The 144,179-nt window shown below is 47.1% G+C and overlaps 1 protein-coding gene across 2 annotated transcripts; it reads right to left on the bottom strand.

Annotated features, from left to right (window-relative positions):
- Positions 1 to 26,647: 26,647 nt before the first annotated feature.
- On the bottom strand, positions 26,648 to 134,440 carry TP53INP1 (tumor protein p53 inducible nuclear protein 1). Of its 2 annotated transcripts, none has more exons than XM_069621377.1 (4): positions 134,175 to 134,440; positions 113,459 to 113,727; positions 100,345 to 100,696; positions 26,648 to 27,548 (listed from the first exon to the last, which is right to left on the bottom strand). In XM_069621377.1, exons 2-4 carry the CDS (start codon positions 113,568 to 113,570, stop codon positions 27,299 to 27,301), a joined length of 714 nt encoding a protein of 237 aa, XP_069477478.1. In that variant the 5' UTR covers positions 113,571 to 113,727; positions 134,175 to 134,440; the 3' UTR covers positions 26,648 to 27,298. The 2 variants fall into 2 exon arrangements, with proteins under 2 accessions (XP_069477478.1, XP_069477479.1); XM_069621378.1 differs by having other exon boundaries at positions 100,345 to 100,498; positions 134,175 to 134,375.
- Between the last annotated feature and the right edge of the window lie 9,739 nt (positions 134,441 to 144,179).

Genomic DNA, 144,179 nt, shown 5'->3' with positions numbered 1-144,179 from the left:
ATTGTTCCATAAAGTCCGACTGAAGATATTCGAGGATCCCTTCCCATTCCTTTGCAAACTTGTCTCTCGTGCCCTGGATCGTGTGGGTGACTTTTTCCATCGTTATATGGGCCCATACCTTTTGTAACCATGTGAAAGTCAGTGGGGTGTCTTTATTTTTCCAGTTCTGGGCGATGGTTGACCATGCGGCTATGAGAAGTCCCATGAAGCCTCTCCACTGTGCCTTTTTAAATTATTTTGCTGTAAGGTCTCTTATTCCGCATAGCCAAACCACTTCTCCCAACAGCGCCACATCCGGAAACATCTTACCCATCTCTCCCTTTACTTCTTCTCAGAATGGTTTTATCCCTTTACAATCCCACCATATGTGCCTCCATGATCTCACATCCTCTCCAGCATTTGTTGACGTTTTGGGGAACATAGTTTGCAGTCTTTCTGGAGTGTAGTGCCATTGAACAACTATTTTGGTCCACATTTCTCTAGTCTGTGCAGAGCGTGTCATCTTGGGGATTAGTTTCCATAGGTCCTCCCATTGGGTTTGTGTAGGTTCCTCCCCCAACGTTCTGCACCATCTGATCATGTACGACCAATTTATTTCCTCCTCTCGTGAGTTTATGAATGAATAAAGTGTCGATACCCACTTTTTCGCCCCCGTGTTGGAGATAACATAGGTCTCACATGGAGTACGGTTCCTCGTTGCCGCTTTAGTAATGTCCGGGGATTTCAGCCAGTGTTTAAGTTGCTCATATCTGTATTTATCTCGTCGGGAGCATGAAGCAGTTGGGTAGCATGAGTCATGTGACCTGATTTCATTGTCTATAAACATTTCCCCTATTTCGTTATTCCCGCCTCTTCCCACTTTTCATATGCCCCATGTTCCATACCTGGTGGGAATTGGGGATTTCGGCAGATGGGTGTGAAGGGGCCTTGCGCTGTGGTCATTGTGCCTATCCGTGTTTGGGAATCCCATGCCTCCAATGTGGTCCTCATTAATTCACTTATGCCTACATTAGGGTGTCTATGTTGTTTCTGTTTCCAGAGTAGTTCCACCAAGGGTGTCCTTGCCACTGCTGCCCGGTCTTGTTTCGCCCAGATCGGCTGTGGATCTTCCCCCATCCATTCCCGCAGGACCTTTAATTGCGCCACCTGATAATACTTCTTGAAGTGGGGGAGCGCCATCCCCCCCCTCCCTGGTCGGAGCTGTGAGGGTAGCCCTAGCAATTCTCAGGGTCTTTCCTCTCTAATTAAAAGAGGAAATAGCTTTAGATAGCGTTTTAAAGCAGGTGTGGGGGACGCCCACCGGGAGAGCCTGAAAGTAATATAGAATCTTTGGGAGAATGGTCATCTTGACCGTTTGTATTGTGCCCCACCAGGATATTAGTAGTGGATTCCATCTTTCTAGGTCTCTGCGTATGTCTGCTAGGAGTTGCAGGTATTTCTCCCCATAAAGCTGCTCTATCTTTTGGGTTATTCTTATTCCCAGGTATTTTATGCCCTTCCCGCCGATTTTAAGATTCAGTAGGCTAGCTTCCCTTTCTATCTTTCCCCTATCACCCGCCAGGATTAGAATTTCTGACTTTTTCCTATTCATTTTTAGTCCTGATATGGTCCCGAACTCTTCTAATTCCCTAACCACTGCTAGTTGTCTCCGGATCTTCCACGGTTATCAGCATATCGTCTATTACTTTGTGCTATGTACCTGTCATTTGAATCCCCTTAATGTGGGTAGCCTCTCTCATTTTTATTAAGAAGGGTTCCAAAAAGATAGCGTACAAAAGTGGGGAGAGCGGGCAACCCTGTTTCGTACCCCTGGATATTAGTATCTTGTCAGTGACCTCTCCATTGATGGCCACCCTGCTGGATGGGGAGTTATAGTTTGCCCTGATCCTGGCAATATATTGTTCCCCAAATACCATGCAGGATAGGACTTTAAATAGCAATGACCATTCTACCCGGTCAAATGCCTTCTCGGCATCCACTGAGAGTAATAGCGCTGGGGTGTGTGTTATGCCTATTTTTTCCACTAAGTGAATGAGCCTTCTAAGGTTGTCGTGGGTTTGTCTTCCCGTGATGAAGCCTGACTGATCACAATTAATTAGCTTTGGGAGGAGCAGGGATAGCCTTGTTGCTAGGATCTTTGTATATATTTTTGCGTCCAGATTGATCAGGGAAATTGGCCTATATGCCTCAGGGATTGTCAGGTCCTTCCCTGCTTTATGAAAGACTAACACCTTCTCCTCATTCATTGTGAGAGTCACGTTACCGCTATCTTTGAATGAATTTAGGAGCCTAGTGAGAGCTGGGATTATCTGATCTGTGTACTTTTTATTGAAAGGGGCTGTGAAGCCGTCTGGGCCCGGTGCTTTATTTACTGGGAGTTCTGTTATTGCTTTTTTAACTTCCTTTTCCCTGATTGGATTCTCTAGGGCTTGTCTATCTTCTTCTGAGATTCGCGGGATGGGGAGGGCTTTTAGATATTTGTCCTGTGCTTCTACATCTGGGAGGTCCGAGGTGTATAGATTTTGGTAGTATTCTCTAAACGACTCTCCCATCTCTTGTGTGCACGTCTGTAATTCCCCTTTAGAATTTCGTATGGCCTTAATCGTTATTTCTTTCTGCTTTGAACGGAGTTGTCTCGCTAGGAGTCTGTCAGCCTTGTTTGCTTTTATGTAAAATCTCTGCCTGAGGTAGAGTAAGTTCCTTTCTGCTCCTTTTGTGCGCAGCATCTCCAGTTGGCCCTGTGACTGTTTCAGCGCTTTCTTTAATGCCTTAGTGGGGGTGGGACAGGATTTTCTCGTGCAACTCTGTTATAGACTTTTCCAGTTCCTTTTCCCACATATATCTTTGTTTTTCCTTCGTAATTTTCAGTGCTATGATCTTCCCTCGCATGACTGCTTTAAAAGCGTCCCAGATTGTGCCCATGGAGACTTCCCCGGTATCATTTAGCGCAAAATATTCTTCTGTCATCACTTTTATGGTTTCCCCTGTTATCGGGTCTTCGATTACGTCCAGGGGTAATATCCACCTCCACAGGTTATTTGTTTTCCCCGGTAGGATTAGGTCGAGCCAAAGCGGTGCATGGTCTGAGAGCGCTATCGCTCCCAGTTCTATCCCTTGTATCTTTCCCAACAGACCCACTGATGCCCAGAAGTAATCTATTCTTGACATAGAATTGTGAACGTGTGAGAAGTAAGTATACCCCTTCTGTTCCCCCTTCAGTTCCCTCCACACATCGTTAAGGGCCATGTGATCCATCTGTTGTCTGAGGCGTTTAGATGGAGCTCCCTGGCCCTGTGCGTTACCTGCGCTTCTATCTAGTAATGGATTCCAAGCCATGTTGAGATCGCCTCCCAGTATCACCTCCCCCCTAGCAAAGCTTTCTAGTTTCCCCAATGTATCTCCGAGGAAGCCATTTTGTCCCAGATTTGGTGCATATATCGATGCAAAGGTAATGCGATATCCTTTAAAGTCCGCATTAGCAAACGCATATCTCCCTTCTTTATCCGTACATGTGTCCACCAGGTTGGCCTCACTCCCATCCGGTATCGCTATCAGCACCCCCCCCTTTTTTCTCTGTTGAGGTTGCCTGTGCCCAGATATTATACCCTCTAATGCGTGTTTTCTGCTTGTCCATTGTCCAGATGTTGGTTTCTTGGAGCAGTAGTACATCTGCCTTCTCCCTTTTAAGCTGCTTCTCCAATTTCATCTTTTTCGTTGGATGGTTCATGCCCCTAATGTTATAACTTATGATGCGTATCTTCTCCATTTTTTACGTGTTCATGTAGAACTTTCGAGTCCCATTGGTTGCCCAGTAAGGATAATTCCTGCACCTCTCCCTCCCTCCCCTCCCCATTAACTGCCCCCCCAACCAAAAACATTAAGCCGAACAACTTGCCCCCGAGTTGGGCGAGGGTTACTATTGTCGCTTGGGCGTTGCACCTGTCGCTCTCTGCCCATCTTACCCTCGGGGGTAGATTTTGTAGGGAATCCTAAACCCCACATTTCCGTTCTTTCTTTCCCGATTCCAAGCCGGTGGGTCCTTCCCGGACCGCCATCACCATGTAGTAAGTGGCTGATCTTATCTCTCCGCTCCCACTCCACGGGAGCTATGAGTTGGCCTCGCGCACTATTCTGTCCATTAAAGTTCTTTACATCTCGATTCCGTCATCGCTGTTTCATACGGCCCTCCCTTCCTGCGTTTGTCCTTCTCTGTCTAACCGTTTCCCAGCCTCTCGGCTTTCTCGATTGGTCTCCCCTTGAATTAGCTTCCTCCGCATCCACTTCCTCTTCCTGTAGTCCCATCATGCTGAGGCCTTCTTCCCATGTGGTAACCCTTCTCTGCTTCCCTTCCCAGGTGAATACCAGCCCAAAAGGGAAGGTCCACTTGTAGTGGATTTGTTTCGGCACCAGCGCCTTGACCAAAGGGGCCATAGCTCTTCTTTTTTGTAGGGTCACCAGCACAAGATCCTGATATAACTGTATATCTTGTCCATTCATTCTGATATACTCCATTTCTCTTGCCCTCCTCAATATCTGTTCTTTCTGTGGGTATGAAGAGAGAGCTGCCAGGACATCCCTTGGTCTTTCTCCCGGTGCACCTTTCCTTTTTGGTCCTACCCTATGGACTCTGTCTATCCCAATTTCCTCTGTCTCCTGAGCGCCCAGGACATCTCTAAAGACTTCCTTCACAGCCTGCTTCAGGTCTTTATCAAGAACGGATTCCGCCATGTTTTTGATGCATATGTTGGACCATCTGGAACGGTTTTCTAGATCTTCACATTCTAATTCCAGGTTGTGGGTAAGTCTCACTAGGTGTTCTTGAGTTTCGCTAACCTGTAGCGCCTCTTCCTCGACCTGCTGGATTGATCTCTCCACTATATCCGTTCTCTCCTCTAGCTTGGCCATGTCTGTTTTCATGTCCTGCACCGCCTGCTTCATGTCGTTCTTCATCGTTGCGAATTTTACCTGCACTGTGGACATGAATTTTTCTTGCAGGTCCTGAAACGTGTCTGCATATCTTCTCTCGTTGGTGGCTGTTGGTTTTGGATGGACGCTTCGCCCTCACTTTGAGAGTCCTCCTGTGATTTACCTCTATTTTGTGCCGCGCCTTCAGTCGACCACATTTGTAGGATAGTTGCGTCTCGTTTTGAGGATTGTGGTGTTTGTTACATGACATTGCTTTTCCCCTTGGCTCTTGACATATTTCAATGCCTTTCTGGGACGTCCCGGGGGATTTACGGTCCTTCTGCTATCCTGTGTGTACTTCTTTGTTTTGTTCCCTCTGAGCTGAGTATTCTTTCCTAGCCCCTTAGGAGTCCGGGGTAGCAATTTCTGACCTTTCAGGCTTCACCTTGTTTTCTCGTGCCCTTCAAGCCTGTTTGCTGGGGTGTTCCTGGTTGCTTCTTTCCCTGAAAGGTTTTAGTGCTGCCTCCGGCGTGTTCCCCTGTCTCCCTTCTTGTTCCCCTTTGTCCCCAATTCGGGGTCTACTATGCCTGCTGTTGTTGTGTGCGTGGGACGGAGGAGTCCCCTCAATGTCGGAGTCTTTGCTTGCCCGTTGGATTAGTGGGGTGGATTATCTGATTTTGCAGAGTGCAGCCCGAGGGGGGGGAGAGGAGGCCCCCCTCTTACTCCTTTCCCTTGTGCGTCCAGTTCACACCCCGCCCTCGAAGCTGGGTCTGCCTCCCTCGGTGGGCTTTATGCAGTGTTTTGGCCAATTTTGGCGAGCTTTATCGATTGGCCAATGCTGATCCTCTTGTTTTTCCTTCTCTTTATTTTTATGTTAGACAGAAAATTCCTCTTATTCCTCTTTCTCTCCTTCTTTTCCCTCTGTTTTTTTTATTCAATTTCTGTAATTTTTTTTGGTTTTTATATACTTTTTTTTTTAGTCCATACACGGGGTTCCCCCCCCGGGGTGTGTCTGTGTAATTAGAGTGCACTGGAGCCCACCGGGGGCCCGCCTCACCCATACTCGTTTCCCCTCTTCCCCACTGCAGGGTCTGCTCTGGGGTCCCGCCCGACAGGACTCACCTCCTCCGTGGGCGCTTGTGGTGGCTACAGGGCGGCCCCCGCTCCAGGATCAGAGCGGTCCGCCCTGCTTGCCGTCGTTCGTGACAGCCTCTGCCCGTCTGCTGTTGTCTCCCTCCTCCGCCGGCCCTCCTCCGCCTCCGGCGGTCTTCACGCCACTCTTCCCGCTGTCTAAATCTCCCGTCGGCCGGCGCCGATCAAGCGGTCCCCGCCGGGTGAGTGGAGGGGGGGCGCGCCTCAGCGCCGGCGGCCGCGCCGTCCCGGGATTACGGGGCTAACTGGTTCTCGTGCTGTGGGGGGGCAGGTGTGCCCGGGTCTATGCACCCCACACCGGGCCTCTACTCTCCCCCGGCCTCTCCACTCGCTCCTCGCTGGCTTCGGTTTCCCACTGTGGGGGAGGGGTCGCTCGCGTTGTTGTCTCCGCTCTCGTGTTTCAGCGAGCGACGGGTCGGGTGGGTGCTGATGTCGCTGGGGGGGGGACTATGGTAGCGGCGTGGGCGATCCACCTTGTCTGGCCACTTCAGCTTCTATATTATGCTAAATTGTCTGGCGGCCCGGGCGGAGCGCAGCTCAATTGCGACTCCTCACCCTTGCGGCCATCTTGGTATCCGGAATCCTGCCTCTTTTACCTTTCCATATGAATTGAAGCATTTTCTGTTGCAGGTGAAGAAGAGGGGGTAGGAGGATTGGGACGAGCAAAGTAGAGCAGAAGTATAGGAAACGTGAAAGCAGGTTCATTTTGCAGGCTGTGATTCGCCCCAGTAGTGATATCTCTTGGGAGGCCCACCTTGCCAGGTCTTTCCCTGAATAGAGGGGGAAAGTTTGATTGATATACTTCCCTTGGTATAGCTGAGATATGTACCCCGAGGTAGTCTATAGATTTCCTATTCCATTGAATGGGGCAGAGAGGTCTAAGAGTATCTATCTCCTCTGTGTTTGGGCCCACCCCCCAGGCGGCAGATTTCCCATAGTTAATCGTGAACCCTGCAACCCTCACGAATCTATATAGTTCCCGGAGAGCTTGTTCCAAAGAGGGCTGGATCTCTGTTAAGGTGAGCAGCACGTTTGTGTTGTGTGGGGGCCTATCTGAAGTCCCTTGATGCAGGGGTTATTTTGGACCCGTGGGCCAGGGGTTCTATTATACAGGCAAATCGTTAGGGGGGATAGAAGGCACCCCTGTCTTGTCCCTCAAGTAAATGGGATGGGCGCCGATATTCCCTGGTTGACCCAGAGGGGGGTTTTAGAAGAGCAATAATTGGCCATGACCATTTTGAGGAAAAATGGGCCAAAATGAAATGCCTCGAGAGTTAGATGCATGAATGCCCAGTCTACTTTGTCAATTGCTTTGGATGCGTCCAATGCTCGCTTTCGTTGGTCTGAGACTGCTATCTCTACCAGGTTTAGGACCCGATGAATGTTGATCTGCCCCCTATAAAGCCGGTTTGGTCTGGGTCGATTATTTTGGGTAGAACTGCTGAGAGGCTGTTGGCTAGGACCTTAGAATATATGTTGGCATCTATATTGAGTAAGGAGATGGTTCTATAGGAGGTGCAGTTCTTGGGGTCTTTGCCTGGTTTTAATAAGAGGATGGTCAGGGTGTCCTGCATCGATGGAGTTATGGAGCCTGATTGCTGGAAGGAGTTAACAGTAGGCGAAAAAGCATGTACAATCTAGTTGTGTATCCATCAGGACCGGGGGGCCTATTTTTTACGGATTTAATAACTAGCTGTACCTCTTCGGGGGTGATTGGGGGCCTCTGTACTGTCTCTGTGAGGTGTGGCAAGGCCGCTTCTTCGATATAATGTATCTGGGGGTGATGACATAGTTTCCGATAGATGAGTGGCTGCCAGCTGCAGTTTAGCCTCTTCTGAGTATTGTATTTTCTCCAGCATGGGGTCTGGCATGGATTCACATGCTCATGAATATTCCCCGTCGTCAGGCTGGGAATCCTCGGTAAAGAAAAAACCAGTATCAGTTTCGTTTCTGATCTGTCTTTCGTAGTAATAACCAATCACTGGTCTCTGCGTCATACTGACCACAGCCAATGACTGCCCTCTACCTAAGCACCGCCTCTGGCAGCCATCTTCAGATTTTTACCGCACGTTCATGTGTTGGGATCCTCGTGCTATTGCTCTCGAGCGTTAGTGCTTTTTTTTCGCGCTTTTTCACAAAAAACTTCGATTCTTTCGGTCAAAAGAGCCTCAAGCTCCACCGATCCTACATCCGATCAACGGGGACCCGTGTCGGATTCATCTGTGCCCCTCAAGGGTGAAGATTTCGTCGAGCTACGCTTCGGAGGACTCCAGAAGCTTCTCAGGCCCGGTCTCGGAGATGGCCCAGGAGAAGGGAAGCTCGACGCCCGGAAAGCTGTTCAGGGCCTGCCCTGGATGCCAGCTGCAGAACGTCTTCAAGGAGGACGAACACTCTTTCTGCCTTTACTGCCTTCATGGGGACAAGACGCACGTGGAGAAGGACTGTGCGTTTTGCGGCAACATGTCGGAACGGACCATGAAGGACCGCCATCAACGTCTCGCCAGCTGGCTGGAGGGTAAGAGCCCGTCTGGCGAGAAGAAGAAGAAATCTGAGCGGTCTTCTAAGACCTTTGAGGGCGCCCCGGCGACGGGGGCCCAACATAAGGCCAAGCACCGCGAGTCCGCTGGCACCGGGAGCGCCGAACGGTCGGGCTCTACGGGCGCCAGGCAGGGCGCACCCTCCCCGGCACCATCAACCACGAGCCAACGCTCTGGGTCGGGTAAGAGGAAGGCCGAGCACCCGGCGAAGCTCCTGGAGAGACCCCGGTCGAGCTCTAAGGCAGAGGAGGAGCGTGGCAGTGCCCCCTCCCTCAAGGATAAGGCGGTGAGCGCACCTAAGGTGGTGAAGGCCTTGATCCATTCGACCAAGCCCTCTATCGAAACGGTCGCGGCGGCCCTGGCCCAGCCTGTGGAGGCTGCACCAGTGGTGGCGGCCTCGGGGCCCAGAATCTCCCTGCCTCCTCGGAGGGAGTCTTCTTTCGTGCCCATCGATAGGACCCCCGTGAAACCCTCCGTGGGGAAGAAGGGGGGGCAGGGCGTCGTCGTAGATTCGGCCTCAACCTCAGAAGAGGAACTGATCGAGGTCTTAAGCCACGGCCTAGGCGTGGAACAAGACCAGCCCGTCGGAATGGGCCCCGACGCAGGTGACGACGACGACATCGTCGAGGATACCGACGGGGCCCCTGCTCGCCCGTCGGATTCCCCTCTGCCAGCGCCGCAAGACAACTCAGCGGCCATTTTGTTGGCTATACAGTCCTTATGCTCCGAGATAAGGACGAGACTTCCGTTACCGACGGAGGAACCTCTCCCGTCGGGGGATCCAGAACCGGGACCTTCTGGTGTTCCCCCTACCAAGAAAAGAAGGATCCATCCACCGCCTCCTTTTCAACCGTCGCGCCCCGTCCAGCCCTCCTCCCCGTCCACCCGAGGGGATGATACGGGGACTGACACGGCAGCGACGGGTACGGACGACGAGGCATACGACGAGGATTTTCCGTCGTCGCCTCCCACCAGGGCTTCTCCACCCGACGAGATTGGATCGTTCCACTCAATGATCGCCAGGGCATCCGAGCTTTTCCAACTCTGCCCTGAGGAGAAGAAAAAGGAAGGCTTCCTTTACCAACGGCGCGAGGCCAAGAGGAAGACGGTCCTCGCAGTGCCTCTGTTGGACGACATTTGGGATGAGGGCCTTTCCCTCCTCAAGAACCCTTCCACGACGCCAGCGAAAAGAGACCGGTACGAGAAAAAGTACCGGGTCCCGGACTCGGCCCCCCTATGCCTCCGGGCGCAGCCTACCCCAGACTCCGTCGTCTCCGCGGCAGCCAGGAAGAAAGCGGGGGGGGTGCGGCCTCCACGTCGACTTCCCCGCCGGACGGCGAGGGAAAGAAATTGGATGCCATGGGACGCAGAGTCATCTCGTCGGCGGCGACGACGATTAAAGCGGCCAACGCCTTGGCTATCGTGGCCCGCTACGACAGGGAACTCTGGTACAAGATAGCTCCCCTGCTGGATTTTCTGCCGGACGACAAGAGGGCGGAGGCCCTTGAGATCCTGCAGGAAGGTGAGGTGGCCTCGGACCACGCCATCACCGTGGCGACGGACATCGCCGACACTGGGTTCCGCCAGATGGGCAACGGCGTTTGCCTTCGACGTCGCGGATGGCTCAAGGCTACGGACTTTCGGCAGGACGTCCAGACCAGGGTCCTGGACATGCCCTTCGACGGGAACAACCTGTTTGGGAAGACAGTGGACGATTCCCTTCAGGCCATCAAGGCGGATACTGAGACGGCCCGGGCCCTTGGAGTACTGCAGCAACGGCGGACGCCCTTTCGGAGCGGCGGAGGCAAGGGCGCCTCCAAAGGTTCCGGCGGCGGTTTCGCTTCCTACCGTCAAGCGGCCCGCTCGTCGTCGCAAGAGGCCTACAGAGGACGAGGCAAGTCTGGCGGACCCCGCCGTCGTCGCCAAGGAGGCCAAGGTGGCAAGGCCGCGTCCAAGCAGGATTGAACCGGCCGTGGGGTCGGGCCCCCACCGAAGCACCCCGGTGGGAGGCCGGCTGGCGGGCTTCGTCAGCGTGTGGGAGTCCATCTCCACCGACCGTTGGGTGCTGGACGCCCTGGCCCGGGGCCACGCGCTCGAGTTTCAAAGAAGGTGCCCGCGCGTCCCCCCCGTGGCCAAGAAAGAACTTCACGTCCCTCAACTTCTCCTGGAGGTAAAGGCGATGCTCAGAAAGGGCGCCATCGAACTCGTCCCAAAGAGGCTTCGGGGCTCCGGAGTCTACTCGCGTTACTTCCTCGTGAAGAAGAAGACGGGAGGATGGCGCCCCATCCTGGACCTGCGACGCCTGAACAAGTTCATCAAGGCGCAGAAGTTCCGGATGGTCACCCTCCAGCACGTCCTGGGTCAGCTGGAGGAAGGAGACTTCCTATCGTCGTTGGATTTGGAGGATGCCTACTTCCACATTCCCATCCTAAAGGGGCACCGAAAATTCCTCAGATTCGTGGTCCAAGGGCGTCATTACCAGTTCAAAGCCCTTCCCTTCGGACTACGGTCGGCACCCAGGGTTTTCACCAAGTGCCTCGCACCGGTGGCGGCGCAGCTGCGCCGCGAGGGGATTCACGTCTACCCCTACCTGGACGACTGGCTCATCCGCGCCAAGACGAGGGAGCTCGCCGTGGTCCACACGGCAAGGACCGTCCAACTCCTCACGGACCTGGGATTCTCCGTGAACTACGCCAAATCCCACCTGGTGCCCGCGCAAGTCGCACTGTTTCTGGGAGCGAGGCTCGACACAGTGTCCCTTCTGGCCTCCCCGTCGGAGGAGAGGACCAGGACCATCTTGGGCAAGGTGCAACGGATGTTGGTGGCCGACGCGGCCAAGGTGAGGTCCATCAAGTCCCTCCTCGGGATGATGTCTTCCTGCATCTACCTCATTCCCATGTGCAGGCTCCGGATGCGCCCGTTGCAAGAGTTCCTGGATGCGCGCTGGATCCAGACGACGGGCAGCTTCGAGGAAAGGATCAAGCTCGACGAGAGTTTCCGACGAGCGATACGGTGGTGGGGCACCCGCGCGCATCTGACGGCGGGCATGGACTTCCAGACCCCAGCCCACCAGGTGACTGTGACCACGGATGCCTCCCTAGAAGGGTGGGGAGCGCACACCGAAAATCTGCACGCAAGGGGACTCTGGCTCCCGACGGAGAAGTCCCTGCATATCAACGTCCTGGAGCTCCGTGCAGTGTTTTGGGCCCTCAGGTCCTTCCTTCCGTCCCTCAAGGGCAAGGTGGTGAGGATCTTCACCGACAACACCACCACCATGTTTTACATCAGGAAACAGGGCGGAACCAGGTCCCCAGCGCTGTCCAAGGAGGCGCAGGACCTGTGGCATTGGGCCGTCGCCCAAGGGATTCTTCTGGTGCCGTTTCATCTGGCAGGGATAAAAAACACCATCGCCGACTCACTCAGCAGGGAGCTGCGCTCGTGCCACGAGTGGGAACTACGGCAGGATCTGGTGGATCGCCTCTTCCGACGGTGGGGCACACCCCAGATCGACCTGTTCGCGACGGCGACGAACACCAAGTGCCGGAGGTTCGCCAGCAGGTTTCCCCAGACGAGGAGCATGGGCGATGCTTTCTCGTTCCCCTGGGAGGGCCTGTTCCTCTACGCGTTCCCTCCCTTGCCTCTGCTAATCCGGCTCGTCAACCAGCTCAAGAGGTCACGGTGCAGGATGATCCTCGTCGCACCTGCGTGGCCGAGGCAGATATGGTTCCCGGACCTTCTGGACTTGTCGGCGTCCCCGCCAATCAAGCTGCCGGCGGACGCGGATCTACTCTCCAGGGAAGGAGGCGCCATCCTCCACCACGACCCGAAGTCGCTGAACTTGCAGGCCTGGCTCCTGCAGCGCTAGAGTTTGGAGGATACGACATACCGGCCGATTGCAGAGAGGTTCTTGCAAAGGCCAGGGCGTCCTCGACTCTTAAATGCTACGGACACAAATGGAAGAGGTTCTCTGTCTGGTGCCACGCACAGAAGATTAACCCTCTACGGATTACGGCTCCCCAAGTGCTGCCGTACCTGCTGACGCTGGCCAAAGCTGGTCTGGCTCACGCGTCCATCAAGATTCATCTTGCTGCGATCTCCCGATACACCAGAACCACGGGCCGGACGTCCTTGTGGTCTCATCGTCTGGTGAAAGAGTTTATGAAGGGACTGTTCAGATCGTTCCCGCCGGTGAAGGCTCCGGCCCCGGCGTGGGAGCTCAACGTGGTGCTGACCAAACTCATGGGACCTCCGTTCGAGCCTCTGCACTCGGCCCCGTTGAAGTTTCTATCGTGGAAAACAGCTTTTCTCGTGGCCATCACCTCCGCACGACGAGTGGGAGAGATCCAGGCCCTTTCCTGCAAGGCCCCGTACTTGACTTTCCACGACACGAGGGTAGTGCTCAGGACGCACCCCTCCTTCATGCCCAAGGTACCGTCGGACTTTCATCTCAACGAACCCTTGGTGTTACCTGTGTCCTTCCCGTCGCCTTCGTCGCCGGCTGAGAGGACTTTGCACTCGCTGGATGTAGCTAGAGCGCTGAAGTTCTACGTGGACCGCACGAAAGGTTTTCGGAAGACGTCACAACTCTTTGTGAACTTTGGACCTGTCAATCAGGGGAAGGCTCTCTCGAAGGCTTCCATCTCCAGATGGCTCTCCGGCTGTATCATGTACTGTCACCGGTTGGCAAACCGACCGCTGCCTGGCCGTCCGAGAGCCCATTCCACCAGAGCGATCGCAGCTACCACGGCGTTCCTATCTGGTGTGCCCCTGCTGGACATATGCAGGGCTGCTACGTGGAGGTCGACGCACACCTTCACGAAATTCTACTGCGTCGACCGGGATTCCAGGGAGGAGTCCAGGGTCGGCCAAGCAGTGCTGCGCAACCTGTTCGCCTGAGGTGAGCCTGGTGAGGAGGTAAGATGCTTAATGTTGAGTTGATGTGATGCTTAATGTTGAGCCTTTGCCACCTCCCGTGGTTGTGCATGTGTGTACTGCTATGTATTCTTTATTCATGAGCATGTGAATCCATGCCAGACCCCATGCTGGAGAAGGAACAAGTTACTTACCTGTAACTGTTGTTCTCCAGCATGGGTCTGGCATGGATTCACATGCGAACCCTCCCGCCTACCCCTCTGCGGCTCTTCACTTGGTCATACTGCCACTTCACGTGCTTCCAAATCTGAAGATGGCTGCCAGAGGCGGTGCTTAGGTAGAGGGCAGTCATTGGCTGTGGTCAGTATGACGCAGAGACCAGTGATTGGTTATTACTACGAAAGACAGATCAGAAACGAAACTGATACTGGTTTTTTCTTTACCGAGGATTCCCAGCCTGACGACGGGGAATATTCATGAGCATGTGAATCCATGCCAGACCCATGCTGGAGAACAACAGTTACAGGTAAGTAACTTGTTCCTTACTCTGTGTGTCTTATAGCCTGGTGATTATGTCCCTTTGCTTTAATTTGGCCAGTTTAACAACCAGGAACTTATTTGCTTTATTGTTTTTAAAGATTGGCCAAAGAGCATACCTTTTACTCCTGTAAAGCGTCCCTCTGGGCAGCGCAGCATCTCCAGCTCTCTAAATGCGATTCCCCTCGCCAGGAGAATTGCTGTACCACCTTTTTTAGAGCCGTAGGAAGCAAAGTATTGCAGCAGAAAATTTCGGTTGCGAAGACATGTTAAGTCCGATGGGAGCAGGTGTGTCTCCTGTAGGAAGACCACTGACCTGTGCAAGTCTTGCAGGCGCTTTAGAGAGAGGCAGATTGCAAAGCCGGACCCGTGAGTAAGAGTCTCGATGGTGGGGGGGTTCACGTTTACTGAGGGGGTATTCATGGCTTGCATCCCTTGGCCACCTTAGCCCATGTGTTACACTTTGGTTTGGGGGCTTCTTGTGGCAGGGTAGATTGCACAGGAGAGCCATCTTCTATCCCAGGGGCAAGTGCCTTCAGGATATCTTCCGCTTCTTCCAAAGTGCTGACAGTGCGAGTCGTGTCGCCAAAAGTGAATTGAAGGGTGGCGAGAAGAGCCATCGATAGCGGATTTTCTGGTCTTGCAGTAGAGTTGTAAGGGGTCTCATCTCCCTTCGTTTTTTTAAATGTGGCCGTTGCGAGATCCTGGAAATTGTGTATGGGTGCTAACTGATACTTCATCAGGTCTTCTTGTGTCTGGGTAGCCATCAGGATCTCTTGTTGAGGTCTGTCTGAGGGCCGGCCTCCTCGAGTGTGCAGTTTATGGGTACCGGACAGGATCAGCTTAGCCTTCTCCATGTGCGGCAGGAGAGTCTGGAACAGCCCCCCAATGTAGTCAGGGGGGTGCCTGGTCTGTAATTGCAGCTGCTACCCTTTAATTCACAGAGTCGTAGAAAGCTGATTGCCCGATGTTGGGGGTGTATATTGAGGCAAGAGTGTATATATCTCCAGGCAATCGACATTTGACTGCCATGAATTGGCCTTCCGGGCATGATTTAGTATCCAGGATCTGGGGGTTCAGGCCCTTTCTGAAAAGAATTGCTGTGCCGCTTTTCTTAGAGCTCCCTGAGGCAAAAAATCTAGAGCGGAGCCGTCCCCAATCTTCCGGTAGCAGATGGGTCTCCTGTATCAGGGTTACAGCTGCGTTCTCGTCTTGGAGCTTTTTCAGGATCGACTTCCGTTTGACGGGAGAGTTCAATCCGTTGACATTGAGAGTGAGGAACTTCGGGGTTTGGTGTTCCTGCGCTTGCTCCGCCCCTGCTGTTATGTTCGCAGGGGTGGGGTCGGTAAGGTGTCGATTAATCGACATCAAGGGGGTATGTTAGCCATGGGTCACCTTGCTCTTGGGGTTTTAACATATGCGGGAGGAAGAGGGGGAAAGCACTACTGCAGTAGGATCTAACGTCTTTAATGCTTCACTTGAAATATTTTTTGATTGTAGCTGGTATTATGTAGTGAAACTTCAGGTGCACCAGGGCGAATGTCACAGGGCCACTCAGGAATGGAGAAAGAATTGAGGAGGAAGGCAAATATTGCTACCTGCCAACCCCTTGGTGCACTCCAGAGGGAATTCAATCTCAAAATAAATATGACAAGCCTATTGGGTCTAGTGTTAGGCCCACCGCTTGTTATTCCGCTTGTTATTCCCCGTGGACTGAGAGTCAATCTTGAGCCAACCTTATGCAAAGAGAATCCAACATTTGTTAAAAGGTGGCGCCAGATATTAAACAAATGCTCATTGGACCTAATACTCCTCACGATAGAGGAGCTGGCTCATAATCTCAAAACACCAAGTGAGGACGTTGGAACTCTCAAAACATCATTGAGTAAATGTTACTCGGAAGATCACCTGAAAGAGGTTTTGGACGACACTAACCAAAAACTTCAAAAATACAAACAGGAACTAGAGACCAAAAAAATACGCAAGTTCCGGAGAGATACACTTGACTACAAGTTGGACATAGTGTATACATGGCAGGAATGTTATGGACAGCGCCCCAACAAGCCATACCAGGGACAGACACTGCAACCAGCCACACCACATGCCGAAGCAACTACCTCAGACGCATCAAGTACAGAAATGGACCCAATAACGACACCGGAAACTTCCCAACCAACCAGCTCATGGGATACGGTACCAGCAACAGAAGAAGTGCCTTTTTTAGAAAAGGACCAACAAGGCGTGGACAGAAGAAGAAACACACAGAGAAAGAAGCCCCAGAAAAAGACCTAGTGATTAACATATCATCCTACACTCCCACCCGTTTGGAACTCCAGGTACTCCGGAAAGGTCTATCTTTTGTCCCACTGAGCAATAGCACTCTACTGAAAGAAAAAAATCGAAAAATGAAATTAAAGGCATTCTACGATGACCTTGAAGAAGAACAAGACTCTAATGAATCATCTGAGTTCCTTGAACTTAACCCAAAGAGCCATTTCAACCCACAAGTCCAGAACCATGTTTTATCCACCTTCGAAAAAACGATTCTTCAAGACTTTAAGAAGTTACAATTCAAGAGCAGTGGATACGGCAACTTTACGCCATGGGAAAGACAAACCCTTAAGAAATTATTAGACAATCGGACAATGATTTTCAAACCCGCAGACAAGGGAGGCGCACTTGTTCTAATGGACAAAAGCGACTATCTGGAGGAGATCGAGAGGCAACTGGCGGATACAGAAACATACAGGGAAATAGGTTTTGACCCAACGAACCAGGTTGTGGCACTTATTGAGGAAATCTTGGATGAAGCAGAAGAGATGATCTCTGAAAAAACACATGTTTCTAAACAACAAGCACCCGATCATGCCGTCCTGTACATATTGCCAAAAATTCATAAGAGACTATTGAAACCACCAGGTCACCCAATCATCGGAGCAACAAACAGCATTTTAGAACCCTTAGCACAATACCTAGACCGGATACTACAGCCGCTGATCCAGAATACAGAAACATACTTGAAGGACACAACCAGTTTCTTACAGAAACTACAAGATGTTCATTTTATAGAGGGTTGTGACTTCCTCTTCACCATGGACGTCACATCCCTCTAAACCAACATTACCCATGAAACTGGTTTAGCGGCGGTTGAATGGATACTACTAAGAACAGCAGATTGCAAAGCAGACCAGGTCTTCGTTTTGACCTTATTGAAATTGGTCCTAATGAACAATTTCTTTAAATTTGGAAATCGCCATTTCTTGCAAATATTCGTAGCCAGCATAGGGGCCGCTATGGCTCCATGCTATGCCAACATATTTATGTACTTTTTGGAATATGAGAATGTTTTAACTTCTCCAAGATGGTCACAACATCTAGCATTGTACACACGATATATTGATGACATCTTCGGGATTTGGACAGGCCCAAAGGATGAACTCGAACAATTCTTTGCCATGATGAACCAGATGAACCCAAGTATCAAGTTCACATCCTTAACCATTGAGTCTAAAATACATTTTCTGGATGTGGAAGTATATGTAAAAAATGGAAAACTGGAAACACGGATCTTCACAAAAAAGACGGACAGGAATAGCTTGCTTTTGGCTACAAGTTTTCACCCACAAAGAACACTGGACAGCGTCCTGCTGAGTCAATTCCTACGATACAGAAGGAACATCTCAGAATCAACAGAATTCTCCAGGCAGTCACTAGCCTTAGAAACCAAATTTATTGAGAGGGGGTATGATAGAAACCTCATCTCAGGAATTAAAGAAAAGGTAAACTTGACACAAAGGGAATCACTCCTGACACCAAGACCTACTAAAGATCAACAAAAATTGGTATACGTGACAACATACTCAACCCAGAGCAAGAGGATAAAAAGGATTATTCAGAATCACTGGCGCATGTTACAAATGGACCCAAAATTACAGCAACTCTTCCCAGAAAGTCTTACATTCGCCTATAGGAACAACAAATCCCTACGGAACAGCTTGATCAGAGCATACATAAGTACAACGAGAACCGGGAAATCCACATTCAATGGAACTGTGCCATGCCACAACTGCCAGCACTGCGGCAATATATTGAAGGGAAACACAATCAGACATCCACACACAGGGAGAACCATCCCCCTCAAACACTCATGCACATGTGACTCAACCAATGTCATATACGGACTTAAGTGTCCATGCGGCCTATTCTATGTAGGCATGACCACCAGAAAAGCCAAAACCTAGTGGTCAGAGCACAAATCCAACATTAGAACAAGGAGTCAAAAATCACCAGTCGCAATGCACTTCGTAGATGCCAGACATTCCATAGCACAAATTAAATGTGTAACACTCGAACAAGTGAATTTAGGCCCTAGAGGTGGAGATATTGTAAGAACTTTACATCAGAAAGAAATAATGTGGATTGATGCACTTGATTGTCTCAGCCCCAGGGGCATGAACGTAGAGTTTGACCTGATGTGTTACGTTTGAAATATCGAGATGTAATATGGACTTGGTTTTATGGATGCATTCTACCTCTGTATCTGATATTTGAATCCAAGGTGAAGGCATGTTTTGATTTAAGGCCTTTGGTGTTATTTAAAATACATTTAATGTTGTTTTCGGATGTTGCCCCGACCTTGAATGTGGAACATGTAACAAAGCCACCTGCATGATATAGAATGTGAACGTCTTCTAATACCTTATGGTGTTTTAGAACTTATATGACGGCAGAGATTAATGGGACATGTACGCAAAACTATCCTTACCTCTGGCAGGTAACACACAGAAAGAATACCACAGGAGGGACATGCAATACTGGGATCATGACATGGGACAGATGGGGACCCAAGCAGACCCAGGTCTGCCTCACCCCCACTCGCCCAATACATTCGACCAGTTTGAATGTATCCCTGCCTCGATCAGTCATCCCCCTAACAATTAAAACAAATGGGATACCTAGGTTAGTCAAGTATTTTACCTTATGGAGAGTTTATAGGCACCCTCGGATATGCAAAGATCCGAACAGACCCCATGCAGAGGGATCACTGATGGGTCTTGTCTGATATATTGACCCCATTCTAGGGTTACACAATAAATATGCATATAGCTAGTTGTTGGCTAGATATATTCACATACCCCACACAGGTACAGCTGATCACCGAGAATTCAGAACGGGCACAGGTACCGCATTCAGTTCAGCACGATATTCCAAGCCGTGATGAAACACAGGTGTGAATGATTTCACACTAGTCTCCCACGTGGGTGACACAAGGAATGTAGATGCGCATGCGCTGGCGAGCGACGTGTGGTGCCCGGGATCTGCTATCACCCACCATGCACACGCGCAGGGGGGATGCGGCTCGACCCTGGCGCTCGCACTGCCTGCCTAGCCCATGCGCAATCAGAGACAAGGAGTGCGGGTCGTGCACATGCGCGAACGATCAGTGGCTCGAACCGGTCGTTCGCGCTATGTTTGTTCTTTATTCTCCTATTTTTCTTGTTACAATCTGAAAGAGACATTGCAAATAGATGTTAAGGTTCTAAAATAAGTGCCTCACATCTAAGGCCCAACCCAACAAGCACCCCCTAGATATTTGGGACGTGATATCGTCCACAAGTCAAAGTAAGGGGGAGAACATGCCCTCAACGTTATGTTATGCCTGAAGTAAGAATCGTTGGCTCATCTTTTAAATTGAAATGCTGTAAAATACGGCATGTGATGTAAACTTGCTACGCTTTACTTTCCCTCTTTGATTGTGAAAATGTTCACAAAAAACTGTAGATTTCAATTGATTAAAATGTTTTCTTTAACTTTTGACTTTTGTTTAAAATTGTGTCACGTAATTAGCCTGATGGAAATTGTTTTGACTTGTGAATTTATATACCTTTGAATCTAAACTGTCAAACGGACAATATTGAGAAGAATCACATTAAAAATTGGGGTTAGCCATTTGCCCTGACTTCCCCCTACCCTAGTACTTTAACCCCTGACCTAGAGAAATTATAATATACAGAGACTACAAATAACAAGCGGTGGGCCTGACACTAGACCCATAGGCCTGTCATATTTATTTATTTTGGGATTGAATTCCCTCTGGAGTGCACCAAGGGTTGGCAGGTAGCAATATTTGCCTTTCTCCTCAGTTTTAACATATGCCCCCAAAGTGGGAGAATAACTTTAACTGGTGGGCGGGCCAATTTTGTGGGTGTGGCCATCCCCCTGGCCAACAGGGCCAATCGTAGAAATACAAGTGTAACAGAGTTCCAAGGACTCAAAAATGGAATGTACCTTGGAAATGAGGATGGGCTGTGGGTAGGGCCCGCTGCATCAGACGTGGTCAATCGTGGCTAGGTCAGGGTTGGCGAGGCATCTCCGCAGCAGTGTTTTGAGGGCAGCCCCGAGAGGGGCAAATCTCTGCAGAGTACATTCTTCACTTTATTTTCTCCTGCTACTTCGCGAGACCTTTGACCATAAAGATTGTCTTGGCTTTGGAAGAACGGCCATTTCCCAGCCTATAGGGTCCTCCGACCTTGGTGAAGTATTCTCGTTAGATGCGGAGGGTCGCATGATCTTGCTGGCGTCTTCAATGTGGCTGATTCTGCGTAGCATGCCGTTATATGAAAATTGTAAGGCAGTTGGGAACAGGCATCTGTACCGAATCTGTTGCTCCTGCAGAAAAAGCGCCAGGGGCCGGAGGGATTTCCTCTTCTGGAGGGTGAGTAGGGAGAGGTCCTGGTATATCTGGAGAGGTGACCCCTCAAAAGGAAAGTTCGTCCTGGGAACGGCTGATAGCTGAGATAGCTTCCTTTGTAGTGAAGAAGTGCACTCTTGTTATAACATCTGGAGGGAGGTCCGAGTCCACCCCTTGTTGTGGGCACAATCTATGGGTGCGACCCAAAAGAAGTTGTGGTTTGTCTAGGTGTGGAACCAGAGATTGGAAAAAGTGCTCCACGTATTCCGCCAGGTCTTTGTCTGGTACAGAGAATGGAACCCCACGGATTCGGAGGTTGTTTCGCCGAGCCCCGTTTTCCAAATCCTCCTGTTTGAACTCAAGGATTTCGCACTTGTCCTGTAAGGAACTTATAGAGCTTTGGATTTCCCCCAGTGCGGCCTCCGGATGCTGGGAGCGGTCGTCGATCTACCCTAGTCTTTGTTCCATTTCATTCACCCTTTGATCCGCGTGTTCTAGCTTGGTGGTAAGCTCCGTCATGCAGGATCTGAATTCGAACTTAATATCGGCCATGAAGGCATGTATGTCCTCTTTGGTGGCCAGGGAGTCCCTGTCTTCTTGAGCTTTTGGAGGGGTGGATTTAAGGGGGTCGAGCTTCTTCCCCTTGTCCGTTGTCCAGAACATGGAGGCGATGTCTGAGTTCCTGCCCACTTTCGATTGCTTCGCCATTGTTCTAGATCTGGTTCCTGAGAGGTGGAGTCGGGGACCCTCTGGGGCGTAGGTGGGAGAACGCTGGTAGGTACGATTCTAGAGCGTGGAAGATGTTGAAGTAAGAGTCCCGGTTCTGTAGCTGGTGTTCGCCGGGCCAGGATATTCTGTAGATAGCAGTCACCTACCGTTGTACTGTGACAGTCGGGGGGGGGGGGTTAGGGGGAGCAGGGTGTTTGGGGCGCCCCAGGAAGTAGGGGCAGCAGAATGGGAGGAGCATGGTTGCTTCTAATATCTCTCAGCACCCAGAAGGAGCACCCAGGTCGGGCCGGCCGAGGCTTAGTTCGTACTAGAGGATATGGACTCCTTGATGTTAGTAGATACGCTTTGTGCGTGGAGGGTGTTGCCGTAGGAGTCACAATTCTGTGGATGGTGTTCGCTGGGTTGCAAAGTTCTGTGGGTTAAAGACCCCCACCGTTATATAGAGGCAGCGGGGGGGAGCAGAGTGGGCCGGGGCGCCTCTGGAGGGAAGAGCTGCAATAGGGGAAAGGCAGGGTCGCTTCGGATGTTCCCTGGTCCCCAGCAGGGGTGCCCAAGCAGGGTGCGTGTTAGGGGAGGTGAGGTCCCTGGTGGTAGAGCGGGGCCACTTCGGAAGCCGCACCCCGGTCTCACCCCAGCGTGGGGCCCGAGGACCCAGGGAAGTCGTGGATGCCAGACCTTCTATTGGCAGCGGTGGGTCTCCTGGGCCAGCTGCACGCCTACCTTGTTCTGGAGCCGAGGTGTTCCGGGGTGGCGCTGGGGGGCACCTCCCACATTGTGGGGCCCCTCCTGTTGGTTCCGTGTTGGTCGCTCTGGGGGTTTTGTCCACTAAGTAGTTGAGCTGCTTTGTGGGCTCAGGCCCGTATTTGCCCCCTGCCAGCGCCGGCCTGAGGTTCAGGGGCCTCCTGGCACCCGTGGCATCTCAGGAGATGGAGGGATTCCCTCCCTCGAGCGCTGTATCGTGCCTGTGGAGCCCGCACCAGCGCCCACACACAAGGGCTTATTTGGGAGCGGGATGACGCTGCCGGCACAACTGAGGAGCGTGTGCTGTGTTGTGTACAGGAGGCTCCGAGGAGGCGTGTTTCTGCTGGGCTCTGTGTGTGGTGGCGGGTAGGGGCCCCCAGGCAAGGCTTACGGCCGGGTGGTCAGAGCTGCCCCCTTCAAACCTAATTTCACCTTCTACTGTGCGTTTGAGAATCCTGCTAAGGTTACCATTTTCTTCTAACTCCTTTTTTAAAATGGCACATAGTATTCTGATAGTTGATCTAAAATCTATGCATTTCTATTGGAGAAGGAGAATTTGTCTACTTTCAGTAAGCGAACATCAACTTCTGGCTCCAAATACGATTTTGGACCTGAGATACTTCTGAAAGCTCTTTTCTGTGCATTTTTTAACACTACTTTGACTAAATGGGATGCTTTGCGATTCTCCTCCTTTCACCACCCCACTCATGGCTTATGTTTGAGTGTAATAAAATACTTGTGGCATAGGTGTAAACATTACATAAAGCTTCAAAATCCTTTCCAAAATACGTGCACCAGTATTGTTAGCCCCAGAGACTTCTTTGATACTTACCTGTAACTGTATTTCTCCAGCATTTGTATCATTCTGAGATTCACATGATTGAATATTCCCTGTCGTCAGACTGGAAATCCTCTGCAATTTAAAATAATTATATTAGGAGGAAAAAATAATTATTAAGGAAAAAAGCAATACAAGTTGCCTATTATTCCTGAAAAGGCACTCACTTGTGTAGACCTGCCACCTCACGTTGGTCCTATATGACCCCAACTATGAGGTGGCAGAGCTTAAGCTCCACCCCAGTCAGCCATCTTCAGATTCTGAGCCGTAGTGACTGTAATACGATGACTGACTGGCTTTGGACCAGCCTCCCAGGGGAGGAGAGTGGGCGCATGTGCATTTATGAAAGATGTCAATGATAGTCTGCGTTTGTACCTTTGTTCGTAGAGCAAGGATTTATTTTCCTCGCAGGAAACCTGATTCTGGAACAGTTCTGCAGCCTCTGCTATTATATTGTGGAATGACAGAATATCATTTGGTGGCAAAGTAACCCCTAGCGAGTCACGTTTTTATTGCTGCTGAATAATATAGGTGTCCCATTCATTGGTACCTTAATCCGGTGTATCCTTAGAAAGTTCCCCTTCCCCTGGCTCATCATCCTGTATATCCGGATTGGAAAAGTCCCTGTATGGGTCATCCATAGGGTCTGGGTCATACGGATCCTCCTGCCAGTCTGAGACTGTGGATAAGCTGTAGTTTTCCCAGGGCCATGGAGGCAACGATGGCCTTGGCAATGCCCCTCTTGGTAGCGATCTTGCCGGGAGCCTGCCTGTGGTACAGGGGAACATTTCCACTTTTGAGGCTTACTTAGCAGTGGTGACCTATCTGTAGGTGCTAGTTTGTCTCGAGGTGCCGGAGATCTGCTGATCTACTCCTACGTTTCCTTTCCTCTCTTCTTGGTGGTGGTGAGACACTTCCTTTTGTTGAGGTTGATGGTGAGTCGAGCACTCTGCCGTCTTTGTACTTTCTCAATGATCCTCTACATGAATTGCATGAGTGCAGGGTCAAAGGGATCTGAAGTGTCCTCGATGGTGGGTTGTCAAAGTGGGCTTTGTTCCTTGGGTGTATGTAAGGACAGTGCAAATCCTTCCTCAGTATCTGAAAACTCTTCCTGCAGGATAATCTCTAGGACTTCCGTCATTTCCCTGATCGGGGATAGGTTTCCGGTCATTCCTACGCTGCCTGAAATTGCTGTTCTTTTGTCCCATCGACCTGCCGTGGACGGAGAAGCTCTTTCGTCTGCGACTGTCGACTGTGGACTCTCTGGTGCAGAGTTTGTTTCTTCCGTAGACAGTGATTTCCCCATTGACAGGGCATTCGTGGACGATCTTACTGTACTGGTTTTTGTGGACGGATCCTCTGTCAACGGTGCACTGGTTGACTGTGGACGAACAGTGTTTCGTTGTGCATGAAGATTCTTTAGCCATCAACGAGGTCTTTAGGACAAAGGACAAAGCTTTGTTTGTGGATCACATTGTAACTGTCACCGTGTTCGATCGACCCTCCATGGACGATATTGGCGTAGAGGGCGCTCTTAGTCTTGGTGACACACGTCCGCTCGTGCACAGTATGGAGGAGATACTCGTTGACGGAGGGCCCATTGATGACTGCTCCGATGACAAAGGTTGAAGGAGAGGTTCCTTACCTTTTCGACTGGATTTTTCTTCAGGATGATGGCTCTTATGACTCTTAGACCCTTTTTTTAAAATAAGTTTTTATTAGCATTTTTAACCAGTTATATGAACACACATTCCCCCCCGTTCCCCAACCAAAGCCCTCCTCCCCCTCCGACCCCTAATCCAAGAGCACCCCTTGCATGTGTCCTCAGTTTATAGTCCGGGCACAACTGCTATAGCGGGTCGTTGGCCCGCTCCCCTGTGCCGGCCGCCCTGTTGGACCTGCTGTGCCAGCCCTTCCCAAATCAGACTCGTCTTGCGGCTGGATTATTCCAAGAAGTTCCATGGTCTTGGGGCACCAGGCCTCTTAGACCGTTTTAAAGGCAAAAGAGCGCACTTGTCACTCTGGCTCTTTTTCTTGAACTTAGAGGGTGGAGAGCCTCCCCTTTCTACTGAAGAAGCTCTTCTCTTAGAAGTTTGCTTCTCAGTACTCTTGTGAGAATATTAAGGGCCTGTCTTGGACGATTACTCATCTGATGATTGTTATTTGCTTTCCAGATGACTCAGGGGCCATCAGTGTCTGTCCTGCAACATTTTCTGAGAGAAAGATTTTTCAGATTTGAATATCATGAGGTTATAAGCAGTATATGCAGTACTCACATGACCTTTTTGCACCTACTGCAATCTTTAAACACTGATGTTTTCCCTTTAGGAGATTCTTCCATGACTGCCTCTGCCATGAGCTGTCTCGAGGAAACCTTCGCTTTTACAGGCAAAAAAAAATAAATAAGAGTTTCCCGAGGGTAAACCGAACCCTTAATGACTAAAATTGTCAAAACAACGGGTTGAAGTGAAGTAGACATTTACCAAAAACAGATGAAAGCTTCGAGAGCTGAAGAGGGCTGAAGAGGATTCCCCTTCTAACAGACGGCAGAGAAAAAGCTGAAGATGGCTGCCTGGGCTGGAGCTTAAGCCCTGCACAAGTGAGTGCCTTTTCAGGCATAATTGGCAATTTGTCTAGCTTTTTTCCTTAAGAGAAAGAAATGTATACATAATTATTTTATTAAATTACAGAGGATTCCCAATCCGACGACAGGGAATATTCAAGCATGTGACTACATGAAAGATCCAATGTTGGAGAAGGTCATGTTTTGCCCACTCATGCGTGTTCAGAGTTTTAGGATCCACACTTCATTTTCCCTGAATGTTGCTTTTGAAATCCTGTGTAGCTCACCAGTTTCGCTTCACTTTTTCATTTACTTTTTTGTTTGCCTTTTCAGTTGTCCATGCAGAATCTGCTCTTCCTAGCTGTCGTCAGGCCTTGCGCTGTAAGTTTAAGGTACCCTATACTAGACATGCGTATAACTGAGTGCTAGTTTTAAATCTTACTGTACCTTTACCTGTTTCTAAGGGTTGAGAATTATTGTTTTTCTATTGGTGGCCGTTGAGATCCGCTGTTGAGGGTGGTTAGAATAAGTAGTGGGAGAGGACCATTAAAGGCCCTGTTCCAGGTCTCTCACTATCTCTGCAGCAGACATAAAGACCATCACATAGAATGCTGTGCCCAGTACCGTCTTGGAAAGGAGGTCTACCCATCCCAACCAGCATTGCTGTCACCACACCAGCTGCCATCTTGGGTGTTGCCTCCCACTGCCTCAGCCAAAGGTTCTCCATTTCACCATTCTGCTTTACTACAACTCCAATTGGCTTGGTCTTGAGCCTCTTCATACCACCTGCTAAAGATCTGGCCGTCTCGGCCTGAAGCAGGTTAGGCACAGGTATTGTTTGATACAACAGGTTAGCTATTCTTAATTGTTAATTCTGACTCAACAGATTGTGCAGTATCTAATTTGGTTACTCGTACTAAAGGATGACATGGTGAAATGAAGGTACAGTGATAAAGGCCTACCAAAAATAACCAGGCAGATCTGTAAAAGAGCATACTGCATTCCCACCATGCCACTCTGCACAATAAAATAAAAACAGTGTTTGGCAGTACTGGATGCATTAAAAGCGTAGTTAAAGACACTTTTAAGAATAGAAAGAACAATTCCTCATTTATTGGTATCAAAATAAACATGTGCAGAAATATACAAAACACCCCAGCTTCATATAACCATTGGACTGTACGTCTGATAAAAAGTTGTAAATTCACTCATACATTTTCCACTGGCAACTTGATCCATTTGCAGTTCTCATTTATGTGCAGTACAATCACACATCCCTAACCTCATAACCACACCAATCAGACAAATTACTGTTTAAAGTGTTCTGGTGAATTGCATTGACCCTGAGATTAACTTCAAAGTTCGTAAATATTACAGAAAAAAACATAACTAAACAACATTCTGTCCCACCCTCTACCCACAGTTTGAGAAAGGTTAATTTAGTAACAATCTAAAATTCACTCGTACAGTCTATAATAAAACAGAGATGACAACTTTACATGCATACAACACTGTACATACAAAGATATGCTCAGGAAACTATGCATTTTTAACAGTCTTCAGAACCTACAGCAAGGCATTTTGTGATAAACAGTATTTAAATAGGTTTCCAAAATAATGTAAGAAATCTATCACGATGGTTCTAAAAAAATGATTGCTAAATTAGATCACACCGTCATTGTCTACACAAAAATGAAAACATAGTTTCAAAATAAAATGGGAAACTCTAACCCTCAATAATTATACTGACGCTGACAAGGCTGGCGAACAAACAGTCCACTCTGCTTGATTTGCCGGGAGTGGCATTCCCTGGTAAGGTTTTGGCGGCGAAGGCGATTTCGGTTCAGAGAAGATCTTTCGTTATGTCCTTTAGACCACTGTTTTGGGTGAAATCTCTTGGCTTGTTCCAGAAAATTAGTATGCGCAGCAAGTGCTGAAACATAGCAACGAATATGTTGACCCATTTCATTTTGTGCGTCCACTCTAAAATAAAAGTGGAAAAAATTTGCAACAGGTTAAAAAAATAAAATAATGTTTTAATCATCAATTTACAGAGAAGAAAAAGGATAAACGAACATAAACCAATTAATAGACGATCTAATAGGTACTGGGATATTTACCACTAAGGAGTTTCAAGTCACGTTTGCTAGACAACAAGACTGTAGCAGGATTGGTCTTTAAGGTCACTTGGAACCAACCCGACCGATAAGTACCGATAAGTACCACAACTTTTACTTCTAAAAACAGACAAATACTCTCAACATCAAAAAAAGTGAATTAACAATGCTTCCAACAAGAAAAAGGTAACAGATACAGAAAACCTGGCCGCTGCTTTGAAGTGCACATCTTCAGACTGCCCTCTAGATGTAAAGTAGTATGGATTTGTTTTTAAAGTAAGCTTAAAAGTTAGTGGACCTCATTACGGGTCCGGCGGTAACCCTGCCAGTGCTACCGGCGGGTTGAAGCCGGACCCGTAAAAATGTACTGGCGCCTGACTTCACGGTGCCACCGGCTCATTAAAAGTCTGGCGGCCTTGAAGTCAGGCACTGGTATATTTGTTAATCCCCACTCCCATCGGACTCTATGGGAGTGGGGACACGGAAGCACCGGCACCGTTCTAAACGGTGCCGGTGCTTCTGTGAAGTTTGCTGGTCCAGAAAGAAGGGTGCTGGTGAGCTTACGGGAACCCTTGTTTCCGGACTGGCAATGTAATGAGGCCCAGTGTATTTCTTTTTACTCACCTAGGCCCTCTCCCTCAGTTGGGAATGACAATTACTTTTTAACTTTGTGAAAACCATGCCGAACAATAAAGGACAGGAAGCAATTCTACCAATATAACTTAAGTAATTCAAAGCCATCAGCCTAGAAGAGAACTCTGAGGGACCTCAACACGTGAAGGACCATGGGTACAGTACACGTCACACTAGGGATAGTATTACTAATAACGCCCTGTCGATGTCCGTTTGAGTTTCGAAAACAAATCTTGTAATACTCCATGACTTCCACTACATGTCAGACTATGCAGAGCATGTGATCTAAGCAGACCTACAAGCTCCAGAAATATATATATGATACATTACTCACCGTAATCATATTTCTGATGCGTGTATCTGCTTAGATTCACATGCTATGCATAGGCCGACATCTAGTGGTAGCCGCAGAGTATTACATTTTTTGTTTTCGAAACTCAAAAAGGGACATTGACAGGACGTGCCAGTAATACTATCCCTAGTGTGATGTCCACTGTACCCATGGTCCTTCATGCGTCGAGGTCCCCCAGATTATTTTGTTTCGGACATGAGGTAGCACGAAGTGTAGCTTGAGTACAGATGTAATAAAGCAGATAAGAGTAGATAAAAGACAGAAAGCATCTATGCACCTTCTACTCCACAAGGGAGGAAGGGTGGGTGCATTTGAATATAAGCAGATACAAGCATCAGAAATACGAATATGGTGAGTAATGTATCCCCTTTGAGGCTTGTGGATCTGCTTAGATCACATGCTACGGATAGATTAGCAAGCAGTGTCTGGAGAAGGTGGTGGGTTGTGAGAAGGTACAGCATCAAAGAACAAGCTACTTACCAACTGTAACGTTCTTTCGATTGAATGTTCCTCCCACGTATTCCTCATCTTAGATATATCCTTACCTTCAGCTTTGCTGCTTCGGAAATATTTTCTCTCTCCACTCGAGGCGACGATGTCCCTCGGCGGCATCCGTCGAGTGTCGACGTCATCCGTAGTATAAATGCCTCGAGTGTGCCTGTTGGCCTCAGTTCTGTTTTTTTCGTATCAGAGCCCATGTATTATAAACAAAGGCGTGCCTCTTATTGACCCAAGCCTTGAAAGAATTTAGAGTGTAAACCACGTAAACTGTACTGTGGGGTCGGATGGGGGCGGTCGATGAGGAATACGTGAGAGGAACATCCAATCGAAAGAACGTTACAGTTGGTAAGTAACTTGTTCTTCGAATGGATTGTGTCCTCCCACGTATTCCTCAACTTAGATAGACTTCCAAAGCAGTTTTGTATTGGAGGAGGGAGTACAGATGCCTTTTAGTCATGTACCGAATGTAGTACAGATTTGGCAAATAAACCTCCTCGAGATGTAGTTGAGTCCAAAGCATAATGTTTGATGAAAGTATGCATGGATGACCATGTAGCTGCTGCACAAATATCTTGCACAGGGACACCCCTCTTAAGTGCTGTTGAAGTTGCTATGCCCCTAGTTGAATGGGCTCTTAAGCCCTCAGGGTGATCTTTTTCGGCTAGCCTATAACACTCTGTTATGGCTAAAATTATCCATCTTGATAATGTTTGTTTGGTTACAGCTAGTCCCAATTTACTGCCAGTGTATCCCACAAAAAGTTGATCACACTGACGTATCATTGACAATCTTGAGATGTAAAAGCTTGGACCCCTTCTGGGATCTAGCCTATGCAGTCTTTCCTCTTCCTTACATGTGTGAGGAGGAGGGTAGAACACAGGTAGAATTATTTTCTGTGACAGATGAAAGTCTGAAACTATTTTTGGCAGAAAAGATGGTTTAACTCGAAGGACAACTTTATCTTTATGAAAGATGGTGTGAAAAGGACCACTCGAAAGTGCCTGCAACTCACTTACTCTGCGGGCTGATGTCAATGCAATTAAAAGTATAGTTTTTAATGTAAGAAGCCTTAACGGACAAGAATGTAAAGGCTCAAAGGGTGCACATGTCAGAAATGTAAGTACCAAATTTAAATCCCACACAGGAACTTGAAAAGGTACTGGTGGAAAAACATTGTTTAAACCTTTTAGAAATTGTATTATTAAGGGTATCTTAAAATAAGATCTTTCTTCTGATGAGCGCTTGAAGATAGATAGCGCTGCTACATATCCTTTTATTGTCTTAACCTGGAGCCCCAGATTAGCTAAATGTAATAGAAAAGATAATACCATTGGAATGTCACATTCAAAAGGATCCACATTCTTATCCCTGCACCAGTTACTGAATGTATTCCAACAACACCGGTACAAAGATTTTGTTGCTGGCCTTCTGGCCGAAAGCAACACCTCCATAACATCATCCGGAAGGTCCCAATCCTTGTATCTCAACCTCTCAGAAGCCATGCGTGAAGGTTGAGTATGTTGACCTCTGGATGGAGAACGTGACCTCCCTCTTGCGAGAGAAGATCCTCTCTTTTTGGAAGACGTATTGGAGGGCAGATGGACATGTCGAGAAGGTCCGGGTACCACGTTCTCCTGGCCCAATCTGGGGCAATTAGGATCATGGTTTTCCTGAACTTTCTCAACCTCCTGATTACCTGAGGGATCACAGGGACTGGAGGGAACACGTATTTTTATTTTTTTAAATTTTTTTTTATTGTATATGGTTTGCAAGAAACCTTTACAAAAAAGAGACTTTAAGAAGCAAAAAGACATTCATTACATTTAAATTTCAATTATACTAATAAGCATTAAAACATAGATCCAATTTCCAATTAAAATTTCTGGAGAATAAGGGACAAATTTAAATTTAGATTTGAAAGGTTCAGTGCGAAGTTCAGTGCAGCATTCAAAAATTTACCGACATTAAAATTTAAAATTTTAGGGAACGCATATAAAAGAGGAAATTCCCACTCTACTACAAATGCGTCTCTTAGAGCTCCTCTCGGGGGAAATTCCCTTGAGCAGTACAGTTCGCACTTCCTGTTGACAATGGTCGCGAACAGATCCACTTGAGGGGTTCCCCAAAGGGCGAAGATCTCCATAAGGACTTCCTGAGCTATCTCCCACTCATGAGAGACTGTGCTCTGCCTGCTCAGAGCGTCCGCCGCTGTGTTTTGCTCTCCTGCTAGGTGAATGGCAGATAGAGAGATCCCTTCTTGTATTGCCCAGAACCAGAGCTACATTGCCTCTCTGCACTGTGGCAGTGACCCTAATCCTCCTCTCTTGTTGAGGTAGTACATGGCCACTGTGTTGTCCGTCATGATCAGGACATTCTTTCCCCGTACAGAGGGCAGGAAGGTCTTCAGCGCTAGTCTGATCGCCCTAAGCTCCAAAAGGTTGATGTGTAGTCTGGACTCCGATGGAGACCAACGACCGCTGATTGTCAGATCGTTGGTGTGGGCTCCCCACCCCGTGAGTGTGGCGTCCGTCACTACAGTGATCTCCGCTCATGGCTGCCAAAAAGATTGTCCCTTGAGGATGTGTTCTTTGCAAACCCACCATTGTAGGTCCTGAGCTACTCTGGTTGGAACTTGTAAGAGATCTGTCATTTCCCCTGAAAATTGGGACCATTGAGTCCTGAGGGCCCATTGAAGGGATCTCATCCTCAATCTGGCCTCCGGCACCAGAAAAATGCAGGATGCCATGAGGCCTAGCAACCTGAGAAAATCGAAGGCCGGTAGATGCTGGGCATTCTGGAATTTTGTCACCATCTGCAGAATGTGGTGAGCTCTCTCTTCGGGAGGCGAGGCTTTGCCCGAACGAGTATCCAAGACTGCTCCTATAAACTGGAGCTTCTGTGATGGTATCATGTTTGACTTTTTTAAATTCAGAGAAAACCCTAGTTTGTGAAGGAAGTGGCAAGTCTTGGATAGATGATCCTGGACTTGTTCTGGAGAATGCGCTCTGATCATCCAATCGTCCAAATAGGGGTAGAGATGAATCCCCCCTCTTCTGAGACTCGCTGCCACTACCGCCATCAACTTGGTGAAACTCTTGGGGCGGAGGTCAACCCGAAAGGCAGAACTCGAAACTGATAGTGAGAGTTGCCAATCGCGAACCTCAGGTACTTTCTGTGCTTGAGATGGATTGGCACATGAAAGTAAGCATCCTGAAGGTCCAATAATACCAACCAGTCTTGATGTTGGAGAGCCTGAAGGATCTGAGAAAGAGTAACCTTCTTGAACTTGTCCTTCCTGAGGAACTTGTTCAAGTTTCTCAAGTCCAAGATGGGCCTCAGTCCTCCGTCCTTCTTTGGAATGAGGAAATATGGGAAATACCATCCCTTGTTTCTCTCCGCTACAGGTACATGTTCTATTGCACCTTTCTGTAGCAGGGTTAAAACTTCCTGCAACAGGAGCGGGTCTGGATTTTTGGTAGAGTTGTATTCCGGTGGGTGATTCTGAGGTTTCTTTAGAAAAGGAAGGCAGTAACCTTGGGATACTGTTTCCTGTGCCCAAACATCTGAAGTAATGCCCCGCCATTCCTTCAGATGCTGTGAGATCCTGCCTCCCACTGGGGTCTTGTGAGTCAAAACCTCAGAGTGGTTTTGCGGCAGCTCCAGCAGCGGCTGAAGGGACAGATGCTGCTGCTGGGGCAGATCTAGCGCCTCTTCCTCACCCCCGAGGAAATTTTCTTTGCCCCCTTTGATTGGCCTGTCCCCTTCCTCTCCCAAATAAGGAGTAAAAACGAAAGGGATGACCCCTCCAGGAAGATGAGCCTGTCTAGGGGCGTTGCTGAGGTTGTCGTATAGCAGCACTAAGTGACTTTGCTGCTGCCTTGGAGGTCTGCAGCTTCTCCAAACTTTCATCCGCCTTGCTGCCAAACAACCTCGAGCCATCAAATGACATGTTAAGGAGTCTAGATTGAACATCTGGTGCAAAACCTGACTTCCTTAGCCACGCAAATCTGCGTAGCACTGCGCTAGACGCCATGGACCTGCTGATACTGTCAGCAGTGTCCAAACCTGCTTGAAGGCATTCCCCCGAAGCCTCCTTACCATCCTTAATTATGGATAGGAAACCATCACGTTCCTCTCCTTCCGGGATGTGTTGAGCTGCCGCTGACATGCAGTCCCACAGAGTATAATTAAATCTAGCCAATGTACAAGATACATTGGTAGACTTCAGAGCCATGCTCCCTGATGTAAAGATCTTTTTCGACCAAGTATCTATTTTCTTGTCATCCCTATCAGGGGGAATAGTGGAGTATGCCGCATTTTTTGTTGATGTGGCTGCCTGAACTACCAGACTCTCAGGAGAAGGATGTTTACTCAAATACTCTGGGTCAGAGTTACAAGGTCTGTATTTTGCCAAATATTTTTTATTTACTGCTGGACTAGATTACGGTCTTTCCCAAGCAGCATTCACTCTCCTTTGCAGGGCAATATGAAAAGGAAGTATGGGGTCTGGTTGAGGACCTCCTGACAAAATATCTGTCATGTCATCATCCTGGTATACAGGTGCCTTATTACCCCACCCCATAAACTCTGTTACTCTATTCATGAGTTTTCTGTAACCCAGATCAGCATGTTCTGCTGGATCTGGTCTCTCAAATTCATATTCAGGAGATGTGTCTATTCCACTTGCAGACTGTAAACATTCATACAAATCCTGCATTTTTGATTGAGGATTTATTACTTCCTCTGGAACATCTCTTGTCCCATATTTTACCCCTGCTGATGTAACCTGAGGTTCATCTTGTTCTTCATATTCTTCATTTTCTGATGACATTTCTCCATATACAGATGACATAGTATGGAAAAAAATCATGTCTGTTTTCAGGGTGAAATATATTTTCAGGAATATGTTTCAACCCTGGTGTCGATGTCGACAGAAGCGTCGATGAGGTCGTGGCCGTTACCTTCGATGTTGTCGAGGTATTCTTCGAAGGCACTACAAATGGCGTTGAAGAAATCTTCGAGGCAGTCAATGTTGTCGAAGTAGTCTTCGAAACACTCAACGCCGTCGAAGAAATCTTCAAGGTCGTCGATAAAATATTCGATGTGACTTTTTTCTGTTGGGTTGTCGACCCTTTATACTCGACAGCCTTCGACAGAGGCTTCGAAGATGTTTTCGTCGAAGTCTTTAATGACTTATCGCCGTCGAAAGTCTTTTTCATAGAGTCTGTCTTTTTAGGTGTCTGGGAAGAGTCCCTGGAAGACACCCTCGACAATTTCTTGTCGGACTTCTTAGTTTTAGACCTTCCTCTGTCACTTTTGTGACTAGAGGCATGACCTTCAACAGACATTTTTGAGGGGGTGTGGGCCGCGTTCTCAAAAATGTTCATCATTGACTCTCTAAATGCTTCCCACTTTTTAGGGGAGTCGTGTTTAGTTGGACAAGTAATAACTTCCTCCGAAGTCGAGGAAGAAGAAGAAGAGGGAGATCGGTGTCGTCTCTTTTTTGCCTTTTTGGACGAAGAAGAAGACTTCCTTGATCTACTCCTCGATCGTGATTTTTTATGGTGTTTTGCCAAAGACTCAGCCGAGTCTTTCTTCCCTCTCGAAGAAAACTTCGAGGATTCCTCCCCCACCGCCAGTTTACCTCGTCTTTCTTTCAAGGCCTTGTGGGTCATGGATTGGCACGAACCGCAGTCATCGATCTGATGTCCAGACCCGAGACACCAGAGGCAGTTACGGTGAGGGTCGGTCAGCGACATTTTTCTGCCGCACCTTAGACACTTCTTAAACCCCGTTTCCGGAGTAGATGGGTTCGAGGAAGACGACATAATCGCTTAAGACTGAAGCGCCGTTTTATTTCGTTCCGAAGCGAAGCTAACGGAAAAACGGAACTGAGGCCAACGGGCGCGCTCGAGGCATTTATACTACGGATGACATCGACACTCTACGGATGCCGCCGAGGGACATCGACGCCGTCGCCTCAAGTGGAGCGCCCTATGGTGGAGAGAGAAAACATTTCCGAAGCAGCAAAGCTGAAGGTAAGGATATATCTAAGATGAGGAATACGTGGGAGGACACAATCCATTCGAATAGTTATTTTAGCACCACTGGTTCACCTGTGAATCTGCTTTAGAATGTGTGTCAATGCAGTAGTGCTGAGTAAAGTATGTATCGAGCACCATGTAGCTGCTTTGGAAATAGAGTCCAGCGGGATGTTTTCAATAAAGGCCTAAGTAGCTCCTGTACCCCTGGTAGAGTGAGCTTTTGGTGTGAAAGGCCGAGTTTTGTTTGATAGAGAAGAGCAGAGCTGTATACATTTCACTATCCATCTGGAGATGGCGTTTTGTGAAAGTGATCACCTTCCCTGGAGACAAAGAGTGGGTCTGTTTTTCGTAGCAGTTTTCATTTTTTTACATAGTAAAGGACCGCCCTCCTTACATCTAGTGTATGGCGGTTTATCTCAGCTGAGCTTGAAGGGTTTTGAAAGAAAGCGGGTAGTTCAATGGACTGGTTGACATGGAACTTGGATATGAACTTAGGTGAAAACCTAGGGTGTGTTCTTAGTACCAATTTGTCTTTGTCAGTGCAAGACCCTTTCTTTGTTTTCTACAAAGCTTGTACTTCACTGACTTCTTATGGAGGCGATGCCCACCAGAAAAGCCGTTTTATGCGTTAGGTGTTTAAGGTTGGATTTGTGCATAGGCTCAAAGGGGGGGGACCTATGAGCTTTGCGAGTACCACATTTAGATCCCACCCTGGAGGTGGGTTTGAAATGGGGGGGGGGGGCGCTAAAGCCTTTTTACTCCTTCCATGAATGCCTTAATGACCGGGACCTTCCACCAGGAAATCCTGCTTTGAGAAGTGGTGTACACGGATAGAGCCACTAGGTGCACATTGATGGAGTTGAATACTAGACCAGAGTCTTTTTTGAAAATGTTTTTTTATTGATTTAGCTGATGAAAAACATCAACTTTTCAATATTTTTCTTTTTAGACATATTGTTCACATAATACAAGGGTAATAAAATTGTTTTACATAATACGAGTAAATAAAAGTTGAGAAATGTAAAACCACTCTAGTTAGATTGCTCAAATTCATCAAAATCAATATAACCAGCATACATGTTTACCTGCATTCTCTCTCGACTAGTCTATTTTAGCCATGGAATTCGCCATAAGATCTAACTTCAAGAATTTCAAATAATTCACAATTGAATAGCTAACAGTTTGACTTGCTGTGTGAAATAATATTGCCCATAGCTCATCCGGTGTTAAAATTTTAAAATGTAAAAAATGCTTTTTGAAGTAACTTATTCGTATGCGTAATAATTTGACACATTCTGTGATCAGATGTCTCATTATTACATATTGTGTGACAAAATCGACATTTATCATCTGCTTCAGAGCCCATTTTTCGTTGGAACATAATTTCATTAGTGTGCCATGCCACAAGTTCAGTCTGAAGCGTAGAAAATCAGATCTGTATTTCATGCTGGGGGATTTCATTAAGTACAAGGGGGGGGGGCATTTGAGACCGAATTTTATGCGAAAAATAAAACAATCTGTTTGAATTTTTGCTTGTAATTTGTCAACACAGATATAATTGAGAATTTACTGAATCTCCCATTTATTATTTTAGCTTGTGACGTTACTGAGGTTAGTTTTTCTCTCTGTTTTTCTTGGTATGGAAGATCATTTGGACAATTGTTTATACTTATGCCAAGATAAGTATTCTCTGCAACTTACTGCAAGGGATTGGTTCTGCAGGTGCCAACTCAGAAATGTTTGTCCTCTGCCCATAGGACCAAATTGTATTATTTCTGTTTTTGCAGTGTTAATGGTCAGGCAGTTTCTGACTGCATATTTGTCTAGTGCATCCAACAATAATTGTAACCCACGCAGAATCTTTGAAATTAACACTAGATCATCCGCGTAGAGTCGCCATTTAATATATATATTTTTTTGATAAAACATTTTATTGTTTTTTAGACAAAACATGCTAACAAAACAGCGGTTGGAGGAACATCTCATCCCACCTGCTTTCACTGATTGATACAACACACACTTGGATTAGTATAACAGGGTTCTTACACCTTAACTGGTTACATTTTTGTATAATTGCATAACAGATGAACTTGGTTCTAGTGTCCACAGGATATCATTGCTAATTAAAGCAACCCCTCATCGCAGGCAGCGTGTCAGTGGGGCTTCCTCCCATTTCTGCCAGATTTTACTTGCTTTCTCAGAGCAGCCTCTTGCGTTGTATACTCTGCGCTCCATTGCAATGCATATGTCTACATCAGTCGTCCATTGTTCATAGTCTGGTGTTATAGCAGAGCCCCACAATTGCAATATGTTTCTTTTGATGAGCGCAACAGTGGTGGATAAAAACAGCTTTTCATACTGTGATAGTTCACCCTCATCTTCCATCCCCAGCAGGAGCAGTTTCGGGTCCCTGGGAATCACTTTGCCCAGCTAACTCGTTACAGCACGTCTGCCAGTATTGTTGGATTTGAGTACATTCCCACAGGATATGGAAGAAGGTTCCTTCCTCAGTTTTACAGCGCAGACATTTCGAATCAGTAGTCTTACCACACCTGAATAGTGCCAATCTTGGGTAATATACCTGATGTAGTATTTTTAATTTGACTAGCCTGAGTCTGGATGAAATAGCTATCACCCGGGGGAACATCAACAAGTTGACCCATTCCTCTGGAAGCATGGCTCCCACATCCCTTTCCCATTTTGCTTTTAGACTCGACAGTTCATTCGTGGCAAAGGAAGTTATGCCATTGTATAGCACTGATGTTACTTTATGTTTTATTATTTCTTGGAATAGGTTGCGTTCCATTGGCGTGTATTCAGGCATGTCGTTCAGGGCAGGGAGATGGACCAGCAGTGCGTGTTTCAGCTGTGTGTAAAGATATTGTTCAGTTTGGGGTAGATTGAAACGGGAAGCGAGATCCACAAATGGGATTACATTGCTGTCTTTCACAACATCTCCTATTTTTAGTATTCCTTGGTTTAGCCAAGTGGACCATCTAGGGCGTTTGTTCACCTCCGGGAGGTTCCTGTTGTTCCATAGTGGTTGTGCTGAGGTTAGTTTTTTTGTCCGATCTGATATATTTGTGTGTGTCGTCCCATATTTGCGTGATCTGTGATGACATACTTGTGGTGGCCGATCTATTTTTTTCCCGATAGAGGCATCTCATAATGGGTCTTTCCAGTGCATTGGTTTCAGATAGTCTATTGTGTGGTAGTGAGATATCTCTGTGGAGTTTGTCGTTTACAACTGCTATCTGGCTGACCCAGTAGTATGTCTGTAAACGGGGTAGCCCGATCCCGCCTTCCCATATGGATCTTTGGAGGCTTGCGAGTGCCAGACGTGGGTGGCCCCCATCCCATAATAGTTTCCTAAGTGTTTGGTCAATTTTTTTAAACTCACTTGGTGGAATGTATAGAGGGGCGGTTTGTAGTATGTATAGGAAGCAGGGCAGGGCTATCATCTTAAAAAGGGCCGCTCTGCCTAGTAATGTCAGCCGCAGAGATGTCCAGTGTTGTACGTTCTCTGTGAGTCTCTTCGTTACAGGATGCAGGTTTTTGGATACGTAGTCATTGAGGTTATTCGTGACTTGTATACCCAGGTGTCTGAAGTGTTTCTTTCCCACTCGATAGGGGCAGTCGGTTGGCATTATGTCTACCCCTTCTCCCAGCGGAAACAGTGTGGATTTAGACCAATTGACAAGCAGGCCGCTAAAGGTACCGTACCTTTCTAACAGGCGCGTCACGGTGCTGCCGGATCTAATTGGTTCTTTCAAGTATATCAATAGATCGTCCGCATACAAGGACACCTTGTCTTCCCACCCGTCCGCCCAGCAGAAGCCCTCCCATGTCGTTGTGGATCTCAACAATTCCGCTAGCGGTTCTATTGCCAGCGCAAAGATCCGGGCCGACAGAGGGCAGCTCTGTCTTGTCCCCTTCCCTAGTTCAAAGGGGGCTAATACACATCCATTTACTCTCGTCACTGCCTGCGGGTCGTTGTAAAGGAGTCTGACCCAGCTTATGAATTGTGGGCCAAAGCCCATACGACGAATTATCTCCCAAAACGACTCCCAGTAGACAGAATCAAAGGCCTTTTCAAAGTCTATTGCTAGCAGGGCTAAGGGGCCCTGGAGAGCTGGTATCTTCTCTTGCGCTGAGTGTAGCCTATGTATGTTCATCCGGGTGGATCTCTGCGGCATGAATCCGCATTGGTCTGGGTGGATCAGCATAGGTATGACCTGTTGTAATCGGTTGGCCAGCACCTTTGCAAATAGTTTGCCTTCGCCATTTATGAGGGAGATGGGCCTATATTAGATACACCTGTGCAGTGGTTTGTCTGTTTTCGGTATCACTATTATAGTGGCTTTCCTAAGGTCTGGGGGGAGGCAACCCTGAGCGCGTGAGTCTTCATACATCCGCAACAGGTGCAGAGTTATCTCGTTCGCACCCATCTTCTTCCATACTTCGATCGGGAAGCCGTTTGGACCCGGGGTCTTGCCAGATTGTAATTCCGGCATTGCTGTGGTTAACTCGTCCTCCATGATGTCTTTTTCTAGCAGTTCTAGCTGACCAGATTCAAGGGATGGAAGTGTGATATCGTCTAAGATAGAGGTGTCAATGGGGGCAGATGGTGCTTTATAGAGCTCAGCATAGTAGGCTGCAAAGCCTTCTGCTATGTCTCGATCTGTCTCTAGTGGCCCGACTCTTGGGTGGTAATTCTCCTTATTTGTCTAAGACCCTCATCCCTGCGTTCCAGCCATGCCAGCATTTTACCAGTTTTGCTCCCCGTTTCATACACCCTGGCTCGCAATGCATTATGGGCCTGCTTCGCGTTGTCTAGCGCTATGTTTTGTAGCTGTTTCTGCACCAACTGAAGCGCTCAATGTGTCTGTTTGGACACTGATTAGATGTGCTGTCTCCGCACAAGTTACTTGTGTCTCAGCGTTGTGTAGCGCCTTTAGGTGTTTCTTCCTGTGGGCTGTGGACCGGGAAATAACTTCACCCCTAAGCACAGTTTTATAAGCCTCCCATAGTTTTACCGGATTGTCTACAGAGCCCGTGTTCAATTCAAAGTATGTCTTTGTGGTGTTCTGGATTTGTTCCACCAGATCTGGGAAGCCTAGGTAGTAATTGTTCACTCGCCAAAGGGGCGAGGGGTTCGGTCTGTTGGTGCTGATCCCCATTATCAGAGGTGAGCGGTCCGATATACCTCTGGGAAGCAGTCGCGCCTCGTCCACTAAATGTAGATCCACTGAGCGGAGAAAGAAATAGTCTAGCCTTGATAGCGAGGCGTGGGCTCTAGAGTGATATGAGTATTCCCTTGTGTCGGGGTGTACGTTCCGCCATACATCTCGGAGTCCCGAAGCATCAGTGAACATATCAAGTTTGGTACGTTGGAAGGGTTTCTATTGCGAAGGTGTGTGCGGTCAAGTTCTGTACTCATGACTTCGTTGAAGTCTCCTCCGGTGATCATAAGGTTTGAGGAGTCTGCAGCAATTATGGGTGCAATGTCTTTAGTTAAGGGGGACAGTAGATTCGGGGGTGCATAGACCGCTAGCATTGCGATGTTTCGCTCACAGAGTCCCCATTATGTATACAAATCTACCCCCCGTGTCTTGGGTAACAGTAGTAAGAGTAAAGGGAAGCCTTTTATGTATTAGGATTAGTACCCCACGGGAGCCCATGGTGAACCCGGCATGTATCGCTACACGGTAGTTGGTGCGTTTGAATAAAGAACAGTTTGAGCCCGCCAGATGAGTTTCGGTTAGGAATACGACACCCAGTGGGAGGCGGTTTAACAGCTGTAATACTAGGCGCCTCTTGAGGCTGCTGCCAAGCCCATTTACGTTCCAGGTCATAAATCTTATGGTTCTGGTGTCATTCCTATTGGAAGTCATCGTTCTTTAGGGTGGGAGCAGGACGTGACCCATCGTGTTGGCCTGCATGATGCCATATTGCGTGCTGCTATAGTGTTGGGCGTCATACCGTGTTTACAGGCAATGGAGCCTGCGGGAGAGCCATGACTGCTTGTTGGTTTACCATATCTCGTTGATACATAGTCGTTTGCTGTAACTCTTAGACCCAGTGTGAACCTAAACTGCGTAACTTCAACACAAACAAACAAATAACCATCTTACCCCCCACCCTATACTTCGCCCTTTTCAAAGCATTTGTACAGATGCTGATGCCAACCAAGGTGGCTGGCGATCAGACTAACAAAACCCCCGTCTGGTGTGGTATACCAAAAAACAAACCATGGTGTGGGGGCTGCCTTCGTGGCCGCCACCATAAGGTCTTCCTTTCATTAGCAGTATGTGGTGTTGCAAACGTGTGCCTCCTGCTAGTAGTTTGTCACTTGCTGTCAGCTGATCTCTGTGTCGTGAGGGTGTTCCACCGGTTGCATCAGTGGTTGTCTCTCTTGCTGTGCCCGCGGGTTTCTCTGTCTGCTGTTTCTCATTGTCCTCCAATCACCCTCAATGTGTTGTTCTGCCCATCTCCAGGCTTCCTTTGGATTAGTGAAGTGCACTGTTGTTCCATTGTGATATATTTTGAGTTGGGCCGGGAACAGAAGGCCGTATTCCACGTTAAGAGCCTGCAATTGTTTCTTTAGCTGGTCAAAGGACTGCCTTGCTTTTTCAACTTCCCTGGTATAATCGGGGAAGAAAGCAATTCTCGCACCATTATAGGTCAGGGTGCCCTTAGCTCTTGCTCTCTGGAGTAGTGCGTCACGGTCTCTATAATTAAGGAGTTTGGCGATCACTGTTCGAGGCGGTGCCCCTGGGATCGGCTTTCCAGATGGGATGTGATGTGCTCCTTCAATTGAGAATTTTGAGAAGGAGTTCGGTTCGAACATGTCTGAGAGCCATTGCTCAAGGAAACTCTCCATGCGTCTCCTTCCGTATTTTCAGGCAAGCCAAGGATCCTGACGTTGTGTTACGCTCACCTGGCTCCCACAGGGGTGTCGATCGGACTCGGACAGCTGCAACCTCTTCCAACGTGAAGCGTAGTGCAGAGATAACAGACTGGACTGGACCACCTAATCTCGCCTGCTTGACTCGTAGAAGTATTCTCCTGCAAGTGGAGAAAGGGATTTAGCCACCCGTGGATTTTAGTAATGGCACCCCACTGTTCTCCCCACTAATCACCACCGATATTCACTTTCAGTAAGCTCCCCTATGTTTGTAAATGATGAGCTCTCCATCCTGCGTGGAATGCAGGGGCGCGTAGATACCAGTTACTTCACTGGTTTGAAGGCGTTGGAAGAGTTCTGGATGAATATTGACTCAGAGGTTCCAGGCGAGAACCCGTAAGTATAAAGTTTAAAGAGTTCAATATGTCCGATGTTCACTCTTGTCCATTCCTTTCTTGTGTTGCAGCTGGGTCCAAGGGAAGATTGTCTTGTGGCAGCTGATGGTGTTCAGGTAAGAGTCTGTATTACCCAACACTGTCCGGCAAAAGATGCGTGTGTTTAAATTGCTGGTTTCTCTCTCCTTACAGGTGCGGCGTAAGAAGTTGCGGTTTGTTACAGAATAATGCCTCCGGTTGTTAATCAGGTAAGTCTATGGTGGAGAGGTTGTATTTATTGGCTCTCTCGGCTCACCTTATGTTTCTTTTGTCCCCTAGATGGTGGAATTCGGTGGAGAAAATGATATGGCGCGGCGCTGCAGCTGGCGATGCCACGCGTGTAGAGTAATGTCCTTTTCAAGTTCGAAGACGTGATGGATCCGGAATTCAGGTAAGGATTGAAATAATATCTGTTTTCTAACCTTTCCTTCTTCTTTCTTCTATTGCTAGGAGCTCTGGATTCGAGACGGGCGTGGCTGAAGTCTGGATGCTGACTGCAGGCACAGTGAGCGTTACGCTGCTGGATGCAGAATAACGCGAAGCATGTGCTGCTGTTCGGGCGTGGTTTAAATAGCCTCCAAAGTAGTTCCAGGTAAGAAGTCCCTAGAACCACACCCGAGTAAAAAATAGTCCCATCCAGGCCTCACGTTGGCTTGGATTCATTTGCAGCATGGTCTGCTTGAAGTAAGTAAAGTCTATGAGCCTGGCGCCTATGATGCCAGGACTGATTTCTATTATGAGCCTGGCGCCGACTGAACCCAGACAGCCCCCAGCCGGGGCTGCTGGGATTTTATTAGATATCTGGATGCCTGCTCCCGGGGCTGATGGGCTTGATCCGGATGCCCGGGGGTAGGCATAATGACACCTTGTTGCGCCTTGATGGGCCTTCACTTTCATCTACCCTTTCCGCCATTGCTTTTAGGTCTGATTTGACTGTCTAGTTGTTGTTGTAGCCCTCTTATTCCATCCTCCGCATCAGAGATGCGTTGCTCTGCCTCCCCGGTGCGAGACGTTAGCTTTTGCAAGTCATGACATAAGAGAGATACATCCATACTTATGCCATCCATCTTTTGCTCCATGGAGGCGCACGAGTCTGCTATGGCTGCCATGACGTCCTTTAGGGAAAGCATATTCTTGTGAGCCGGGGGCGTTGTTGATTGGTTCTGGTTCATCTTGGTTTTACGTGGCCAATGTGGTATATTGATCCATTTTGGGCTGTATGGAGTACTTTTTCGCCTTGTCTTTGCCCATGATAGGCGCAGGCTGTGTTCGTATCAGGTATAGTCAGTCTCGACGGGGCCTCTTCTCGATTGGTTGCACGCTTCTTGTTTGGCAGTGTTAGTTTTAGGAGCAGTTCGGGCAGTCCCTCCTATCCGAGCTCATCAAGCGCAGGGAGTGTTGGCACCTTGCCTGCGTACTACTGTGCTGGCTATGGAGATCAGTGGCATGGTATTCAGTATACCCGTATGCAATCTGTGGCTCCTCTTGCCTCTATTTCTGTTTTGCCGGTCTACCAGGCGCAGATCATTCACTTGGGTGTGCAAATGATTTCATCGATTCTGTTGTTTATGTAGAGTTTGGTAGGGTGTCACCGTGCCTTTGTTTGGGTAGTATAGGCCACAGGTTTGCACACCACCAGACAGCCGTACATTCCAGTTTGTTTCACCAGGCCAAGCCTTCTGTGTTGTTCTGCGCAGCTGGGATTACCGCCTGGGGTTTCAAGTCTCCCTGGCAGACATGTTGCTGGCAATTTCAAAGAAACTTGTTGACCTTCATCACCACCGGTTGACACGGGCCCCCGTGTTTCACAGAAGAAATGCTCCAAGGCACCAAGGCTCCCTTGGCGTGGCGGTATGAGGGGCAGTTCCCAGCGGTTTAAGTGCGCTGTCAGCTACACCAGAGCCACTCCAGGACAGACACACCACCTGCAGCGTCGTGCAGTGTTCAGACCCTCTGCTGCGTGCGTTCACCAGTCTCAGGGCTACTTACCCGCCTCTGCCAGTGCACAGCAGTAGCCGACCCAGGGAGGGCGGCACGGACCACCTGGAGATCAACACATGAAGCAGCCAAACAATGTGCGCCTCTCATGCAGTGCAGGGGTCTCCCAGCAAGCAGCCCTCACCCTGGCAGGTGATCCCGGTGGCTCGAGGGAGCGTATCTTTCCCCAGGCTTCAGAGTGCAATAAGTAGCTGGGTAGGACGTCCCCTACGCATTCAGGACTCTTACCGCACGGCGAGTCGGTCATTTCTCAATCACCTCAGGTGTGTCCGCAGTGGCGTTCGTGGACCTCCTTCCGGCCCGTCCGCTCACCTCTGATAGACTGCCAGCTCCATGCAGTTCGTCCAGCAGGCGCGGCTCTTGGACCTCTCAGCAGCCTCTCAGCCGCATCAAAGCAGTTTCGTGGCAGCACCAGCTTGCTGTCGCTGGCACCACTCTCCCTGACGTGGTACAGTGCAGCTGCTGCCGTGTCTTCTGCCACACACGGGTTCTCGACTCGTCGGGTCGCAGTCACTGGCCCTCCTCCGCGGCCATTTTGATTACAGGTCGCTGCAACTACATTTGTTTGTGAGCCGCTGGGGATTGAGCCAACAAGCATCTACAGCGTTCCCTTGCTCACACCGGTCCCTTCAGATGTTCCGGTTTCCGATGTTAAATTTTACCACGGAAACGGAAAGGAAAACACGCTGCATTACCAGGATGTATTATGGCGGGCACGGGAGCTGAGGGGACTCACGTCCTCATCGCTTCTCTGCTGGCCACGCTCCACCATTTAATTGTTGTATTGCCCAATTTCGGTGAGTCAGATATGATGTTAGAAAAACATTGACCTAAATCAGAAATAAAGAAGAGCTGAGGCAAAAGTACAACCCTGTTTGAGGCCCCTATCTGTTCTTATTTGGGGCACTAACCAATCCAGATGTGGTTAAACGAATCTGTACTGTCGTATGAGTGTGGAACTGATGTATACATTTTACATGTACATTGTGCATCTAACCATTTTTTGAACAATAATTATCTTGGCACGGAGTCAAAGGCCATACGAAAATCAACAAATGTCATGTATAGCGATTGCTTCCTATATTGTTCATTTGCTTTGATTGCATTAATGGTAAGTAGATTAATACTGGTTGCTACTCCAGGAATAAATCCTGTCTGAAAGGGATCTCGTAATTCCCTTTCATCTTGCCACAGATTAAAATCTCTCAATAATAGTCCTGCGAAGATCTTCCACTGTGAATCTAGTAAGGCAATTGGTCTGTAAGAGGCTGGATCAGACCTATCACCTTTTTTGAAGAGGGGAATTATCAGTGGTTTTCTCCAGGAAGACAGAATATATCCTGTTTGCAGGACCTTTTGAAAGATTAAATACCAAAGTCTAGTAAGTGGAGCATGTAATGAAGAATGTGTGATAGAATACATTAGATTGGGTTTACATTCTTTGACTGGCACCATATTACAAATCCTTTCCATTTGTTAAAGTAACAATGTCTGAGGTTTGGTTTACGTGCCTCCTTGAAGATTTCCATACACCTTTGAGGTAGTTTTAAATGGCCAAATGCTATGACTTCAGGAGCAATAACGTTGTTCTCCCGTGTTGGGTGAGCATATCGATGGGGCGCAGGAGTTTTATTGGATCGCACATCACCAGTTTGCGCAGATGCGGAAACCAAGGTTGTCTCGCCCACATAGGAGCAACCAGGATCAGAGTAACTTGTTCTTGGTGCATCTTTTTCACAATCCTGTCTAGTAGCGGCATTGGGGGGAAAGGCATAAGCAAATTCCCCTGACCAGCTCACCCACAGGGCGTTCCTCTTGGATCCGGGTTGGGGAAACCTAGATGCAGAGTCTGGGCATTGTGTGTTTAGGCTTGTGGTGAATGGGTCTAACGCAGGATAGCCCCAGAGGGAAAGGATATCATCTGAAATGTTTCTGCTGAGCTGCCACTCACGCTCTTCGGGTACAGGATCTCTGCTTAGTGAGTCTGCCAGAGAATTGAGTTCACCTGGTTGCGACACTAGGAACATGTTCTGCTTGAGTGCCCACTTCCAAATATTTTGGGCTAGCCTGGACAGACTTGGAGAGTGTGTGCCTGCCTGCTTGTTTATGTAAAACATAAACATGGCAGCGGTGCGGTCTGTGAGGGCTTGTACTGTTTGGCCTGATAGATGCACATGAACAGCTTGCAGGGCTTTGAGCACTGCTAGTAGCTCTAAACGGTTTATGTGATTTTGTTTGATTTTGGGCTGTGATTGTGATTTTGTGCTGTGATATGGGTCCACAGACCATGTGCTGTGTGGTGAAGGTAATGGGCTCCCCACCCGGTGAGTGATGCATCTGATGTGACAATCACTTGCACTGTCGGGTTGTCGAAACGTTTTCCGAGTAGACGTTTTCCCTTAAACAGATTTTCCTTTGTTCACCAGTTTAGCAATTGAACTAGAGTTAGCGAAACAACCACTATATAGTCCCACTGACCGCTTGCCTGAGAACACTGTCGACTCTTGCATTGGGCGCATGCGCAACCGTGCGTGCGGAACCAGGTAAATGCATGAAGCTGTCATCCCGAGCAAGCACATTGCTTTGCGTACGGTTATTTGGCGACCGGCTAGATGCTGAGGTATTTGCAGCATGTTTTGCACTCTTTTGTTTGATGGGAAGACTAGTCCCTCTTCTGTCTTTATGATGGCTCCTAAGAATTGTTTTGTTTGGAATGAGACTTGATTTTTTTCTCGTTGATTGAGAATCCCAATAGGACAGAAGATTGATTGTTCTTTGGGTATTTTGCTTGCAAATTTGAGGGGATTCCCCTGTTATTAGCCAGTCGTTCAGATAAGGGTACACTGGGATTGATTCTCTGCGTAGGTGCGCTGCCACTACCTCGAGTACCTTGGTGAATACCCTTGGAGCAGAGGCTATGCCGAAGGGTAGCACCTTGAATTGGTAGTGTTGATTCGCAGCAATCTTCTGTCCACTGAGAACATTGAAATATGAAAGTATGCTTCTTTCATGTCCCAAGGTTGCCATGTAGTCCCCGTTTTTAACAGTGGGATTACTTCCTGTAGCGTTTTTATGCAGAATTTTGTGGCTTGTATGAGAAACTTGAGGGTATTCTCCCAAGTATGGAATTGGTGGTTGTGAGCTTATAGAAAAAGCAGACACCTGCGCTGATCTGGTTCTCATAATGCTGGTCTTCTTCCTGCTGCCGTATGATATGCATTACTCACCATAATAGCATTTCTGATGATTGTATGTGCTTAGATTCACATGCTGTGCATATAGTCCGACATCTAGCGGTAATCGCAGAGTATTGCATCTTTCCTTCGAAGATCGAAAGGGGACGTCGACATGGGCGTGACTAACACTATTCCTAACGTGACGTGCAGTGTACCCAAAATCCCTTGCGCGTCGACGTCCCTCTGGTTATGTGTTTTCTGCCATGAGGGAGCCTTATAGTCCGCGTGAGCGAGTACAGAAGCGAGAAGGTGTAGGAGGTCTATGTTCCTTCTACTCCACGAGGGGAGGAAGTGTGGACACATGTGAATCTAAGCAGATACAATCATCAGAAATGCTATTACGGTGAGTAATGCATGTCTTCTAAGGCTTGTGAATCTGCTTAGAATCACATGCTGTGCATAGACTAGCAAGCAGTGCCGAGAGATGGTGGTGGGATGTGTGAAGGAACAGTAGCAAAGAGATGTTTTAGCACCGCTTGTCCCACCTGAGAATCAGATCTACAGTGTGTATCTAGGCAGTAGTGTTGTAGAACTGCAGGTTGCTGCTTTGCAAATGGACTCAAGAGGAACATTTGCAATGAATGCTATGGTAGCCCCTTTGCCCCGAGTAGAGTGTGCTGTAGGTGTGAAGGGTAGATCTCTCTTGGCAAGAGAGAAACACAGTGTGATGCAGTTTACTCCATCTCTCCTTCCCTTTGCTACTTTGTTTCCCCGTCTCTCACTTTCTGATGCTCTGCCTCTCACCCTTAAGTGTTGCGATGCCACATTTTGCAGTCTGTTTCTCTGTCACTCTGGATCTCCCATCCCTGTGTTCTATTATTGCTTTTTCCCTCCTATATCTTGCTGCATCTGTTGATATAACTCCTCTTCCTCTGGCTAGATCTGGTTTTTTTCATTTTCTCAGTTGTGGTTGCTACTTCTTTTGATTATCTTTCTTGCACTGTCTCTTATGTTATTGGACTGCCTTTCTCTAGTCTTGCTTTTCCATTTCCATCTCTACCCACTTGCAGTTGAACTGTGTTTTATTTTACAGTCTCCAAATGTCTCCTTTGCTCTGCTTCTATCCCTCACTCCTATTGTGTGTGTGTCCTATTATTAACTCTGTTTCCCTTCTCACTTTCTTTGTTGCCCTATCATGTAGCTCAGTGCTCTCTTCCTGTTGCTCGAATATCCCCGTTCTGGATGGTCTAGTACAGGGGTGCACAACTGATTTTGACAGAGGGCCGAAAGTACCTTACATGAGGGCTATAGTGGGCCGCAAAGTAAATGTGGGCGGGGCGGTAGGCGGGGCGTGGCAGGAGGCTTTTTAAACCCCCAATTTGTACTGAACACATGGAAAAATTATGTTTTTGAGGGGTAACGATTTTTATTTGCATTTCAAACTTACATTTTGTACTACACATTTTGCATTGTTATAATTTATTTCTATTTAGTTATTGTATCTCGCCTGTTTAATTAACTTATATATATTTTATTGACCCTAGATTGGACATGCCGTTATTTTGGACTGCTACAGTTTGCTATTTGGGTTGCCCAAGAGGAGTATGGCATTCGTTGAGTCAGGTTTCCTCAAAAAGCCAAAGATGAACATCTCCTAACTGTGCCTGTTTTACCTTTATTATTGGATTCACTCTTGGAGTGAACCCAATAACCCAAACACTATACCCCATGTCCGCCTCACACCCAACCAAACATTATGCCCCATGGCACCCTCACCCCCAACCAAACACTATGCCCCATGGCCCCCTCACCCCCAACCAAACACTATGCCCCATGTCCCTCACCCCCAACCAAACACTATGCTGCAGGGCCCCCTCACCCCAACCAAACACTATGCCCCATGCCCCCCTCACACCCAACCAAACACTATGCCCCAGGGCCCCCACCCCCCAAATCAGCACACACAAACCAGCACCCATACAGACCCGAACCCTCACCCCCAAACTCAGCACACACACAAACATGCACCCATAAAGACCCGAACCCCCCACCCCCCAACTCCAAACCCCCCACCCCCAACTCCAAACCCCCCACCCAACTCAGCACACACTCTCAAGCATGCACCCATACAGACCCGAACCCCCCACACCCCAACTCAGCACACACACAAACATGCACCCATAAAGACCCGAACCCCCCACCCCCAACTCCAAACCCCCAACTCAGCACACACACTCTCAAGCATGCACCCGTACAGACCCGAACCCCCACCCCCCAACTCTGCACACACATAAATGCACCCATACAGACCCGAACCCCCCCCACCCCCAACTCAGCACACACAGAAACATGCACCCATACAGACCCGAACCCCCCACGCCCCCCAACTCCAAACCCCCACCCCCCAAATCAGCACACACACAAACCAGCACCCATACAGACCCGAACCCCCACCCTCAACTCAGCACACACACAAACATGCACCCATACAGACCCGAACCCCCCACGCCCCCAACTCCAAACCCCCCACCCCCCAAATCAGCACACACACACATGCACCCATACAGACCCGAACCCCCACCCCCCAAATCAGCACACACACAAACATGCACCCGTACAGACCCGAACCCCCACCCCCCAACTCTGCACACACATAAATGCACCCATACAGACCCGAACCCCCCCACCCCCCAACTCAGCAAACACACAAACATGCACCTATACATACCCGAACCCCCCACCCCCCAGCTCCATCCCCCCACCCCCCAAATCAGCACACACACAAACCAGCACCCATACAGACCCGAACCCCCACCCCCCCAACTCAGCACACACACAAACATGCACCCATACAGACCCGAACCCCCCACCCCCCCAACTCCAAACCCCCCAAATCAGCACACACACACACATGCACCCATACAGACCCGAACCCCCACCCCCCAACTCAGCACACACACAAACATGCACCCGTACAGACCCGAACCCCCCACCCCCCAACTCTGCACACACACATAAATGCACCCATACAGACCCGAAACCCCCACCCCCCAACTCAGCACACACACAAACATGCACCCATACATACCCGAACCCCCCACCCCCCCAGCTCCATCCCCCCAACTCAGCACACACACACTCAAGCATGCACCCATACAGACCCGAACCCCCCCACCCCCACAACTCCAAACCCCCCACCCCCCAAATCAGCACACACACAAACCAGCACCCATACAGACCCGAACCCCCACCCCCCAACTCAGCACACACAATCATGCACCCATACAGACCCGAACCCCCCACCCCCCCAACTCAGCACACTCTCAACCATGCAAACATACAGACCCAAACCCCCACCCCTCAACTCAGCACACACACTCTCAAGCATGCACCCATACAGACCCGAACCCCCACCCCCCAAATCAGCACCCATACAGACCCGAACCCCCCACCCCCAACTCAGCACACAAAAAACATTAAAATCCAAACATTCATACACATCCGACACCCCCCCCACCCCCGCATCTCAACATACACACAAAATACATTCAAATCCAAACATTCATACACATCCGACACCCCCCCAACCCCCACCCCCACCCCCACATACACACAAAATACATTCAAATCCAAACATTCATACACATCCGATACACATCCGACACACATCCGACACCCACTCCCCCCCCTTCGCAACATACACACACTAACATAAAGCAAAACAGACCCGAAACACAAACAGACCACTTACCGGAGACGTGCTGGAAGGCAGGTAAGCTGGAACGCTGGAATCGTACTACGGCTGGCGTGGTCCAAGGCTGAAATGCCTTCCGGCATCAAGCCTTATGGACCACACCAGCCGTAGTGCTGGCCCTCCATTGGTGCAGCACACACGCATTACGTGGCTCGTAGGAGCGACGTGGTGCGTGTGTGTGTGCTGAGCCAATGAGGGCCAATGTTTTGTCCGGCCCGGAAGACAACAAAGACTTTCCTAATGGAGGCCGGACAAAAATAGCATGGCGGGCCGCAACTGGCCCGCGAGCCGTATGTTGTGCACCCATGGTCTAGTATGTTCTCTGACCCTTCACCCCGCCCCACTGCCACACATTTGTTCTTCTGTATTGCTAAGGTTCAGAGTTGCTCTTCCTCGGCCGTTTTTCTGTTTGTCTTTTAACATAGCACCAATGAATATCCAAAAAACTGAAAATGCCTTTTCTATTTAAAAATCTAATGCAGCTTTACCATTGGGTGCTCCTTTTTAGATTTGTCCAAACCTTCTTTTGGCCATTAGGCTGGGAATTATAGAGTTAGAGGTTTGACCAGATGCAGCATTTGCTTGAAGGCAGATGCGTTACCAACATTGTATGCCATTCAAAGTACACTAGCCCATATGCGATGTGTGTTCTAAGCCATCACAGGTATAGCAGCCCTGATGAGGTGTGTGTTCTGAGCCATTACAAGTATAGTAGTCCTCAAGGGATGTGCTTCATCTGAGCCATTACAAGAATAGCAGCCCCAATCAGGTGTGTGTTCTGAGCCATTACAAGCACAGTAGCCCTGAAGAGTTGTGTTCTGAGCAATCACAGTTATAGCAGCCCTGATGATTTCTGTGTTCCGAGCAGGGGTGTATCGAACTTCGGCTTTGAGTCAGTATTTGGCCGAATCCCAGCAGAAACAAATCTATTCGGCTCCGGCCGAATAATTTCTATTTGGCTCTTGCCGAATACTTTGTTTTCTGTTTGCAAAACTGAATAGTATTAGACCAGACACTTAGCCACAAGACCAGACAAATTTTATTTATTTAGATTTGTAGAGCGCACTGCAGCCCTTAGGCATCACACCGTTGCAAAATAGCTTATATTCTAATCTGCTCTTTAGGGCATGTTTTCTTACAGATTCTTAGACATAACCTTTTATACCGAGCCAGCAACAATACAGGAAAATCTTTTCTTTTGGCGAATGTTTATATGCAATGTGCACTTTTTTTCAGTTGCAAAAGACAAACTGCTAGAAATTTGCATATTTCACTTAAGGATATATTCAGTTACTGTCATGTCACTTCCCATTGATTACGTCATAGTCACCCACCCCCCCCCCCCCCATTTTCTTTAAGTACTTGAGTCTTGAGTTTAACAATGTCTGATATTTTATCAGGAATGATAAGGTGCATATGTTTGTGTATTGGCGAGAAGGAGTAGCGAGGATAAGTGAAAAGTAAGCAGCATTTGTTCCTATGGACCATGCACATGGAAAAACATTAAGAATTCACAATAGGTAGTGGAGACTAGCAGGGCTCTGTTATGTCAGGCAGAGTAATAGGCCCTCACCTAACAGGCCTCTCAGAGGAATTTATGTTGGGTAATCTCTCCACTTCCAAAGGGGGCCAGTGTGTGACAGCTGGGAAAGATAGGTGGGAAAGATAGGTGTGAGGACTCTGTATGAGACAGTCAGAGAGCTATGCTCTGTTGGTGGAATTTGTAGGATGTAGAGTTGGGAGAGCCAGAGAATTCCTGGTATGGGCCAAGTCAGGGCCGAGCCTCAGAGTCCGGCTTGGCTCCAAGTGACAAACGTGGGCTGAACCGGCAAAATTAGCATGCAAGTCCTGGAACCAAAGACACCATTGCTGACACTCTGCCGGAACAGTGCAAGCCCCCATTACTGGTGTTAGGGAGACTTCTCAGAAATGTGCCAATTCCTCTCTACCCCCTTTTGCTGGACTCTAGGACTTTTTAATTTTCAGCCTGGAGAGAGTGAGACCTTTTTCCCACTCTCTCATGTATTTTACTGTGATGTAAACTCTGTTTCTTTTGGTTTTTGGAGTCTGACAAACTCCATAGGCATCATCTTTTTACATTGTGACAAATAGCACCTTCAGTGCAGTGGCACAGGGAAGTCTTTCAGATTTCCCAAAGGTTTAAAAACCTTCTTTTGGATAAACTACTGTTTCCAAGAGCAGTAAAGTGAAATTGACTAATTGTAACTTTCTAGACCCAGCACACACTATCTTACAATAGGGTGCTGGAGGGGTTACTTAGGATCCCCTTTATCTAGTTTCTCATGTAACAATCTTATGTTACCCTTTCTACAATGAATGGCTGGTGGCAGTAGTTTACTTTTAACGACCATTGGGAGTTTTTACTGCGGGCTGCGTTCGCAGCAACAGTAAAGCACCCATGGGTGCCCATTTTGTCAAAATGGCCCTGGTTCTTCTTTTTTTTGCCATTTCTTGCTGGAAAGGTCCTTCTTGAGATTTACTCTGCGTGCCAAACCAGGTTTGGTGCCTTTGTACTTTTTGTCTTTGGCGGAATTCACGAGTGAAACCCACCTCTGGCTTCAGTATGTCTGGCAGGGGCAGGAAGTGAGAGGTGCCCGAAAACTCCCTGTGCTTAATCCCCTTGGTTACAGGAATGGACCCAAAGGTGATTGGCCGGCTGGCTGTCCGGCAAGGACAGCCACCCTGCTTTGTGATTGACAGCTAGGCTGGAATGAATGGGAGAAACCTGCATAAAAGGTGAGGCTTTTTGGCTTGGAAGGCAGAGTCAACCACTGGACAAAGGAATCCGAAGAAGAACTTGGAAGAGACGCCTGCTGCAACTCCTGGACCACTGGTTTGCCTGGTGAAGCTCTGCTGCTGTGCTGAAGCCCCGAATTCACCTTGACAAGAGAAGCCCGGCAAGGACGACATCTCCCCTTGAGTTGGTGGGACCAATCAACTCCAAAGTGAACTTGTTTGGACATCCTCTCGAGGTTGGTTGTAGTTTCACTGCTGCAGCTGCTGCTGGAACCGAAGTACCAGGGAGAGGAACACCAAATCGAGTGGATCGCTTTTAAGTCGAACACGAGTGCTAGAAGATCCTCCGGACTTACCTGATGAAGGACTGACCAAGCCTGAGCCACCCCCACAGAGTGCTGGACCCCAGAAGCAAGCAAAGTCTGAAGTGGTATCCGAGAACCGCAGGGTTGCTATTTGGTGTCAGACGTGAGGAGCTGAAACACCGAAGTGCACTGAATTGAAGTTTGCCCTTTGCTGTCGCTGACCGTTGTGTTGCAGGTGTCACCAGAGGTCCTCCCTCTTGTCCCCACAACTGAGGCCCATGAACAAAAGGATCTGCAGAGCCACACAGGAACAGAAGCCAGCTGGAACCATTTCTTCTAACCAAAGGTACTGTAAAGTCTAAGAGAACTTACCTCTTGTCTTGTAGCCTTATTTGTTCTCAGGTGAGACCTTTCTTGGTTGCTCCTGTAGACATGCTAGCATCTTCTACACCTCACAAGCCTCCCAGCTTGTGACCCTACTTTGATTCTACTTTTTCTACAAAGACTTCTAAAACATTGTGCAAGACTTTTACTTACCTGCGAGGAGTGCTTCAGCTCACCTAGACTTTTGCCCAATTGACATTGGCTCACCTGGCTCCCTGAATGACTTCTCTGATGAAGTGTTTTTACCTTCCTTCCAGGAAAGGGTTAACTTACTTTGCATGGGGGGGTTCAAAAGTACTTACCTGTTTCAGAATATTTGTGTGATCTCTTGTCTTATTCTGAAACCTCTTTACTTTGACACTCATCTCAGTATTGCTCTAAATGTACCAGTGATATATTAATGTCCACCGTGTTCTCACTATTTTAGTCACCTGAGGATACAGTAAGTGCCTGTGTGCCATCCCAAATGGGTATTTACTGATTTAGAGAAACTAAGAGTGAGTGTGTATTTTGGAGTGTATTTGTGTGTTACTATTATATTGCCCCTTCCGAAGAAGGCTTATTCAAACTGACTGTTAAATAAATTAATAATTGTTTAATCAAGAAACCTTGAGTGTAAGCGTTTATTTGGATACTTGTCACTGTGAATCTCTGTAGCGACCCTACTGCTCACATTGACCCCTCTTGAGATAAGCCTGGCTACTCAGCCACATTACCACTAATACGGGCATGTTAATAAGGGTAGCTTGCGTCTCTGGTTTAAAACCTGATTGGCGCAACCAAGCGTGACACTTGATAATTGTCCCTTCTGCTATTATCCTGCCTGCGTTGTCCGCGCACCAAGATTGGTTTTTAATAAGCAGCTTGACACTGCCCTGCCTTCAGCGGCCACCTGGGCAAGCTGAGACTTAAGTGGTTCCGGGGCCGATGACAGTAAGGCCGAGACCTCATCCCATTTGTGGCAGTTGTAGCTAGCCAACAAGGTAGAATTGTTAGCAATCCTGGTCTGGAATGCCGCAGAGGACACCACCTTTCTGCCCATTGTGTAAAGTCTCTTGCTTTCCTTGTCAGGCTTCATGAATCAGGCTTCAGTTGCCCTCTGATATACAGCGGGTCAGAAAGAGCAGGTCTAAAAACAGTTTCTCTATGCGGGGGTTCAATGCCCGCGTGAGATTAGGGGTCTCCAGCGATGGCTGTATTTTTCACCGAATGGACGAGAGGGATAAACTGAGTAACAACCTTCTTATCTCCTAAGATTTCGTCTACGAAATCTTTATCTTGTTGTTCTTCCTGAGTTGCTATCTGAAAATGCTCTATCGCCTTGACAAGCACTTCATTTAGCAGGGGTTGATTGTCAATGGGTGAGTCCATGACCGGGGGGTGGCGGAGGTCCTGATTAACAGGAGAGTCCATGACATACATATTTGTCTCTGGTTCAACCTCAGGGTCCTCATCATCCCCGTAATAAGGGTCTGCTGCATCATCTCCATAATAAGGGTCTTCTGCCTCTTGAATAGAGACGTCTTCATGATCGGATTCTGGGTCATAAAGGTCAATGACTATGCCTTGCACTGGATTCTCGGGGAGAGACCTCTTAGCAGGGGGTTGAGCAGGGATCTGCGACCCAGAGGATGCTATAGTGGGAGGGGGAGCGGCCAGGGGGTGGTGTGGAAGCTTGTGAAATAGTGAGTGCCCTTTTCTTATAGAAGTTGGACGTGAAGGGCGTCCTCCTCATGACCCTGTCTATATCCGCAGCCGACCATTGGGCAAAACTAGGGATGACCAATGGTTGAGAAGGGAGCTCTAAATCTTCAGGTGTGGGAGGAAGTAAAGTAGAAGGAGGAGCCTTCTCTTTCAGGGTGGAAGAACGAGAATCATGAGATACAGGTTCTTTAATCTTCTGAGAGGGCCTAGCATCCTGAGATTTCTCCCTATGAGGGGTCTTATAGGACTTTTTCTTGGACTCCCTCTCTTTAACCTGGCCCCCTGAAGTGTTTTTTCTTGACTAAGTGGGCCAGACCGACTGTATGGGGTTTTGTACCCGAGTCGACGCAGAACGTCGCATTTCGGGTGCAGGCTGAACCGGAGCCCTGTCCGCAGGACGATCGACCCCCGGTAGTAGTTTCTCGTGCGACGTCTGTACAGTCCTTCGACGGCCGGGGCCTGTCATGTGGCGATCTCGATCGTCAGTGCCCAGGAGAGAGATTCAATCGACCTCTCCCTAGACGTTGTGCGCTGCAGTCTGCTCGACACATGTTGAGTCTCAGCTTGGGTCTAGTGGAGGATGAAGTGATAGCGCTTCCGCTGCCGGGTGTTGTTCCCATAACAAGGCCACAGGCCTGCCCCAGTCGGGGGCCTGCGCTTGGGTAACAGGAGTAACCCTGTCGCCTTCAGATACCGCGGCGTTGCTGAAGACACCCTCTACTTCCATGGCCTCGAGTTGCCTGGCGTAGTGGGCCCAGCGTTTAGTAGATCGGTCCTTCAAAGTCTTGGGCTTGAAGAGTTTTCACGCTCTTCAATAACCGACATGGTCTTGCGGGAGGCACAGGTTACACACAAGTTGTTTATCGACCCACGGAAATTTCCTATTGCACTTGGGGCAAAATTTAAAGGGGGTCTTGTCCATAACGGAATGACACAGCAGCTAGGCGAATTAAGTTTAATAAAATGGCCATATACATTCGAAAATGACCTCCCCCTTACTGTGTGGGCCGAAGCCCATAGCGGCCTTCCAAGGCCGAAACTGACCCATCGCAGAAGTCTGTCGACTGTCTTTTTTTCCTTCACCAGCGTCTGGTGTTTCAAAAGTCGGTGATATAAAGGATAGTAGGAAGAAACTATCAGTAATTTGATAATAGTAAATGGCTATAAGCCGAAAGAGGAACTCTGCTATATCCCAAACCCCCAACATAACTATGGAGGAAGAGATAGTTCTAACCCCAAATCACCACTCCTGCCTTACACCCTCTCAACTTAATTGCTTTCCATCTTTTTTTGTTCCCCCACCCTCTTAACTTCTTCAACCTTTCATTATATGCATTGGGGCAGGTCAACAAGAAACGTATCAGTCAAACTGCCCTCCGCCCCCTTCTTTCTTCTATTTGTTGTAATCGGTTTGTCATACTCACTTAAGATAGAAAAGAGAGACAGAATACTAGCATGGGAGGGTTATAGTATAGGGCAGAAGATGCAGTGAGCAGAAGTAGCCACATGCACCTGGTTATGTAGGTTAAGGAGTGTGAAAGCTGGTGGTATTTACTTCATGGCCGTGGACATACATGAGTCTCGGGCGGTGATGAACATAAGCCATCATTGTGACAATGACGGGGGAGCCGCGGTTGTGGTAGTGGTGGCAAGGTACAATTAGTGATTGGGTACCAAGCACAGGACTGCCCATAAGGCGGTGAGAAGATAATGCAAGTCAATGTCCGAGGCGCAGATACGCCCCACTACATGCCCAGTGTTATGTCATAAAGGCAGATGTAGGCACATGAGAACCGGAAAGCCAGTCGTGTGAATGTGATCTGTGGTCAATTACTGCTAGGTGTAATGGAAGGCTCCTCCAAATGAGGTGGTTTAGGTCATATGTGTAGGCAGAGTGGAATTTCACCAAGCTAGGATGTCCTGTAAAGCTAGGCCAGGTACCATTAAGAAGTCAATTTTTAATGTAACAGACTAAATGAATCATGCTGACTTTTCTGCATTAAGTTCATAGTTTAAAACTATATAAAAACCATGAGGTCTGTGCGGGGGGGGGGTACAAATTTAGGACAGGGATATTGTACTGGTTGCCCAACACATTTCTGCACTGCTGTATCGAAATAAACATAGTCTCTGCCTACACTGCCTGTTTCTCTATTGGCTTATTTGGTGGTAAACTACAGGTTGCAAAAGCAGCATACTATTGCAGGACCAATGAGTGCCTTGAGAGGGGAGAGTCCTATTGTGTGGTGTCAGATTATTACTCAGATGGGGCATTTGTTAGCTGAACTGAAAGCAAGCTTTTGTTTGGTCACCATAAACAGGATATGTTTGCAGAACGGTGTGGAGTTGAAATATAACTGTCGAAGTACAACTGAGGTAATCTTGATGAAACAGGTCTACATGAGCATCACTTCTGTGCACTTAACGGGTGGTGGAACACACCTAAATCAAGAGTAGTTGGAATACTATGTCAGTATATTGAGGTTCCCTGAATATTACAGTGGCACAATACTAGTTAAATACCTTGAGGATTATTGGTTTCCTCCCCATTGTTGTACCAGATAGATCTAGGGCCATTCCAGGACTGACTGGAGGTATTACAGAATACATTCCTGCACACTGTTCTTGATGTGGCAAACTTTGACCATGCAATTGGAAACTGGTCTCCTTGCATGTGAAGTTTACCATAATAATTTAAGTTTATAAAAAACATACAGGTCACATTGCCAGCCCAAGCATGTTGACTAATCATGTAAAGGAAGGAAGGGGGCATAATATTTGAACTCGCCAATAGCGTTAGCTGGATCATTTAAGTTTATCTAATGTAATGGGCGCACATTTAGAAATTGGGCAACGGAAAATAAGATAGGCAGCAAAACAAAAGTGGATTCAGTCAAGACTTGTGGGCCGGAGGGGCATTGCCAATTGAGCTTGCTGGCCCTGGATACTTGGTTTAAAAATTCCTAAATCGTTTGAGCCAGAGCCTTATCTATGCAATTTCAAGTCACCATGACTTAAGAAACTGGTAAATGCTATGCTGTTAAATGCACCACTGTTTGGAGATTGAACATGGAAGTTGATGGGGAACAAATGTGAGATTCTATGCAACTGCTTGATTGGAAGAAAATATCATTTCCATTTCTTGCTGGTCTGTGCAAAATATGCACACCTGCAAAGAAGTTGCTGAAACCACTGTTTCTGAAACAAAAAAAGACATGTAATGGTGTTGACGAGCTGGGGTATGCAACCTTTGGTAGTCCCGATGTTTCAAAACACAACTTTCCTTAGCCCTTGCTGTTAAGATGGATTTCTAGAATAGGTGGACAGATTTTAGGAGACCACCCTAGTTATAGTGTACATGGGAACTCAAAGGGGTTAGCCAAAACCCAATCAACGTAGCAATAGAGAGCAGTCGAGGCTATTCTCAGGGGAGAATTAGTGGAATCAGAGGTCAACAATGAGTCCACACAGTCAAGCACACAATAATTGAATTTAGACAGGAATATATAAAAAATACTATATTTATTCTAGGCCTTAAAACACACACAACAAAATGAAACAAGCAGGTGAGAATATCACACAACACTCAATAGTAAATATATAGTCACCATAGGTTCTTAAAAAGCATTAAATGACAATTCAATAAATGGTAATTAAGTGATGCAGTAAGATGGAACCAAATCACAAAAAGTATGCCCTAGCTTCAGAAGTCCAATTCCTATCAGGAGTTGGGCCTTGTGCCCAAACGGCACAATGCTTCACCATAAAAAGTATCCAATGCATGTAAACAACTCAAGTTGGTGAGTGTTCAAAAGAAGAGATGCAACAAAGTTACTGGTAAGTGAAAATGTGTTCTTATCTTTCAGGTTTCACTGCTCAGGTGCGATGACCAAAAAGCAGTACAATAGAACGATACAAGATACCTGTTCTCAATGTTATCCTATGGATCACACAGGAAGAAAAAATGCTTTGCGTTTACTAACTCCTCTACTCTGAATTTCCCAGAGGATTGGATGGGTCGGCTGAGGAAGCGGTCACTTGAGGTTGGATTTCCCGCCATTGGTTCTAGTGAGAGGTGCCCAGGAGCTGCGGGTGAAATGATTCTTCCGGTCTGGTCCAGAAGCAGAGTGCAATCCTTGGCGATGGAGAAATGCAGAAAGCACAGATGCAGACCTCTTCACGACACTTCCCAGGACAGGGGATGGCGAGTTCCAGCGACTGCCAGCGCACACAGTTGACGGCAGCCATCATTCCAGTCGTAGTTGAAGGCCTTCCAGAGGTTGATTACTTGAAGCTGGAGGGCTGAAATTCGTCAGGAAGGCGATTTACACAACAAGCGGGTGACCACCAAAGTTCTGGCTTCAAACACAGAACGGTGACTGTTCTAGTGAGGTAGCACAGTAGAGAGTTGGCCTGTCCACCGGGTGGTCCAGGGACACTTCCGAAGGCTCAGGACGGCTGGATGCTCAAACATGTAGAGACTGGTTAGTCACACCAGTCCAAGGGTTGAAGCACCGCGCAGGGACTTCGCAGATCAGGTAGGCCAATAGGGCTTCACTGGACCAGACATGGGAAAGGAGGCTGGATCTCTTCATGAGTTTTTGGATCTTCAGTCGGCTGTTCTCTACACAGGATTCTTGGGTCAAACGTTGATCTGAAGAAATAGCTGTAGGAGTCTTCTTCATATCCAAAATCCAGCCCTGAAGCAAGTCCAAGCCCACCAATGGAAAGGATCTGCACCATTCAACAGCCAGTATTTGTCCAATCAGGAACAACTATTGGTTTCACTCATACCCTACACTGATACCCTCTGAGTGCAGGAATGTGCAATGGGACCAGACAAGCCAGTCCCTCCCACTTCCTGAGCGATGCACACACAAAGGCAAACACGAATGTGCACACTAGAAATAACACAAACATGGAAAAACAATAATTGCTGCCACCAGCTTGTCTTTAGGCACATATAAACGTAACCAACCATCCCAAGTGTAAAAAACTATGGTGATACAAAAGTATCCAAGATGCTGTGTGCAACGGTAAAGTTACAAAATGTAAAAGCCAAAAGGGGAAACAGTTTCCCAGTACTGATAGGCTGAAGGATGGATCCGTTTCCCAGATAACAAAATGAGCAAAAGTCCAAGGGAGTGAAGCTGGAAAAATAAAGCACAACTTTTCGGGGTTCATAGAACAATGGAGGGAGAAATGCCAAAACAGAAATCTTTTCTAATACTTGCCAGCATAGACAATGGTGAGAAATTCATAGTCATGAAAGTTGTTGACCTAAAGGGCACTCCGTTTGAACATCGAGGCACAGACACTATAAAACTGAATCACATGGAAAATATTGAGAATTCAAAATAAAAACGAGTCAAATGGCAGCAGGTTTCACAGAACAGGTTTAATTGCTTGTGGTATTGCTCTTCATATGCATTTTGAAACAAATCCAGTTTAAACATAATATAACCACTGAACGAGAGTCGGGGCAGACATGTGGCCCGTAGTGGTGCACAGGATTGGGGGATGCTTTAAAAGTTATTGATTTAGTGATTATTGGAATTTGAAGGTAAGAGTGTCGGTTTAAGGAACAGGAGTATAGGGCTATGGTGGGTGGAACTGGTAGAACTACATTGCATTTCCCAAGCTAAGATGGAAGGCAGCTGCTGGGAAAATGATTGGTTGAGGTGAAACACAGGCAATTTGGAATGTTGGCTACATTCCATAACTGCCTTTCATCTAGTGTGTTGAGCCAACCGGTTCAGTGTTTTTTTTTTAGCTCCAGATAAGCAGGAGACAGTTGACGATGTGAATCATCAAGGAGAAGAATTACTGATGATTTCTTGAAGAAAACATGTTTTGGGAGCAAGGCATCCAACTATACGGTGGGAGCACAGCAAGTTGATTTATGTACTAAGATAACAGATGTTGTAGTTATACTACCTCCTGAAAATGAATACATTTAATTAACATAGCATGTAAGCGGGCACTCCTTCACCCAGTTTGCAGATGGAGCCATTTTGTTTACTTAATGGTTATTGAATTAAAAAAATTCAACCTTGTAAGAAGACTGAGACCATTGTTTGAGTAGTAACTGAAGGACCAAAGAAGATAGCCCATTTTAGGTAGTTAGGGAAAGTTAAATAGGGCAGTGTTAATTCCATGTGCATCTTCAGTGTTAATTCCATGTGCATCTTTTAAAAATCAAGCAATTGAACATACATTCATTAACAAAAAATAATAATATTATAAGGATCTCCTCCCAGCATTTAGAGGGGTGGTAAAAGTAGGTTATAATCAAAAGACAGTAAAGATGTGTATTAAGTTGTGGGTAAACACAATGGGACTCATTACGAGAAGCGTGGTAAAAACGGGGTCATTACCGACATGGAGGAACGAGCGGGTCCGTGCTCGTATGACGCCGCTAATAGCGGGTGATTACGAGTGCGCGAGCACGCGCGAACCCCCATGCCGGTAATGACCATACCGGCATGCCGCTAAGGCCCTCCAACCCCCCGATAGCGCCATCGCGGGACCCGCTAATACCGCCTCGGAGGAACCCCTCAATCCCGAGCCAGTAATAATAACATGCTAATACCAGGCACGTAATACCGGACCCGGAAGTAACGTCATCGCGTTGGAAAGGGAAATGCACCGGCGGCCATTTTTAAAAACACAATCAATTGCAATCCTCCCAAACCAACAGTTGTTTACAGGAGAAACCCGTGGCAATGCTTACACCATGTCCAAGGCAACCCGGAAGACTACCCCCCGCCTGCGGAAAAAGCGCTTTTCTGATGCAGAATTGAACATGCTTGCGAACACCCTTGCCGCACATGCTGATGTGATCAAAGATCAGAACCTGAAGCGAGAGGTGCAGCACCGCAAGAAGGAGATCTGGCAGGAGGTCGTCCCACCTCTTCTTGCAATCCTTAACTGTCCGTGGGGTGGTTCCAACAGCGGAGACCGTGCGGGCTACCTCCTGCCAGATCCGTAATATCCTTGCAAGCTACAGGAGGGAGGCCATGGCTACAGGCGGGGGTCCCCACTCTCCTGCCAAACTGACCACCTGGGAGGAGACGGCAAGCATCTTCATCAATCTGGAGTCCATCGAGGGATTTGGGCAGATGGAGACGGGTGCGGCATCATCAGCAGATGGAGGTTGAGTGACCGTGCAGATCCCTGTAGGGGAAACCATGACGTAGCACAAGTGATGTGGAAGAGTCTAGGCAAGGCAATGCATGTCCCAACACACACATGAACATACTTGGTAGAGCGGCAAAACCTTGTTAGTTGCAGGCGCTGGCAGGGAGTAGGTACTCCTGAATTGTCAGTAGATATTCACACTATAGTCTTGAGTTTTGTTTGTGCTTTCTTATTTATTAATTAAAGTGCAGTATGGCACATGGGGCATGGTGATAACAGAAAAAACAGCCGACGCGCGTTTCATCCGAAGTCTTTCTCAAGGCTAATGGGTTTTTACGGGGCTCACGTTGGAGCATCAGAAAGAGTCACCCTGGATAGGGAATTGGCTCGTGGCTTGTTGGCCCATCTGCGGTTCAATTGCGTTCTGGTACCCATTCGAATACATTGCGGATGGTGAGGACACCAGGCGGGAGATAGCCACAGCCATAGCGGGGACCACAGCCGCCATAACGGCCAACACAGCCACAGTCAATGCCTCGGCATTGCTGATGAGACTGTCTGGGGGCCATCACACAGGTCCTGACATCCATCCTGCTGCACATGCAGCGGCCACAACTTGCAGCAGGTGTGGGCATCCCCACCGACTCCTCACCATCCACCACACCAGCTTCCTCTGTCCCCACTTCCTCTGGACCCCCCAGCCCTGTGCGTCCTACGAGAAGGAGTGCGAGGCACACTGAAATGCAGCCCCCGGACAGCAAGAAATCCTGCAAATAGTGTGGGAGAACTATGGGTGTGGCTCAGATGGTGTTGGGGGTGAATGGGAGCATTAGGGGGCGTTCACTGGGGGGTTTTGGGAATTCACTGGGGGGTTTGGGGAGTTTACTGGGGGGGTTTGGGTAGTTCACTGGGGGTTTGGGAGTTTACTGGGGGGGTTTGGGAGTTCACTGGGGGGGTTTGGTGTAGGGGGGGTTGTCACATTTTTGCAGTTTGAATCAATACACCCGTTGTGTGAAAAACCATTAATTGCCTGGACACTGTTCATTTCGTGTGTATCCATTTAATGTATGACGGTGCTCAGTGCCCAACTCCCAACATTCCCTGTGTGCATGTCCACATGGACCCAGTGTGTCACTGACACATATCTATCAAAGTCCCTGTGGTTCAGAAGTATTCGTGAATCAGTGATTGGCGTACTGCACGGCCATCCCGTGCATCACGTACTGGCAGCGGTGCTGCTTCACCTCCGTCTCCATCCTCATCATCATCCTCACCCGGTGCGTGCATGTCAATGTCAGGTGGCAGTGGTACATTTCTCCGGACGCATATGTTGTGCAGCATGACACAGGCCATGGTGATCTTTGCCACCTTCACAGGCCTATAAAGGAGTGCTCCACCAGACCTGCTTAGGCAGCGGAACCACGCCTTCAACAGGCCAAAGGTCTGCTCAACCACAACATGGTTACGGGTGTACCCGATTGTACTCCTCTTCATGGCTGTCTGCGGGTTCCGCACAGGGGTAAGTAGCCACGGCTGCAAGGGATATCCTCCATCACCAGCCAGCAAATACAAATAGGTGTGTGTCAATCTGAGCGGCCACCTTCAGGATATACAGTCATGCCCGCAGCTATTTGGTGTGGACATGCACATGTCCCTGTACGTATGCACAAATATTATCTAGATGCATTCTATACTGCTATGAGGTGTGGTAGTCTGGATGGCATTGAATATATGATGCAGGGTGAAATAATGCATGCTGAGGTGGATGTACTGTGGTTGTACGACAATGTTTAGCCTCCCATTTATGCTGTGTATACTACAGTGTGCATGGTTACACTAGCCACATTGGCACAGTTGCGATCCTGTTTAGTCATGCATTGCTTGACATACACATGGTGGGCAGGTTGTGCGTCTTACATGTGGTCATTGATATACGTAAATGGTCAGATGTGTGCCAATGATGTGTCATGTTGGGGTTGGGAGGTTCAGGTCAGGTGTCATTAGCTCTGCGTGCATTCTCCACTCACCGTCCATTCCCACCCAGGTGGAGTATGCACCCCCCCCTTGCCACCCAGGTGGAGTATGCATCCCCCCACCCCATTCCCACCCAGGTGGGGTATGCAACCCAACACATCACTACCCCGTTGCACTGCCATGGGCCAGTCAGGCAACTCACCAAGCAGCCAGGCGCGTGGTCCAGTATGTCGCTCCATGTGACGGGGTAGCGTGGAGTTACGCAGCACCATGGTATCATGTGTTGATCTGGGAAATCGGAGCAGCAATGTGTGATGATCTTGCTGGAGTCACATACCATCTGCACATTGATGGAGTGGTATAGCTTGTGATTGCGGTACACCGTCTCTACGGCATGGGGGACTACCAATTCTACATGGGTGCAGTCCAGGGCACCAACACAATTGGGCATGCCTGCCAGTGCATGGACGCCTACTTTGGTGTCGGCTATCTCCTGGTCAGTCCGTGGTAGGGATATGTGGGTGCTAGCGTGCTTCAGGAGGGCATCCAGCACTTGGGTCAGCATGCGTGAAAATAGTGGTTGTGATATGCCATGCAGCTGCCCCACTGTGTGCTGGTAGGTGCCTGTGGCCAGGAAGTGGAGCACAGACACCACCTTTAGTAGCGGGGGGATGGCAGTGCGTATTTCTATGAGGCTGGCAATGTCGTTGCCTATCATGTCCACTATGGTGGTGATGGTGTCCCGGTCCAACCGGTACAGGGTGTGGATCTGTTCAGGGGTTAGATTGAATGGACTGGGTCTGATGCGAGGGATTGGCGTCTGCCTACGAGGAACTACTGGATGCACTGGTGGTAATTGCTGGGCCTGTCTCACCCTCCTTCTCCTCCTGCGTCTCCTCTGTGCTGCCTGTTGTTGCTGCTGCTGTAGTAGTTGTTGTAGTTGCTGTACTTGTAGCAGTATAGGCATGTCCGCCAGCACCATGATTGCAACAGCTAGTGGTATCATTTTGGTGTAGGAAGGGGTGTGTTGTGTGGGTGTACTCCTTTTATACTGGGCCAGACTCCACTGAGTCCACCTATGGCGATTGTGTGAACCTGTGGCAGTTGGCTTGATTGCTGTTTACGGGTGGTCCGCGATGCCTGTATGGCCGCTATCGTGCAACCCCCGATTACCGTCTTTGGGATGCCGGTATTTGCATGCCCGCGTGGATTGTGATGTCCTCATATTACCGGCATGCCGGTATTTGCTCCCCAAAGGGGCGCATGTACGGGCGGTGCCGGTATTGGCGGGTTGTCGGGTCGTAATGACCCGGACCCGTTAACAATGCCGCTATTACCATTCCGCCTTCCTTTTTTCATTACCTCCATTCTCGTAATGAGGCCCAATGAGTAGACTTACCTTGTAATATTTTGCTTTTCTCCTATTCTGCAGATTCCTGATCAAAAAGGCGAGAAAGTCTTTTGTTTGTTATTTTATCCACCTCTCCTTCTTGAGTTTAGGTGAGAATAATAGGAGTTGTAAACACCACATTAAGGGAGAGTCTGTGGGGTTCAGCAGCTCCCACAGAATTCAACCAGTGGGGACATGACAACGAGTAAACATAGAGCTAGACAATAGAAACATGTACCTTTAAATTAGCAACAAGGATTTATTAATGATGCACAACATGAAGCATACTTCCTTATTTATTCAACTTTCCACATATGAAGGCTTCACGTTGCATGCGTCATCAATCCTTGTTAGAAAATAGGAACATGTACCTTTAAATGTACATATCCATGTTTACTCGTTCAGAGCTTATTTTATGTGTGAACTTTATTTCAAAGTTCTGAGAGTGGAGTACGATGGCAGAAACAAGATTCCTGGTGCTGAAATACTATAACATTTTCTGTGGATTTTTGTGGCATGCCTCATATGACATGCATTAGTTATCGTAATGGCATTTCTGATGATTGTATCTGCTTAGATTCACATGCTGTGCATATAGTCCAACAGTGGTAATCGTGGAGTATTGCATTTTTCTGTCAAAGATCGAAAGGGGACGTCGACATGGGCATGACTGTAACACTATCCATGACGTGGAGTGTACCCAAAATACCTCACGCGTCTGCAAAGGTTCAAATCTATGTGATTTCCCAAGTACTTTATACATATAATGTTGTGATTCAATCTTTAGTTTGTAGCCTGTATATTGCTTGTGTTATATTTTTTATGGATAGGCAATACCACCCCAAGCAACCAATCGTGTATGCTCTTAGGTTTTTGAGGAAGAGCCCTGACTTGTGACATCAGACCTCAATAAAAGCCCCTGACACAGGCTCTGGAGCTGTGATTGATGGAGATCTTGCCATTTCCTGTTTGATCCCTGTCTGTTATCGAAAATAAAGGACAGTTCTAACTTGCCCTTGGCTGAGTCCTCATCTGTATACCGAGGGAGGGTTAGTTGGGCCCGGTGTGCTCTGAATAGTGAATGTGCAGTGTGACCTGTGGTCCTCTCTGGTATACCCAAACAATTGGTAACAGAGGGATGGTTCACTACGTCCGTTCGGCATAGAGCCGCCTCTTCCGTCACAGTGCCTAGAGGGCTGGGAGGGTCTTTGCGGAGCGCAAGCCCACACAGGAGTGCACCTCTTCCAGAGGCCGTCAGGAGCGGTCTTGGAAATATCCTGCTTGCGGTCCGTGAGGAGCCTAGCAGACCAGAAGGGCAGTGTGGCAGTTTTGGGGAGAGCCGGTGGCTGAGCAATGTCAGTGGATCACAGAGTGTAAGTATTGACTCAGCCACACAGCAATTGAGGGGGTGGTAAAGACATGTTGGGCTTGGGGTGGTGATGAGTATTGTTGAAGTATAGTGTAGAAAGGAGCAGAGGTAGATGTCATTTGTTTGTGGTTAGGGATCATTCGATCTTGAGGCAAAAGGTTCAGGCGGTTAGCCTAGACTATTGACTTAAGGGTACCGAAGACAGAAGTTATGTAAATATTGGATTACCTGTGGATTGGGCGTTTTAGCTTGGGTCATGGTGATGGTATACCGGTCGATAGGGCTTAGCAAATGGAGCTAGCTTAAATTGCGGAAGGTGTTTTTCTGGTTAAGTCTTGCAGAGGAATTTTATCTTCAAGGCGACGCTGTAGGTACTGATTAAGCACGTGAAATATTGGTATCCCCCATAAGGAGGCAGAACGACAGCCGTGGGTATATGTTGGTTGGGTTTTTGAAAATATCTGTGTAATGACAGAATATCGTTGTGAGCTCTGTTAGTGATTTCTATAATTCCCTTACTTAGTAAAGAGGTGACATCACCAGGGAGGTTTATGTATAGGACCAGGAGAGCACGAGGAGGGAGTCGGCTGTTCTGTGGCGATGCGCAGAAGGCGCATGTGCGAGATTGGTGGGTGTGCCTGAGGAGGCTCTTCTGCGCATGTGCGAGATTGGTGGGTGTGCCTGAGGAGGCAGAGATTTGCAGAAGAGCGATGCGCAGCACACGCCAGAAAAGTTGGTTGGGAGCCGGAGAGCTAGTGATATTTGTAAGGAACTGGTACCTGTAAGTGCATAAAAAACAAGATTAAATGTATTTTTATGTCTGCATAACAGAAATGTTGAACGCCCCGACGAGGTCAAATGAGTATTAAAAAGCAATGTATTGTGGTAAAGGTGCGGGGACACGCCCCTAGAGCACCTATGTAAGGCCCTTCTGTGATATAAGGACACGATTTGTAAATATAGCGCATAATGGATGAAAAGCACAGAAGGTAAATTGACTAAGCCATGGCCAAAGGGCGGGAGCTTCTCCAAATATGTGCAACAACCGTTACACACACACACACACATTTACAAGAGGTTTATAAAGGGGGAAAAGTTAAGCAATCATATGGCGATATTTGAGCTCTGGAAAATCTTTCAGGACAACAGAGGGGATGTGGCGAGGCGTCAATGGATGCTGAGCCAACAGGAGATCCCAGGCAAAAAGCCCTCAGCCTGCTTCCCCCCACCTCCTCCTGACCATGAGAGCGAAGGGGCTGCATAGTAGCACAGGGACTGTATCCTATACGAGAATTGAAAGCAGCGGAAATGTACACAAATCCAACATTCACACCTCTACCATATACCAAGGCAGAGCGGCAGAAAAGGGTTGCACCAACAGGAGGTGAAAAAGGGGTGCAAAACAAGACCCAGACAAGCACATTGCAGGGGCTGGAGAGTATAGCATCAAACGAGTGGGTGGGAGGACAAATACTCCTGAAATTAGACGGGAAGACAGCGGGAGAAACAAGAGAGGCAAGTAAGGAAGTAGCGGATGCAAGGAGAGCAGTGAAGCACGAGAGTGGGCAGAGATAATGGAAGAGGTAGAGAGACACGAGAAAGAGGAAAAGGAGGAATGCGAGAGCGTGAAAAGAAAAACTTAAGGAAGAAGAGAAAGAGCAAGACCTGAGGAGAAAGAGCACTCGAAGAGATAGAGAGAAGGGAGGAAGACCAGAAGGAAAGGCAAGTTTTAGTAAAGAGGGAAAGCAGGAAGTGGGAAATAGAGCGGCTAACAAGAGAGCGCAAGGAGGAGGAGGAGTGCGCAGTGAGAGGCATAACATTGCGATTGGGGTCAGCGGCTTTTGACAACAACGAAGGAAGGGATAGGCAAGCAGAGCAAGAGCGCAGCAAGAAATATGATAGGGCAGTGTAGTAGCTGCCAGACAAAACCAACACAGGTTTCTGAGGGGACTGCGAGAACTTGATTGACCTAGACGGGGAACCACAGGGAACAAAGGTACTGAGGAGACTGTGCTTCCATGAGGATTTTGGCAGTGACTTGGGAGACACTGAGTCAGAAGATGACTTGGTAGGGAGTGAGGAGGAGGGAGTAGGGCGGCCTGGTCATCAATCGACAGGGAAACACACCGATCAGAGCTCCACATTGGGAGGAGACAAAGATACAGGGGGATTGCGGGGTGCCAAGGACGAGAGACCAGGACAGTCCGGGGCTACATCGCGCAGCATAGCCGACATAACCCGGTATGCACAGAGACTTTGAAACCTTCCAGCGTAAAAGAGGGGAGAAGTGGCAAGGGCATGCACTGGGAGACTGGATGGGGAGGCAGGGCTGATACAGTTCCCCTTACTGGAAAAGGGAGGGGGGGCGACCTCATAACATACAATGGAAACATATCGACAAGCAACATTTGAGGTGTAGGCTACCTTCGTGGACCGCGGGTGCGGGGAAATGGATATACGAAATGGAGAGAATGACAGCAGGGCAAAAGTTAGCAGTGGGGGGGACATAACAGGTTTACTAGTGGCGGCCATCAGAGAGGCTGCCGATGACGTTTGGAGAAGGGCGGGGTACCCAGGAGTAACTACCCAGAACGTGGCGCACAATGGTTTGCCGTTTGCTAACTGCAGAGCAGCCATATGGCAAGTTCTACAGACGCAGTACCCAGACACGTCGGATATTAGTGCGATTATGGCATGCAGAATGGGGGAAGACGAAGACCCCTTACAATATGACCAGGCTATTCAAGAGTTATGGTGCCTTGAAACACGAGAACCATGGGATAAAACAGTGGCATTTTTCCATCAAGTACTATGCCATGGGTTACCAGAGCAGGTGCAAATGCAACTCAAGAAGTTGGTGGGGATGGAGGAAAAACCGTGGTCAGAAATAGAACTTGCAATAGTACATCACTGCAGGTTAATGCTAGAAAGTGTGAGGAAAAAGCTTGAGGAAAGAAAGCATGAGGAGGTGAAGTTCGTGCAGAAGAACATTTTCTAAATACGCCATGGTAGGGGTAGTGTTAACAAGCGTGGGAGGACAAGGGGCACCACACACAGAGTACGCCCCACCGCCCGCTGGAGGAAGGTCATGTGGCAAGGGATGGGCAGCATGGGTTTTGAGGAAGGGGGGGCCACCCAGTTGACGTGGGTATGGGCATCAAATGCAACAAAGCCAAGCAAGATTTTCGGGAGGATATCAAGGATATGGCCAACAAATGCAGCAGGGTCCAGAAGGGTTCTCTGGAGGGTATCAGAGGCAAATAAGAGAACCACCCCAGTGCTGGGTGTGTGGACAGATAGGACATATCTCTGGGGTATGTAGAAGCAGAGGGGGATGCCACAGAATGTGGGAATGCAATACCAGCCAGCAACAGAATGAGTATTATGCCCAGGACCAGACACAACAAGGACAGACACCAAATGCATACCCACAGACACAACAGCCCATGACAGAGACACCACAAATGCAGGTGCCAGTGCAACAGTGTACACAGGCACCACAGATACTGCATATGCAGAATAACACATAGCCATCATACACGGCACAGCCAAACCACGGGACACTGGCATGCACAGACTCCATGACAATGACTCCCATTAGGAAACGAGGTGGGATTACTGTAGTGGGGGGAACCCATTTGTAGGAAATGGAATGTCATTATGCCCTCAATAGGACAGCTCACAGATGGACCTGATGTGTTCCAGCCTATCGATTACACCCAACCCAGCGGAGGAACCACGCATAGGGGTGACGATAGGTGATAAAACGTTCTACTTTCTTGTAGACACAGAGGCGAATAGATCCTGCATCCGGGAAGTTAAGTATAGAATGTCAGGTGATGCCATGAACGCTCAAGGATTCTCTGAGGTGATGGAATTGGTTCCATTTACAGACGATATTGCACTTTCTATAGAAGAGCATGATCTAGCTACCCTTACAGTATTCCCGACAGACACCAGTAAACATAATGGGGAAGAGACATGACCATCTCATTCACTGACAAGGGGATAGTGTGTTCCACACCTGGGATACACCTTATAAACATGAGGGAGATTATTCAAGCTTATTGTGGACACAAGGTACAGAGGGGGTGCCAGCAGATGAGTAACTATTTCGGTATGGGACTGAAATAATAATAGCATGGCTCCCAGGGATTCATGGAAAAATGTGCACATTCCATATGAGTACATGTTCAGGCCAGAATTACCATTAGACGAGAAAGAAGGGACGATGATGCCACTAGACTGAGAGGCAGTAATAGTGGGGGACAACTGGATATCACAAGGTAGTGTTTGGAATTAGCATCACATACTGGGTGAAAATACATTACATAGAGGAACCACAGCGAATGGCGATGATGCTAAAAGCACCATCGACATTTCTCGAGGAAGAGAGAGGAACCACAGAGAATGGCGATGATGCTAAAAGCACCATCAACATTTCTCAAGGAAGATCTGGCAAAGGTCCCCAGCAACTTATGGACCACAAGTCCCTATGATGTGGGGCTTCTGAAAGGGATAGGAACAGTGAAAATAAAATTGAAGCCAGGAATCATTTTACCACTAGCTAGGCAATATCCCTGTCCAGGGAGGCAGACAAGGGTATCTATGAGACAATTTGAGCACCAGTGAAGCAGCGCATCCTAATACCATCAGAATCACTGTGCAACACGGCAGTAAGGGGGTAAATGCGCCAACTTAACAGCCATTTTCGGGCGCTATTAGCGCACGCTCATTGCACCGAAAATGCCCCATTGGGTACAATGGACTCAATGGGGAATACCCATTACCGCACAACCTTTGATCTGGCGTTAATAGAACCGGACCGGTGGCGGTGAAGCTATTAGCCCAGGTGGTATCTCGGCAGTAATGCCGCTGGGATACCGCCCAACTCTTGATGAGGCCCAATGTCATGGAAAATGGTGGACAGCATTAATGAAGGGAAACAGCAACAAAACATTTTGAAATAAAGACAGATTGAGGGCCCTGTGCATAATTTCAATGGTCAAGAGATACTGGTGGAGCCGATTGAGGAGACCCCATTTCTATTACACACAACATGTCTGAAGTGACTGTCGCTGCTAATTGATGAGGTAAATGGTGTTCAGTGGTTTTTGGCCAAGAAGCCTCAAAAAGTGGTGAGCCAGGTTAGCAGTGCAAAAGAATGTCACACCATTACCAAGTCAGAGAGAGCGGTAGTGGTATATCTTCACAATGGCTGTGTATTCCAAGAAAAACTGCCAAAAGCAAGTGGATGAAGACGCATTACGTTGCTAAATGATGATGTAATGCTTTGGTGTCAGATCAGGAAAAATATACTTCAACCACAGAGATACATGAATGAAGGTCAGGCACGGATACTAGTGCACATGAATGGGCATCCAGAAATGATTAAAACAGTATTGGCCCTAGACAGGAGAGGAGTTTCATTAATGAGAACGTGCATGAACAAATGCTTGACAGGAAAGAAATACCAAGTTTTAAAATAAAAAGTCAACAAATATTTTGATTAAACAGCCCTGATTTGGGACATAGGCAGGCTTGTGGGGAGATGCATGTCAAAATAAAAATAGGATTCAAAAGCATCCATCACTATATTTGGATTGTAAGTGGAAATGATATCATGCACAGAATGAGTATGGTTTTAGATTATTTATTTTTTTTAAATCAAAATGCTTGGTCCAGACTGGGTGGAGCAGCATGCGAATTTGAGAATAGAATGGAGCATACTTTTGTGCACAAATGATGTTGTATGCAGTCGAACTTCAAATACAAAAAGATGTTACTATTCCTGCATTCACAATGCAGTTTACAGTATCATTGAAATCCAAAAGGGGACAAAAGAGTATGCAGTCTGATGCATTTGCCTGTATCAATGAAACCATGAGAAAACAGTGGCAAGAGTTTTAATACACACCATTGATAGAAGTTGGGGATGGTCCAATCCGGATACTGGTAGTTAAAGGATGTCAGGAGATTTACTTGAAGGAAGGTACACCATTAGGGATGGCAATGCAAAAATCATATTACTCTGCGGATTTGAACAACCAGTTATTGGGAATATTCCTGAAAGCTATGTCACTTCACAGGGTGAACTGCCTGAGTCTTTAGACTCCACACCAAAAGGGATCTTCAGATTTCAGTCAGTGTATCCGTATGAACCAAAAGATGCGATTAGTCATCACCAGGATAATTGCATTCTATTCCAGGTGGATGAAAATGAGAGAAGAAAAACAGTAAATTGAGGCAGAGGCTGAAATGCCAGGATACCTGAGAGTGGCGTCTATTCAAAGATATACTGCCACACAATTAGAAGAAATCATAGCGATTCCTCCTCTGGAGGATTTTCCAGAATTTTCTAAAATGGTAGAGGAACAAGTCCAAGCGGCAGATGCATGCACAAATGAGTTGGAGAAAGACCAGTTGAGGAAAATATTTTTATAATTCAAGGATGCATTTGCTAGAAACCTGCATGTTTCTTAAACCGCAACAAGGTTATGTTAGGGAACCTGTCTTTATGTGACAATATAGGCTACCCATGGCCTGAGTCTTTGGCAGAAATAATCAAAAAGTATGAGTACAGCGGAATCATTAGACCCATTAACAGTACCTCAAACACGCCTATATTAGGCATGTTGAACCCCAATGGTCAGTGGCGATTATGTGCAACTTTGAGAGAACTGAATAAGAGAGTACCTGTGTCAAGGTGGCTCCTCCCATTAATTGATTCATTGATGAAGGCCTTGCCCAAATCCACGGTTCAAAGGACTTTATCCCTTAACAGCTGGATATTGGTGTGTGTTTCTAGCAAAGGACATACAAAACCTATTTGTGTTTACCTTCCAAGGGCAACAGTATGCATGGAAAAGAACCACCGTTGACTTTATCAATAGTGCAAGGCATATAATAAGCAGTATTGCATTGCAATTTGCAATATAATACTGCTTGTTTGCTATTCCATTGAATAATAGTGTTACACCAACGGCAATCTTATTGCACCGAGCGCAGAGCTTAAAGGCACCCAACCCCGCAGTAATAACATAGCCTGCAGGCGAGGCAGAAGTTCAGCTCCCGGACTGGGCTACAAACATTGTATCAATGTATGATCCCAGCCCGGCAGCAGTGTCATTAAATTACGTGGAGAGAAAGACGGCGAACAGCACAAGCACCTCAGCTCCACTCACGCACAAGGCTCAATCTGAGGTGAGGAGTCATGCTGGGGTGCTTAGGAGAGGGTGGGATGGGGGCCAAGGGGGAGGCCTTCTGCAAGCAGGTTGTGTGCAGGGCTGGGTGTTAGCAAGTGGCCGCTGGTGGGAGAAATATTAATTCCAGCCACTTGCTAGTAACTAGCCCCACAGTAATAACACGGCAAGCTGGCAGAAGGACTTTTAAATATTCATACATTCTCAAATAATGTATGATGTTATTAGTGAAGTATGAAGTATGTGTGATTAGTGTGGGCAGGCCAGGCTGAATATGTGTGCCCCACCCCTCCCCCTGTTGAGAGCGAAAGCAGTGTGAGGCCCCCGTGGGGTGCATACATTAATGGCGACATAGATAAGGTTATTAGCCGTCAATTATCACAATGCAGCTAGCCAGCAGGGAGCGTAAACACTAACTGGCCACCAAAGAGCTATAAACTCTTTGTCGGCAAGTGGCCGATGGGAAGGAACCAGTGTTAGAAGTAAATGCAATGATACCACTTCTGTATATTCCGTGAGAAGAGAAAATGCTTCTTTAATTTGAGCACTGCAGAGCACATATTTTAAGCTCAAGACCGAAAATTGAGACTTTATTTTACTGTGCACTGATACAAGACTGTGGACTGGCAACATGGAGGCTTGAGGCCTCTTTCGTTTGTAAGGATTGAAAGGCCCTCTGATTGTGGGGCTCGGTGTTAGCAAGTGGCTGGCAATAAGATTTCTCCTGCGCGTTCCAACACCGACTCCATGACCCAGCCGCTAGAGCCTTCAACTGAAAAATGTTTTCAGAGCTTTTTTTTAGCATATCTATTTTTTGGTGTCCATTCATGTAGCGAACCTTTACATTTTACAGACACTCATTGCACTACTGTATTACTTCAGAGGTACATAGAAATGCTGTATTGGTGCAAATTGTATGTCTTGGGGTACAACTAACTTCTAGTGACATTTAAAATACAAGTACAAAATTGCTCATCAAATAAGTTTGTTTGCTAATTAAAAAAAAAATGTAATTAGCAAATTCTGCTAATCAGTTTTTGAAAACGAATACCTTGATATTGTTTGTTTTTTTTTGTTTTATTCGTATTTATATAGCGCACAACAGCCCGAGGACATCGTGGCACTTGTTACAGTACAAAGCTTAGTTACTTAGTTACATGGTCATTAGCAATATATATACAGGTTGCAATATATATGATATGATTGTTTATTTATATAGCGCCTATACACAATGTGTTTCAAATGTGTTTCAAAGCGCTTCAAGGCAAGGGAGGGAACAAGGGAAAACACAACCACATTCTTACAGGCCATGAACAGTAAGGATGTTCATATCGTACTCGGCCTGACGACACTTCAGATAGTGCAAGAGCTAAGACATAGATAAGGAAGGGAGGGGGAGAGTGGGAAGGAAATGGAAACAGACAGGCGACTACCGTACTAGGCCTGACGACATTTCTGGCAGAGCCGGAGAAAAACAAAAGGTGAGGGAGAGGGGTGCAGAAAGGGAGGGGAGGAACAAAACAAGCGACTATCATACTAGGCCTGACGACATTTCAGATAGTGCTGGAGGGATGGTGGGGAGGAAAAAAACAGTAATGGGAGGATGGAGGAAACAGACAAGGTTGCTATCATATTAGGTCCAGGTACAATTCTGATAGAGTAAGTGCATAGAAGAAAGTAAGGGGAAGAGATAGGAAATGGGAGAAGGGAAAGGAGGAGAGAAAAGAGAGTAAGCAGTCAAAAAGAGTGGAGAAGCAAGAGTGGAGAGCGAATACAATTGCAGAAGTCAGTAGTAACACATAATGTTGCAAGCCAGGATACAAGATGAAGATGGGAACAGCATGATTCAGGGCCACCATGAGTACAAGATGCAAAGGAAGTCCAGCATGAGAGTTGAGAAAGAGTGATGCACCGTGAATGAATGAAGTCCATAAAAGTCAAATCCAGCATTGACCACAAGACAGTGATGGTGAAGGAAGGCACCAGGTGGGCGGGGCTTGCTAAGTGGTGAAAAAGAGCAGCAGGCAGGAAGGTACCAGGTGGGCGGGGCTTAGGCCAGGTGACCTAGTTCCACTTGCACCTGCTCCCCATCTGCAAAGGAAAAGAAGCTGGAGGGCTCCTTAAGTAGGGAAACAGAGCGGCAATCAGGAAGGCACCAGGTGGGCGTGGCTTGCTAAGTGGTGAAAAAGAGCGGGAAGCAGGAAGGCACCAGGTGGGCGGGGCTTGCTAAGTGGTGAAAAAGAGCGGCAAGCAGGAAGGCACCAGTTGGGCGGGGCTTGCTAAGTGGTGAAAAAGAGCGACAGGCAGAAAGGCACCAGGTGGGTGGGGCTTAGGCCATGTGACCTAGATCTATTTGCACCTGCTCCCCATCTGCAAAGGAAAAGAAGCTGGAGGGCTCCTTAAGTAGGGAAACAGAGTGGCAAGCAGGAAGGCACCAGGTGGGCGTGGCTTGCTAAGTGGTGAAAAAGAGCGGGAAGCAGGAAGGCACCAAGTGGGCGGGGCTTGCTAAGTGTGAAAAAGAGCGGCAGGCAGGAAGGCACCAGGTGGGCGGGGCTTAGGCCAGGTGACCTAGATCCACTTGCACCTGCTCCCCATCTGCAAAGGAAAAGAAGCTGGAGGGCTCCTTAAGTAGGGAAATAGAGCGGCAAGCAGGAAGGTGCCAGGTGGGCGGGGCTTGCTAAGTGGTGAAAAAGAGCGGCAAGCAGGAAGGCACCACGAGGGCGGGGCTTGCTAAGCGGTGGAAAAGAGCGGCAAGCAGGAAGGCACCAGATGAGCGGGGCTTGCTAAGTGGTGAAAAAGAGCGGCAGGCAAGATGGCACCAGGTGGGCGGGGCTTAGGCCAGGTGACCTAGATCCACTTGCACCGGATCCCCATATAGTTACATAGTCATTAGCAGTATATATACAGGTTACAATATAGTTATATTACATTTGTGTTATATTACAATATACATGGCAGAAGTGGAGGAGGCAGTCCTCCACTTGCTGGTTGAGGAGAGTGGCCTTGAGGTTGTTGCGGAAGACAGATGGAAGTTTCAGCTCTAAGGGTGGCAGGGAGTGAGTTCCAGAGTTTCGGTGCAATATAGGAGAAGCCTAGACCTCCCGCTGTGGCTCTCTTTATGCGTGGTATGTGTAGCTAGTTGTTGTACTGAGCTCTGGTGGGGCGAGTGGATGTGGTCCTTGATATTGCTTCAGATAGGTATGCTGGAGCAGTTTTGTTGATGCACCTGTGAGTGATGGTGAGGATTTTCAGAGTAATACAGTCTTTGACCTGGAGCCAGCGTGCTTCACGTCTGCCGTGGGATATATGGTCTCTTCTAGGGATGATCATGGCGGCTCTGAGGGCATTGTTTTGTGTGGTTTGCAGTCTGTGAATGTTTTTGGCGGAGGTGCCAGCTAGAAGGGCATTATTGGGAGTGGGTTTGGAATTTTTCTGATTAAGGCACTTCCGGATGCAACCAAGAGAGGAACTGCGGTTTATGTGGATGATATCCTGATCAATAATGAGGACATAAAAAGCCATTTCAGTGAAATAAGACATTTGCTAAAGGATGGGGAAAAGGTATCATTGCAGGAGGCGCAGTAGTGCAGAAAAAAGGTACATTTCTTGGGACATGAAGTCACGGACCAGGGATTGAACCCGCAGAAGAAAAAGGTAGAAGCCATTCAAAAGTTGAAGGATCCCACAAATCTGAAGGGTTTGAACAGCATGTTAGGGATGACAAGTTACAACAGGAAATCAGTTGAAGACTATGTGGAAATCACACAGCCATTGACTAAGTTACTGAAACAGGGTGTGCCCTGGAAATGGAGACAGGAACAGCGTGAGGTGGTAGCCAAGTTGAAGGTTTATTAAGGGCCTCATGTTTGGCCTATTCAAAGAAGAATCAGAATTTCTTCCTAGCAAAAGGGTTCAAAGACCTTTTGAATGTCAGTAGTCTTGTATCAAAAGCATGATTCAAATCACAAGACCATTGCATATGCCAGCAAAAACTTATCACAAGTCGAAACCAAATTTAATGAATGTGAAAAAGCACTATTGACGACTGTTTGGGCATTACAACATTTCCGCCCCATTATTCAAGGAGAGCGTGCGATTGTTGAGACTACTCATCAACCCCTGCACAATTTTTATGGAGTAGGGGTCAGATCAGGAAATATAGCCCAATCAAGAATTACATTGTGGACATTGGCATTACAGGGATTCCATGTAGAAGTGAGATATGGGCAGAATAAAAGAAGTCCATTTGCTTAGGGGCTGGCAGAATTGCATGACTGTGCATGTGTAGGTACTACAGATAGTACAGAATCAGAAACAGATTTAATTGAATTTGAACAATCACCACACAAGGCCTTTGATGGAGAAAAAATGTAGAAATCTCCCAACCGTATATGTGGATGGGTGTGCATACCACGTGAGTAATGACCCTGAAAAGAAATTGGTAGCAGGAATCGGGAATGTATGGGTCAAATGCAAAGGCATCCCATCATTGACCATGAGCATAGGTAGGTCCCAGGAGTAACCAGGTAGCAGAGTTGGCTGGAACGTACAAAACAATATCCACAGCAGTAGAAAACTGTTATGGGAATTTTCCTAAAATTCACTTGAGGTAAGACTTCATAAAACTATCCCAATGGTATACAGGTCCCCAACTAATGGAACCTTGGTAGAGTGGCAGAGCAATCAGGCCCATCATAAGAGGAAGACGTGAGCTGTAGATAAGTACACTGAATCCAGTTAGTACAGTAATCCAAAGAAACACACCAATACATTTATATTAAAATATATATTTATTATTTACACAAAGAATGTCTTAGAACACTTATATCACTTAACCAACACACATACGATTAATTCCAAATACTTTCAAATGCAACTGCTTAGTTTATAGTTGCTCGTGGTACAAGTGTTACAGAGTTTGACACTAATGACACTTCTACCGTATCATCAGTATGGCTGCACACTCGTGCACAGACATGATGTTCGGTAATTGTATTTAGCTAGCAAAACCACATAAGTTTAAAAGTCTTTTAGGAAGCAAAACGGTTGGTTAGTCAAATAGTAGCAGAGTTTAAGGTTCTAGAGGCAGTTTCGGAGCAAACTAATGCTTTTAAAGTCCGATCCCTAACTCTATGTAAAAGTCAGTCCAGAGAGGGCTCAAATCCTACGAAGCAGCAGAACAGCAAACGTTCCATTGGATACTTTCAGTCTCCAGTTAAAGATGCTAGAAGAATTAACACAACGTTGGAGACCCTGTTAAAGGACTCGTAAAAGGGACACAATCCGACAGCTTGGATCAGAGGTAAGAGTAGACACCCTGGACACCTCTTTGTGCACTTCAACATTCTGGAGCAGCTTCTTGGTTGAAGGGAAGTAATACATTTTCACCCCACAGTACCTTAGGTTAGAAGAAATGTTGTGACTGGATTCCCCTCTGTACACCAGCAATGGACCCGGTCTCCAGATTCCTTGGTCTGGTGACGAAAGTCAGGACACTGAACTGGATGCCTCGGCAGCTGTCTCGAGAGAGGACTTCTGGCACAGATGTCCTCAACTTCTCTGGTCAGTCTGTGGTTTTGGAGCCTTTTCTGCAGCACCAACAACGGACACGATTCACACATTTGATTATTCTTCTATTCCTGGAGTTCTGATGAGGAGACTTGGATGAGTCGGATTGTGTCTTTGGAGGTTCACCTGGATCTCAGAAAAGACTTGGACGGATTCAACCTCTCAAAGCAGAGCGCAGTGCAATTGGGGAGGAGGTCTCCCAGTATTCGCGGTCTGCAGCTCTGGACAGGCACAGTACCTCGAGAGATGGCAGAGATTATAGTTAGTCTCAGGGCTGGTTGGTCACACCAGCCAAAGGGAAGAAGTTGTCTCGGAGCTCACCGGTCGCATAGAAAACGAGGGCAGGAGAGCAGTGGTCGCTTCAGAGTGTTGCAAATGGTCTGCAGGCATCTGTGGTTGTCTTCTTCAGTTACTTCTGTTTCCAGTGGTCGAATTGCCTTTCACCACAGGAACCTAAGCCTTTTTTCAAGTTCAGCACACACTCCTCTGCAATCACACTCCGCAGTTTACAGAAAGGGACGGGTGGCTGTTCCATCAGGACAGCCAGCCCCACAGTGGGCACTGGTTCCATACAGGCAGTCAGGCAGACAAAGGGCAGTGGAGTGAAAAATTCCTCCCCCACCTCATGCCTGGGCAGACACACTGGAAGCCTAGGCGGGTACACCCATAGGTTCCCAACAAAGGCAAAACACACACAGACCTTCCCCTCCTAGAATGGTAGAAAAAGGGCTAACAAAAGGTCAACCAGGCTGAAGATGGTGAAAAAAAAGGAGCCACATATTAGAACATAGATGACTTTTAGGGAGAATTCTCAGGAATGTGCAAATTCCAGCTATTTTGCTGGACTTTAGGACTTTTAATCTCTAACCTGGAGAGAGTGAGACGTTTTTCCCACTCTCTCATGTATTTTTGCTGTGATTTATACTTTGTGTTTCTTTTTACTTTGGAGTATGACAAACTCCATAGACATCATCTTTGCATTGTGACACACAGCACCTTCAGTGCAGTGGCACAAGGAAGTCTCTTAGATTTCCCGAATGCTTAAATACCTTCTCATGGTGAAACTATTGTTCCCAAGAGCAGTGAAGTGAAATTGACTTTACTTCCATTTTGTAACTTTCTAGACCCAGCACAAACTAGCTTACAATAGGGTGCAGGAGGCGTTACTTAGTATCCCCTTTGTCTAGTTTCTCATGTAACATTTTTATGTTACCCTTTTTACAACGACTTCGACTTTCTCTCAAAACACACTTGTTGAGTTCTTTCTCCCATGACGTCTTGCTGAACAAAGTGTAGTCAGCCCCAATGTCAACCAGCATCTCTATCGCTGTCCCATTAACAACAATCCAGGTTTTGGACTTCTTTATCTTGCCTTCACATATGGCATCCATCAGTTGAATAACATCCAATCCTTCATAAAATTCCTCAAAATCATGCACATCTTCATCCACAGCTCCAACATTGCCACTCCAGAATCGACAACACTTCTGCAGGAGCCCCTCCTTCTACCACAGAGTCTGCACTCAAACATAGCAGTGCACTATATCCCTTCAAAATGTTCAGTCTCCCACGTCTGTAGCCACCCCTGGTTGGGCGAGCAACAGCACGAAAACCAGTGACTTCTTTTCGACTATTAGGGGTTCCACTCCCCCTTCCTCTGCTCCTCCACTCCACATCTTTATCTTTTCATCTGTTTCTCCAGTCAACTTCCTTACTCATGGTCTCGGACTGTCCATTTTAAACTAGGGTTTATTGTTCAGTCTGTCTTTGAGTACCACATTGGCTTCAGTCAGATCAACCACCTTCCTCGTGCTACCTGCATTAATTTCAGTCTCCTTGACCACCTCTTTAATGCACAATGTTGTATGTTCAACAGGTTTTGCTATTTCGACTGCTCTGTCAAGAATTGGGTACTTCTGTCTCCATAGCACCTTATCCTCAGCACACCTTATCATTAGCTGGTCTCGTACATGTTCTTCCCGACAACACACTGTTGTGTTCAGGGTTTGGCCACAAATGACTCTGACACTCCAGTGAACTGTTAACTTATTTACTTAAGTTTAGGTACACCAAATACAGTTCTTAGAGTCAGGTAAGTAAAAGGGGACATAGGACACCCACCGGCATCCTCTCTCAGGGCTTACATCCTTGCAACTAACAAACCTGGAACTCACTCATAGATAAACATTCTCAGCCCTGCATTCCATCTCAAGATTCTAGTCACTTGCACCAGATGAATGCAAAGTTAATCACAACACATCTTTCCCCTATAGGGACAACAACAAGAACAGTAAGGTATCGGTGGCAAGATCAATATTTCATCAAAAGATTTGTCCAGTAAAGTCCCACCTGAAAAACAAAAGATTATTCAAAGCATTTCATATATAACCACAACCAACTCCAAAAGGTTTAGACCCTATCACCACTTCAAAATCTATTAACATTAACATCAATGTCCATCTGTGGATTAAAATTAAAAGTCCACCTGTGGAGAGAACATATTAATATGCCTACATAGAACAGCTAATGATGAACACTGTTATCAACTTAATAACTCTAATGAAGATTTAATAAACACTCAAAACCTTAATATCTTATTTCACTCACACATCACTGCATACATGTCTACCAACATATGCCAAAACAATGGCACCAAAGTCTAGGAACAACATTTCCCTTTTTATACAGACAGTGTAATGGACAGTAGTCCGCTCAACGGTTCACCTCAACCATTGCACCTTTTTACACATGCAACACATGTAATGGACAGTAGTCCGCTCAACGGTTCACCTCAACCATTGCACCTTTTTACACATGCAACACATGTAATGGACAGTAGTCCGCTCAACGGTTCACCTCAACCATTGCACCTTTTTACACATGCAACACATGTAATGGACAGTAGTCCGCTCAACGGTTCACCTCAACCATTGCACCTTTTTACACATGTAATGGACAGTAGTCCGCCTGTGGAGAGAAATATGTTAAACTACATAACTCAATTAAAGAGAGAGACATGTACCTACAACATCACTCTAATAAACTAATATATATCAGCTCTAGTATCTCAACTCTAATCGCCAGCACCTCTGCATTCTCTCCTACTTCACCATTGCATAGAGAGTAACGGAGGAACACAGAGCTCCCATCCCCATCAAACTTCATAACTGAGTCAGGCCTCCCGCTGCAGCACTCATGCCGAACTCCAGGACTCCACTCAAGCCAACCGCAGCAACCTTCGGTTCCAGTCAAAGGTAAGCGCTGACATCGGATAACTTTGTCAGTGATCTCAGCTGCCTTCACTATGACCAATAGCTTGTAGCCTTGGCGCAACAGATGTTTGCACAGTCCATGGGCCCCAGGCCCCTCCCAGATCCATTAACAACTTCCAACTCTTCTGAATGTTTGTACAGTCTCAATTCTCTTAAATGCTTTATGAGAGACTGCCACCTTGAACTTCACCATGCCAATGAATGATTGAACCTTGCTGCTCCAATGAACTTCACAGCTCCTTCTAATAACCATAAGTCTCACAGAGCCCACTGCACTTTACAGCAGACCGTTGTACCTTTCAACACTAGAACTTCTTGTCCCCACTGCCCTTTGCAGCACACCCTTGTCACTGAAGTGCCTCTTCACTCCCTATGCAGTGCCTCTTCACTGCCCCGTGCAGCACTTCACTGCCCTCGCAGCGCCTCACCTCTTCACTGCACCATGCAGCACTTCACAGCCTCTGCAGCGACCACTCACTGCCTCTTGCAGCGCCTCTTGACTGCCTCTTGCAGCACCTCTTAACTGGATCTTGCAGTGCCTCACTGCCCTTGCAGAATCTCTTCACTGCCTCATGCAGCACCTCTTCACTGCCTCACGCAGCACCTCTTCACTGCCTAACGCAGCACCTCACTGCCCCTGCAGCGCGTCTTCACTGCCTGTCGCAGCACCTCACTGCCCTTGCAGCACTTCTTCATGCAGCGCCTCACTGCCTCTGTAGCATCTCACTGCCCCTAGCAGCACTTCACTGTCTCTGCAGCACCTCTTCACTGCCTGTTGCAGCGCCTAACTGCCCTCGCAGCACCTCTTCATGCAGCACCTCACTGCCTCTGCAACATCTCATTGCCCATTGTAGCACCTCACTGCCCTGGCAGAACCTCTCCACTGCCTCATGCAGCACCTTTACATCCATAGCTGCTCTGTGATTCCAGTGCCTTCGTAGCGCCTCTGTCTGGGCCTTTCTTGCCCCCTCTTCCTCTGTAGCACCTCTGTCTGGACCTCAATTGCCCTCACTGCACTTGCAGTGCCTCACAGCCATCCAGCGCTCTTACCTGAGAGAGGATCACTTCTCAGAGGGGGGGGGGGGTGTCTCCCTTTGGTGCTGTCCCCCCAGCACAGCCAGATCCCATCCACGTCGCCAGTGTTGTGTTCAGGGTTTGGCCACAAATGACTCTGACACTCCAGTGAACTGTTAACTTATTTACTTAAGTTTAGGTACACCAAATACAGTTCTTAGAGTCAGGTAAGTAAAAGGGGACATAGGACACCCACCGGCATCCTCTCTCAGGGCTTACATCCTTGCAACTAACAAACCTGGAACTCACTCATAGATAAACATTCTCAGCCCTGCATTCCATCTCAAGATTCTAGTCACTTGCACCAGATGAATGCAAAGTTAATCACAACACACACCTTAAATTGACATTTAACTGCAAATTCCCGCAAAGTCGTGAGAAACTCTTCAATACTCTCTCCTTTCTTTTGCTCTCTGGTGGCAAATTGATATCTAGCAAGGATCACATTTTCCTTGACATCATAATGTTTATCAAGTTTCAATGAGTTGGTTTCAAATGCCTTCGTCCACTAACGGCTCAGGGAGTATCTTCAAAACCGCCTGACCTCCATGATCCAAACAGTGATCCGTACGCTCTAAAGAATAGTTAGGCCTGTAAACTGCAAGCACATATTTTAGGAAATCCTCTTTTCAATCCTTCCACCTAATAAATGGTTCCCCTCCACCTTGGGCTAAAAAAAGCGCTGGGCCAGGAATATTAGCCATGTCAGTTGTGTGCTTGGTGTGCTCACAGACAATACCCTTGTGCACCTGCTTGGCATGATCACAGATTGTCTAATCACTGATCATTACGTATGTACATTTATGTGCGCGCCAACCACTAAACCTGGTTGCAGTCTCTCGCTCTTTTTTTTAACACAGTTTACCATCAAACGCACATGTGCTGCTCCACTTGTCTCTTAACGTGTGTCCTTTAGCCCAAATAGTAGGCTTGGCCGTGCAGTGCATTAGAGCTACTGCCGCAAAGAGGAGCAGCTCTGATGCATGGTACCCCCTCCCTGTACAGAAAGACAGCGAAACAGAAGGGGATTGAAAGGAGGGAAGTTCTCTTGACCTTTTCGACAAAGAACCGTTACTTTCATGAACCCTCGCAAAAAGAAAGCGTAAGACCAGTAAACCGGGCTGAAGAATCCTGCATTGTGCGTCGGAGGTACCCGGGGCCCTCCCGCATTAATAATCAAGGCGGGGAGAATCACCAGCTACCGTAGTACTGTCATTGGCTCCAACAACAAAGCAGCATTAGCGAAATCAACACAGCTGGTGAGCTGGAGAGACCGATACAAGACCGGTCTGTGTTGAAGCCAAGGTTGCACGCGGCAACATTGTATGGCGAGCGCTGGAACGAACATTGTTTGAAACACGTGTGATAACCAACACAAGTAAAGTTGAACTGCAGATAAGGTGAGTGAACTTTTGAAACCATGTTACGATACCTTTGTCAGAGTGGTCCGGCACCGCATGTGTTCTCAGTTAAAGATCTCTGCAAGGTATCCAGCTGAGAGTTGACAAAAGTGAAAGAGTGGCAAAGGATTGTGAATCGAAGTGGTCCTGTGACGGGTCAAGCTAAATCTTGCGCACAATCGAAAGTCTTCGATGTTGATACAGTAAAGAAAGTTTATGGCAAAGTTGATAAAGTTGGTCCCTGCCCGGCAGAGGGAGATCAATTGAAAGCTTTGGGTTAAAGCAAGCTTGTGTTAAAGTAGATAAATTGGTCCGAACCCAGCAGAGGCAGACTAATTGAAGATTGTGTGTCTAAGTAAGGATCTGAGCCCGGCAGAGGGGGGTCTGAGGTGAATAGCAAATCACCTAAGAAAATTGTGTATATGTGAGATCCTAGAAAGGAAAGAAACTTTATTTTATTTTTTTGCAAAAGATGCCCTGAGAGAAGAGACTCTGAATGGCAAAGAGACTTTGACACAGAAGGCCATGATGTTGAAGTTTTGAACTGCGCCCTTGTGCTAGAGAAGCCAGAGACTGTCCTGTGCTAAGCTAGAGTGTACAGCCTTGTCCCATGCTGAAAATGTGGGGAAGGCAAGCCTACGGCTTGAATATCCCGACATATGGCTTCTTGAACACTTTTCTGCATAACATTGTTTCCCACACCATTTATATTTAGAGGTAAGGATTGACAATAGGTTTATTAGTATAGGCCCTTTTATTTTGACAAGACACCACCAGGACAGCATTATTTATTTGATGGTCGTAGCTTGCTCCCATCTTTAGATTAAGGATTAGATAGGTGTTTTTCTGTGGTCACTTGGGTCTGTCTTACTGTTGATAGCATGCCTTCCTTACACACCTGACGCGCTAGACATAGCCTGCTCCTCTCGTCCCCGCCACCTGGTACAGCTGTACCCCTCCTCTGGGACCTGCTGTACATCTGTCTGTTACCTCTGAAAATAGCTCTGTTATGCATCTGTACTGTTGTATACCTCTGTAAAGCGCTCCGTTATGTATCTGTATTGTTGTATACCTCTGTAAAGCCCTCTTGTTGCTTTCTGAAGCCAGGTCCGTGCTCAATAAATACCATTATAATCTATATTTATAAAAGTCAAAATTTGTTTGTGGGTTTGGCAAAGCGTTGTTCCCTATACAATTCCACACAGTTTCACCAATCTGCACCACATTTTGTAAAGTTACCTGTTAGGACCCTCCAAACACTGGCTACATGACCTTTAGACACCCCATCCCTTTCCCCGGATTCCAGCACCTTCACACACGAGATGGTTTCCTGAAATCAGCAAAACATCAATGTAGTCGTAGAAGGACCAGTCCTCCACCCTAGAATGCACGGTTTCTGGGACATTTGCACTGCAACATACTGCATCACACCATAGTGAGACAACAGGTGGGAAGAGAGCACAGCAGGTCCAAGTATGCAGCAGCAGCACACCAGACTGTGGCAGAAAGGGAAGTCAGGATTTCTCCTACAGAACACCAATACTGAAAGTGGAAGTCTTTATGCCAGCAGACTTTGATTGGGTGTGTGGACAGATAGGACATATCTCTGGGGTATGTAGAAGCAGAGGGGGATGCCACAGAATGTGGGAATGCAATACCAGCCAGCAACAGAATGAGTATTATGCCCAGGACCAGACACAACAAGGACAGACACCAAATGCATACCCACAGACACAACAGCCCATGACAGAGACACCACAAATGCAGGTGCCAGTGCAACAGTGTACACAGGCACCACAGATACTGCAGATGCAGAATAACACATAGCCATCATACACGGCACAGCCAAACCACGGGACACTGGCATGCACAGACTCCATGACAATGACTCCCATTAGGAAACGAGGTGGGATTACTGTAGTGGGGGGAACCCATTTGTAGGAAATGGAATGTCATTATGCCCTCAATAGGACAGCTCACAGATGGACCTGATGTGTTCCAGCCTATCGATTACACCCAACCCAGCGGAGGAACCACGCATAGGGGTGACGATAGGTGATAAAACGTTTTACTTTCTTGTAGACACAGAGGCGAATAGATCCTGCATCCGGGAAGTTAAGTATAGAATGTCAGGTGATGCCATGAACGCTCAAGGATTCTCTGAGGTGATGGAATTGGTTCCATTTACAGACGATATTGCACTTTCTATAGAAGAGCATGATCTAGCTACCCTTACAGTATTCCCGACAGACACCAGTAAACATAATGGGGAAGAGACATGACCATCTCATTCACTGACAAGGGGATAGTGTGTTCCACACCTGGGATACACCTTATAAACATGAAGGAGATTATTCAAGCTTATTGTGGACACAAGGTACAGAGGGGGTGCCAGCAGATGAGTAACTATTTCGGTATGGGACTGAAATAATAATAGCATGGCTCCCAGGGATTCATGGAAAAATGTGCACATTCCATATGAGTACATGTTCAGGCCAGAATTACCATTAGACGAGAAAGAAGGGACGATGGTGCCACTAGACTGAGAGGCAGTAATAGTGGGGGACAACTGGATATCACAAGGTAGTGTTTGGAATTAGCATCACATACTGGGTGAAAATACATTACATAGAGGAACCACAGCGAATGGCGATGATGCTAAAAGCACCATCGACATTTCTCGAGGAAGAGAGAGGAACCACAGAGAATGGCGATGATGCTAAAAGCACCATCAACATTTCTCAAGGAAGATCTGGCAAAGGTCCCCAGCAACTTATGGACCACAAGTCCCTATGATGTGGGGCTTCTGAAAGGGATAGGAACAGTGAAAATATAATTGAAGCCAGGAATCATTTTACCACTAGCTAGGCAATATCCCCTGTCCAGGGAGGCAGACAAGGGTATCTATGAGACAATTTGAGCACCAGTGAAGCAGCGCATCCTAATACCATCAGAATCACTGTGCAACACGGCAGTAAGGGGGTAAATGCGCCAACTTAACAGCCATTTTCGGGCGCTATTAGCGCACGCTCATTGCACCGAAAATGCCCCATTGGGTACAATGGACTCAATGGGGAATACCCATTACCGCACAACCTTTGATCTGGCGTTAATAGAACCGGACCGGTTGGCGGTGAAGCTATTAGCCCAGGTGGTATCTCGGCAGTAATGCCGCTGGGATACCGCCCAACTCGTGATGAGGCCCAATGTCATGGAAAATGGTGGACAGCATTAATGAAGGGAAACAGCAACAAAACATTTTGAAATAAAGACAGATTGAGGGCCCTGTGCATAATTTCAATGGTCAAGAGATACTGGTGGAGCCGATTGAGGAGACCCCATTTCTATTACACACAACATGTCTGAAGTGACTGTCGCTGCTAATTGATGAGGTAAATGGTGTTCAGTGGTTTTTGGCCAAGAAGCCTCAAAAAGTGGTGAGCCAGGTTAGCAGTGCAAAAGAATGTCACACCATTACCAAGTCAGAGAGAGCGGTAGTGGTATATCTTCACAATGGCTGTGTATTCCAAGAAAAACTGCCAAAAGCAAGTGGATGAAGACGCATTACGTTGCTAAATGATGATGTAATGCTTTGGTGTCAGATCAGGAAAAATATACTTCAACCACAGAGATACATGAATGAAGGTCAGGCACGGATACTAGTGCACATGAATGGGCATCCAGAAATGATTAAAACAGTATTGGCCCTAGACAGGAGAGGAGTTTCATTAATGAGAACGTGCATGAACAAATGCTTGACAGGAAAGAAATACCAAGTTTTAAAATAAAAAGTCAACAAATATTTTGATTAAACAGCCCTGATTTGGGACATAGGCAGGCTTGTGGGGAGATGCATGTCAAAATAAAAATAGGATTCAAAAGCATCCATCACTATATTTGGATTGTAAGTGGAAATGATATCATGCACAGAATGAGTATGGTTTTAGATTATTTTTTTTTTTTTAAATCAAAATGCTTGGTCCAGACTGGGTGGAGCAGCATGCGAATTTGAGAATAGAAGGGAGCATACTTTTGTGCACAAATGATGTTGTATGCAGTCGAACTTCAAATACAAAAAGATGTTACTATTCCTGCATTCACAATGCAGTTTACAGTATCATTGAAATCCAAAAGGGGACAAAAGAGTATGCAGTCTGATGCATTTGCCTGTATCAATGAAACCATGAGAAAACAGTGGCAAGAGTTTTAATACACACCATTGATAGAAGTTGGGGATGGTCCAATCCGGATACTGGTAGTTAAAGGATGTCAGGAGATTTACTTGAAGGAAGGTACACCATTAGGGATGGCAATGCAAAAATCATATTACTCTGCGGATTTGAACAACCAGTTATTGGGAATATTCCTGAAAGCTATGTCACTTCACAGGGTGAACTGCCTGAGTCTTTAGACTCCACACCAAAAGGGATCTTCAGATTTCAGTCAGTGTATCCGTATGAACCAAAAGATGCGATTAGTCATCACCAGGATAATTGCATTCTATTCCAGGTGGATGAAAATGAGAGAAGAAAAACAGTAAATTGAGGCAGAGGCTGAAATGCCAGGATACCTGAGAGTGGCGTCTATTCAAAGATATACTGCCACACAATTAGAAGAAATCATAGCGATTCCTCCTCTGGAGGATTTTCCAGAATTTTCTAAAATGGTAGAGGAACAAGTCCAAGCGGCAGATGCATGCACAAATGAGTTGGAGAAAGACCAGTTGAGGAAAATATTTTTATAATTCAAGGATGCATTTGCTAGAAACCTGCATGTTTCTTAAACCGCAACAAGGTTATGTTAGGGAACCTGTCTTTATGTGACAATATAGGCTACCCATGGCCTGAGTCTTTGGCAGAAATAATCAAAAAGTATGAGTACAGCGGAATCATTAGACCCATTAACAGTACCTCAAACACGCCTATATTAGGCATGTTGAACCCCAATGGTCAGTGGCGATTATGTGCAACTTTGAGAGAACTGAATAAGAGAGTACCTGTGTCAAGGTGGCTCCTCCCATTAATTGATTCATTGATGAAGGCCTTGCCCAAATCCACGGTTCAAAGGACTTTATCCCTTAACAGCTGGATATTGGTGTGTGTTTCTAGCAAAGGACATACAAAACCTATTTGTGTTTACCTTCCAAGGGCAACAGTATGCATGGAAAAGAACCACCGTTGACTTTATCAATAGTGCAAGGCATATAATAAGCAGTATTGCATTGCAATTTGCAATATAATACTGCTTGTTTGCTATTCCATTGAATAATAGTGTTACACCAACGGCAATCTTATTGCACCGAGCGCAGAGCTTAAAGGCACCCAACCCCGCAGTAATAACATAGCACAAAACTTAACGTGTGTCCTTTAGCCCAAATAGTAGGCTTGGCCGTGCAGTGCATTAGAGCTACTGCCGCAAAGAGGAGCAGCTCTGATGCATGGTACCCCCTCCCTGTACAGAAAGACAGCGAAACAGAAGGGGATTGAAAGGAGGGAAGTTGTCTTGACCTTTTCGACAAAGAACCGTTACTTTCATGAACCCTCGCAAAAAGAAAGCCTAAGACCAGTAAACCGGGCTGAAGAATCCTGCATTGTGCGTCGGAGGTACCCGGGGCCCTCCCGCATTAATAATCAAGGCGGGGAGAATCACCAGCTACCGTAGTACTGTCATTGGCTCCAACAACAAAGCAGCATTAGCGAAATCAACACCGCTGGTGAGCTGGAGAGACCGATACAAGACCGGTCTGTGTTGAAGCCAAGGTTGCACGCAGCAACATTGTATGGCGAGCGCTGGAACGAACATTGTTTGAAACACGTGTGATAACCAACACAAGTAAAGTTGAACTGCAGATAAGGTGAGTGAACTTTTGAAACCATGTTACGATACCTTTGTCAGAGTGGTCCGGCACCGCATGTGTTCTCAGTTAAAGATCTCTGCAAGGTATCCAGCTGAGAGTTGACAAAAGTGAAAGAGTGGCAAAGGATTGTGAATCGAAGTGGTCCTGTGACGGGTCAAGCTAAATCTTGCGCACAATCGAAAGTCTTCGATGTTGATACAGTAAAGAAAGTTTATGGCAAAGTTGATAAAGTTGGTCCCTGCCCGGCAGAGGGAGATCAATTGAAAGCTTTGGGTTAAAGCAAGCTTGTGTTAAAGTAGATAAATTGGTCCGAACCCAGCAGAGGCAGACTAATTGAAGATTGTGTGTCTAAGTAAGGATCTGAGCCCGGCAGAGGGGGGTCTGAGGTGAATAGCAAATCACCTAAGAAAATTGTGTATATGTGAGATCCTAGAAAGGAAAGAAACTTTATTTTATTTTTTTGCAAAAGACGCCCTGAGAGAAGAGACTCTGAATGGCAAAGAGACTTTGACACAGAAGGCCATGATGTTGAAGTTTTGAACTGCGCCCTTGTGCTAGAGAAGCCAGAGACTGTCCTGTGCTAAGCTAGAGTGTACAGCCTTGTCCCATGCTGAAAATGTGGGGAAGGCAAGCCTACGGCTTGAATATCCCGACATATGGCTTCTTGAACACTTTTCTGCATAACATTGTTTCCCACACCATTTATATTTAGAGGTAAGGATTGACAATAGGTTTATTAGTATAGGCCCTTTTATTTTGACAAGACACCACCAGGACAGCATTATTTATTTGATGGTCGTAGCTTGCTCCCATCTTTAGATTAAGGATTAGATAGGTGTTTTTCTGTGGTCACTTGGGTCTGTCTTACTGTTGATAGCATGCCTTCCTTACACACCTGACTCGCTAGACATAGCCTGCTCCTCTCGTCCCCGCCACCTGGTACAGCTGTACCCCTCCTCTGGGACCTGCTGTACATCTGTCTGTTACCTCTGAAAATAGCTCTGTTATGCATCTGTACTGTTGTATACCTCTGTAAAGCGCTCCGTTATGTATCTGTATTGTTGTATACCTCTGTAAAGCCCTCTTGTTGCTTTCTGAAGCCAGGTCCGTGCTCAATAAATACCATTATAATCTATATTTATAAAAGTCAAAATTTGTTTGTGGGTTTGGCAAAGCGTTGTTCCCTATACAATTCCACACAGTTTCACCAATCTGCACCACATTTTGTAAAGTTACCTGTTAGGACCCTCCAAACACTGGCTACATGACCTTTAGACACCCCACCCCTTTCCCCGGATTCCAGCACCTTCACACACGAGATGGTTTCCTGAAATCAGCAAAACATCAATGTAGTCGTAGAAGGACCAGTCCTCCACCCTAGAATGCACGGTTTCTGGGACATTTGCACTGCAACATACTGCATCACACCATAGTGAGACAACAGGTGGGAAGAGAGCACAGCAGGTCCAAGTATGCAGCAGCACACCAGACTGTGGCAGAAAGGGAAGTCAGGATTTCTCCTACAGAACACCAATACTGAAAGTGGAAGTCTTTATGCCAGCAGACTTTGATTGGTTATTCCTTACACTGCCAATGATTGATCATTATTTGGAGTTGTGTGCAAATCATGTGCATTTTACCCTAGGCGAGCCGTAAACCATTTGGGGACTCAGTTGAAGTTCTCCACTGATACGGCTAACACCACTGAATTAACCTGTAACATGCAATAATAATGGGGGGGGGGGAATAGGAATTACCTGTACAGATCTGTGTAAACAAAAAGCAAGTGCACTTTTAGATTATCTGCTCAGAGATTTACATTCTACTTAAAGAAGTCTACTTTAGTTAATTCTCTTGTATCTCCAGAGTTGTTACATGAGTAAGTGAATGTTTACTCATGACGAGTCTTGTATCGGAGTGACAGGTCTAATGTATACAAATTTTAGAGGTAGTGCTCATTTTCACTCATTATAGAAAATGTATGTATCTGCACACCACTACGTTTCACCAAAAGCTGTGGTTATTCAGGAAATGGGCAGCAGGAGACAGAAGTCTCTCACAGAATAAGTGTTTTTAGCAGAACAAGGCTGCCTGATTTGGGAAGTTCCACAACCAGCATTAAATGCAGATGCCCTACTGCCCCACTTCCCTTCCCCACCTCCCGATACTGCCATGCCTCCTCCTTGCTGACAGAAGGGAAAGCAGGGATGTTGTGCTTGTATACCAGTGCTTTGTCAATTGTGCTGCCCTCCTCTCCCATCCTTCCTAACATGTCCAGGCAGGCTGGCAGAGCTTGGGGGTGCTTTGCCAATGGCAATTTCTTTGGTGGCATTATTACTTTGTTTATGTGTATTTCTTTGGTTTTAGAAAGGTGCTTGTAAACCAGTGGGCATTTGATAGGAAACTTGAAGAAGAGTAACTAAGCTGGAAAAACACGTTTTAAATTGCCAAACAAAAGGCTAGATGATTCGTTATGACAAATAGCTTAACACCATAGAGTGCCATAGGAGGGGAGTAACAAAAAAAACTGTAGGCCAGAACCAACAGCAAAGAGAGCAGCACTCAAGCTGAGAGTACTGATAGGGACATAATATTGTTCCTTTAAGGAGGCAGGGATAGTGAAAAGTCATGTGAGGCTTTATGCAAACATATTACATAGCCAGCCAAATCAACTTCCAGAGAAGAGGGTGTAGCATGATCCATCCTCTATCACCTGGAGAGGTTTAATCAGATAGAGTGGGGTACCATGGTATAGGGAGGCCGCTAGTCCAATCTTGAGGCTATTGTGGCTGTAAAAACGAAGGTCTTGCTATAAAAGATGGCAGCAAAGGACAACGTTTATAGTCTGCAGACCTGCCAAAGACAATGAGTGGTGTAATTTAAACCTAAGAGTTTACTCCCCAAAAGTGGGGATTAAATAGGATCTTTTAGCAGATGGCAAAAATGTAGAATCCCAGGAGTTCTGCTACAATCAGAGCTTAGACTTTATTAGAATTGAGCTTCAGACAGTGACTGCTCACCCACCCTTTGACAGCCGTGAATTGCAGCTTTGGGCTAGACGACAAAATTAACACAAATGAAAGCCGTAGATTTCAAATACCCTAGGTACAATCGCAGAAAACATGTCTCCTAGTATCCAGATACATGCCCAAGAGAAAAGCTAGATATGAAAAACAGAATACAGAAGGCTGGCGTATCTAAATGTGAGAAAATACAAACGGTCTGAATGTTCTCCATTACAGTGTAAGGCTTTGGAGTCAGACAATCTGCAACAAGTACAATTATGGCTCACTGAATTGGTGCGGCCATTCATGGACAATGAAACATAGAATGCACACTCCTAATAGAGCTCACCTTACATCAGGAGTATGCACTGCACACGCCATCGTTTTTGTGGGTTATGGAAAAGCAGCCAATCAAAGGAAGCTGTATTAATGTGTAGACAGGGGCACTATGACATCAGCCAATGAGTCATGTCAACCATTGTTTTGTAGTCTCTGTTGTTGTGCCACTGACAAGAGTACCTCATGCACTGGGTCAACCAAGGAGACTCAGGGATATGGGAGCGGGAGTGGGGGACAGTAAGGAAGGATTTGGGGTGGCCATCAGGGCAAATGGTTGAAGGAAGGATTATGAACCTACATCACACGGTTAAGAAGACATCAACAAACATGAAAGGTAGCATTGTGGACCATTGCAGAACTCCAACAAATTGTGTAAAATATTTGAGGCAGTATTAGAAATCAAAGCTCTAGTAGAAAGGGAACAGACTGGAGCTAGAACGGACTGGTCTTTAAGGCTCTTGGACAAGGTTTTCATTAAGGTGAACAACTGTGGGGTATCTGCAATTTTAAAAATGTACAACCAGTCTCAGTTTATCACCAGTGTCCTAGGCCTCCATGGTGGCTGTCTAAGTACTAGAAATGAAGGGGGTGGAGTAATGGAAGTAGCTCTGAAGGAAAACAGTTTACAGTATGAAAGGCTGATCCTGAATAATGCAGCAGCATGTAGTTATGCAAACTCCCAGATTTAGCTTAGAGCTAATCCCTATTCTAGGCTGCCTTTCATTGCACAACTTGGTGGGTGGCCGTCAGTGAGATATGTGTAGAGCACAAATCGCTACTCCTCAATGACACCAGAGGCCAAAAGGGGAGGCTGCAAGGTCAATTTGATTGCTCTCTAATTTGAGGGGTGGGCAGATGTTGCTTTCACCGCCGGAGGCAAAAGCTTGGGCAAAGCCCATCTCAGTGGGTAGAGTGCTCTGAGCCCTAAAACTGGAAATCACTATACAGAAGATGGCTTTTGGATTTTTTTTGTAGGAAAGGGGGATGGAGACATACATGGAGATTTTACTTAGTTTTCGGTAATGGTGGAAATGGAGCTGTTATGGTTTGGTATTTTCCTCAGATATGTCACTGGTCTAGGGGCAAGGGAGGAGGAACACTTTTTGTGAAGCGGTTTATGGTCACTGCAATAACTGAATACAGTTCTATCACCCACTTGGTTTCAGAAGTCAGCATCTCTGGGGCAGTGGATGTATAGGATAGGTAGGGCCAAGAGCATTAGTGGAATGATGAATCCCTGCACTGATCTTGTTCCGTCTTCAGTGGTTCCTCCTGCTGCCTGATCAAGGGTTCCCGAGTGACAATGCTTAAAGGGTCCTGTGTAGTGAATTGTAGACAAAGGGGGGGGTCGGGGGGGGGGGGGGGGGGTAGGGATCCCTGTCCGTCTTGGCACTGGATTTCAAAGGCACGTCACCTGTTTGGATAGTGCATCTAGCAGTAGCAAAAGAGGAGTCTCACTAATCGGTTAGTAGTGTAATGTGGACTTTATTAGCATGAGGTTGCTGTTTTTCGAGCACATGTTGTGCCATTTACATGAAAAAAGCCAACACGTGTTTCGACCAGCAGGACTTTATTAAGGCTGTGATGTTGTGCCATAGTGACATTGTCAAGTGGTGTAGGGGTGGGTGGCGAGTTGCCGTGAGCGAAGTTGTGAGTCGTGACAAAGAACATTGTCATGTTACAAGTCAAAAATAGAAGGCGAGTCTGATTACCCCTCTTTCGATACCCTAATGATTTAACTGTGGGATTTATATACAAAGCAAGCATTTTGTGTTGTTTGTACCCCCTTGCTCCATGAGTACATTTGTACTCTGGTTGTTATATGAAAATAAGGTTTTTAACACATTTTGTATTGTGTAAATGTGTAATGTTATATGTAGGGCATTTGTCACTCTTGTTTTTATCCACAATATTAAAAAGTGAATTTATTTTTTTCTAAGTTTGTGCTCGTATTGGGTTTATGATGTCCCCGAGTAGCCAGAATGAACCTGTCTAGTTTGTAATTGAGCGTCACGCCGACACATCAGGGCAACGGAAAGAGGGGTAATCAGACTCACCTTCTATTTTTCGCTTTGAGCGAATTCCCTTTGAGTCCTGAGCCCCGAGAAAAAAAGCTTGGGAATTTACCTGACTTAGGTAACAATGTTACAAGTCATACAGATTGCATATAAGTGGTATAGTGACAAAGTGAGTAAGATGTGACAAATAAATGCATGTCAAGTTTGAGAAAAATAATACATGATAATCAACAATTGGAAAAGCCCAGATGGTAATAGACCAGAGGTGCACCAAATGGCAAAAGGAAGGAAGGGAGAAGAGTTAGATGATTAGAAGTGGTAAAGCTCCACATTAGATGGAATTATAGAGATGGAAGGAGTTTCTTACCAGAGGATAATTGAGCAGTCATGTTCCTCGAGTAAGGAGGCTGGATAGCAACTACATGGGAGAGAACTTGAGATTAGAACGCGGGTGGGGCGTATGTATCTGGAATGGAGGGGGATTATGTGGTGGAAGGGGTGTGTGGATGGCTGCGTGCTGGGTAGCTGTTGCACGGCGCAGGTCTGAGGTTGTATCCTGTGACCCAATGGAAAGTATATTAATGATGTGGAGGTGGAGTGCCTCAGGGTGAACCCAGTGCCCTGGGGAGAGGGTTGGCACATGCCGTGGAGGCGCTGTCTGGGAAGGTGTTGGTAGTGTATCTTGCGGAGCGGGCATGCAGTGGTGATCAGGTAAGTTTGAGGGCCAACCGGGGCAGTGGTTACCCTGTGGAAGTGGCTGGGAATAAGCCCGTAGGCAGTGATCAGGCCTGGAGAGGCACAGTTGCTGGAATAGAGGGCAGTCTGATCTGTGTTACTCGCGGACCGAGAGGTCTACTGTGCATGTGCCAGTATTTGGATGTAGTTTGCCTCTGAACAACGACAGCGTTGCAAAACCAGCACATACAGTTATCCAAATGTCCCAAACTGACCATTACAGTATGTATTGTAGTAGCTACTGTGGTATTCATTTAGATTCCTATTCAGGGTGTATTCTCTAAACATCCGTCTTGTGAATTTGTGCTGTCTAACTTGCAGATGTATTGTTTTAAGGGCCCAACAAGCAGGGCGGAGATCATGTGCCTTGTGGCCACAGGCAGCCTTTCAATGTGAACTCATCCAGGAGAGTCTGTACTTGGAGTATCAATTCTGCACTTCATTTTACAACCTGCAGGTACCCTTTCAATTCATTTTGAGTTTAAGTGTTATCTTGGCTTTCCTCGATGGGTGCCATACAAATTCGATCTGCATTTTTCTATCGCTCTGTAAATCACTGATGTGCAGAAACATTCTGAATGATATTAAGGAAAATATTAATTTTGACTGTGTTAAATCTGGCCCAAGTTGTGAGGAGCATCACGTTCCAGTGCAAGAGGTGAAGGTGTATATTGGCCGTAACCGAGATGTTCAAGGACAGTATATTTTTGGAGTTATGGGTGGGGATTGTGTCCAGGAAGCTCAGGTGCTCAGATTCCTACTGAAAAGGCCAGGTGGTAGACCCATTTTATTTGCTGACTATTTACGACATAGGCATGATGGAGAATTTAGTCCAATTGATGTTCTAGTCTGCAAAAATGTCTGTAACCCAGATTAAATCAGAGGGTGAAATCGAGGGTGAAGACAAAAAACAGAATCTGGTGGGCAGGACCTGGACATTTATTTTATGCTGTGCAAATTACTTTGGTCTACCCGTGTACCTGAATGAGCTGAGGTGTGGGAGTAGTGTGCTACTATAAAAATAAATATACAGTTACAAATATTTTCTGGAAGAGGAATAGCTCTCTTAGAAATCCCAAAATGGGGCACAAAGAACTAAACTAATGTTGCTATGATGTCAAGCAAATCTCATTTACATTACTAGGAGGAAACTTGTCAAAGGGAATTGGCATACAATTTCAACACACTTTAGTGACTATACTTTTCAGGCTTAATAATAAGCATTGATCTCCATATGGTAGTTGATACCACCCTAAGAATCTTCCACCTAATAATGACAAATGACCCATTACAGATAAATACAGACAAAGAAATGCCAAGCAAAGCACAACTTGCAATGAATTTGCCGTACTATAATAATATCAAATTACCTCGCTTTGCTTGGCTTATGCAACATCTCCGACCCGCAGCTCCTCTGCTGTTCTTCGTGACAGGGATTGGGGAAAGCATACACAGACATGCTGGGATGTTCAATCAGAAGATTCTCCATTGGGCTGGTCTCCACCTTGATAGTGGTTAATCCACCTGCAGTGAAACACGGAGGAGGGGTCACGAACCAGCTCTCCTCCAAAGGGTATTGTTCAAACTGGATAAAACAAGATTCATTGATATCCGCCAGGCACTCTAAAGAGGTGGCTGTACAGGAGAAGATAGGTGTGCAGTCCGGGGAGGACGGAGTTTCGATTTCGGCTTCTTCTTTCGAAAAAGGAGTACAATTATCAACTACAGGAGGAATGGTCATGATGTCATGTGTCCAGACGAGAACGTTTATAAGTCCACCAGCAGAAAATGAAGATGGGTGAAGGGAAATAAATAAAAAAATTACAAAAATAGATGTGAATACAAGCAATACAAATAGTGGAATTATATGATGCATTCTTCCAAATGAGGTGCTCACTTCTGCAGCTTGGAAGAAACCCCTTTCTGATCCGCAGATCCAGTGTCAGCAGGGGCAGGTAGCACATTGTATGACTTTTATCCATAAAAAGGTTTAGGAACTCTGTTGCCCCTATTTTCCCAAAGACAAATCTCTCACACTTTCATGCCATGCCATCACACTTTCCTGGTTGGAAACACAGTATGAAGTTTGCATACTGGCAATGCCTACTTTTAAAGAAACATAATATATTTGCATCATTTTCATTTACCACAACAGTGAACATAAACATACCTTGCAGCAAACACATTTCTAAAATTGGTTGACTCTGCCCTTTCCCACCAAAATCCTTGAAAACAATCCATCCACACGCATCAGCGCATGCGCATCAAGGAGTGCATCTTCGAGTGCAGTTATGCCGAGCCTGTAGTAGACTCTTGGTCTTTGATCTTTCATCTACTGAATTGTGGTACGATGGAAGGACGTTATCAACTAAGGCACGGATTACGTTTTCAGAATTGATTTAAAAAAAGAAAACATTCCAAAATTGGTTGGCTCTGCCCCTTCCTGCCAAAATCCTTGAAAACAAACCAGCCACGCGTATCAGCGCACGTGCATCTAGGAGTACATCTTAGAGTGCAGTTACACAGTTGGGCTGGTGGTGTTAGGGGTATTTAAATATTTTATTTTGAATGTCATCATTTATTGAGTTGTTTTCTGTGTTGTGTTATTATTGCTATGTCATATATGTACACGCTGAAAACAGCAATGCTGGAGAATGTTAGGCTAAAAAAAATAAAATCACAGCAACCCTCCATGGACTTTTTAATGCCTAAAACAACTAATGGGCTTTCTCAGCGGAGTGCTCGTGTGCAGACTCACAGGCGTGCTAAATTATTAACATCAGATATCAGAGGATTTGGTAGTAAAATGAATATTCCATGGGTGGGGGCTGCGGCTGTGGATCCTGGGACCCTTCCCCCTCCTCTAACGATTTATGTGTGGCAAAGGATCTACTCATTGATTTCTCGGAGATTCCAGATTCAGCTATTGTGGCGGTGCTCCCGCAAATAGACTGAGGGTTGAACCTGAGGTGTTTAGACCCTATTCAATTATCCCAACTGGCACTAAAATCGAATGAAGATAATGCAATGATTGTCACATCTAAAGACAACTAGGTTTGGCAGGTCATCTCTGCTCAGGTTCATGGAGGTGAGCATGCCACTTTATACACACTTAACACCTCCTTAGAAATCAGTATGGGGGCCCCGTGTTCATTATTGGTAGCAAGGGAAAAAAACAGTTCTAAGCCCTATAAAACTATAGGCTGTTCTCCTTCCTCTCCGATCAACCCTCCCAGGTCCAACTTGGGTCATTCCTTTCCTCTGTCTCTATCTGTGGTGTTCCCCAGGGGTCTAACCTCTCTCGCTGGCTGTTTAACCAATATCTGGCACTTCTTGCCCACCACATTGCCATTCTCTGCCCCAACTTTCAGTGCTATGCGGATGACACACAACTCCTTTTCAGGCTCCCTTCCGCCACCTCTTCACCTTCTCTCATCTCCGACTGTCTGTCCGCCATCCAGGAGTGGTGTGCCACCAATGATCTCTGCATTAATGCCAGTAAGACCGAGATTCTCCTCATCGGCACACCTGCTCCCTCCTTCACTGTCACTCTCTGGCCGGCCTCTCTTGGCTCTCTTCCTGCTCCCACCTGCGTGGCTAAAAACCTCAGGGTCATCTTCGACTCCAGACTTTCCTTCTCTCCTCACATCTCTGATGTCTCTAAGAAGTCACACTACCAGCTGTACTGCCTCAGAGGTATTCTTCCTTTCCTCTCCTTCCCCCAGAAGCTCACAGTCTCCAGAGCTCTGGTTGTCTCTAGGCTGGACTACTGCAACATCCTCTTTCTAAATCTGTCGGCCTCTACCCTCCGCCCTGTGCAACTCATCCAAAACAGGATTGCAAGACTTGTCCTTGGCCTCATGCCCAGGGATCGTATCTCTCCAGGACTGAAATCTCTGCACTGCCTCTGCATTGTCCACAAGGCCTTCTGGGGCCTGTGACCTCAATACCTTCAACTCTCTCTTCCTAAATATCTTCCTTCTCGATCTCTTCGCTCATTCGCCAACAACTCCCTCAGGGTCAGTCACTTCTCCAAGCAGCGATTTGGGGGTAGATCTCCTTCTTCTGCTGGGGCCTCCCATTGGAACAGCCTCCCTGAAACTTGAGGAGAACCATCTCCCATTCCGGAAGCAGCTCAGGACCTTCCTCTTTGCTTCTGCTTTCTTTCCTCGTCTCCCCTGCTGATCTCCTGGCTGAATCTGAAACTGCACTGGCTACCTGACTACCGTCTGATCTCGGGCCCAGGTTCCCTCCCCGCCAGTTGCACACCTGCACTGCCCCCCAGGCAACCCTTGCACTCGGGGACTGTTTCTGTATCCTTACAGCCCCTACTAGCACTTGACACCTGATGTCTGCACTTACCCTTGCTACCAGCTGGCCGCACTCTTATTTATTGTCTTATTTATTTTACTGTTATCCTATGTTAATGTTAAATGATATTTGTACCGCGCACTATCACCACCGGAGTGGTCCCCTGTTGCTCTGGCGGTTCTGAAAAAGGGAAGCGAGGGGGGTTAGTGGGAATAAGCTGGAAAAGTGCAAGAGAGCAGTGATGTGCTGTTGGCGGCCTCAGCCCGGTAATTCCGTTGACTGGGGTTGGGGTAGTCGTCGTGTGCTGTTGTGAGAGTCTATGTGTGGTTTGTTTTGTTGTTGAAGTGTAGTGAAGTTTGTGCGGATTGTTGTGTTGTAGGCTTGTGGTTGTGTTTGGTTAGAGTTTGAGTGGTGTATGTAGATGGTGAGATTGTTAGTGGATTGGTTAATTGGCATTGCTGTCTGAAAGCGAGGCGCTAAACTTCCATATTCTCTCCAGGTGGAGTGCACAAGCATCTCTGTGTCTCCGTCCATATCTGGGACCGTCTGACACTTAGAGTCCCTTTCACACATGGCGTGCACTCGCATTCATAACCTTGCCCAGGATCGGCCCCAGCCACCTTCGTCACACCGGTCTGTATGTGGGGCAGGCATCGTTTGTGCGTCCTTCAAATCTGGCCCAGAGAGCATTCCCAGTAAAGTCGGTGCGTGGTATCAGTCAGGCAAGGCTGCTCCATCCATACGTGGCGGAGGTCGGCATTCATCATTTTATTCAGTTGCTCATAGAGGCTAACGCCCCCAGCCCCTTCGAGGCGTGGTACCATGCAATTACGACCAGGGGCGGCACCTGCCTTCATTCACAGCTCCATCAGGTATATACACATGCCAATGTCCACAACTTAGTTCAAGTGTCGCAAGTGCTAACATTCACACAACTCTATTCAGGTATGATACCTGGTGGCAATTTATGGAGCGGGTGAGGTTGTTGGTTGGAGTTGGCTAGGGATGCTGATTTCTGTCCCGATGGGTGTCGCGTGTGTCCTATTCGACCTAGCATCGTCGCTCTTGTTGTAGTAGGTCATCCTAAAATTTGTCTTCCTGTTCTTTATGTTTCCCGTTCCATTGTTTGGTTTTTTTCAGTTTGAATCTGTGATGTTGAAGAGCCAGGTTTTTAGTAGTTTCCTGAATTGTAGGTGGTCTTTGGTGTTTCTTATTTCTTTTGTGATGTTGTTCCAGGTTTTTGCAGCTAAGTGGGAGAAGGAGGAGCCCCCCATGTTTTTTCTTAAGGTATGGTTTTTGTTCCAGGCGGATTTCGTTGCTTGATCTGAGGCGTCTCGTTGGCTTGTAGATTGTTATTTTCTTTTGTAGGAATTCAGCTCCCTGTCCGCTGATTGCCCTATGTGTTATGCACCTTGTTTTGAAGGTGATGCGATGTTTGACTGGGAGCCAATGCAGTGTTTTTAGTGCTGGGGTGATGTGGTCTCTTCTGGATAGTTTCAGGAGCAATCTGGCTGCTGTGTTTTGGATCTGTTGTAGCTTCTTCAGGAGGTATCCTGGCCTCCCGAGATAGAGGCTGTTTGCATAGTCGATTCTTGACATGATTAGGGTGACGATTGTGAGTGTTTTGTGGGTGAAGGAGAGGAAAGGTAAGATTCTTATTGTGTGGAGGAGGAAGCATTTCTTGATTATTGCATTGCACTGCACTGCCTCCTCCCCTTTCCACCCGCACTTTTCCCCTCCCCCGCCACCCCTGCACTTGCGCGATCTCAATGTCACCTGTCCTAGTAGGATCGTTGTCTGTCTTCCCTCCGTTTCCCCTCCCTTGCCTCGTCGCGCCTTGAAACAGTTGTGTATAGGCGCGTTAGAAGTGCCATATCATAAATCGGGTTAGGGAAGTTTTACAGTCCGAGGACCTATTAAATCATGAGGCTGCTGAGGCAGTTTTAATGGCAGATACCCAGCTCCCGGGTTTACGAAGTTCTCCCCCCTTGAACCTCTCGCATTCACTGATACTGTACACAGAATCGGTAAATACATCATCATGTTCTTCAGTCTCCTTTGTTAATCCTACACCACGTAGACTCGTAGGAAAAAAACAGGGGACTGCTCTGATTATTGAGGTTGCCTTATTGACAATGAATACTGCCCTGATGGCTTTGGCCAAATTATATGAGGCCTTAGACAACAAAATGACAGATCAAATGGGGTTGTTGACCATGAAAATAACAGAAATAGAGGAGGTTAGCCTAATCTTGACGGAAGAAGTAATTACCCCCAAGTTAAGAAATTGGTCCATTGAAAGATCCACGGTACGAATTAACCAGGTTTTCCAGGGTTCGGTTTCACATTTGGAGAAGGGTGATATTATCTATGTGAGAGAAACAGAGGGCTTGGTGGATACTGAGGTTCAAGAACCTCTAGGGGAAATCGTTGCAGGTCCCGTTTTAAAAATATTTTCCAGGAAAACACCCCTGATTAAAAAATAGTTCAAATGGGAAAAAAAAAACAATTAAACCGAGATTCCTGTTTAGATCTACTCAGTTTGGTTCAAGAAAGTTTATTCAAGGTTTAACGATCCCTCCGAATATAAATTGTCAGTTAAAGGAGGCCATTTAAAAAAAAAATAAAAGATCTAAACTATTAAACGCAAAGAAAAGGCAAAGACAATATGACAATAGTAGAAGATAATCTTCCTGGCCATCCTTCGATGGAACAGGAACTTCTGGATGAGCTGTTGTAGGAGATAAATCTGTCAAGTCGTTCAACCCATACGGAGGGTGATCTTTCGGCTCTCATAAATGGAGGTGATGAAATGACGTACTGTGATCTGGATGATTCGCATCATTCAAATCACTCCTCTCTGGGGAATAAGTTTTTGACTGTTGAGCAAAGTAGTAATGCGCTGATAACTACTAAAATCAACTAACACTTTGAAAAAAGCCCAAATTATAAAAACTAAAGGGCAAACGGATTACAAGAGCAGACTCTTCAGATCTGATACACACTTGATACAAAATGAGGCTTGGGCTGTGGGACAGCGAGAGGGACTTGGACTTCTAGAGGGACCCAGAGGGATTCCGGCACCAATATTAAATAGGAAGTTTTAAGCCCAGTGTGTGTTCGCGCCAGGCCCCAGGGAATTAATATAGCCTTTTACTCCAGTGTAGAGGGGTATCTTATGGCAATTATGTGTTAAATAGAGCAAGTATATTGAATCTCTTTATGGACATTCCAGCCTTGGAGGAGCTGCAATCCTCTGACATAGCCTAAGTCGAATTTATTAACAACTATGTTGCGGGCAAAGTTACACTGTGGGTTGAGTCTTGAATGGTGACGAAGGCCATTTTGAGGGCTAAAGGTGACTATCAATTTTTTTTTTAAAGCAAGAGGTCAGCATCCAACAACTGGAGGGGAGTAGAGACGTTTATTTGCCTCAACATCCAGCAATGGGAGGGGCTTTGGATCCCCTTGAGAATTTCTTGCTCACAGGGGCCCCTAACAATCATCAACAAGTTGAATTACTTCACAGAAAGGATTTGAAACAGTCTATGCGGTCTGTGGTTCCATCTTTGAAAAAACAAACATCTCAGAATTAACAGCAGGATAAAACTGAAGTGGTAACTCTTAAGTTAGCAAGCTAGAATACCAGGGATTTTAAGAATTTATTAGCGGAGAAGGGTAACCCGCTTTTAAGCATGTACATAGTCATGCTTTAAGAAACATGGCTCTTAAAGCCTCTGGTCTGGGAGGGCTACGCCTTAATGTTATTGCCAGTGGAAAAGTATAATCAGGGAAGACCTTCGGCTGGCCTTTTGGTGGCCTAAAAAAACGACTGGGTTTACCCTTGAGCCCTCGGCCTCTCCAAATGTGTTCACACAGCTTGCTAAACTTATTTCATCTAAGGGCCAGTTTACCCTCCAAAATTTATACTGGAAACATGCTGCAATTTTGGATAGCTTGTTTTTTCAGGGGGTAGAACAAATGCTAGACCTTATTTCTAAAGATGCTAACATTACTTCAACAATAATATGGGGTGACTTAAATATGCAGTTTATGGATGCAAACCCAGACAAACTGACAACTCTGGCAAAGCGATGGTTAACCTTAATGGCTAACCGGCAGTGTATGTTAAATGGGGCTCTGAAGGAGGATATACCTACGAAACCGACTTGGAGGAGAGCTAATCAATCCACTATTATTGATTATATTTTTGTCCAAAGGAAAATGGTCATGGCAATAGAGGACTTCCAAATCACCTTTCAACCCCAAAGTGATTACAACTTATTATGGTTAACATGGAACTGGCAGAGGGCTTTCTCTCAGGCAGATCATTTTCGTGGTAGTGTGGAAATGACAGGGGGAAGAAACAGGTTCAGATGGAATGTTGAGTGTTTGGATAAATTAGCCATGTGCATAAAGTCTGATGGGTCTCGGCTGATTCCAGATGTGATAAACTCGGATGGCCGTTATGTGGCCGCAATGACTTTATTTGTGCAGTACACCGAGGATGGCCAGAAACCGCGTTTTAAACATAAACATGTTTTTGACGCAAGGATCAGTGCAAAGAAGACCCAGTTACGCAGGGACCTGCGGGCAACTGCTCATTTTAAGTCTTCTATGAAAGCGGTTAGTACCCTAAAAACTGAAGTTGCAGTGTAAGAATTGGTTGAAATTTCATTGTGCTTCTATATTGCAACTAGATGGGGAATTTATGCCGACTACCTTGACATCCCAAAATAGTGCTTAGATTTGTACCATTTTAAATAGAGTTAATAATAACACACAGTTACCTTTTCAAATAATCGCAGTTCAAGAGGCTAGATGGGTTCAATATTTCCAGCACCTACATGCCCTGCAGGGTCCACCCCAGAGAAAGGGACTCTACCTTTGTACTACTGAAGATACAATCAGTTTTGATATGGACATCAGATAAATTGAGTAGGTCTAGTGCTCCGGACCCTGATGGCTTGACAAATTACATGTTAAAGGCTCATCCAGAGACTGTGTCAAGAGTTATCTGCTCTTTTACCCAGGTATTGCATTTTAAGCAAATTCCGCAAACCTGGAAAAAAACGGTGATAATCCTTATATTTAAGATTGGAGACCGCAAATTAATGATCACAAAAGTATCGACCAATTGCACTCAGACGCTCCGGTGAAAATATTTGCGCGATTGCTTTTAAGGGTTTTTACTGGTTGGATCCAATTTAAATCCATTGGGTATACCCTACAGTCAGGTTTTGTCCCTGGCCCAAGGACTTCAATAAATGTGTTGTCCCTCACGTTGGTTAATAAGCGAGGGATGCAAACAGGGAAATCCTTTCATAGATTTTAAAATGGCCGTTGATTCTATCCCAAGGGATCTTTTATTGCTAAAGATGGAAGAGGCAGCATGCCCAGCATATATTCTAGCACTGAAATTACAATTTGATACGAATACTTTTCTTCAAATCCAGCTAAATCAAGAGTGTTATCTCAACCTATTCCAACATTTTGAGGTCTGAAACAGGGCTTTATTTCAGCACCAGCCCTTTATATTTTTTTATAGTGGATATTGGCCGCCACTTGAATAGTGTGGTCTCCTATCCACCAAAATTGGTAAATGTTCTGTTACCATGGCTCTTGTATGAAGACGATTTAGTTCTAGCTTAAACTCCAAAGGTCTTACAAAATGTACTAACAGGTCTGAAGCTTTCTGCAAAAAAGAACCCTTTACACATTAATCAAGAAAACACTAAAATTATGATTTTTAATACAAACCCTCACAAAAGGAGGCATTCCTATATGTGGTTTTTGTATAAAATGCTGTTGATTGTTGTGAATGAATATCGTTACCTGGGAAAGATCACAAATAATATTGCCTCAGAGTTACCTTATCATTTGGACCTGATAAGGAAGGTTATAACAGCGGTTTGCCAGGTGCAAATAATACACAAAAAGTATGGGCAATTTTGTGGACCTTTACATATTCTTTATAAGCAAAAAGTCGTTCCCATTTATGGAGCCGAGACTCAGATGCTGGAATCTATGCCGCGCTGGAGTAGGCTGGACGGCCTATACTGGAATAAAGTGCTGTCTCTTCCATCAAGTCAGACTGTGGGAATGATACACATTGTGTTCAGTGACAATAAACCCAATTCATAGTGTATGTGGAAAATTGAATAGAAAATGCATTATGTCCTCCACTTCAGGCTCATTACTGTCATCTAGAGCTTTATCACTGGATTCAAATATAGATCAGTCTTTATTAACTTGGAAAGCAAAATCTATAGCACTGATGCTGGAAGCCGATATCTCATTGGACTTATTGGTAGATAATCCGGACCGGGCAAAAAAGAAGTTGTAGCTATATGACTGGCGGTTAACATGGGAGCAGTGCATGAAATACAAACATTTTTAAAATTGACATTTTAAAGTTGAAATCTTTTAATTAACCTGCACCATATCTGATTAAGTTTCCATCGCCAATATTTAGAAACCGGTTTCTAAGATTTTGATTTAATTTATGGCCAACAAATAAAATTCTAGGTATTAGATGAAAAGTTTCACAGGCGGACAGATCTTGTTGATATTGTATAAACCAGACCCAGTTAGAAACGATTAAACATTTGGTGGTCCAGTGTCCATTTATGTTTCCTCAACGTAAATTGCTTTTACATTTGTTTAAGGATTATACAATTTTAACGTTTGATACTTTATGGATGATGATTTTTAGTGGTCAACATATAGCGGTTATTCTGGGAACAATGACATTTTTAGAGTCTTTACATTTTTTTATGTTTTGATATTAGAGGGAGATAAGATGTATTTTATGGCCATGTTTATTTTTTCCTTTTTGACTGTTTTATTCTCTTTGAAATGATTGGTTTATAAATACGTAATGGATTGTATATTAAATGTAACCGTATTGAAAGGTTGGCGTTTTCAACCATATGAATAGAAGAAATGACAAAATATTGATTTGTCCAAGATTTGGATTATGCCCCTATTCTCTCCAGATCCTCCTTCCTCTTCTTACCCCCTCCCAGGCCCCTTCGGGCTCCTTCTACACCTCTGCAGGGCATACCTCTGATTTGTAACCCTTCCGGGAAATCTTTCAAAGATGGCAACCTTCTCCACATTGCCACTCTCAACTCTTGCTCAGCTGTCAAACACTCCTCTGACATCTGCCGCCTCCTGGAAGAACTTGACCTCAATGTCCTCAGTCTCACCGAGACATGGTTCACAGCCAGCTCGGTCACAAGCTTTGACACTCTCCTCCCTGATGGCTACAAGATCCTCTCTGCACCCAGACCAAACGTTCCGGAGGGGGTGTAGCCCTGATCTTCACAGAGTGAATGCCTGCCTCTGTCATTCCTATGCAGGACTACTCCTCTTTCAAATGCCTTATCTGTATTCTTTCTCTCTCTACTGGTCACTTGGTCTTTCCAAATCCGCCAGCTTCTACTCTCTGCCCTCTGCAACTCATCCAGAACAGGACTGCAAGACTGGTCCTTGGCCTCAAGCCCAGGGATCGTATCTCTCCAGCATTGAAATCTCTGCACTGGCTCCCAGTGGCTGCGAGAATTATGTTCAAGACCCTCTGCATTGTCCACAAGGCCTCAATACCTCCAACTCTCTCTTCGTAAATACCATCCTACTCGAGCTCTTTGCTCCTCTGCCTCCAACTCCCTCAGTGTCAGTCGCTTCTCCAAGCAACAAGTTGGTGGTAGATCTCTTTCTTCGGCTGGGGCCTCCCTCTGGAACAGCCTCCCTGCCTCTCTGAAACTTGAGAACCATCTCCGGTTCCGGAACCACCTCAAGACGTTCCTCTTTGCTTCTGCCTTCTCTCTGCCTCTCTCCTGCTTAATTCCTGGCTGAAAATGCACCGTTCACCTGACTACCCTCTGATCTCGGGCCCAGGACCCCTTCCTGCCCAGTTGCACACCTGCACTTCCCCCCGCTCCCCCTTGGAAACTCCTAAACTTGGGTCTGTATCTGCAACCCTACAGTCCCCCTACCTGCACTTTGGACACCTGCTGTCTGCACTTACCCTTGCACATACCACCCATTAACTGCACTTCTTGTTATTGTTTGATCCAATGTACTGCACTGTCCCCTCCCCTTTCCCCTCACACCTTTCCCCACCCCGCTCCACTGCACTTGCGCAATCTCAATGTCGCTTGGCCTAGTAAGATTGTTGTCTCTGCCTTCCCTTTGTCCCCCTCCCCTGCCTCATCACGCCTTAAAACACTTGTGTATAGGTACGTTATGAATGCCATATCATGTCATGTAGGGCTGATTACCGTTTCCTCCCATTAGTTGTGATGTCCCACTTAAAGAGGTATATTGGCAGTAGATTTATTGTTATCTCTCTTTGACACTCCCTCAAATCGCCCCCACCCCAGCAAAATCAGTTTAGCCTTTAATGTGATCCCCAGCCTACAATGTAGACCACTGCTCTGCCACCTCTTGCAAGACACAAAGCATCAGGAAACATACTCATCTTATTACATTTTTCCTGCAAATATATTCTATGAAAATGTTTGAGTTCTATCAGCTAAATTTTATGCTGAATGTGAACTTTGCTGACAATTTTAGGTCAATACTTCAAAAGGGGAAGTTCATTCTTTTTTTCTTTTAGATGCTTAAAGATGTAAAGTTTGTATCTACAAAATTCAGAAACCAACCGTTGCAGTTCACAGGAGGTCGTGGCAGTGTGCTCTGCCTAGACGACAGCACATTTCAACTGCTTTTTAAAATTTTAGGTGACCCGAAAAAAAAAAGAAGTGGGAACATTTTAACGAAATGGCGAATTATCCCTTTTGTATTCTTGAGCTGAAAGTTAACTGTAAACCACATCCACGTAAACCAGAGTGTGGCCCCTGGTTGATTGCTCAAGCACTTGCCTCTAGCATGGAGTCAGCCTGCACTTCGCAAATACGAATTCCAGCAGGGCAAACTCTGCCCACTATTGGGAATGTATGAAAAGCATATATCATTATGGAGTTGACTTGGCAATGTGTTTTTCAGTTTAGGAAATTCTAGCCTCTCTTGGGCAAGACTGTTGCCAATTCAAAGATTTGCCCCATCCGTGCCTTCCCATTAAGATTTGTCCCAAGCCCTTTTAGGTTCTCCTCCTACACGGGCATTGTTATGTACCGGCACATTCAAACCGGGTAAATGTTTCACAATGGCCTACAAAAGGAAATGTCTGCCTTTAAAAAATGAATAGGCCATACTGTCTGACACAAATGTCTACATCTCATCATGGATTCCTAATTATTTTAGGTTGTACCAGAGTACACAGGACACTCCACCTTATAAACCTTTTAAAGGTAAATCTCAGTTCTTTTATAGTTCAGGAAGGAGCTCACAAACTTCCTCTTCAAGGAATGGCTCCCCCCCCCCCCCCAACACCTGGGTCCACACACCCTCCTACTCCCCATCCTACCGGTGACTGGTTGATCTTCTCACCACTTTTTCCTCCCCTGGTTGCTTGCAGATCCCTTGCTGCCAAATTGCTTCCCTTGCTGTGTTCTTCCACCTACGATTGTAAGCGCTCTGTTGCTTCCACACTCAATAAATACCCATATAATAATAAACTCAAATGAACAGAACGAAATTAGGATACATTCAAACACCACTTCACAAGGCATGCTAGCTTGTTGTGGGTTTAGGATTGGACTGCTGTAATTCATCAAATGTGTGTTATAGATTTAAAGAAAAACAAAGCAGGTTTCCACAAAGGAAAGAAGCAACCCAAAAGTGTTCACTTAAGGAGTCAGCGATTGTTTGGATTTCGTAGCACAGCTGTTTCTTTGAACGCTGTCACATATAATTATTTGCAGCCATCTGCCCATCCCCCTTTGCCTTCTAGGCTAGAATTCCTATTATTAGTATGGAAAGAAACCGGTGTTATTACTAGGACGTTTTATTGGACCCTCAATAAACTGACAAATAAGGAATGCAGCATGTTCATCTCGTCCCAAATTCCAGAAAAACCTGGAAAAAAATGATTAAGCATTCTGGTTTGTTGTAACTTCTTTTGGAAAAACTGAACAATGCGATAACTACATTGAATGAATTAGGCCATTCCAAAATTCTGATATATTATGTTATGTTACAGCAAAAATACCACATATTCTGCTCCCACCGCCCCACCTCCCCCCAATTACAATACCATAGGCTTACCTATGACATCAACAAGAATCCATTCCTCATCTTCTTTTTCGATGAATTCTGGCTCTTGACTTGACGGATTTTGCACTTCTCCCATAAACATGTTATTAAGTCTCTGGAACATTGCAAAGGCAGGAAGGGAAACGTTGGCTGCAACTCTGGCCCTCCAAATCCAGGGAGCTTGAAAGCCCAGTTACGGACCAAGTGGCATAGACACAAAATTAAAGTGCATAGAGGCTCTCCCAGCTCAGGTCTGGAATGTGTAAACGTATCAGAAACTCCTGAAAGAAGGAAAAAAATAAAAGAAATTGAGGAATCTTTGCATTTCCTATTTAATGATATAATAACAAATAGCTGCTTGTAAGTGTCTGCGCCAATGAAAGTGGTTTGCTTAGCCGATTTGGTTTAATTTAAAAGGTACTTAACAAAGCTCTATGTGCGTGCAACACTCATGACTAAAAAAAAACACAAATACCTAAGAGCCGCCTGAGCTCGGAAAGGGTTATAAACAGAAAACCAGAATATATACAGGAATATGCTCACTGCCCTGTATAGTATATAGCAAGTATCAGTACCTGAAGAATGTCCAGAAGGTCCGATGGATAGAGGAGAGTAGGGACGTGCACTGTGAGCCACGTCAGGTGGGAACAAAAATCAAAACGTTCTACCGAACGGTACGAGGGTTGAAATTAAGCGCATGGCAAATACAGTTCCAAGGATTCCAGATGTACCAGCGATGGTCAAGGTAATCCAATCCAATGCAATGCAATGCACCAAAGTACAGACAGAAAACTAGGATATAGCAAGTTCCAACAGGCAGGTTTCAATACGGCAAACAGGGATAGGGTGGCAGTTCTAGGCAGGTAGGGTCCAGTACAGCAGGAGAACAGAATTAGTGGGAGCAAGCAGCTTGTGAGGCTAGAAAAAGGTCAATACAGCAGCTGCAGGGGCCATGCACAGCCCTGTCGGAGTCGTGCAACGTCGAAGGCTCCTAAAAAAAAAATGTAGTCCGGTCGACTACCCGCCAGGGCAGCCGCCAATGTTCTCAGAGCAGACTCGTGTTTACCCTCACCGCGGCCTTTTACCATGACAGAGTTGCTGAAGGAGTGTGCCTGGGGAAGTATTGGTTGGTGGGAGAAAGTGGTACTTTTCTCTCCCCTAGCACGACTTGTCGGGCCTTGACCTCGTATGTGGTTGCTTTTGCCATTCCCCTCCTCCCCACCTCTTCCCTACCTACCCCTACCCTCCTCCCCTTCTATTTCCCCTCCTGTTAAATTCTGGTACTACCCCAATTGCTGTCAGGCTTAGGAATTGTAGCCGCCTGTCTTGCACAGTCACCTACCCTCACCTCCCCTGCCCCTCCCCTCCTCTTGTTATAGCCAGGTACTACCTCAATTGGCTTCAGGCATAGTAATTGTAGTTGCCTGTCCTGTGCAGTCACCTACCCTCTCCTACACCTACCCCTCTTGTTAAAGCCAGGCACTACCTCAATTGCCGTCAGGCATAGTAATTTGTAGCCGCCTTCCTTTCACAGCCACCTGCCCCCTCCTCTCCCAAACCCCCTTTTATGTCCACTAGCACTTACTCTTTTGTCCTGTGACCTTTGATAGCAGCCTGTCTGTCTGTCTCCCCCCTTCCCTCGTGTCCTCTCCTCCCATCCCCCCAGCACCTTTCTGTCCTAGTATGATAGTTGCTTGTTACGTCCCTCTCCTCCTCCCTAGTAGTGGTGTGGAGATCGGCGAGAGTAGTAGGGAGTAAGATCGGAGGGTGGAGATAGCTGGTGCAGAGGAATAGCAGTGGAATAGTTGATGAAGTGTCGTGGAGAGAGGGAAAGACTCTGGGTAGACTAGAAGGGAGGAGAGTAGCAGAAGGAAAGGGAGAGAGACCAAGAGGCATAGGGAGAAGAACATCAGAGGCAATATGTGCAGCCCCATGCTTGGGGGGGGGGCCTGCACCAAGATTTCTGGTGGCCCCCACCACAAATGGATGGGAGGGCATCTCATGTAGCCCTCCCTGGGGGCGGACATCTGCCCACAGGGAGGGCTACATGAGGGCCACCCCCCCTTTCAATATAGAAAAACCCTGGTGGTCTAGTGGGCCCCCACCCAAATCTTATTTGATTTTTTTATTATTGTATTTCCTTTTACCTAGAGGCAGATGATCACCCATCTATCCCCAGGGGGGCCAATACATGTGGCCCATTGCTTGGGGACCGGGGGGTGGGGCTGCTTAAATAGAAAGCCTGATCCGCGCCCAGAAATGCTTCAAAAAAGGTGTTGTTGGAAAGGGGAGAGTGGTGCAGACCGATGGGGAGAAAGGTGGAGACTCATTTCATTTTCAGTTTCATGTCGGCGTGCATTACGCACAACGATGTGAAACAAAGAAATCCAACCTCCTCCTCCTCCTCCTCACATAGCCCGAGGGTTAGATTTCAGTTTTGTGCATTGCAGGGATCACACAAAACGAAGTGCCAAAAAGGACGAGCCATCTCGTCCTTGGCAACACGGAGGTAATGTCAAGGACAAGATAGCATGTCCTTGGCACTTAAGGTTAAAACTCAAGTGTTGCTAGACACCCATCCTCTCTACCATTAGAACATCCAGCCATGGCACCGAATAATCCTAAAAGTTCAACCTCTCTTTGCTTTTATCAGACCCAGTGCTCTGAAACCCCCTCCTTCCGAACTTTTCTTACGTGCCACGTGCCCATGGGCCACAGGGCTCACCGAAAACAAACAACACAGACAGACAGACGAACGAATAAGGATAAGAACCCGGAGGGGCGACCAAAGGTTCTAAACAGGTTTAACCTGGCTTACAGTTAAATAGATAGGTTTTAACTGCCCCCTTAAATAAGGACAGGTGAGTTGGACATTCTCATTGCCAGTTGGAGGGCATTCCATTCTCTAGGAGCCAGCACAGAAAAGCTGGCACCTCCAAATGTAGCTAGTCTAAACAGTGGCTGTTTACATCTGTGATTGTCACAAAAGATGTCTGGAGGGGTGATCAACAACCAGTCACTCTCTGAGATCTACAGGGGCAACAGAGGTCCAACACTTGTAGGATAAGGCTAGATGTTTGTGTGTAATCCTTTGCATGGCAGGCAACCAGTGCAATGTCCTACGAGAGTGAGATATGCACCTGTTTATGAAGACCAAACACTGTTCTCACAGCGCAATTCTGGGTGATCTGCAATGACTGAAGTTTCCTTTGTGTTGTCCCAATCAGAAGACTGTTACAGTAGTCAAGTCTCAAGTTCACTAGGGTCGTAGCCAAGATAGACCCATAAGTGACTGAGATAAACAGCCTAATTTGATTGAGCAGTCTGACTATGTAACAAGATGAGCGAGTGTGTGACATGTGGGACTTCATAATCAGTTCAGCGTACAAATGGATGCAGAGTTTTCACACAGTCCATAACCATAATTTGGTTATCTGCGATGTCAAAGCTTTTGTAAGCCATGTCCAATTTCTTGAGCCCTTGGCCAGTGGCCACTATAAGAAGCTGTGTCTTGTAATTAAGCGCCAAAGAGTTAGAGGCCATTCAGGACTGGATTGCTGCATACACTCGATTAATGGTTACAGAGTACATAGTTTCCCGATAGCTCAATGACCACCTGGGTGTCATCTGCGTAATTGGTGTACCGGACGCCCAGGCGGTCAAGTAAGTTCAGTAATGGTCTAACATATACATTGAAGAGGGAAGGTAATATACAGGATCCCTGCGGGATACCATTGTTGATGGTATCCGGGAGAGACTGAGCTTGTTCAAATGCTACTCTAGAGATCCAGGGGCCAAGAAAAGAGGCAATCCAGTCAGAGGCCAGATTGGAACAGCCCGCTAAATCCTTCAAACTGTCGACAAGAATGACATGGTCGACCAAGTCAAAGGCAGCAGAAAGATCAAGTAGCATCAATAATGCTGGATGTCTTCCTTCTACTATTCCGTCGGGGAGGTTTTTAGATCCAATAGGACTGTTCCTGTCCCGTGCTCTGAATCCAGATAGGTGAGTGCCTAAGATGCTATTCTTCTCCAGGAAATCCTGGAGCTGAAGATAAACTACTTTATCCAGGATCTTGAGCAGGAACGGGACGTTAGTTATTGGACGGTAGTTTTTAGATAGAGAAGGATCAAGGGAACTCTTCTTCAGAAGGGGACTAACCCAGACCTCCATAAGGCAAGTGGGTACCACACCCTCGCTGAAGGATACTGTCACAGGCTGGTGTTAGGAAGCCCTTACCTTTTAGAACAGACCCACGTGTGTATAGACACGTGGGTGTGACAGATGTGTTTAAAAAGAGATACGTCTCTTAATAAAGTTTTTCCTTGGTGAAAGAGGCTACGTGTTGTGCGTCTTGTTTATACTGCATTTACTATACCTGCCTTGAAGTGACAGATACATTCACCATTCTAGTGATCCATCACCATTCTAGTGATCCATGGTAACAGTAGACAGAGCCAATTCGCTGTTTATGAATAACTTCCTGTTGACTACGAATTTTATTAGAAAATTTCCCCTGGATTGTTTGGCACCAGGCAGTCTCACTCAATGCTGGCGTTAACAATACTCTTGCCCTCAACCTCTTTCAGGATTCTAAATAGTTCCCCTGAACTAGATTAATCTGTCGCGGGACAATCAGGGTTAGTTAGAGATTAATTTACCGAAGTCCACTCCTTCGACAGACTGCGAATCAGAAGACTCAGGATTTTGAAACATTATCCGAGGGAGTCGACAGTTGTTTCTTTTCTGATTCAGAAACCACAGAAGAAACCCTTACACCCCTGGAAGAAATGGCCGCCCTAGCCAATATCAGTGCCCAATTGGCGGCCTATCAGATACAAGCCGAAACTAGACTCCAAGAAAGTTGAACTAGATTAATTGAATTGCAAACGAGGCCCTTACAACAACAGGGCATACTTCAACCATATCTTGAAGAATAAAATGTAGGATTTTTTTCTAAACTTCGAATGCCTGTCTGAACAACTGGGATGGGAAGAGAACCTTAAAAGATGCTATTTGGATCCTTTGTTGAAAGGCGAACTACAAACTTAACCTTGCACAGGGAGCCACCTTTCTATCCATCAAGGAAGGGTTGTTAAAAAGAGTGGGGCAGACTTGCAATTCTTATCGGCAGAAATGATGAGCCATTAGGTTGAACCCGGGAGAAATCCTTTAGAACTGGGTGAACGTGTCAAAAACACAGTGGCCCTATGGTTTAATGGCAAATCCTTGGAAGAACTGATGGAGATGATTACCCTGGAACAATGTACTAATTCCTTAACCCCGTTTTTTGCAAAAATCCATTCTTCACTTAATTCGACCTACCCTCGTTATGGCCATTGAGACTGCACAAAACCACTCGGTTGCAGCTAAACACTTACACTTGGCCCATCAATGGGAAGAACGGGAGGATCATAAGCCTGTCTGTTGACCTCAACCTCAGGGAATAGATAAACAAGTGGGAGGGGGGGGTCGGATAGGATCAAGGAAGGGATGCCATGAGAGAAAGTAGAAATCAGAAAAACTGATGCGAAAGCCAAGGATGAAAGCAGAATGGAGGAATTAAAAAGAAGCAGACAACCTCCCCAGGTCACCTTTTCCTGTAAAGAAACAAGATATTTAGCTAGCCATTGTTCAAAGAATATAAAGGACAACCCTGTGGAAATAGGCGGTTTAGAGAGCAAAGAATGGGAAGACCCTGAGGGAGAGCTAGAGACCATTAGCATCTATTTATGTCAAACTCCTAATGATTTCACATATGAAAAGGCTTGGGTGAATGGGAGTCAAGTACGAGCCTTGATCGATTCAGGTAGTAAGCAAACCACTATAGGGGCCGATTTAGTTACAACAAAAGACCTAGACAACGCGGCCCTAGTTAGAGTGGCATGTATACATGGAGACAATGAAGTATACCCCAAAATACCTGTACAAATTGAAATCCGGGGTGAATCCTGTGAAATATCATCAGCCATAATTCCCGGGATACCCGAAGAAGTTATTTTGGGGCAGGAGTTGCCCACCTGCTCTACTCTTTTACAGGAATCTCCACCCCCCGCCCCCTTTGGAGATTTTCTACCTCAGAGTTCCTAGCAGGCAAACTACTACTCCCAAAACTCTCAAATATGGGACTGGGAAAGCTATGTCTAAGTCTTTGAAACCCAAAACAGCCCTTGAAACCCAATTCATAGGTTACTGTAGAGAGACCGGTAAAACCAATCCATCTCTACCTACACCGGCCAAAACCAATCAGTGGAATATGTGAGAGTTCCGGGACATCTCTTGTCCCTGTTCTCTCCCAGGTCTTATTTATTTATTTGATTTATTTGCTTATACTGTGCCGACAGCCTGCAGGCATCGGGCCGCCACAAAAATATGCCAAGACGAACAGGTAGGACGGGACAATAGATTTAGATTAAGTGAAACCACAGTGTAGCTTTGGGGAGAGAACCGAGAGGGGGAAATTGTCCAAAAAGATGTGTTTTCAGCGCTTTCTTGAATACCCGTAGATTATCTATAGCTCGGATGTTCACTGGAAGTGTATTCTAAAAGGAGGAAGCGATGGCTGGAAAAGATCTGCCCAGACCTCTAGATCTTGAGTACCTCTCTGCTTGCGGCTGTATGCAGCTGGAGGAACGCAATGTCCTCCTGGGTTGGTAGAGGGGGATCTGGGCTTTGATGTATTCAGGGGCTTTGCCAAAGAGTGAATGGTGTATTAGCATACCAATTTTAAAATGTATTCGTTCCTGCACCGGGAGCCAATGTAGGTTTCTCCTGAAGTTAGAAACGGACCGCATCATTTTGGATGACCTGAAATGGCCCGAATGTTGGATTTTGAGGCTCTGCCTAGTAGTGCGTTACAATAGTCCAGCTTGGACAGTATTGTAGCTTGTGCTAAGGTAACCGCATTCAGTTAATTAAGTAAGGGCTGAATGGATCTCAGAAGTCTGAGGTGGTAACTGCACTTCCTCCAGAGCTATTGCACCTGTGAGTCAGAGTTTAGCGATGCCTCCAGGAAAACCCTGAGGGTTTTAACATTTGAGTGTGTCTTAATGATGTTGCCTTGAATCACAAAGTTGATCGTATGATGGGTCAAGTTTGGAAAGGGCCCGTTGAGAACCAAAAACCATAAGCTCAGTTTTGTTTCCATTGAGACAGAGCCAGTTAGTGGACATCCATCTCTCAATGCCATTGTATATGTTATCTAGGATTCCTGAGTCAATGGCGTGGTCCCCGGACAGCTCGATGATCAGCTGCGTGTCATTGGCGTAGTTGGTAAAAAACACACCAGGGAGAGTACATAGAGATCTAATGTACAGGTTGAAGAGAAGCGGGGACGCCACCTGAGCAACACCACACTCTATAATGGAGGTAGAGGAGAAGGCTGTGCCCCAGTGGATCTTGGATTCGCGTTTGGACAGGAAAGACTGGATCAAGTTCACAGCGGCTGTTGAGCAGGCACCCTGATGTCGTAGGCACTGGAGTAGATGCTCATGGTCCATGAGATCGAATGCCGCTGACAAATCTAAAAGAATTAGCATCCCGGCCTTCCCTTTCTCCAGAAATGTCAGCAGGTGAGAATGGAGGTCCACCAGTGCTGTCTCCGTGCTAAATGAGAGTCGGAAGCTGTTAAATGGGCACAAACCAGACAGGAGACAGGCTAACAAAACAGGTTTAGTTTATTAAGAGAAAGGCATACGACCCCCGGCCAGGAAAGCAGCCACCAACTACCAACAGTTGAATCTCTGCAGTTCTAAATTATACATTCCACATCTGAACTGTATAATGTAAATACATGACAACAGTAACCATAATAACAAAGCTGGCAACAATGAACAGCATAGTAATAAACATCATAGTAATTGACAACCTCATAATAATACACAGTAAGCCAGACATGCATACAAGCATCCACTCTAACACCTCCCGTCCTTAACATCCAAACAGCCGAACCTTTTCGCACCCTGGTGGGCAGTTTCAACTGTATCCACTCCCCCTCTTTCACAGTGAATTCCCTGCAACAATTCTGGTCATAGCGCGATTTAGCCTTGGACACCAGACAAAGATATCTTCTCTTTCAAATTTTCCAGGTCCACGCTAACTCACCTCGATTTATCCATCCACCCTGGACATAAATACAAATGAGGTCTCCCCCCACGCAAGACCTCAAATGGCGACACACCTATGACACTGTGCGGTGCCAACCTGTATTGGAAAGTTCTTTCCATCACCGTTCTAATCCAGTCACCCCCAGTTGCGACAGCGATTCTGATCAACTCCATGAGGGTCCTGTTAAATCTCTCCACAAACCCATTGTTCTGGGGATGTTATAGTGGGGTGGTGACTTGTTCCACTCCATACTTACACAGAAAATCCCCGAATTCCTTAGAGACTAATTGGGGGCCATTAAATAAACATGAGAACTCTTCGGGGAACGGAAGTTGGCTATATATGTTTTACTCACGTGTGCATAATTAATTCTCCAGAATAGACTACATCTGGACTTCAGTTACACTCATAGGTAAGATAAAACAGATTGAGGGAAACACAATTGCACTGTCAGACCAGGCCCCCATCACAATGACATTAGACCACAAAGAAACCCTGAATAGGCTCTGGTGCTGGAGGTACCCTCAGGAATTGCTTGTGGACTCTATCATGCGAGACGAGAGAGCAAAAGATTAAGACCTACTTTTGAAATCAACTCCTACCCCCAAATATCGCACCACATCAAGGCAATGCTCAGAGGCGAATTGATTGCCCCAAGGGCTTTGCGGCAGAAACAAATGAGCTTTAGGAACCGAACTAGAACAAGAAATACAGAATGTTATGTTAAGAATGGCCAAGCACACATGCACCAAGCTCTGCAAGGCTTACTGATGCACTAGAGGGAAGCTAGAGCTCCTCCTGCAACAGAAATACTACCTCAATGCCAACAATGCTGACAGATTACTGGCCAGACAGTCTAAGCAAAGAACAGCCTCGCAGACAATTCAGGGAACAATAGACCCTCAAGGGACAAAAGGTAACTACCACCCCTGACATTACCACACAATTCTTTTTATTCGGCCTTGTATAAATCGGATCCCCCTGACCAATCCATCCAAAAAGCACATATACAAGCACTACCATTACCGAAAAACAACCCTATGGAGTGTGAAGCACTCGAGGGGGACATTACTGCTGAGGAAGTGCTTAATGCGATCAGGCAGCTTCAGATAAACAAAGGTGGATTAGGCCTCCCAAACCTGCAGAAGTACTAATTGGCATTGCAACTACGGGTGATCAAGGACTGGTGGAAGGCTCGGTTTGGGAAACGGTGGGTTTGTATGTATAGGGCAGTAGTGGTGGGCCCACTGAACAATGTACTCTGGCTGCCCAGATTACACAGACCACCGAACATGCATAAAAACGAGATAAAGCTAGTGGAAGTCCCATGGGACAAAGCCGCCACACATCTACACATAACCACTTTCCCGTCCCCCTTTACTCCGCTATTCCATAATCCTGCATTCCCCCCTGGGCAGGAGAAGGGATCCTTTTCCCGGTGGAGGGCAGCAGGATGCACTAAATTTAAGGATATGTTCCAAGGAGCAGAAGTCAAATATTTTACCCAATGTCAAAACGAATTAGGATTGAAGGAGTGGGACAGAATACATTATTTCCAACTCTGTCACTGGGTGTTGGCCTTAGCTAATAAAGAAGCGGCCACTAGGCCCCTTATGTCGTTTGAAAGATTCCTGATCACGAAGCCGGGTGATAAACACCTTATCTCTAGCCTCTACACGTTATTGCAGGATGCTGAGCCCATCATAGAGGCTAATTATTTGTATTTTGTATTTATTGTTTTATATAGCGCCTTAATCCAAGGCGCTTTACAGTTAAAAACAAGAACGCATTAAACATGGAACAGTAGAAGCAATAACAGTAAACATAAATCAAACCAGAAAACCGCCATGTAGAACAATTTGCATAAGAAAAGGGGAAAGGAGAGTAAGGGGGTGGGGAAGGAGGGAAGAGGGAGAGAAAGTAGTGAGTAAAGTGAATAGTAGGAGAAAGGAGAATTTAGAAGAGAAGGGGAAAGATAAAGAGAACAAAAAGAAGGGTACTAGAGGGGGGGAGAGAAGGGTGAGGGGGAAGGATGTCAGGGAGGGGAATGAAAGAGTGATTTTAATGAGGAGCGGAAGGAGGAGCGAATAGAAAAGGGTAGGGAGTTCCAGTGTAAGGGGGCAAGGAGCTGAAAAGAGCGGAAACGAGAGGATGCACAAGGGAGTGGGGGGACCGAGTGTAAGAAGAGATCAGCAGAACGAAGAGAGCAAGAGGGGGTGTAGAATGAGAGAAGAGAGGAGAGGTAAGGAGAAGCAAGGCCGTGAAGTGATTTAAAGACAAAGGAAGTGAAATTTAAGTTGGGAGTGGAAAGGAAGCCAACCTAAGTGAGAAAGGGAGTTGGAAATGGAGTTGTGAGGGGAGAAAAGACTAAGGGTGCGGATGGCGGAGTGGTACAGGGATTTGAGGGGGGCAAGATGGGAAGCAGGGAGACCTAAGAAGAGAGAAGGACAATAGAAGGGAGGGAGGAAATTAAAAGTTTAGTAGCATGAAAGGTGGGAGGGGGCGGATTTTACGGATGTTAAAGAGATGGTAGCTACATGCCGAGAGGTGAGGGAGACATGATGAGTAAAGGCAAGATGGAAAAATACCCTGGGCGAACTGATCCCATAGGAGGAATGGGAACACCTCTGGGGAAAACAATCCACAAATTAACGCAGGATATGCAAATTAGGGAGTTCTGGTATAAAATAATTACACAGTGGCACTTCACGCCGGAATGCCTCCACCGAATGAACCTCTCGGTCTCCCAGAACTGCTGGAGGGAATGTGGGGAGGGGAAAGAGTATTAGGGGGGAGACTGGCGGCATGACTGGTGGAGCTGCCTGAAGCTTGGGGCCTATTGGAAGGCGATAAATCACAATCTCCAAACGATATTTGCCACGCAAATAATTAGAGGCCCCAAAGAAAATCTTTTGTGCATAGGAGAACAGAACATTAGGGCTGTGCCAAAACACAGACGGACAGCGTATGCCGTTTTAAGTCTAGCGGCACTCCTGGTCATCGCACAAAAATGTAAGTCTACAGATCCCCCACATGAACATGACTGGCTGTTTATGGTCTGGAACTTTGTAGCCTTGGAATGGATCACATACTCGTTGCAGGGGGACCAGACAAAGTTCACGATGGAGTGGGAGATGGTGCTCACTTTCCTACACAATGACTATGCGGAATCATACTGCCACCAAAAACTACACATTCTGGGGATTGCATAGGGAATGGGGAAAGAGAATGTCGATTAACTTACTCCGTTGTATGCACTTTTTATACTGTTACGTCACTCAGCTTTTAATGCTAATTTTGAACTTCACCTTGATATTTGGATCGAGTGCATCGCTAAATTCTTTGGTCTTATAGTTCTGTAGAGCTGTCTGGCAGTGTGAAGAGGCACTGCTCTTAGAGGGACACAGCCTTGCCTTAAGCAACAAGGCGCTATCTATGACGGAGGATATTGTTGAGGACTGTGTGTGCTAAACCACAGTGTATCAGGACCTGTGCCACTGTACCTAATGTGTGCACACTTGGAACAGAATGTGATACACTGGGAGTGTTTTACGGCTTTGGGTTCCTGTTTCCCTACTAAGAATAATGAGTAGGAACGGTGCCCATTATTATATACAGTAGCAGGAATCTGCAGCTTGCTGCTACTCCTGAATGTTTTGGACTCAGACTCTTATGATTGCTTACCATGGACCATATTGGGTACGGCTGATTGGAGTTGTAGCCCAAAACATCTGGAAAGCCAAAGATGGCAGAAAACTGCAATAAAGGGTCATGGAGAAGCTGCATATGACTTTCAAAAATTAACCTCAGAATTTTGAATCTCTCCTAAAGCAAAGACCCTATATATACAAACACAACCTTACATAAAATGCAATAAGAAACTGCCTGTTTTTATCTCATTGGCATCCTTTGTTCCACAACTCCAATCTCTCCTTCACTGTTACTCTTCTTTTCTGTGTCAGGAGTATCTAGGGGCAAGGCCGGACATTTAATTTGCTACATTACCGAAATTTACATCAGAATGCATAGAAAGAGGATTCCATATACCAAGAACTGGTAAAAGGCTATTTACCAACACAGTCATGTTTTTGTTGCTATCCCTGTCAACACAGTTTTGCTCTTTGGGTAAATGTACCATACTCGGAGTCTGAGGCTGAATGCATTTGGTTCGTATTCTCTTACTGCAGAAGCAGCTGTACCTGCACCCATCCTTAATTCTGCCTGAAAAAGAAGCCCTAATGTGAAATGGAGACCCCAGGCAACTGGTGTAAGGTAGTACCACAAGTACCCATGCAAAGGTAAAAGTGATGTGATGTGGACTCTGGCAAAAGACAGGAAAGAAAACCCCACGCACACATTATATGATGAGAGCTCCGCATAGCTCTCGAGTGGCCGTTGAGACTCCAACCAGAATTTTGCAGCAATGCATTAAGTGTCCATTTTTTGACTAGTTATTCTTTTTTTTTAAAGCTACCAGAGTGTACACAATCTTATTTCATTTTTTTTATTTCATGTGGTGCTTTGTGTAGAGCTGCATTGTGTGCAGGCTACTTTAATTTGTAATGGGGGCACACAGAGGGTGTAGGGAATCAATCGTGACCCATGCAGAGATGGCCTATCTTGAAAGGATGATTATTAGGCTAACCAGAGTTCATCCGTCACGGCAAAGTTCCTTCCGCAGTGCAGGAATTGGGACGGATTTCAACAGAAGAGGGATAGACAAAATGGTTTGCAATGGATTTCGGCCCTAGTGATAAAATGGAAGGCATTCCAACTGGTGGGTGCAGGAGCTGCTGTTGCCCGAGAGCACAGACAAACTTCCAAGTATAGAGTAAAAGAGCTCTGTTGCAACTTGCCATTGTTTTACTTTTGCATTTCAAGAAAGAAAAAAGAAAGGAAATAGGGCAGTAGTGTTTTGCAATGGATCCGGGTCTGTAAAAAATCTCTTTATATTAGAATGTCTTGTCGATTTGGCAGAGCATTTAAAACAAGAAACGATTAGTGATAAATGGCTGCATACACAGAAGCAAGTGTGCAATTGGAAGTCACCATTGTCTGTGACGTGCCCCATAAAAAACAGGATAGCTGGGGTGATTAGAAATTGGCAGGGTTCACAACAAGCTATATGCTGTTTGAAACAATAACTACAAGAAGCTGACCGTATAAAAGATTTTGTTTCACTGTGTCCAAGTCTTGATCTTAGCGATTTAAACGCAGAATTTGTTTAGGGCCACCTCGATTGCATGCTGGTACTTGTAGGTTTTCATTCGTGATGAGGAAAAAAAAGCGACAATCATAATCTTCATGCACAACATTTTACAATAACTATTGATATAGTTAGGTTTGTTATGTGTAGTTCCTTTAAGCCTTTTTCTATAAAACACTTGTTTTATCCCTGCATTTTACAGTTATTAAAAGCCTATTACTTGCCTACAGTGACTCTACACTTAGCCCCACTCCAACACTTAAGTCACTTCCTCCAGGCCCTTAACGGGTGGATTCTCAAGGTACATTATTTCGTTTCCCAGTAGTGCACTACACATAGCTTTAAAAAAACAAGGATTGTAATGTACAGGAACTCTTCGATTCTGCATACAAGCTTCCAAACAAACTTAATTGAAATGAGTAGGGTGCGAGTCAGTGGCAGATAGCCACTGACGTGATGGGGCTGAAGCCTTCCTAAAGTAGCACAAGGCAGCACGAGTGCAGGGAAATTAATCTTTTTTATCAGACTTGATGCAGGAGACTTGCGGGACTGGGAATCAAACATGTGTCACTCTGCGTTGTCTTATTTATTTTGACACTAGTAAAGCGCACCGAACCCTGAGGCATCTGTGCGCTGGTTCTTGGCAGTAAAGCAAAAGTACATACATCATGCATAATGGGTTACGGTTTTCTGTTCAGAGTCATTAATACAGTTAGAGTTGCTGTGACAGAAAGTTACTTTAACAGATCTTGTGTGAAAAGCCAAGTTTTCAAACTTGTGCGGAGGGACCAAAAGTAAGATTCCGATCTTAAGGAGGAACAGACCACTGGGAAGCTACTGCCCCCTGCTTTCTGTAGTTTGAATCTAAGGATAGTAAGTGGGAATAGGTTGAACGTGTGGGTCTCCGTTGGATTGTTTTTTGTCAAATTTGTTGGATAGGTACTTGATGGCTGAGTTGGAAACCATTTGTGAATCAAAGAGAGGGTTTTGAATAGCATACGAGCATGGACCGTAACCAGCGGACGTTCCATCTCATCATGGCTAGGGGTATATTTTTGGGAACGCTCAGGTCTACTCTTAGTGCATTACTTTGAATCACAAGCAGTTTTTTGATATTGCGGCTGTTAGTGCCTGCGTAAAGGGCATTGCAGTAATCTAATCTGGATAAGTGATGCTCTGATTACTTACCGGTAATCTTCATTACTCCTAGTCCTACTCTTCCTCGTCACAGTACTTACTTCATGAGGCACCTGCCTCCGACACAGGACCTTCTTCTATTTCTTTAAATCCCTATAACTCCTCCCCCACATCCATGTCACTCAGTTTCATATTACCAAGCCGGAGCATGGGACCTTCCCCGCAGGGAGGGTGAGGAGGGTTGTCAGTACTGTGACGAGGAAGAGTAGGACTAGGAGTAATGAAGATTATCGGTAAGTAATCAGAGCATTACCTCCACGTCCACTCTTCCTCGTCCCAGTACTTACTTCATGAGGTATACCAAAGCAGCAACGGGGAAAAGGTCCCAATGAGACACAGAGCCAAAAACAGTGCAGCAAAACACCCCCACAATAACTCTTAAATCACATCCCCACAGACAAAACTCCAACCACAAAGGAACCAACCCCCGAGTGGGAGAAACTCAACCCATAGCGGTTGATGAAAATGACTAGACCAGCCAAGGCGGCAGCCTTACAAATCTCTTGCAGAGAAAAACCCTCCTTGCATCGGCCCAGGAAGCCACGAAACCCCTGGCAGACCGCCCCTGATTGTGCGCAGGCACAGGCAGGCCAGAAGCCATATAGGCCCTAGAGATCACAACCCGGAACCACCGGAAAATGGAAACCACAGATGCGTTATGCCCAGCCCCAGCCGGACCACAAGCAATCAGAAGACTATCAGATTGGTGGAAAAAGCAAACCAAGCCAAATACTCCAACGCGTCCCGCCGGACATCAATGTTAAGCTGAGCCACCTCCTCAGGCGTTCTTGGATCATGAAAGAAGTCCGGGAGAACCAGACCCTGAGAGGTGTGAAAACCGAGAGACAACTGAAGGGAGAAACATCGGACCACACCCCGGCACCACCGAGTCTGGCAGCACCCTCAGGAAAGGAGCGTGACATAAGAGAGCCCCAATCTCCCCAAGCCTACGGGCAGAAGTGAGGGCAATAAGAAAAGCAGATTTCAGTGTAAGATGTTTGATATCAATCTCGGAAATGGGCTCAAAAGGAGGCCCGTGAAGGAACCGTAATACAAGAGGGAGATCCCAAGAGGAAAGCCCTTTATCGGCACAAGGACGGGAAGAAGAAAAACCCTGGATCAACTTCCCCACCAACACCTCCCCATCCAAGTGACCGTCAGTCCCCCAAAAGGAATTTCATGGAGGCCCACTGAGAGCGAAGCCTGGAAAAACTGCCAGGCCCCTGTCAAAACCCCTCCTGGAGGAACCGAAGGATAGCAGAGGCCAGAACGCAGGGGAGGGATCCCAGACCGCCCACACCAGTCTTGGAAATGGCCCCAATGTCTGCCTAACACCTTCAGAGTGGAGGGTCTAAGAGCATCCATTTGGACTCAACTACAGGATCTGAGAACCCCTGAGATATCAACCTAGACTGAGCAATAGCCACACCGCCCATTGCATCCGGTGGAATTCCAACCGCAGATCCCCTTGAAGGGGACACGGCCACCTCGGAACCAGCCAAGGTTCCTAGGACCGAAGCTCCAATAGAGAGGGGAGCCAACTCTGGCGGGACCAGAACGGAGCTAACAACAACACAGTCACCCTGGACACTCAGATGCGCCAAACCACCCGGGGCAGAAGGGGAATAGGCGGAAAGGCATAAAGGAAAACCCCAAGGCCACTGTACAGAGAGGGCGTCCATCCCCCAATCCCCTCAGGGGAACTTCTGCTGAGGCTGGGGATGCACACAGGTCTAGAACCAGGGACCCTAATCTGACACAGGTCACCGCAAAGACCTGGGCCAACAGGACCAGTTCCGCAGAGGAGTGAAAACCGGCATCTGAGAAGATCCGCTTGAACATTGTCCACCCTTCTGATACGTGAGGCCACCAGAGACACCAGATGAGAGCCCTCCCAGGTGCCTATCAGCGCTGCCAGAGCATTCAAGGAGTGGCCGGAACCCCTTTTGCAGTTGACATATGCCAAGGCTGTCATATTGTCCGATCGGACCAAAAACCGCCGACCGTCCAGCAACTCCTCGAAGTACACCAGAGCTTGGACAATGGCACAACTCTTGCCAATTGGATGATCGCCGGCTCTCCCCAGATCTCACAACCCTTGAGCTGAGAGGACCCCCAATGTAGACCCTTTCTGCTGGTGTTGGTAGTAGGAGAGGCCACAGGAGGAAGGACCATGCACACCTCAGCCTGTAGACCTGAAACCCCCCGCCACCATAGCAGGGACACTCGCAGCGCTGGGGACACTGAAAACAAAACTACGAAAGCCGAGATGTTGGGAGCCAGTGGGAGAGTGTTTAAGACACCAGGAGACGTAACCGAAGACGGGCTCAAGGAACTGGAAAACATGCAAGACGCCACATGCCCCGTAACTTCAGCAACAGGCGAGCCGAGACATACTGCCTTCTGAGAACCCAGCCCAGAACAGCCAGCAAGCGCCCCCCCTTCACAACATCCAGAGTACGCTCTCCCCAGACGTCCGGACAAGCAGTGCAGGGTCTTGAGACCCATAAGCAGGTGACACATCCTAGAAGGCATAGGGACCAGGAACACCCGCAAGTAGAAAACTTGACCCTGAACAGGGAGAGGAACGGGCAAGACGGTAACCCACAACCGTTCGGAGAGAACGGATCCCATGGCCAACTACTTGGACCGTGAGCTGGGTACCAAAGTCCTAACCATGCAAACCTGGACAGGAGGAGACAGGAACGGCAACTGATACTCCCTCCAGAAGGAGCCCATTACCCAGGAAGCCGAAACCTCACCGGTCCCATACACCTCCGAGAAGATAGAGACGAGGAGCCAGGGAAAACCGCCAGTCACTGCACTTGCACCAGAGGGAAATCACAGGACGTTGAAACAGGCCTGGGCCACAATATAACAGCATGCTTGTCAGCCCACAAAAAGATCTGACCTATCAAAAGGAAGATACTGGACAGCCCAGAAGACCAGCAGACTATGGCCCCCTCAGCCGACAGAGGAGCCACCAGGCTGGCGTCAAAAGGGTAGAGTACTGTCACAAAGCGGGGCAAAGCAATCCATCCCGGATAGCCGACATCAAAGGCAACCCCCTACCTGAGGTATGCCTATACTGGAAAACCCACTGAAGTGACATCCCCCTCCACCGGCACCAGGGGCTCTGAGAACCCCTCTAAGCACAGACATGTGCCACCATGTGCCCTATCACTTCCCACAAGTCTGAGAGGAGGCGTGAAAGCAACACGTCGGCCCTGGAGGATCTAGGGCCTAAAAGAAGAGACACTGGGAACCCCCTGCATGGCTGTTACTTCCATGATGCATTTTCCATAATCCCATGCCGGACAAGGGAAAAGCAAATCAACTCCTTTGACTTTCCCTCGCGCAGTTTAGAGGAAGAGGACAGGACAAGGAGTCTGCGTCCATAGCTAGCACAGACCCAAACACACCACTAACATGCCACATGACTGAGAGGTGGCTTGAGCCCTGTATCCAGTAGCTGGTAGCCCCATGCTCTAAATCGTTCCAATGCGTCGGTCTAGGAAGGATGAAGGACCGAGTCAGCACCGCTGAGACTCGAACCCGAAGTGTAGACTATGCCAGGCCGGTACCCTTCCGGCCGCTTGCAGACGTGTCCAAATCTGCGCCGTATTCACAGGCAGCACGCAAGGAATGCAGCCAACATCCGGTGCATCCTGGGCTGTGTGTGTCTGAGGAGGGGGTGGTATGTGACATGCCTGTGACAGTACAGAGCCCCCACACTTTCAAATACTCTGTCACAGTCACCCCACAACAAGAAGCAGAAAGGCCTCACAACAAAAGGGAAGGCTTAGCCCATACTGCCAAGTGCTTGCCATCATTTCCAATAAAGATGTGCACACAAAGCACGAGGAAAACGGCATGTTGAAGGAGTCAAGATGGCCATACCAGCAGGAGAGGGGAAAAATATCAAGCACAGTCCTCCCCTCTCCTTACCTTCCCCCAGATAATGCAGCTAACATCCGGTGCATCCTGGGCCGTGTGTCTCTGAGGAGCAGGTGGTATGTGACATGCCTGCGACAGAACAGAGCCCCCGCACTCCCAAAGACTCTCTGCCACTGTCACCCCACGACAAGAAACAGAGGCCTCACAACAAAAGGGAAGGGTAGCCCATACTGCCAAGTCGAATCAAGATGGCCAAAACAGGAGGAGAGGGGAAAAACATCAAGCCCAGTCCTCCCCTCTCCTTACCTTCCCCCGGCCGTGCAGGACCCGGGACACAATGCTCACGCTGCGTTCCAGAGCCCAGCAAAGAACGGAGCGAGGCAATCCAGCTCAACTGTGACCCCAAGCCCCGCAGGGGGCCCAGGAGCAGCGCCGCACCTGAGGGAGCCGAGGGCCCCGCCACACAGCCCCTGCCCAGGGGGCCAGCAATCGGTGCTCCCTGGTGCCCCGCACCGGGAAGAAAATGTACAACCTGCCAGAGGCAGGAAAAATTAAAACTGAGTGACATGGATGTGGGGGAGGAGTTATAGGGATTTAAAGAAATAGAAGAAGGTCCTGTGTCGGAGGCAGGTGCCTCATGAAGTAAGTACTGGGACGAGGAAGAGTGGAGGTAATGATGGCGATGCCATTGATAGTGAAAGATTTAAAGGAGTCGCATAGAGTGTTTAGACGGTTTTGCGAGCCTATGAGGAGTAATTCCATTTTTTCATCGTTTAGGCACCATGTTGGGCCATACCATCCTGAATGGTTTGGCAGATTTCGTTTAGTGATTTTGAGTCTGTGTTTTAAGAGCCTGTGGTGGGTATGAAGATTTGGGTGTCGTCTGCATAGTTAGTTCGGGTGATACCCAAATCATCGAGGTCAAATAGAGGTTTGTACCCCGGCCCCCCACATCTCCCCAGCCCCCCACATCTTGCCTGCTTGCAAGATGTGGGGGTCCGGGAGGAGAAAGAGACTTATCAACACTGAATCCTATGTATGGCATTGGGTGAACACATGGCCCAACTCGCAAACTGCTTTTTGAAACATTCCAAATATTGAGGCTGGCTCCATCCCTGGAGCAAGTGGCACACTATATTGAGCACATCAGCACTGTAGTGGTCTTAAAGAGCCAAAACCATGTCAACATGGGTGAAGTGTGATCCCACCCATGGTGTAAACCAGACCATGGTCTCTGATGTGAAAAGGAAATCGTGAAATGGCAAAGAGGGAGAAAGTCGGAGAACAAGACATCACAGACATAAGTCACAACAAAAGGGAGAGATAACATGGTTGATGGATAGTGACTGTTGGGATGTATGTACAGGTTTAGATCAAAAGAGGTCAATTCAAGAACTGTCCATATTGGACAAGTCAATGTTGTCATTTAGCAATGCAATGTGTTGTTGGTACTATTTAAAATCGAGTTTTGGGTGTGTGATGGCATTGAGATGTGCTCAAGAGTTCCTGTCACTTGTGGGAACTTAAAACAAGCCAATGCCTCTTTTTTGGGTACCCTGGTTTTCTGCACCCCATACCCTCTTCTCCCATTCACCAAACCAGTTTCCTTCCATTTCTCCTCATCCACCCACATCCCTTTCCAAACAAAGAATGTTTATAAATCTTCAAATCTTCCAGAATGTTATTCCTCCATCTCAAAAAGTGTGTTATAGATTGGTTTTTGTTATGTGTAACTTTTCTGAATCCCTTCCACCCCTGGTTCGCACGGCAGAATTGGCTGCTAGAAGTGTTCACCAACAGCTTCGCCTCGATGATTACAGGCCTCGCCTACTTGGTGTGGGTGGAAGGGCGTGGCCCAACATATAAACAGAGCAGCGGGCGGGGAGCCGGCAGGGAATTTAACACCACCGGCTAATGACGTCACCAGGCGAGGAGATATGTCCGTATCCAAGGGCTGAGGAGGCTTGCTGCGCACCCTCTTGGTGTTTCTCAATTCAGTTTCCCCTGCCCGATCCCCGCAGGGAAATCCCTCACCGAAGTAAACTATGCCAACACTGACTGGCACCCTCGCTTTGTGAAGGAGAGCGGGGGACACCCCTATTTTAAAGTAAAGTATTATCGACAAAGTGGCGCAGTAGTTTGCACTTTTACGTGCAGTTGCTGGTTAAATTGCGTTTGGTTATCTTTAAATAATTTCTAGTGGGATTTCAGCTTTTAGTTCCAGTGCTTCCTTCCTAGCATGGTTATTGGTAGGAATGTTCAGTCAGGACTACATTTAAGCCCCACCCGCCCCCAAACAAAAAACACCAATCAGCACTCACCTGTCTCTTGTGTTTTTTTAATATACCGTTGTTTTTCAAAATGACAGTGTTCTGTCCCCAGGCAGGAGATGAGGTAGATGCAATTTGTTATTATGAACAGCGCTGATCGGTCTCTTGTGGGCCCGCGCCGGGAAGCTGTCGCTCGCTCGCTCCGTCTCTTTTTGAGTCCTTTCTTTCGGACTCCGGGTCCCAACTGATTCTTTTGTTGTTGTCAGAAAAGTGTTTTCAACAGCTGATCGGGGTTGACGTCACAGAGTGACGAATGTGGCCTGCCAATGGGAGGGAAGCTAGGGGTTGGTTTGTAGTTTTGTAGGGGCTGTCGCCGAGGCACGTGATCTGCTGGTGGTTTTAGTAAAGAAAGTGGGAGGGTAACATTTCCTCAGACCAATCTAAGCCTGTTGCGCTATAGTTGCGTCACAGCGGAAGGCAAGCCAGTGTCAAGCAACTGCCCCCTATTCTGCTCTACTGAAAAAGTACTCTTACGGAAGGGTTAGGTACGGTTTACACGGATGCAGCTGTTACTCGCCCCTGCAGCCCCCCCCCACCCCGCCGTGCCATACGTTTTGTTGTAGTTTAGCCGAGTCTATAATTCGGACATGTCCAGGCAAAACACATTGCTGCTGCCTCGAGCCTTTTCATAGAGCGATCTAGAAAGGTGGATGCCGTTGTCCTGGGATCCGAGTTTCCAAAAGATAATACTAAAGGCTGGAAAGAAGCCCCCCGTTTTATTCGATTAAAATACTTTAAAAATACCCAAATCGCAATTTGCAAACTTTCTCGGAAGGACATTTTGACCACCCTCACTCAAAACACCCGTATTCCTAAAAAATGTGCTAATTTTTCTCACTATTCAAATTAATGGGCTAATTACTTACCGGTAATCTTCATTACTCCTAGCCCTACTCTTCCTCGTCGCATGACTTGCCTGTGAGCCGCCCCCTCCACACTCGGAATCCCATTTATTTTTCCGTGGAGGTATAAGACCCCCCCCACCGCCCCCACTTATCCAGCAGTTACTAATTTTCTAACCCAGCTCATGGGACCTTCCCTACTCAGTGAGGGAGAGGAGTGTCGTCAGTACTGTGACGAGGAAGTGTAGGACTAGAAGTAATGAAGACTACTAGTAAGTAATCAGGGCATTACCTCCACGTCCCTCTTCTTCGCCCCAGTACTTACCTCTGAGACATACCAAAGCACATCAACAGGGAGAGGTCCATTTGAGAGAAAACCGCATGTGCCAATGGACAGCAAATCAACCAACAAAGGAATCAACCCTATGGTAATTCACGGGCAGTTTCCGGACCAGCCCAAGCGGCCGCCCAGCATAGCCACAGCTGAAACACGTGCATCAACAACTTGAGTGCCAGGTGATTGTCGCCAAAGCCACAAAGAGGCACAAAGGGAGGACCCCATATAAAGAACCACCAAAGACAGATCCCAGAAGGAAGGCCCCTACAGGACCGGGGGTGAGAGGAGGGACGACTCTACAGGAACGCCCCCCACCAGAGATCCCCCAACCAGAACTTTCTGCATGTGCCCCTAAGAGCTCAAAAAGCTGCCAGAGAGGACACTGCTACCCCCTCTACAAACCCTTCCAGGAACACAGGAGGGAGACCACAAAAAAGAGGAGGTGTAGCCGGTGCCAAATGCCACTGAATAGACGCACACACTGGCTCCCAAAGGCTCGCAAGGTGAACGTACACCCGGCAAGGAGGTTAGCAACTGCTGTGATGGTTGGATAAGCCCTGAGACACCCGTGGGAAGGCCTTGCCCCCAGTACCTTAAATGAGGAACACGGACACAGGCCTCTTCACTCGGGCTCCCGGCGCGCACTGCCGTCCTGCGGGAACACCCCCTTTTATTTCAATACATGCGCGACGGCAGAACATTGCCGTAGCGCCACGTGACATTATCACATTCCTCCTTTTTCGTAACAAAAACTAAACAGACCTTTTCAGAAATAGTCAATGTCAACATGGCAGAATTCAACATGGTAACATACCAAACAGTGAGGGGCCCAACGTGGGCAATAGTAGGTGGCTTGGTTCTTTCAGGCCTGGTCGCCCATTATGTAGTCTCGGTATCGCACTGGGCATTTCCTGCCCTCTTAGCGGGGGTATCTTTCTCCTGCCGGTGCCTCCCTGGCCTCTCCTTCAGCTCCGCCTGGTGTGGGTTCTGCATCTTCCACGCTCTCTTCAGGTATTTGCTCCATGCTGGTGGTTCGGGCCGGGGAATCTTCTGCCGCTCGTTCTCTCAGCCCCTCTCTCCCTCCCAACTTTCAAAAGAAACTAGAGTTCCAAGTCACTGTCCCTCTCTGGTCATTGGCAGTCACCATAGAGCCTTTGACTTAGACCACTCCCATGGGAGAGGGCTCGTAAGTGAAGGACAACTTCCCTTCAGGATGAGTGTTTCGCACCAGTACAGTGTCACCCACCTCTATGTCCGGTGGTTTAAGGTGCCGTCAAATGTTTTCCCCCTCATTATGAGTTCTTCAGTCTTCCGACATCTTATCGTCATCAATGATACCTGGCGGCCGACCTTCCGCCTCCGGGAGGAGACCTCGTGGGCATCTCAGAAAGAGTGCTTCTGCTGGTGGCACCCCCGTAAATTGGCGAGGGGTCGCTCTGCACTCTCTTGGGAACTGATAAAGAGTTCTCCTCAGCTCGCTTCCCTGGCCTTGGGCTATGCGGAAAACTTTATTTAGTGTTCACATAAAGTGTTCAGCCTCTCTATTGGCCCGAGGCCATCCTGGTGTCACTCTCCTGTGTGCTGTTCCACAGTCCGCCATGAATTCTGCATTGTTTCCCCCATTAAATGGTGGTCTATTGTCAGAGCAGATAACTCTCGGAAAGCCATGTGTAGCAAATACTTTCTCCATGACCTGTATGATCTGCTGAAATGAGGTGGACTCCACCAGCTCGACCCCTGGGTATCTGGATCATTGGTCTATCATTACGAGGAAGTACATCCCTCTTCCTGTGGACCCGAAGTCGACGTGGACAACATCCCATGGTTGCTCACTCCTGGACATGGACTCCATCCTCGGCTCTCTGTTGGCTGGGGTGGTCGCTTGACACCAAACACAGTTGGCAACGTGGCCATCTACTTTTGCTTCCAAACCCGGGAACCAGACCTTTGGTCATAGTCGTGCTTTAGTTTTTCAGTTCCCTGGTGGCGCAGTGTGCCAACTCTAGTACTCTTTCCACCAGTGTGTGCAGAATCACTATCTGGTGGCCTCGTAGTAACAATCTGTTGTCTGTTGCCGACAGTTCATGCCTGACTCGCCACAGCTGCTCCATATCTTGCTGCGTCTCTCAGCTTCTTCGAGCAGTATTAGATAGAACAGTTCTCCACTCACCACTGACCATGGCTGCCTGGATTATTTGAAAACACTCATCCTCTCTCGAGGCATCTGCCACTTCCTCAATGGTAAGAGCCACGGGTTTTGCTGCTCCCACTAGCAGGCGAACATGCTCTTTGACGTCCGTGGGGGCCGTTTCCTTTTGTTCACCACTGCTTCTTGGGTGTTGCGATAAGTAGTCAGCGGGATTGTGGGCTCTTGGTCTGTAGGTCAGCACCACCCCATACTCAATCAGGGCCAGCATCCAAAGTTCAATCCTGTGGGGTGGCTTGGACAATGACCCCGCCATGATAGGGAGTAGCAGTTTATTATTGTCATGCCACCGGTTTCTAGTCGCCGGTGGGGGCTATGGAACGCCTGGCGCTGGCGGCGCCATTAGAATGTTCCAGGTTTTCTGTCCATTTCCGGGTTTCCCGCTCTAGTCTTTGCTCTGTCTTCCTGGCTTTCACTACTTAAGCTCCGCCCACTTCTGGGTTCGGCGCGTTGCAACTTTGTTTATCTACTTTGTTGCTTGCTCCGTGTGTTTTTTCCTCCGTGCTTCTCGCTCTGCCCCTTGGCCCTCTGACTGCATCCCTTAGCCGTCCCTTCTCTCCTGTTTCTTCCTCGCGGCTTCCCCTCGCCGCTCCGACTTCCTTACCTTTTTCCTGCGGCGTTTCTTCGCCGTCCTGGTCCTCCTCTCTTCCCGCTTGCTCCCGTTTTTGTTTCTCTTCCCTTCCTGCTTGTACCTGTGGACGCTCCTGTTACAACGTTCGGATTGTTTCCATTATCCGTCTCTCCCGGAACCCTTTGAAGGACTTGCTTCACCTTCGGTCTTCAGTCCAGAAAAGCTCCATCAGGCATCCTCCATCTGTCACTGGGTCTGCAGAATTTCATCGCTTCACCTTCCGGACCTGTTGAACTGCCTTCCTACTCACAGAGGGTTTTTTTGAGCGTCTGCTTTTTTCCCACTTCTATTTGGTCCCTGCGGGAAGGAAACCTACTGCTTCCCTGCCTGGCAGGGAACCAGGGTGGCTTCCCACCGCGGACGGCCCTACCTCTTCTCAAAAAAGAAGAAGACCAGGAAGAAGTTTATCCGCCATTTAACTTCTTCTGAGGATTCAGGTGAGGAGGAAGGGGAGGAGGTTGTGGATATTACTGATACACCTTCTAAGGCTGCTGAGTTTGACAATTATCAGTTATTACCATGACGTGTTTCCCCAGTATGTATATCCGAAAGTGCCGGTATCCCCATAGGACAGCCAACGCTTTCCTCTCTACCTGGGAGTATCGTTGTTCCGTGCTGGTGAGTGCCTTGCTGGTATAGGCAATTGGCCTCATCTGTCCTTGGGCATCTGGCTGTGAGAGAATTGCTCCTAGTCTGACCAGACATGCATCTACGATGATTTCAAAATCCCTCCACGGGTCGAAGAATGCCATTGATTCTTTCCCCGCGAGTGCCTTTTTGATGGTCTCAAAGGCTTTTTGTTCATTGTCGGACTACTCCCAGACCTTGTCTTTCCTTGGCAGCATCCGGAGGGGTTCGGAGAGGGTCGCCAGATTGGGTATGAACCTACCGCAGTAGGTCACCATCCCTAGGAAGCTCTTAACCTCCGACATGCTCCCTGGTGGTTTGGCCTCCTGGATATCTCTGATCTTTTGCGGGTCTGGGGAGATTCCTTTCTCGTGAAAGACAAAACCAAAGAGCTCAATGCAGTCCTTTAGGAACTCACACTTTTCACAATGCAGGGCGAGTCAAAGGTTTTGAATCCTTTCTCAAGGCGAACCATGTGACGTGGCGTAGACCAATATGTCGTTGCTTAGGTTTATGACTCCTTCAAGGCCAGCTAAAGCCCTCCGTATGACCTTTGGAAAGACCAGCTGCAGAGGAGACTCCGAAGCTTAGACGTTTGTACTGGTACAACCCTTGGTGGACCGTGAAGGTAGTGATGTAACGCTAGTCCGGATGTAGCTCCAGCTGATGGTGCCCGGACCGCAGGCCTAGTTTTGAAAATTCTCTTGGCCCTTGCAGCTCTCCCACCACGTCATCCAGAGTAGGTGTGATGTGTCTCTCGCGCTTGATTGCAAGATTGTGCAGGCTCATATCGACACAGATACGGACAGATCCGGGTTGCTTCGGCTTGATAGCCACAACAATGGGGGACACCTTTGGGATGGAACCCTCCACCCTTTCTATGATGTCCATGTTCACCAGATTTTGTAGTTCACTCTCCACCTTTTGTCTGAGGTGAAACAGTATTCGACAATGCTTTAGTGCCATTGGGCGTATAGTCTCATCTATATGCAGCTTTACAGGCTCGCCCTTTAGTTTACCGACACCTTGAAATACTGTTGCAAACCTCTCCAGAACCTCATTTATATCCTAGGCATATACTGTGAGGGCAAAGTCTACAATGCCGAGGGCCTCTGCTGCTGCGCAGCTCAATAGGGAGTACGTGCTGATGTCAGTGATAAAGAATTTAGCTTGAATTTCTTTTCCCTCATGGGCTACTTTGGTCACAAATGCGCCTCTGAGGGGTAACGGTTGAGTCCCCCAAACGAAAATATTTTGGCTCATGCTTTCCCTAGGGTTGGGGGCCCTGGTAATGTCTCATAGTGGCAGGTTGCCAGCATGCATACTGATGCTCCGGTGTCCACAAGTAAAGGTGTCATTGTTCCAGCCTCCTCTTCTTTTTGAGAGAGTCAATACTCAAAATAAAGTATATCACTTCCTCCTCTTCTGCCAAGTCCAGACCCGGCATATCTTGTTCATGTCATGAACCGTCGTATACACCCCTTTTGGACCTTCTGGTCCTTGACACATCGGGGCTTACACTCTGCTGTACTTCTAACATGGCCATTAAACACAGAACGCTGCCCACCAGCTTTCACGTCTGACGTAGCACGTTCTATAAAGAAGCCACACCCCCGCGACCCCGCGCGTCTCAACGCTACTGATTGCTGTGGCTAGATGTGTGCTCCGTAGTTCGCCTTCTCTGAACTCTGTTATTTCCTGGTTCCCGGATCCCCCGCTTCCTCCTACTATCCTCCTTCCTCCTGATCCTGTCTTGCTTCCCGGACTCTGTGTACCCGCCTCTGAGTACACCTCCTTCGATTCCTGGACTTCCTGGAGTTTCCTATTGATCCCGGACGTAGAAGCTGAACGAACGCTGGAAGCCGAAGACGGCCGTGCCGGGTTGTACAAAACCCGAACCGTACGGAAGAAGACTCCTCCCAAGAATTCCAGCAAGCAGTAAGCTCAGGTGAGAAAGGGGGAAACCTGTGACAGATTGAGACGCCACCTAACTGAAGTCAATACAGACATGGAGGCGGCCATTCAAGATCTTATGCGCGGCATGCAAGAACTAACGACCGAAGTACAAAACCTAAAGGCAGAGAATCCAGCGTTAAAACAATTAGTCTTGTCCCGCGACTCCGCCACGAAAGAAAGCGTACTATTGGGCGGCATTGTGGACAAATACGATGGTTCTGCAAAAAACCTTCGTGGATTCCTTGATTCCTGTTTAGTCCATTTTACCTTTAAGCCCTATTATGTCTCTACTCCCAGGGCTAAGTTGGGCTTTATTATTTCGCACCTTTCAGGGAATGCATTAACCTGGGCCACACCTCTAGTTAATGCCAGAGATGCCCTCCTGGATGATTATGACAGATTCATTCAAGCTCTTAAGACCGTTTTTGACCGACCAGAACAGGTCTATAGTGCTCAGGAACGTCTACTCGATTTCCAACAAGACTCCCAGGACATGCTCACATAGGTAACACGGTTTAAACAATTGGCAAAATAAGCGGATTGGTCCTCAGAAGCCTGCTTCACTCTTTTTCGAAGAGGGCTAAATGAAGACGTCAAGGATGAACTAGCCAGAGTGGCTCGTCCAAGTTAATTCCAAGCCCTTATGGATCTCGCTCTGCAGATTGACTTCCGCATCCAAGAAAGGAAGGCAGAGAAAAGGAAGACCAAGATACCCTTCCAGAAAATCCCTATAGGGACCTCCTCGAAGTCTGATTCTGTTCCTCCCCCTAGTAACGAACCCGAACCCATGCAACTAGGGGCTTTCCGTGGACCCATATCCCCCCAAGAAAGGATGCGAAGGATCCATACGGGCTTATGCATGTATTGTGCCTCGGACAAACATTTAGTGAGAGAGTGTCCTATAGCCCCTTCACGGCGTTCGGGAAACGCCAGCTCCCGATCCTAGATGGAGCACAGTTTTGGGAGAGAGATGTTTGCTCCACATCTATTCCATCCTTGAACTCTCCTGGACAAAACAATCTGGTAATATTACAGGCCTTTCTATCGCCATCCAAGAAGGAAACCTACCCCATTTTGGCATTGGTGGATTGTGGAGCCATGGGGATATTCATAGATCAAGATTGGGTGTTTAAACACCATATTCCATATGAAACCTGAGATATCATGCAACCCGTAGAAGAAATTGATGGAAGACCCCTTTCTTTAGGACCCATAATCCTTCAAACCAAGGAAATTGAACTCGCAATAAACCACCATCGAGAGAAGATAAAGTTTGACATCATAAAGTCCGCCCATTATCCAATGGTTTTGGTTATGCCCTGGCTACAAAGACACAACCCATACATCAATTGGGCAGCAGGTTCCTTGTTTCTGGGTTGCGAAAATTGCATGTCTCATTGCTTACTCCTGGATTCCTCTCCGACACCATCAGAAGGAGCTTCGGCAGACCATCAAGGCCCGCTCACAGTCTCAAATATCATCCAGGTTCCTAAAGTCTATCAGGAATACGCCGATGTGTTCTCTTCTGCCATTGTTCAAGCCTTACCACCTCATAGACCGAAGACTGTGCTATTGATACCGAACCTTCAGCTGTGATTCCCTTTGGAAGGATGTTCCTCTTATCCGAACCTGAGAAAAGGGCCCTCCGTGAATACCTAGATGCCAACCTTGAAAATGGCACCATACGACCATCCAAATCCCCAGCCGAAGCATCATTGTATTTTTGTCACCCGCAGGCGTTCCGACTGGCGGTTTCTTCCGCGCTGGATTTTGGGACGCAGGTACGGGAGGTACTAGTCCCTCCTTTGTGTCCCCTACTGGCTTCTCCTTGTAGCGCGGGGCCGCTGGGAGTATATATTCTCTCCCGGCCCAGCGGTCCCTGCGTTGCAACTATCCTTTGGAAGCTCTCGCTCTTCCTGGTTCCTCCGCTCCTGCCTCGCTCTGTTCAGTCTCCATTCACTCGCGCCCTCCAGCGAGCGTTTTTCCTTCTTTCTCTTCCCTCCAGTTTTCTCTGCTGCCGCCGCGCCTCAGCGGTCTCTGTTTTCTCTTCTCTTGCTGCCCCGTCCCCGCGGATAGGCACCGCCCTTTTTTCCCTTCGCTTTCTTTTTCTCTCTCCGCTACCTCCCTGACGTTTTTTCTCCTTTGCTTCCTCTCCTCCGGTCCTCGCCCCGCTGTGGCCTTGGCTGGTGGGTGTTCTGGCTCCCACGACAGGACTCCCCTGTTCCGCTGCTGTGTTGCCCTCAGTCACGCTAACGGATACTATTCTCCTCGGACCATCTGAAAGTCTACTTTCCGCTGGAACTACACCTTCCGTACTACACACCAGAGGAGTCCAAGGGTTTTTTCCCCATTCAGGGTTTTTTCCCCTATTTTCGGCTTGGTTCTGGAAGGGAGGTCCTCGGACAGCTGTTCTCTCCAGCGGTCACGGTGGCCTCCCTCCGTGACAAGCAAGCTCATCGGAAAAAGGAGAAGGATTATCTACTTCGACGGCGTCTGCAGGATCCCGACAGCGATTCCGGCAGTCCAGGTGAGGAGAGTTCGACAGAAGGGGGAGAAAAGGGAGACCAGGCAATTAAACTGTCACAATTTTGTTCCAAAAAAGGATATCAATGAGCTCAGACCTTGTCTTGATTATCGAGGTTTAAATCAGTGCTCTGTGAAAGATCGCTATCCATTGCCCTTGATCTCAGATATCCTGGAAGCAGTAAGAGGAGCCGTAATCTTCACTAAATTGTATCTCAGAGGTGGCTACCATCTGATCCGTATTAGAGAGGGAGACGAATGGAAGACAGCCTTTAGAACACCCTTTGGGCACTTTGAGTACTTGATCATGCCCTTCGGACTTGCAAATGCCCCAGCGGTCTTCCAACGCTTCATGGATCGGGTGTTTTCAGATATGTTATTCCTCTTCGTCATTGTGTATCTGGACGATATCTTAATATTCTCTAAGGACCATCTTAAGCATGAAGAGCATGTTAAGGCAGTGTTACAACGGCTACGTGAACACAAGCTCCTGGCTAAACCCGAGAAGTGCCTTTTCCATGTCTCTACTGTTCACTATCTAGGATTTGTCCTTAGCCCGGAAGGTATTGGAATGGATGACTCCAAGGTAAAAGCCATACTATCCTGGCCTATTCCGACTACCGTGAAACAAATCCAATCCTTCCTGGGGTTAGCTAACTTTTATCGGAAATTCATACCTTCCGTTTCCGAGATAGTGCAAACGATCATTGCCTTGTTGAAAAAAGATCCTCCCTTTCTTTGGACAACAGCCCAAGAGGAGGCATTCCAACAGTTAAAGACAGAGTTTACACAAGCTCGCATCCTGGCTCAACCTGACATCAATCGACCTTTCCTAGTGGAAACAGACGCCTCTAACTACGCCATTGGAGCAGTT

Source organism: Ambystoma mexicanum, chromosome 5q (assembly GCF_040938575.1).
Source record: "Ambystoma mexicanum isolate Mex_15411 chromosome 5q, UKY_AmexF1_1, whole genome shotgun sequence".
Classification (NCBI taxonomy): Eukaryota; Metazoa; Chordata; class Amphibia; order Caudata; family Ambystomatidae; genus Ambystoma; species Ambystoma mexicanum.
The sequence above is the reverse complement of the archived record's forward strand: the minus strand, read 5'-3'. Positions and strand labels throughout refer to the sequence as shown.

What these genes read in the sequence shown, in the direction of transcription:
- TP53INP1 (XM_069621377.1), bottom strand. Translation starts at nt 113,570, where the DNA reads ATGTTCCAGAGACTTAATAACATGTTTATGGGAGAAGTGCAAAATCCG. An exon ending in GATTCTTGTTGATGTCATAG is followed by an intron (nt 100,697 to 113,458) that starts GTAAGCCTATGG and finishes TTCCTCCTGTAG; the next exon opens with TTGATAATTGTACTCCTTTT. An exon ending in CATAAGCCAAGCAAAGCGAG is followed by an intron (nt 27,549 to 100,344) that starts GTAATTTGATAT and finishes CTTTTATTTTAG; the next exon opens with AGTGGACGCACAAAATGAAA.